At 41.1% G+C, this 112,261-nt stretch overlaps 1 long non-coding RNA gene across 1 annotated transcript; it reads right to left on the bottom strand.

Annotated features, from left to right (window-relative positions):
- Positions 1–62,995: 62,995 nt before the first annotated feature.
- On the bottom strand, positions 62,996–104,299 carry LOC110922901. The gene is made up of 3 exons (XR_002583559.2): positions 104,171–104,299; positions 103,568–103,621; positions 62,996–63,242 (listed from the first exon to the last, which is right to left on the bottom strand). It is a non-coding gene; the product is annotated as an uncharacterized LOC110922901 (long non-coding RNA).
- Between the last annotated feature and the right edge of the window lie 7,962 nt (positions 104,300–112,261).

Here is a 112,261-nt window from a genome sequence, read left to right as displayed (position 1 = left end):
CCCTGTGAGATTTTGACGCGAAGGGTGCTCCCAAAAAGCAAGTGGAGAAAGCTCTGTGGGGTCGCCAAAAGAAAAAGCATGAGCCTGTTGTTGTTCCTCCTTTGGTGTCGCAGGGGGCATGTATCTCTCCTACTAGTTTCCGCAGATACACCGATTACGTGGTAGTGTCTGACACCCTTGAGGGTTTGGGTGTTCCAGGTGGTGGTGCGGCTGCAGGTGGTTCCTCTGCGGGTTCCAAACCTGTTGATGAGAAGAAGAAGAGGAAAGCAGAGGTGAGGGCTGCTGAGGTCGTGAGCAGAAACGTCCGAGGTTGCAAACGAAACGTAGAACTGCTATCTCGTAGCCGAAGCCTGCGGTTGTGGCGGGTAAGTGAATCATAACCTTACAAGTGTTTTGCTATTGTAAGCTTGTAACTTATAATTGTTTTCGATCTGTTCGCAGAACCGCAAGATGAAGGCTTCTCCTTATTTGATGCTCCTACTTCCCCCGTGCATGATGCGGCTGCGGATGCGGGGGTTAATAAAGAGTTTGCAGGAGGCCCTTCTATTCATTGGCGAAGCTTGAAATTTTTTACGGGGGGGTCGAAAACGTATATACCCAAAAATTTCTATAGAACCGGGGGGTCGAAAACATATATACCCAAAAATTTCTATACGAAAACTACATATATAACACTACTGGCTGAAAAGTTCGGGGGGTCGGGCGCCCCTCCCGGCCGCTTCAAAGCATCGCCCCTGCTTCTATTGAAGTGGTTACTAAGCCCTCTGTGCAGGCAGAGGATGTTGGGGAGAAGACCGCGGATCAAATCTATGATACGGTGGATTCTCATGATAATTTGATCCCCACGCGGGATAATCTGAATCTGAAGTTTGCTGATGCTAAAAAGCAAAACTCTCCTGCTGCCGAGAAAGCTTCTGGCTCTGCCTCTGGGGGTACGGGTTTTGAAGAACCATCCATTCAGCCGGGTTAGTCTGAGTTGTAGTTCTATTACCGTACCTATACGGGAGACCGGATTGTGAACTACCACCGTCCCCTTGGAGCGTGATGCAAGGGGATGATATTTCGACCGATCCCTCTGCCTGTAGGGATATTTTGAGTGGTTTGGGCACCCCGTTTGAGGTTAATCGGGCCCGTGGTTTATCACGTGAGAACCGGATAAACCAACTCTCCTCCATGCTTGTTGGGAGTTCCATAATGGCAAATGTCATTATGGAAGACTAAAAGGTTCTGGGCCTCAAGGTGGAGGAAACTGCTCGCCTGAGGGCTGAGGCTGAGGCGCTGGTTAAAGCTGCTCGAGATGGTGCGGAGCAGCTTGAAAGAGAGAAAGCTGCTTTTGAGCAGTATAAGAAGACTGAGGAGTGGGCTGCAACTGCTGGCGTTAAACAGGTTCGTACTCTCGCTAAGTTGCTTTATGATGAGCGCAAGAGTTGGAAAGAATATTGGGCAAAACAGAATGAAACTCTTTACCGTGTTCGTCAGGAGGTCACTAATCTCAAAGCAGCGAACGCTGCTTTGACGAAGGAGAAGGCCGCAGCTGAGGTGGCTGCCAAAGAGGCCAAGGGGGTGGAGGCCCGCGCTGCCAAGGCTCTTGATGATGCGAATGGTGACCGTGCCAATTTAAACAAAGCTGTTGAGGACCTCAAGGTATGAGTTGTGTTTACACTTGAGTTTGTTTCTTTGTTTCACAAGTATACTAGAGTGTCATTCAATACTTGTGTTTTCTTTGTTGATAGGTTGACGTGTAGAATCGGGTGGCCATTATTGAAGAGGTCACCGCCCGCGCAACTGAGGCTGAAGCGCGGGCAAGGGAGGCTGCTGAAGGCTGATTGTGATTGGATGCGTTATCACGATATCGGGCATGTAAGTACCCGGTGTCTTTGCTATCTTTGGGTTTGCTTTTGTTGACCTTATTGCTTGTATTTTGCAGATTGTTGGAACCATTCTTGATGCACCTGAGAACGCTGCTGCTGTAGATGAGCTTAAGGAGCGTGCGCGGGAGGCAGGATTCAAGGCTGGTTACAATCGATGCATCAGCCATATGAACCCCTTGTAACAAAGCGAATTTACTGAAAGGTCTGGGTTCCAAGGCGTAGATACTGAAGCGCGGTATGCTGCAGCTATTGCGGCGTACAACGACCTGTCCATTGCTGCCATTAATGATATTGACAACTGCTTGGAGGCGGAGGATTATGTGGACCGCTTGCGGTTGTTTTATGGTGATCCGGAAGAGAAAAAGGAGGAAGAGACCGCTGGCAGTGGCAAGGGTGATGCGGGTACCAGTGGTACAAAGAAGGACTAGGTTGGCCTGCGTGCCCTTTTTGATTTCCTCCTTGATGTAAATGTTAGAAAACTGTTTTGGTTAAAAATTACCGAAGCAATTTAGTGATCAAATTAGTTAAGTGAGGTAGTGTGCTGAAAAGTGTGTTGAAAATATGCTGTTTATGTTGTTTGGAAAAAACAGTGTTCAGGATACGGCTCAGGATATTGAGCTGTATCTATGATCAAACGATGAGCAAAAAGTAAAGGGGTTGACACGAGATGTACGAGGAAAGCCCTTGATCAATCTAGATCGCCGGCACAAAACCTCGGGAGCTGACAATCGCAGCTGCCTAGTTCTTCTTATTACTTCAAACTTCAGGATACAGTGTAGGATATTGACCAGATCGCTAAGTGTTACAATGATTTGTGTGAGAGTACAGGTTGCGAGAGAACAAGTGTGCAAGTCTAGTGAGTGTAGCTGTGATGTCCTATTCGATCCGGTATACCCACCTGTTTTGGTCAAAAATCACACAAGGATAATGCAACCAAACTTTATGTAAACGGGGAATGATGCTTGGTATGATGAACAAAGTGAAGGATCACTTAAATATAAAATGCACAAGTGACACAAGGATTTATACGAGGAAAAAGCCCTTGATCAATGAATGATCTCCGGCATAAAAAACCTCGGGTGATGGAAACTACCGATCACCAAACTTCAATATAACAAATAAAGGTTACAACTTCGGATGGTAACGAGCTAAGTACAAGGATCACTATAGTATCGTGTGTCAAAGCGTGAGGGAAGTGTGTTGTGTCTTCCGAATGTGGAAGAGAGCTATTTATACAAGTGTGAGTGGCCCTATTTTAGGTAAATAGACTAACTATTAGCTCGTTACCCTTTTAGGAATAAAAGTAAATCTAGCCTAAATTATCGCCCTTAAATTATGCCGAGTTTCCATATCGTCCACAACGTTCATCTCTGATTAAGCATATGCCAAAGTTGTAAAGACGAGTCCCTTGTTTACGTTGCTAAGAGCGGATCCTGCCAGACATTCCTGCAAGATAACATTAAATCCAATGAAAACAACTGTTAGTATGAGGATCCCTGTGATGGTCCGTGATCCTGATCCTGGAACTCTTCTGAGGATCACTATCTGCCAAAGAAATAAGGATCACTGGTTAGGATCATATGTAAGGATCATAAGTCATAAAAATCCAGCCCTAACAATTACCCCCAAAATATAAGGAGTAATATTGTAAATAAACGAGTTGTATTTTGTTTGATCTTATCCTCAACAAGTTAATCGAATAACTAGCCGTTAGAGACGGACTAGCCGTTGCGAACCTTACGTCACAGAAGTGACAGCCCTGCAAATCATCATTATAAATAGGTGTTAGAGATAGGATCAATTTGCATTTAAATTCAAGAGAGACTCCCTTTATATTTTCGTCTGAAGATCAATCAGGTATCTCTTTTCCTCCTTCTTCCTTCTCTTACTCTGTTTTTCTATTTCTTTCCATTATTCTGCAAAGATGTTGCTCCGGAACTCCCCGCACAAGGATCCTAAGAAGAGCAGTCCCTTGAAGGGTCAAGGGATCATCAAGGATTCTTCAACTGAGAGGTGTTGTTTTACCGACTCTCAGATTGATAAAATTCGTCATTGCTTTCCGGCGAGCACCCTCTTTAAATCTTTTGATCCTACCGCTTTAAGTGACTTCATCTCTGATACTTGGGTAGCCTTTCCTGTTACTCCGTTCTTGATAGGATATTCATATCCTTTCCCTCAATTCACCCAGTCCTTCTTTTCCCTTACCGGCATCTCCTACATCCAGGCCATGCCAATGATCTGGAGGGTTTTATATACCCTTGAAAGGATCATTGAGCAGGAAGGGATTGACTTAGGAATGGCGGAGCTGGCTGAGATGTATGATCTCACAACGTTTGGATCCCATCGGTATCTGTTTAAGCGGAAAGCTGGAGAGGATCACCCTGTTCTTAAGGTCACCAAGAACGACACAAACTGGAAGCGTCGGTTCTTTTTTGTTAGGAGGGATACCATCCCTGATGGGAAGGATCTGCCCAAGGAGTGGGCTACTCATGGTAGGATAGAGGATCCTGGAAGGATCACCATAAGGTTTGTTCCTTAGGATAAGGGTCACTAATATTTTCTTTGTTTTTTGTGCAGCCATATCCGTTGCTCATCTCAAGTTGACTCCTGCTGCAAAAGAGAGAGTTTTAGCCTTCAAGAAGCTTGATCACGAGATTAGAAGTTTTCAAGTTGCCACCCAAGATTCACAGGAAGTATCCTCCGCATCTGCCACAATGTCAAGTAAGTATCCTTGTTAAAAAGTAGTTCTATGTAGGATTTCTAAATTAGTTAGAATACTTATCTTATTTTGGTTGTGTAGGCGCTGGAAAATCTGCTAAGTCTGCTTCAAAATTTGGCGTTGAAGATCTGTCCAACGTCAAACCTTCAAGGAGGAAGAATCCTGCCAGCCCGAGTACCTCTGTCCCCAAGGCACCTGTGAGAGGGAAGGGAGGAAAGAAGAGGAAAACCTCTGATGCTGAGGGTCTCCAAGGATTTCCCCTGCTCCGCCAACAGTTTCTTGATTACGTCAATGAGGTAAGGATCACTGCCCCTGCTTGTATATCCTGCTTGAATATCCTGCTTGAATATCCTGCTTGTATATCCTGCTTGTTTGAGGATCACCTGGTCCTGGGCTTACCCTTTTCCCTTTTTGCAGAAATTTGCTGAAATAGAAACTTATATTGGCCACGTTGAGGATCAAGACCGCCAAATCGCTGACCTCCAACAAATGGGTGTGCTGAAGGATCTCAAGATTGCTGATCTTGAGAAGGAGCTTCGGGCTACCAAGGATGAAGCTGCCAAAATGGTGATCAACTTCGATTATGAGAAGCATGATATCACCCAGGATGCCAAGGTCTCTGCTGCGATAACCATGTACAAGATCCAGTTGCAGATGGCTGCGGAGGCTCAGGATCCTGCCTTCGACAAAAGCACATGGGACGTGGAGGGCTGGAAGGCAAGGCTGGCAGAGTTGGAGGATGATGATGAAGCTGAGGAGATCCCAATGCTTGAAGGTGGTGATGCTGGCAAGGATCAGGGAGAAGCAAGTGGAGCTGGTGGTGATGGTGCAGCGAAGGTTTGAGCTGCAGAATTGGGCGATGAAGGAAACTTCTAGACATAGCCGGAGCCCAATTTTTTTTTGTGTTTGTTGATGTTTTTAACGATGATGGTCTGTAACTCTGAACAATAGTTTTAGGATTAAGGATCCAGGATCCTTCAGACAATAGGTAGGATTGCAAATGGTGGAGGGATCCTCTGTTTGGGGGATGAAGCCATTGTGATCCTGCCGCCTTTATATCCCTGCATTACTTTTGAACCTATTATCATGGATGTTAGGGCTGGATTTTTATTATACGTGATCCTTATACGTGATCCTAACCAGTGATCCTTGTTTCTTTGGCAGAGAGTGATCCTCAGCAGGACTTCAGGATCAGGATCATGGACCATCAAAGAATCCTCATGCTAACAGTTACCTTCGTTTAAAACAATGTTATTTTGCAGGAACATCTAGCAGGATACGCTCTTAGCATCATAATCAAGGGACGCGTCTTCACAATTATAGCATGAGCTTAATCGAAGATAGACGTTGCAAAGGATATGGAAACTTAGCTTGATTTATGGGCGGCAATTTAGGCTAGATTGTCTATTATTTCTAAAGGGGTAATGAGCTGATTATTAGTCTTTTTACCTAAAATAGGTCACCTACACTTGTATAAATACCACTCTTCCTCATTTGGAAGAACACACGACGACAACACACAACACAACTCTCACACGCTTAGACACTCGAAACTATAGTGATCCTTGTACTCAGCTCATTATCATCCGAAGTTGTAACTATATTTTTCTTATATTGAAGTTGGTGATCGGTAGTTGCCATCACCCGAGGTTTTTTATGCCGGAGATCATACATTGATCAAGGGCTTTTTCCTCGTATAAATCATTGTGTCTTTGCATATCTCTCACAAAAGTGATCCTTTACTTTTATAATTAACCAAGCATCATACCCCGTTTACATAAAGTTTGGTTACATTATCCTTGTGTGATTTTTGACCAAAACAGTTTGGCGCCCACCGTGGGGCAATTGGTGCTTCATTCATAAGAAAACTTTCTGTTCGAAATCATTTCAAAGAATTACATGGCTTCATCATTGAAAAACATGTCCACGGCGATGTCTGCAGTCACCTCGTCTCAGAACACTCTGCCTTCTCCACCGGCAGGATCCCAGAAGAATGCTGAGAAGAGACCAACTTCTACTAACTCCAAAACTCCATCTCCTTCTGCTATGAATTCTTATATTCCCAGTACTAGTGACGTATTTACTTTGATTTTGCAGATGAAGGATCGTATGCAGCGGCAGGATGAAACTAATGAAAGGATCCTCAGGGAAATTGGAGATCTCAAAAGACAAAAGAAAACGGCAGAGGATCATTCCCCACTGATGCCCAAATCCTTGAGCTTTGATACTCCAATGATCACTTCTCGGCCATCGGGAATTCCAGACGTGCAAATTATGGGAGAATCAAGAGGATTGCACCACGGATCGACAGCAATGACTCAGGCATTAGGCTCACACTTTCAGCCGGCAGGATCCTACCCCCAGCATATGGGATCCTTCATGAATTCGGGAGCCTATCCGGGAGCACAGCAGTTTCAAGGATCCTACTTTGTTCCAGGATCATCCCAGGGTCAAGGATCCTCCTTTGTTCCAGGATCATCCCAGGTTCAAGGATCCTCCTTCGTTCCAGGATCATCCCAGATACCAGGATCCTTCCAGATACCAGGATCCTTCCAGATGCCAGGATCCCTAAAAAGTTTGCAAACAGGAAGTCTAGATGTCCATCAAGGGGACTTCATTCCAATGCAGACCATTGCTTCCACTGGTCCCTCCGTTATCCCCGAATCCCAGCAATATGGATTCACTAACTTGAACTCAATGGGAGGTAACACTTTAAATAATTATCTTACCACTAACCATGGATTCATGCAGGATACAGGTGTCAATCATGCTATGGCCAGGGAATTGCAGAAGCTAAAAGATATGATCTCAAGTGTTCCAGGGGTAGTCAAGCCTATCCCAGAGATTGCAGATGGAAGCCACAAGGTATCTCGCTTTGCACCACCAATTTGTGATGCAGAGGTACCCAAAAGGTTCCATATCCCTACTATGAAGCTGTATGATGGTACAACGGATCCAGAGGAGCACATAGCACAATACAGGGAGAGGATGGAGATCAATCCTATCCCAGAAAAATTGAAGGAAGCATGCCTATGTAAAGGATTTGGATCCACTCTTACTGGATCAGCTCTTAAGTGGCTGCTAAGTCTTCCCCCTTACTCTATTACTTCATTTGCTAATTTAGTTAATTTATTCAATAACCAATTCTCTTGTAGTAGAAAATTTGAAAGATTAACCAGTGATTTATATAGAGTAACTCAAAGTCATAATGAATCATTAAGGGATTACATAACTAAATTTAGTAATGAATCCTTGGACATTCCCAACTTGGATATGGCTACGGCTGTTGAAGCCTTCAAAATGGGACTGCTTAAGGATTCATTATTCTATGATGATCTTGTTATGACACCATGCAGGAATTTAGATGAAGTAAGAACCCGGGCACTCAGGTTCATCCGGCTAGAGGATGACAAGAGGATCCAGGAGAGACAAGTAGGATCCTCAAAACAGGAGAAGCAAGGATCCTCCTTCAAGAACAACAAATTCAAATCCTACCATAGAAATGAGAACCAGAATGTGCACGCTGTTGACCAAGAAGAGGATGATGAGGATTATCCTCCAATCTCAGAATATTGTTTTTCCGTTGATAATCATGAACTAATCCTTGCAATGCAGAATCTAGGTGAAAAAGCTAGGTGGCCCAGGAAGAATGATAAACCATCCGGGACTAAAGACAAGTCAAAATGGTGTGCATACCATGAGGATTTCGGGCATCTAACTGAAGAATGCATAGCTTTAAGAAAAGAGATTGGATATCTGTTAAGCAAGGGGCACCTAAAAGAATTGTTGGGAAGAAAAAAGCAAAGGACTTAGGATCCTGAAAGGATCCCTGAGAAGGCTCCAGCACCTCCGGCAAATGCACAAGTGATCAACTTTATTTCCGGAGGATCAGACATCTGTGGTACATCCTTCTCGGCGGCCAAAAGGCATGCAAAGGAGTCAAAAATGGATAATGGAGAAAGGCCTATCAGAACATCAAGTGTCTCAGAGGGGAAGATAATAACGTTTGATGAGGATGATCGCATCAATATTCAGGATCCTCATCATGATAGTTTAGTTATTACTCTCTTTATCTCTAACCATTTTGTCCGCAGGATCCTTATCGATGGAGGAAGCTCAGTGAACATTATCCAGCTTGATGTTCTGAAGAAAATGGGTATCCCAGAATCAGACATTACACCAAGATCCTCCGTGCTTGTAGGATTCAGTGGAGAAACGAAGAAAACTCTAGTGGACATCAAACTCCCAATCTACGTGGAAGGATTACATAGTTATCAAAAATTTTGTGTTATTGACTGTTTGTCTTGTTGCAATGTTATCCTTGGCAGGCCCTGGATACATGATATGAAAGCAGTCCCATCCACCTACCATCAATGTGTGAAGCTCCCTAGCCCATGGGGAATAATCAAGATCGACAGTGATCAGCAGGAGGCTAAGGATTGTTATACCTCGTCCATGAAGCCAACCTCGAAGCCAAGGGAGCAATAGCAATTACAGTATCCTCCGAGGAATGTCTTGGAGGCAAGGGAACAAGATGTGGACGAAATCCTCTTGAATCCTAGTGATCCTGAATCAAAAATCTATATCGGATCAGGGATCCTTGGCAAGATGAAAGAAGACCTAATATCCTTCCTCAAAAGAAGAAAATCTACCTTTGCTTGGAAACATGAAGATATGACAGGTATATCTAAGGATATTATTACTCACAAACTTGGCATTGACAGGTCTATCTAACCAATCCATCAAAAAAGGAGGAAGTTTGCACCAGAAAGGAATGCCATTATCCAAGAAGAAGTAGAGAGACTACTTCGAGCAGGTATGATCAGAGAGGTAAAGTATCCAAAATGGTTAGCCAATGTGGTCGTTGTCCAAAAGAAAAACGGAAAGTGGAGGGTATGTGTCGATTTCACTGATCTGAATAAGGCATGTCCCAAGGATCCTTTCCCATTACCCCACATTGACTCCATGGTGGATGCAACAGCGGGGCATGAACTGTTGACCTTTATGGATGCATCATCTGGATTCCAACAAATTCAGATGGAACCATCTGACCAAGAGGATACAGCCTTTATGACCCTAACAGGTTTGTATTGTTATATTGCCATGCCTTTTGGATTAAGAAATGCAGGTGCAACATATCAAAGGCTGGTGAATATGATGTTCAAAGATCAAATTGGACAAACTATGGAAGTATACATAGATGATATGGTAGTCAAATCAAAGAAAGCTGAGGATCACCTAAGGGATTTGGAGGAAGCATTTGATATCCTTGATAATTATAACATGAAGCTTAATCCTTCGAAGTGCCACTTCGGCGTTAAGGCAGGTAAATTCCTAGGATATATGGTAACTCAGAGGGGCATTGAGGCAAGTCCGGAGCAAATTAAAGCACTAATAAACATCAAGTTCCCTTCCAATGCTAAGGATGTGCAAAGGCTAACAGGCAGGATAGCAGCTCTGAACAGGTTCATATCAAAATCCTCAGAAAAATGTAAAGAATTTTACGATATCCTTAGGAAGAACAAGAAGTTTGAATGGACTGAGAAACATGAGAATGCTTTACAAGCCCTTAAAGAATATATGTCCTCAGCACCAGCATTATCAAAGCCCGAAAAAGGAGACGTGTTATCCTTATATTTGGCGGTATCCTCAACCGCTGTAAGTGCTGTCCTTGTTAAGGATCACGAAGGTACACAATATCCTATCTACTATGTAAGTAAGAGTTTACTTGATGCCGAATCCAGGTACTCACACCTCGAAAAACTTATTCTTGCATTAATCATGGCATCAACTAAGCTAAGGCATTATTTTGAAACCCATACTATTGTTGTTAGAACTAACTTTCCAATTAAGAATGTCCTCAGGAAACCAGAGATGTCATGAAGAATGGCTAAGTGGGCAGTAAAGCTTAGTGCCCATGATATAAGATATGAGCCAAGAACAGCCATTAAATCCCAAGCATTAGCTGACTTTGTGGCTGATTTCAGTAGTGATCTACAAAAAGAAGCAGAATTGGAGGTCCAGCAGCTGGATGAGACCAAGGATCCTTGGATACTACACACTGATGGATCCTCAAATGTCAAGGGCACAGGGCTCGGGATACTACTAAAATCGCCACAGGGGGACATAATACCCCACTCCATAGCCTGTGAGTTCCAAGCAACTAACAATGAGGCTGAATATGAAGCCTTAATTGCTGGCTTGCAAATTGCTAAGGATATGGGGGTGAAATATCTTAAAGTATATGTAGACTCATTATTGATCACCAATCACTTTAATGGATCCTATGCTGTTAAAGGTGAAAAACTAACCAAATATTTAGAGATAGTCAAAGAATTGGCACTCTCTTTTGTTTCTTTCAGCTTAACACAGGTACCAAGGGAGGATAACACGGAAGCTGATGCGTTGGCCAACTTAGGATCATCTTTAAAGATTCCAGAAGATATAAGTATCCCTATCATCCATATCCTGACTCCTGCTATTGAAAATCAGGTGGCCATGGAAATAGAAGAGGATACTGCAGTGATCCCCAGTGAAGAAGCTCAATCTTATTCAGGATCATGGATCTCACCAATCATGAGATACTTGCAACACGGGGAGATTCCTATGGGGGAAAATCCTAAAGCTTTCAGGATTAAGGTATCTCAATTCACAATCTTAAATAATGTATTGTATAAACGATCTCTTGCAGGACCATATTTAAGATGTATCGAGGATCCTGAAATTGAAGAAGTATTGAGAGACTTCCATGAAGGAGATTGTGGAAACCACACTGGGGGCAGGGCATTGTTCTCAAGGATCCTTAGAACAGGATACTACTGGCCAACCATGAAAAGGGATGCTGTAGAATATGCTAGGAAATGTGATCCTTGTCAAAGACACAGCAACATCCTTCATCAACCAGCTGAATTGCTACACCCTATACCATCCTCTTGGCCATTCATGAGATGGGGAATGGATATAGTTGGCAAGCTCCCTAAAGCACCTGGTGGAAAAGTATTTATGCTTGCCATGACTGACTACTTCTCTAAATGGATAGAAGCTGAAGCTTTTGCTCAAGTCAGAGAAAAAGAAGTTATATCCTTTATCAAAAGAAACATTATAACTAGATTTGGCATTCCCTCTGAAATTGTATGTGATAATGGTTCCCAATTCATTGGAAGCAGAACTACTAACTTTTGTGACAGTTGGGGAATCAAGATGATAACATCAACACCAGTTCATCCACAGGCCAATGGCCAAGCAGAATCATCCAACAAGATCATCATCAACAATCTGAAGAAGAAGCTAGGATCCAAAAAGGGAAAATGGGCAGAGGAGTTACCTTATGTGCTATGGGCTGATAGAACAACTCCCAAGAATGCCACTGGTCAAACACCTTTTTCTTTAGTATTTGGGGCAGAAGCAGTGATCCCAACAGAGATGGTGATCCCAACTGCTAGAACAAGTGTTCGTGATCCTGAAGAAAATGCTGCAATCCTGGCTCAGGATTTGGATACTATTGAGGAAATCAGGGATCTGGCTAGGATAAGGATGGCAAGCTACCAACAAAGAATGGCTGGTGCTTACAACAAAAATGTTAGGATAAGGAAGTTCCAAGTCGGAGATATGGTGTTGAGAAAAACATTCCAAAACACTATTAATCCTGCTGACGGGAAATTAGCACCAAAGTGGGAAGGCCCTTACTTGATTGAAGCTGAAGCAGGAAAGGGGGCATACAGATTGCTAACTATGGAAGGAAACTTGTTACCAAGAGCCTGGAATGCTGTTCACTTAAAGAGATACTTTATTTGAACATGATCCTTCAAGCATGTGATCCTTACACTGAATTATCCTCGAAGGATCCCGGTGATGTCAGTGATCCTTACTCTGGTAATATCCTTATCTTAAAACATTTACGTTTCCTTACTTTTTACCAAAGGATAAGGATCATGTATCCTTCATCCTCTTCTCACGAACCATTTGAGTTATGATAGTTCAGGTATCTACAGCATATCGTCAAAGATCTTCAAAAGCAACGCAGATCCTTGGGCTTGTCCCCAGTTATCCTTGGGATTATCCCCAGTTTCCGCCAGCAGCGCACGATGATCCTGATATAGTTCACGTCTTTGGGACCAGTACCCACTTCCGGGGCTGACAACCTCATCGTACTGGCTATACCCAGGATCCTACGTATAATGGTAGACGTACCATACATCCGTTCATAAGGTTTCTAACGTTTTCACGTTAGCTAAGGTTTTGACATTTTCATGTCACTAAGTGTGGATAGTCGCCAGTAAGGGCCATACTCCAGTTTACATACGATCCTTTGGGCTTGTCCCCAGTTATCCTTTGGGCTTGTCCCCAGTTATCCTTTGGGCTTGTCCCCAATGATCCTTTGGGATCATCCTCCGTTATCCTTTGGGCTTGTCCCCAGTTATCCTTTGGGCTTGTCCCCAGTTATCCTTTGGGCTTGTCCCCAATGATCCTTTGGGATCATCCTCCGTTATCCTTTGGGCATGTCCCCAGCTACTAATTTATCTTTTACATTGGCTTAGACCCAAGTTATGTTCCATTTTTCAGGTTCCCAAAGCTAAACGAATAAGGATCCTTAATCCTTGTTATCCGTTAAAATTTCACTTATGGTTATTGTTAGGGCTGGATTTTTATTATGCATGATCCTTACACGTGATCCTAACCAGTGATCCTTGTTTCTTTGACAGACAGTGATCCTCAGCAGGACTTCAGGATCAGGATCATGGACCATTATAGGATCCTCATGCTAACGGTTACCTTCGTTTAATACAATGTTATTTTGCAGGGACATCTAGCAGGATACGCTCTTAGCATCATAACCAAGGGACGCGCCTTCACAATTATGGCATTAGCTTAATCGGAGATAGACGTTGCAAAGGATATGGAAACTTAGCTTGATTTAAGGGCGGCAATTTAGGCTAGATTGTCTTTTATTTCTAAAGGGGTAATGAGCTGATTATTAGTCTTTTTACCCAAAATAGGTCACCTACACTTGTATAAATACCACTCTTCCTCATTTGGAAGAACACACGACAACACACAACACAACTCTCACACGCTTAGACACTCGAAACCATAGTGATCCTTGTACTCAGCTCATTATCATCCAAAGTTGTAACTATTTTTCTTATATTGGAGTTTGGTGATCGGTAGTTGCCATCACCCGAGGTTTTTTATGCCGGAGATCATACATTGATCAAGGGCTTTTTCCTCGTATAAATCATTGTGTCTTTGCATATTTTATACTGAAGTGATCCTTTATTTTTTCTACAAACCAAGCATCATACCCCATTTACATAGAGTTTGGTTGCATTATCCTTGTGTGATTTTTGACCAAAACAGTTTGGCGCCCACCGTGGGGCAATTGGTGCTTCATTCATAAGAAAACTCTTTGTTCAAAATCATTTCGAAGAATTATATGGCTTCATCATTGAAAAACATGTCCACGGCAATGTCTGCAGTCACCTCGTCTCAAAGCACTCTACCTCCTCCACCGGTAGGATCCCAGAAGAATGCTGAGAAGAGACAAACTCCTACTAACTCTAAACCTCCATCTTCTTCTGCTATGATGTATTTACTTTGATTTTGCAGATGAAGGATCGTATGCAGCGGCAGGATGAAACTAATGATAGGATCCTCAGGGAAATTGGAGATCTCAAAAGACAAAAGAGAACGGCAGAGGACCATTCCCCACTGATGCCCAAATCCTTGAGCTTTGATACTCCAATGATCACTTCTCAGCCATCGGGAATTCCAGACGTGCAAACATGGGAGAATCAAGAGGATTGCACCTCGGATCGACAGCAATGACTCAGGCATCAGGCTCACACTTTCAGCCGGCAGGATCCTATCCCCAGCATATGGGATCCTTCATGAATTCGGGAGCCTATCCGGGAGCACAGCAGTTTCAAGGATCCTCCTTTGCTCCAGGATCATTCCAGGTTCAAGGATCCTCCTTCGTTCCAGGATCATCCCAGATACCAGGATCCTACCAGATACCAGGATCCTCCCAGATGCCAGGATCCCTAAAAAGTTTGCAAACAGGAAGTCTAGATGTCCATCAAGGGGACTTCATTCCAATGCAGACCATTGCTTCCACTGGTCCATCCGTTATACCAGAATCGTAGCAATATGGATTCACTAACTTGAACCCAATGGGAGGTAACACTTTAAATAATTATCTTACCACTAACCATGGATTCATGCAGGATACAGGTGTCAATCATGCTATGGCCAGGGAATTGCAAAAGCTTAAAGATATGATCTCAAGTGTTTCGGGGGTAGTCAAGCCTATCCCGGAGATTGCAGATGGAAGCCACAAGGTATCTCGCTTTGCACCACCAATTTGTGATGCAGAGGTACCCAAAAGGTTCCATATCCCTACTATGAAACTGTATGATGGCACAACGGATCCAGAGGAGCATATAGCACAATACAGGGAGAGGATGGAGATCAATCCTATCCCAGAAAAGTTGAAGGAAGCATGCCTATGTAAAGGATTTGGATCCACCCTTACTGGATCAGCTCTTAAATGGCTGCTAAGTCTTCCCCCTTACTCTATTACTTCATTTGCCAATTTAGTTAATTTATTCAATAACCAATTTTCTTGTAGTAGAAAATTTGAAAGATTAACTAGTGATTTGTACAGGATAACTCAAAATCATAATGAATCATTAAGGGATTATATAACTAAATTTAGTAAAGAATCCTTGGACATTCCCAACTTGGATATGGCTACGGCTGTTGAAGCCTTCAAAATGGGACTGCTTAAGGATTCGTTATTCTATGATGATCTTGTTATGACACCATGCAGGAATCTAGATGAAGTAAGAACTCGAGCACTCAGGTTCATCTGGCTAGAAGATGACAAGAGGATCCAGGAGAGACAAGTAGGATCCTCAAAACAGGAGAAGCAAGGATCCTCCTTCAAGAACAACAAATTCAAATCCTACCATAGAAATGAGAACCAGAATGTGCATGCTGTTGACCAAGAAGAGGATGATGAAGATTATCCTCCAATCTCAGAATATTGTTTTTCCGTTGACAATCATGAACTAATCCTTGTAATGCAGAATCTAGGCGAAAAAGCTAGGTGGCCCAGGAAGAATGATAAACCATCCGGGACTAAAGACAAGTCAAAATGGTGTGCATACCATGAGGATTTCGGGCATCTAACTGAAGAATGCATAGCTTTAAGAAAAGAGATTGGATATCTGTTAAGCAAGGGGCACCTAAAAGAATTATTGGGAAGAAAAAAGCAAAGGACTCAGGATCCTGAAAGGATCCCTGAAAAGGCTCCAGCACCCCCGGCAAACGCACAAGTGATCAACTTTATTTCCGGAGGATCAGACATCTGTGGTACATCCTTCTCGGCGGCCAAAAGACATGCAAAGGAGTCAAAAATGGATAATGGAGAAAGGCCTATTAGGACATCAAGTGTCTCAGAAGGGAAGATGATAACGTTTGATGAGGATGATCGCATTAACATTCAGGATCCTCATCATGATAGTCTAGTTATTACTCTCTTTATCTCTAACCATTTTGTCCGCAGGATCCTTATCGATGGAGGAAGCTCAGTGAACATTATCCAGCTTGATGTCCTGAAGAAAATGGGTATCCCAGAATCAGACATCACGCCAAGATCCTCCGTGCTTGTAGGATTCAGTGGAGAAACGAAGAAAACTCTGGGGGACATCAAACTCCCAATCTACGTGGAAGGATTACATAATTATCAGAAATTTTGTGTTATTGACTGTTTGTCTTGTTGCAATGTTATCCTTGGCAGACCTTGGATACAAGATATGAAAGCAGTCCCATCCACCTACCATCAATGTGTGAAGCTCCCTAGCCCATGGGGAATAATCAAGATCGACAGTGATCAGCAGGAGGCTAAGGATTGTTATACCTCATCAATGAAGCCAACCTCGAAGCCAAGGGAGCAATAGCAATTACAGTATCCTCCGAGGAATGTCTTGGAGGCAAGGGAACAAGATGTGGACGAAATCCTCTTGGATCCTAGTGATCCTGAGTCAAAAATCTATATTGGATCAGGGATCCTTGGCAAGATAAAAGAAGACTTAATATCCCTCCTCAAAAGAAGAAAATCTACCTTTGCTTGGAAACATGAAGATATGACAGGTATATCTAAGGATATCATTACTCACAAACTTGGCATTGACAGGTCTATCAAACCAATCCATTAAAAAAGGAGGAAGTTTGCACCAGAAAGGAATGCCATTATCCAAGAAGAAGTAGAGAGACTACTTCGAGCAGGTATGATCAGAGAGGTAAAGTATCCAAAATGGTTAGCCAATGTGGTCGTTGTCCAAAAGAAAAACGGAAAGTGGAGGGTATGTGTCGATTTCACTGATCTGAATAAGGCATGTCCCAAGGATCCTTTCCCATTACCCCACATTGACTCCATGGTGGATGCAACAGCGGGGCATGAACTGTTGACCTTTATGGATGCATCATCTGGATTCCAACAAATTCAGATGGAACCATCTGACCAAGAGGATACAGCCTTTATGACCCCAACAGGTTTGTATTGTTATATTGCCATGCCTTTTGGATTAAGAAATGCAGGTGCAACATATCAAAGGCTGGTGAATATGATGTTCAAAGATCAAATTGGACAAACTATGGAAGTATACATAGATGATATGGTAGTCAAGTCAAAGAAAGCTGAGGATCACCTAAGGGATTTGGAGGAAGCATTTGATATCCTTGATAATTATAACATGAAGCTAAATCCTTCAAAGTGCCACTTTGGTGTTAAGGCAGGTAAATTCCTAGGATATATGGTAACTCAGAGGGGCATTGAGGCAAGTCCGGAGCAAATTAAAGCACTAATAAACATCAAGTCCCCTGCCAATGCTAAGGATGTGCAAAGGCTAACAGGCAGGATAGCAGCTCTGAACAGGTTCATATCAAAATCCTCAGAAAATGTAAGGAATTTTACGATATCCTAAGGAAGAACAAGAAATTTGAATGGACTGAGAAACATGAGAATGCTTTACAAGCCCTTAAAGAATATATGTCCTCAGCACCAGCATTATCAAAGCCCGAAAAAGGAGATGTGTTATCCTTATATTTGGCGGTATCCTCAACCACTGTAAGTGCTGTCCTTGTTAAGGATCACGAAGGTACACAATATCCTATCTACTATGTAAGTAAGAGTCTACTTGATGCCGAATCCAGGTCCTATCTACCTCGAAAAACTTATTATTGCATTAATCATGGCATCAACTAAGCTAAGGCATTATTTTGAAACCCATACTATTGTTGTTAGAACTAACTTTCCAATTAAGAATGTCCTCAGGAAACCAGAGATGTCAGGAAGAATGGCTAAGTGGGCAGTAAAGCTTAGTGCCCATGATATAAGATATGAGCCAAGAACAGCCATTAAATCCCAAGCACTAGCTGACTTTGTGGCTGATTTCAATAGTGATCTACAAAAAGAAGCAGAATTGGAGGTCCAACAGCTGGATGAGACCAAGGATCCTTGGATACTACACACTGATGGATCCTCAGATGTCAAGGGCACATGGCTCGGGATACTACTAAAATCGCCACAAGGGGACATAATACCCCACTCCATAGCCTGTGAGTTCCAAGCAACTAACAATGAGGCTGATTATGAAGCCTTAATTGCTGGCTTGCAAATTGCTAAGGATATGGGGGTAAAATATCTTAAAGTATATGTAGACTCATTATTGATTACCAATCACTTTAATGGATCCTATGCTGTTAAAGGTGAAAAACTAACCAAATATTTAGAGATAGTCAAAGAATTGGCACTCTCTTTTGTTTCTTTCAGCTTAACACAGGTACCAAGGGAGGATAACACGGAAGCTGATGCATTGGCCAACTTAGGATCATCCTTAAAAATTCCAGAAGACATAAGTATCCCTATCATCCATATCCTGGCTCCTGCTATTGAAAATCAAGTAGCCATGGAAATAGAAGAGGATACTGCAGTAATCCCTAGTGAAGAAGCTCAATCTTATGCAGGGTCATGGGTCTCACCAATCCTGAAATACTTGCAACACGGAGAGATCCCGATGGGAGAAAATCCTAGAGCTTTCAGGATCAAGGTATCTCAATTTACAATCTTAAACAATGTGCTATATAAACGATCCCTTGCAGGACCATATTTAAGATGTATTGAGGATCCTGAAGTTGAAGAAGTGTTGAGAGACTTCCATGAAGGAGATTGTGGAAACCACACTGGGGGCAGGGCATTATTCTCAAGGATCCTTAGGACAGGATACTACTGGCCAACCATGAAAAGGGATGCTGTAGAATATGCTAGGAAATGTGATCCTTGTCAAAGACACAGCAATATCCTTCATCAACCAGCCGAATTGCTACACCCCATACCATCCTCTTGGCCATTCATGAGATGGGGAATGGATATAGTTGGCAAGCTCCCTAATGCACCTGGTGGAAAAGTATTTATGCTTGCCATGACTGACTACTTCTCTAAGTGGATAGAGGCTGAAGCTTTTTCTCAAGTCAGAGAAAAAGAAGTTATATCCGATATCAAAAAAGCATTATAACTAGATTTGGCATTCCCTCTGAAATTGTATGTGATAATGGTTCCCAATTCATTGGAAGCAGAACTACTAACTTTTGTGACAGTTGGGGAATTAAGATGATAACATCAACACCAGTTCATCCACCAGCCAATGGCCAAGCAGAATCATCCAACAAGATCATCATCAACAATCTGAAGAAGAAGCTAGGATCCAAGAAGGGAAAATGGGCAGAGGAGTTACCTTATGTACTATGGGCTGATAGAACAACTCCCAAGAATGCCACTGGTCAAACACCTTTTTCTTTAGTATTTGGGGCAGAAGCAGTGATCCCAACAGAGATGGTGATCCCAACCGCTAGAACAAGTACTCGTGATCCTGAAGAAAATGCTGCAATCCTGGCTCAGGATTTGGATACTATTGAGGAAATCAGGGATCTGGCTAGGATAAGGATGGCAAGCTACCAACAAAGAATGGCTGGTGCTTACAACAAAAATGTTAGGATAAGGAAGTTCCAAGTCGGAGATATGGTGTTGAGAAAAACATTCTAAAACACTATTAATCCTGCTGACGGGAAGTTAGCACCAAAATGGGAAGGCCCTTACTTAATTGAAGCCGAAGCAGGAAAGGGGGCATACAGGTTGCTAACCATGGAAGGAAATTTGTTACCAAGAGCCTGGAATGCTGTTCACTTGAAGAAATACTTCATGTGAACATGATCCTTCAAGCATGTGATCCTTATATTGAAGTATCCTTGAAGGATCCCGATGACATCAGTGATCCTTACTCAGGTAATGTGCTTATCCTAAAAACTATTACATTTCCTTACTTTTTACCAAAGGATAAGGATCCTGTATCCTTCATCCTCTTCTCACGAACCATTTGAGTTATGATAGTTCAGGTATCTACGGCATATCATCAAGAATCTTCAAAAGCAACGCAGATCCTTGGGCTTGTCCCAAGTTATCCTTGGGATTATCCCCAGTTTCCGCCAGCAGCGCACGATGATCCAGATATAGTTCACGTCTTTGGGACCAGTACCCACTTCCGGGGCTGACAACCTCATCGTACTGGCTATACCCAGGATCCTCCGTATAATGGTAGACGTACCATACATCCGTTCCTAAGGTTTCTAACATTTTCACGTTAGCTAAGGTTTTGACATTTTCATGTCACTAAGTTTGGATAGACGCCAGTAAGGGCCATACTCCAGTTTACGTACGATCCTTTGGGCTTGTCCCCAGTTATCCTTTGGGCTTGTCCCCAGTTATCCTGTGGGCTTGTCCCCAGTTATCCTTTGGGCTTGTCCCCAGTGATCCTCCGGGATCATCCTCAGTTATCCTTTGGGCATGTCCCCAGCTACTAATTTATCTTTTACATTGGCTTAGTCCCAAGATATGTTCCATTTTTCAGGTTCTCGAAGTTAAACAAATAAGGATCCTTAATCCTTATCATCCATTAAAATTTCACTTATGGTTATCTTGATTAAAGGTCAGGATCCTAACTTGGATCCTCAGGTATGATCCATAACAATTTTAGTTTCATTATTCATTTGAATCACCTTTAGACCTTGACAACTGAACCTACGATCCTTAAATAAACTACCTTGAAAATTTTCGATTATAGGATATTTGATCCAGGATCATATCCTAAAATTCTTAAACATGGTTTGCTCAACTCTCGTTACTCTAACAAATATGATTCTAAAACAAACTGGAAAATAAGAAGATAAATAAAGGATAACAACACGAGATAAGCTAGAAAGATTAAAAGTTATATTATTAACAAAAGGATCTTTAACCCTTTCAAAAAGTTGTCAAAATTGCCAACCCACGTTTCTACCAGCAAAACGTGGCCCGTCCACATGGGTTGGCAAAGGGTGTCAATTGTCTATGCGGTCTTAGCAGGTACAGGAAAGTGAAAGCGGCAGGATCACAAAGGCTTCATCCCCCAAACAGAGGACCCCTCCACCTTTTGCAATCCTACCTATTGTCCAAAGGATCCATGATCCTTAACCCTAAAAACTATTGTTCAAGTACAGACCATCATTGTTTGAAAACACCAACAACCACAAAAACTACTACCAAAATTAAAAAATTGGGCTCCGGCTATGTCTAGAAGTTTCCATCATTGCCCAATCTTGCAGCTCAAACCTTCGCTGCACCATCACCACCAGCTCCACTTGCTTCACCCTGATCCTTACCAGCATCTCCACCTTCAAGCATAGGGATATCCTCAGCATCATCATCATCCTCCAACTCTGCCAGCCTTGCCTTCCAACCTTCCACGTCCCATGTGCCTTTGTCAAAGGAAGGATCCTGAGCCTCTGCAGCCATTTGCAGCTGGATCTTATACATGGTTATCGCAGCAGAGACCTTAGCATCCTGGGTGATACCATGCTTCTCGTAGTCAAACTTGATCAATGCTTTGACAGCTTCATCCCTGATAGCACGGAGTTCCTTCTCAAGATCGGCTATCCTGAGATCCTTCAGCACACCCATCTGTTGGAGGTCGGCAATTTGGCGATCCTGATCTTCAACGTGGCTAACATAAGTTTCTATTTCAGTAAGTTTCTGCAAAAACAACAAGATATGACGTCAGGCATAGGTGATCCTCAAAAAACCATCAGGATAACCAACAGGGGCAGTGATCCTAACCTCATTGACTGAATCAAGAAACTGCTGGCGAATCAGAGGAAATCCTTGGAGACCCTCAGCATCAGAAGTCTTTCTCTTCTTCCCTCCTTTCCCTCTCACAGGTGCCTTGGGGACAGAGGTACTCGGGCTGGCCGGATCCTTCTTCCTCACAGATTTGACGTTAGCAAGATCATCGATACCAAACTTGGAGGCAGACTTAGCAGACTTAGCAGATTTCCCAGCGCCTACACAACCAAAATAAGATAAGTATTCTGACTAAATTAAAAATCTTACATAAAACTACTTTTTAAATAAGGATACTTACTTGACATTGTGGCAGATGCAGAGGATACTTCCTGTGAATCTTGGGTGGCAACTTGAAAACTTCTGGTTTCAGGGTCAAGCTTTCTGAAGGCTAGAACTCTCTCTCTTGCAGCAGGGGTCAACTCGAGATGAGCAACGGATATAGCTGCACACAAAAAACAAAGAAAGTGTTAGTGATCCTCAGTCTAAGGAACAAGTCTGATGGTGATCCTTCAGGATCCTCTATCCTACCATGAGTAGCCCACTCCTTGGGCAGATCCTTCCCATTAGGGATGGTATCCCTCCTAACAAAGAAGAATCGTCGCTTCCAATTCGTGTCATTCTTGGTGACCTTAAGAATAGGGTGATCCTCCCTGGCTTTCCGTTTGAACAGATATCGACAGGATCCAAACGTTGTGAGATCATACATCTCAGCCAGCTCCGCCATTCCTAAATCAATCCCTTCTTGCTCAATGATCCTTTCCAGGGTATACAAAACCCTCCAGATCATCGGCATGGCTTGAATGTAAGATATGCCGGTCAAGGAAAAGAAAGATTGGGTGAAAGCCGGAAAGGGATACATATAGCCTATGGTGAACGGAGTAACAGGAAAAGCTACCCAGGTGTTAGAGACAAAATCGCTTAAGGCAGTGGGAGTAAAAGATTTGAAGATAGCATCCGCCGGAAAACAATGACGAATTCTATCGATGTGAGCATCGGTGAAACAGCACCTCTCGGTGGAAGAATCTTTAATGATCCCTTGACCTTTCAAGGGGCTGTTCCTCTCGGTATCCTTATGTGGAGAATTTCGAAGCAACATACTCGTGGTGGAACAGAAACAGAGTAAAAGCAGAAAAAACAGAGCAAAAAGAAGGAAGAAAGGAAAGAGAGAAGAAGAGGATACCTGGTCAATCTTCGGTAGCGATAATAAAGGGAAGATATCTCGAATTTAAATGCAGAGTGATCCTAACCCTATCTCCTATTTATAATCATAATTTGCAGGGATTGTCACATCTATGACGTAATGATCGCAACGGCTAGTTCGATATTAACGGCTAGTTATTCGGAGTTGCCCGTTGGAGATAAGATCAAAACAAAATACAACTCGTTAATTTACAATCAACTCCTTATATTCTGGGGGCAATTGTTAGGGCTGGATTTTTATTATGCATGATCCTTACACGTGATCCTAACCAGTGATCCTTGTTTCTTTGACAGACAGTGATCCTCAGCAGGACTTCAGGATCAGGATCATGGACCATTATAGGATCCTCATGCTAACGGTTACCTTCGTTTAATACAATGTTATTTTGCAGGGACATCTAGCATGATACGCTCTTAGCATCATAACCAAGGGACGCGTCTTCACAATTATGGCATTAGCTTAATCGGAGATAGACGTTGCAAAGGATATGGAAACTTAGCTTGATTTAAGGGCGGCAATTTAGGCTAGATTGTCTTTTATTTCTAAAGGGGTAATGAGCTGATTATTAGTCTTTTTACCTAAAATAGGTCACCTACACTTGTATAAATACCACTCTTCCTCATTTGGAAGAACACACGACAACACACAACACAACTCTCACACGCTTAGACACTCGAAACCATAGTGATCCTTGTACTCAGCTCATTATCATCCAAAGTTGTAACTATTTTTCTTATATTGGAGTTTGGTGATCGGTAGTTGCCATCACCCGAGGTTTTTTATGCCGGAGATCATACATTGATCAAGGGCTTTTTCCTCGTATAAATCATTGTGTCTTTGCATATTTTATACTGAAGTGATCCTTTACTTTTTCTACAAACCAAGCATCATACCCCATTTACATAGAGTTTGGTTGCATTATCCTTGTGTGATTTTTGACCAAAACAGTTATCTTGATCAAAGGTTAGGATCCTAACTTGGATCCTCAGGTATGATCCTTGACTATTTTGATTATACTAAACAACCCTTGCACTTTGACAACTAAACCTATGATCCTGAAAATAAACTACCTTGAAAATTTTCGATTATAGGATATTTGATCCAGGATCATATCCTAAATTTCTTAAACATAATTTGCTCAACTTTTCTTACTCAAACAAACATGTGTCAAAACAATTGAAATTAAAAAGGATAATAACACAAAATAAGCGACAAAAGTTTAAGATTTTATTTATTAACGAAAGGATTAACCCTTCAAAAGTTGTCAAAATTGCCGACCCACATTTCTACCAGCAAAACGTGGCCCGTCCACATGGGTTGGCAAAGGGTGTCCATTGTCTTTGCGGTCTTAGCAGGTACAGGAAATTAAAGGCGGCAGGATCACAAAGGCTTCATCCCCCAAACAGAGGATCCCTCCACCTTTTGCAATCCTACCTATTGTCCAAAGGATCCAGGATCCTTAACCCTAAGAGCTATTGTTCAAATTACAGACCATAATTGTTCCAAATACCACTACCACAAACCACTACCATACTAAAAAAAATTGGGCTCCGGCCTAGTCACAAATATCCATCATCGCCCAATCATGCAGCTTACACCTTTGCTGCTCCATCACCACCAGCTTCTCCGCCCGGATCCTTGTCAGCATCACCACCCTCCAGCATTGGGATATCCTCAGCTTCATCCTCGTCTTCCAGTTCCGCCAGCCTTGCCTTCCAATCTTCAACATCCCATGTGCTCTTATCGAAGGAAGGATCCTGAGCCTCCGCAGCCATCTGAAGTTGTATCTTGTACATGGCAATTGCCGCAGAGACCTTGGCATCCTGGATGATCTCCTGCTTCTCGCTATCCATATCAATCAATCTTTGAGCAGCCTCATCCTTCGTAGCCCGGAGTTCCTTCTCAAGATCTGCTATCTTGAGATCCTTCAATACGCCCATTTGTTGAAGATCGGCAATTTGGCTTTCTTGATCCTCGACATGGCCAAGATAGGTCTCGATCTCAGCAAGTTTCTGCAGAAGAGGTATAAGGAAGATTCAGGATCAGGCGATCCAAAAGGAAGCAGGATATTCAGGCAGGATACTTAAGAAGGATAACCAACAGGGGCAGTGATCCTTACCTCATTAACATAGTCGAGAAACTATTGGCGAAGCAGAGGAAATCCCTGGAGATCTTCAGAAGTCTTTCTCTTTTTTCCCTTACCCCGAATGGGTGCTTTAAGGGCTGAAGTAGAGGGACTGGCAGCAGAAGTCTTCCTCCTCGAAGACTTGACGTTGGCAAGATCACTTATCCCAAACTTGGAAGTAGACTTGGCAGATTTGGCAGACTTTCCAGCGCCTACACAATCAGAAACAAGATAAGTTCCCTTATTAATCAAACAATCTCACATATAACTTACTTTTTACAAGGATACTTACTTGACATAGTGGCAGATGCGGAGGATACTTCCTGTGAATCTTGGACAGTGACTTGGAAACTTCTGACCTCAGGATTAAGCTTTTTAAAAGCTAAGACTCTTTCTCTTGCAGCAGGGGTTAACTTAAGATAAGCAATGGATATAGCTGCACAAAAAATAAAAAAGACGTTAGTGATCCTCATCGTATGAGACAAGTCTGATAGTGATCCTTCCAGGATCCTCTACCCTACCATGAGTGGCCCATTCCTTGGGCAGATCCTTCCCATCTGGGATGGTATCCCTTCTAACAAAGAAAAAGCGACGCTTCCAGTTTGTGTCATTCTTAGTAACCTTGAAGACAGGGTGATCCTCCCCAGCTTTCCGTTTTAGCAGATATCGGCAAGAACCGAACGTGGTAAGATCATAAAGTGCGGCCAACTCTGCCATCCCCAAATCAATTCCCTTCTGCTCGATGATCCTCTCGAAGGTATACAGGACCCTCCAGATCATCGGCATAGCTTGGATATAAGATATGCCGGTTAAAGAAAAGAAGGATTGGGTGAAGGCTGGAAAAGGATACGAATACCCTATGGTGAACGGAGTAGCAGGAAAGGCCACCCAGACGTCTGAAACAAAGTCGCTCAAAGCAGTAGGTGTGAAGGATTTGAAAACAGCATTCGCCGGAAAGCAATGACGAATCCTGTCTACATGAGCATCAGTAAAGAAACATCTCTCCGTAGGAGAGTCCTTGATAATCCCTTGGCTTTTTAGGGGACTGCTCTTCTTGGAATCCGTATGTGGAGGATTTCGAAGCAACATACTCGTGGTGGAACAGAAACAGAGTAAAAGCAGAAAAAACAGAGCAAGAGAAGGAAGAAAGGAAAGAGAGAAGAAGAGAATACCTGGTCAATCTTCGGTGGAGATTATAAAGGGAGTATATCCTGAATTTAAATGCAGAGTGATCCCAACCCTATCTCCTATTTATAATCATGATTTGCAGGGATTGTCACATCTATGACGTAATGATCACAACGGCTAGTTCGCTGATAACGGCTAGTTATCCGAGTAGTCCGTTGAAGATAAGATCAGAGCAAAATATAACTCATTAATTTACAATAAACTCCTTATATTTTGGGGGCAATTGTTAGGGCTGGATTTTTATTATACGTGATCCTTATACGTGATCCTAACCAGTGATCCTTGTTTCTTTGGCAGACAGTGATCCTCAGCAGGACTTCAGGATCAGGATCATGGACCATCAAAGAATCCTCATGCTAACAGTTACCTTCGTTTAAAACAATGTTATTTTGCAGGAACATCTAGCAGGATACGCTCTTAGCATCATAATCAAGGGACGCGTCTTCACAATTATAGCATGAGCTTAATCGAAGATAGACGTTGCAAAGGATATGGAAACTTAGCTTGATTTATGGGCGGCAATTTAGGCTAGATTGTCTATTATTTCTAAAGGGGTAATGAGCTGATTATTAGTCTTTTTACCTAAAATAGGTCACCTACACTTGTATAAATACCACTCTTCCTCATTTGGAAGAACACACGACGACAACACACAACACAACTCTCACACGCTTAGACACTCGAAACTATAGTGATCCTTGTACTCAGCTCATTATCATCCGAAGTTGTAACTATATTTTTCTTATATTGAAGTTGGTGATCGGTAGTTGCCATCACCCGAGGTTTTTTATGCCGGAGATCATACATTGATCAAGGGCTTTTTCCTCGTATAAATCATTGTGTCTTTGCATATCTCTCACAAAAGTGATCCTTTACTTTTATAATTAACCAAGCATCATACCCCGTTTACATAAAGTTTGGTTACATTATCCTTGTGTGATTTTTGACCAAAACAATGGACACCCTTTACCTACCCCAGCGGACGGGCCACGTATTGCTGGTAGATGCTCGGGGTAGGTAATTTTGAAAACCTTTGAAGGGTTAATCCTTTCGTTAATAAATAAAATCTTAAACTTTTGTCGCTTATCTTGTGTTATTATCCTTTTTATTTTCAATTGTTTTGACACATGTTTGTTTGAGTAAGAAAAGTTGAGCAAATTATGTTTAAGAAATTTAGGATATGATCCTGGATCAAATATCCTATAATCGAAAATTTTCAAGGTAGTTTATTTTAAGGATCATAGGTTCAGTTGTCAAGGTCTAAAGGTTATTCAAATGGATAATGAAATTAAAAATAGTTAAGGATCATACCTGAGGATCCAAGTTAGGATCCTAACCTTTAATCAGGATAACCATAAGTAAAACTTTAATGGATAATAAGGATTAAGGATCCTTAATTGTTTAACTTCGAAAACCTGAAAAAATGGAATATAACTTGGGACTAAGCCAATATAAAAGATAAGTTAGTAACTGGGGACAAGCCCAAAGGATAACTGGGGACAAGCCCATAGGATCACTGGGGACAAGCCCGAAGGATAACTGGGGACAAGCCGAAAGGATAACTGGGGACAAGCCCAAGGATCGTATGTAAATTGGAGTATGGCCCTTACTGGCGACTATCCAAACTTAGTGACATGAAAATGCCAAAACCTTAGCTAACGTGAAAACGTTAGAAACCTTAGGAAAGGATGTATGGTACGTCTACCATTATACGTAGGATCCTAGGTATAGCCAGTACGATGAGGTTATCAGCCCCTGGAGTGGGTACTGGTCCCAAAGACATGAACTCTACCAGGATCATCGTGCACTACAGGCGAAAACTGGGGACAAGCCCAAGGATAACTGGGGTTGAACCCAAGGATCTGAGATGCTTTTGAAGACTATCAATAATATGCTGAGGATACCTGGACTATCAAAACTCAAATTCTCGTGAGAGGAGGATGAAGGATACATGATCCTTATCCTTTGGTAAAAATAAGAAAATGGAATAGTTTAGGATTAGGATATTACCAGAGTAAGGATCATTGACATTATCGGGATCCTTCGAGGATGCTTTCAATATAAGGATCATATGTGCCAGGAGGATCCTGTTCACATGAAATATTTCTTTAAGTGAACAGCATTCCAGGCTCTAGGTAACAAATTTCCTTCCATGGTTAGCAATCTATATGCCCCTTTTCCTGCTTCAGCTTCAATCAAGTAAGGGCCTTCCCACTTTGGTGCTAACTTCCCGTCAGCAGGATTGATGGTATTTTGGAATGCTTTTCTCAATACCATATCCCCCACTTGGAATTTCCTTATTCTGACATTTTTGTTGTAAGCACCAGCCATTCTTTGTTGGTAGCTAGCCATCCTTATCCTAGCCAGATCCCTGATTTCTTCAATAGTATCCAAATCCTGAGCCAAGTTTGCAGCATTCTCTTCAGGATCACGGGTACTTGTTCTAGCAGTTGGAACCACCATTTCTGTTGGGATCACTGCTTCTACCCCAAACACCAAAGAGAAGGGTGTTTGACCAGTAGCATTCTTGGGAGTTGTCCTGTCAGCCCAAAGCACATAAGGCAATTCCTCTGCCCATTTTCCCTTCTTGGATCCAAGTTTCTTCTTCAGATTGTTGATGATGATCTTGTTGGATGATTCTGCTTGGCCATTGGCTTGTGGGTGGACTGGTGTTGATGTTATCATCTTAATCCCCCAACTGTCACAAAAGTTAGTAGTCCTGCTCCCAATAAATTGGGAACCATTATCACATACAATTTCAGAAGGAATGCCAAATCTAGTTATAATGTTTCTTTTAATAAAGGATATCACTTCCTTTTCTCTGACTTGGGCAAAGGCTTCGGCCTCTATCCACTTGGAGAAGTAGTCAGTCATGGCAAGCATGAATACTTTTCCACCAGGTGCCTTAGGGAGCTTGCCAACTATATCCATCCCCCATCTCATGAATGGCCAAGAGGATGGTATAGGATGTAGAAATTCAGCCGGCTGATGAAGGATATTGCTGTGTCTTTGACAAGGATCACACTTCTTAGCATACTCCACAGCATCCCTCTTCATAGTTGGCCAGTAGTATCCTGTCCTAAGGATCCTTGAGAACAATGCCCTGCCCCCAGTGTGGTTTCCACAATCTCCTTCATGGAAGTCTTTTAATACTTCTTGAATTTCAGGATCCTCGATACATCTTAAATATGGTCCTGCAAGAGATCGCTTATATAGCACATTATTCAAGATTGTGAATTGAGATACCTTAATCCTGAAAGCCCTAGGATTTTCTCCCATAGGAATCTCCCCGTGTTGTAAGTATCTCATGATTGGTGAGATCCATGATCCTGAATAAGATTGAGTCTCCTCACTAGGGATCATTGCAGTATCCTCTTCTATTTCCATGGCCACCTGATTTTCAATAGCAGGAGCCAGGATATGGATGATGGGGATACTTATATCCTCAGGGATCTTCAAAGATGATCCTAGATTGGCCAATGCATCAGCTTCTGTATTTTCCTCCCTTGGTACCTGTGTCAAACTGAAAGAAACAAAGGAGAGTGCCAATTCTTTGACTATCTCTAAATATTTGGTTAGTTTTTCACCTTTCACAGCATAGGATCCATTAAAGTGATTAGTGATTAACAATGAATCCACGTATACCTCAAGATACCTGATCCCCATATGCTTAGCAATTTGTAAGCCAACGATTAAGGCTTCATATTCAGCCTCATTATTAGTGGCTTGGAACTCACAAGCTATGGAATGGGGTATTATGTCCCCCTGTGGCGATTTTAGTAGTATGCCAAGCCCTGTGCCTTTGACATTTGAGGATCCATCAGTATGTAGTATCCAAGGATCCTTGGTCTCATCCAGCTGCTGGACCTCCAATTCGGCTTCCTTTTGTAGATCACTACTGAAATCAGCCACAAAGTCTGCTAATGCTTGAGATTTGATGGCTGTTCTAGGCTCATATCTTATATCATGGGCACTAAGCTTTACTGCTCACTTAGCCATCCTTCCGGACATCTCTGGTTTCCTGAGGACATTCTTGATTGGAAAATTAGTTCTAACAACAATAGCATGGGTTTCAAAATAATGTCTTAGCTTAGTAGATGCCATAATTAATGCAAGAATAATTTTTTCAAGGTGTGAGTACCTGGATTCAGCATCAAGTAAACTCTTACTTACATAATAGACAGGATATTGTGTACCTTCATGATCCTTAACAAGGACTGCACTTACAGCTGTTGAGGATACCGCCAGGTATAAGGATAACACATCTCCTTTTCCGGGTTTCATCAATGCTGGAGCTGAGGACATGTATTCTTTGAGGGCTTGTAAAGCATTCTCATGTTTTTCAGTCCACTCAAATTTCTTGTTCTTTCTTAGGATATCATAGAATTCTTTACATCTTTCTGAGGATTTGGATATGAACCTATTTAGAGCTGCTATCCTGCCTGTTAGCCTTTGCACATCCTTAGCATTGGCAGGGGATTTGATATTCACCAATGCTTTAATTTGTTCCGGGCTTGCTTCAATGCCCCTCTGAGTTACCATATATCCTAGAAATTTACCTGCTTTAACACCAAAGTGACATTTTGAAGGATTAAGCTTCATGTTATAATTATCAAGGATATCAAATGCTTCCTCCAAGTCCCTTAGGTGATACTCAGCTTTCTTTGACTTTACTACCATATCATCTATGTACACTTCCATAGTCTGTCCAATTTGATCTTTGAACATCATATTCACCAGCCTTTGATATGTTGCACCTGCATTTCTTAATCCAAAAGGCATGGCAATATAACAATATAAACCGGTTGGGGTCATAAAAGCCGTATCCTCTTGGTCAGATGGCTCCATCTGAATTCGTTGGAATCCAGATGATGCATCCATAAAGGTTAACAGTTCATGCCCCGCCGTTGCATCCACCATGGAGTCAATGTGGGGTAATGGGAAAGGATCCTTGGGACATGCTTTATTCAAATCAGTGAAATCGACACATACCCTCCACTTTCCGTTTTTCTTTTGAACAACAACCACATTGGCTAGCCACTTTGGATACTTTACCTCTCTAATCATACCTGCTCGAAGTAGCCTTTCTACCTCTTCCTGGATAATGGCATTTCTTTCCGGTGCAAACTTCCTCCTTTTTTGATGGATTGGTTTGATTGACCTGTCAATGCCAAGTTTATGAGTTATAATATCCTTAGATATACCTGTCATATCCTCATGTTTCCATGCAAAGGTAGACTTTCTTCTTTTGAGGAAGGATACTATGTCTTCTTTCATCTTGCCAAGGATCCCTGATCCGATATAGATTTTTGATTCAGGATCATTAGGATCCAAAAGGATTTCGTCCACATCCTGTTCTCTCGCCTCCAAGACATTCCTTGGAGGATACTGTAATTGCTATTGCTCCCTTGGCTTCGAGGCTGGTTTCATTGATGAGGTATAACAATCCTTAGCCTCTTGCTGATCACTGTCGATCTTGATTATTCCCCATGGGCTACGGAGCTTCACACATTGATGGTAGGTGGATGGGACTGCCTTCATATCATGTATCCAGGGTCTGCCAAGGATAACATTACAACAAGACAAACAGTCAATAACACAAAATTTTTGATAATTATGTAATCCTTCCACATAAATTGGGAGTTTGATGTCCCCCAGGGTTTTCTTAGTTTCGCCACTGAATCCCACAAGTACGGAGGATCTTGGTGTTATATCTGATTCAGGGATACCCATCTTCTTCAGAACATCAAGCTGGATAATATTTACTGAGCTTCCTCCGTCAATAAGGATCCTGCGGACAAAATGGTTAGAGATAAAGAGAGTGATGACTAGACTATCATGATGAGGATCCTGGATGTTAATTCTATCATCCTCATCAAAGGTTATAACTTTTCCTTCCGAGACACTTGATGTTCGAATAGGTCTTTCTCCGTTATCCATTTTAGCTTCCTTTCCGTGCCTTTTAGCTGCCGAGAAGGATGTACCACATATGTCTGATCCTTCAGAAATAAAGTTGATTACTTGTGCATCTGCCGGAGGAGCTGGAGCTTTCTCAGGGATCCTCTCAGGATCCTGAGTCCTTTGCTTTTTTCTTCCCAACAACTCTTTTAGATGCCCCTTACTTAGCAGATATCCAATTTCCTTTCTTAATGCGATGCATTCTTCGGTTAAATGCCCAAAATCCTCGTGGTATGCACACCACTTCGATTTGTCTTTAGTTCCAGTTGGTTTGTCGTTTTTTCTGGGCCATCTGGCTTTTTCTCCTAGATTCTGCATTGCAAGGATTAGTTCATGATTATCAACGGAAAAACAATATTCAGAAATTGGAGGATAATCCTCATCGTCCTCTTCTTGGTCAACAGCATGCACGTTCTGGTTGTCATTCCTATTGTAGGATTTGAATCTGTTGCTTTTGAAAGAGGATCCTTGCTTTTCTGGCTTTGAGGATCCTGCTTGTCTCTCCTGGATCCTCTTGTCATCCTCTAGCCGGATGAACCTGAGTGCCCGAGTTCTTACTTCATCTAGGTTCCTGCATGGTGTCATAACAAGATCATCATAGAACAACGAATCCTTCAGCAATCCCATCTTGAAGGCCTCAACAGCTGTGGCCATATCCAAGTTAGGAATGTCCAAGGATTCTTTACTAAACTTGGTTATGTAATCCCTTAATGATTCATTATGACCCTGAGTTACCCTATATAAATCACTAGTCAACCTTTCAAATTTTCGACTACAAGAGAATTGATTATTGAATAAATTAACTAAATTAGCAAATGAAGTAATAGAGTAAGGGGGAAGACTTAGCAGCCATTTAAGAGCTGATCCAGTAAGAGTGGATCCAAATCCTTTGCATAAGCATGCTTCCTTTAACTTTTCTGGAATTGGATTGATCTCCATCCTCTCCCTGTATTGTGCTATGTGTTCCTCAGGATCCGTTGTACCATCATACAGCTTCATAGTAGGGATATGGAACCTTTTGGGTATCCCAGCATCACAAATTGGTGGTGCAAAACGAGATACCTTATGGCTTCCATCTGCAATCTCCGGGATAGGTTTGACTACCCCTGGAACACTTGATATCATATCCTTCAGTTTTTGTAGTTCTCTGGCCATAGCATGATTGATACCTGTATCCTGCATTAATCCATGGTTAGTGGTAAGAGAATTATTAAAAGTGTTACCTCCCATCGGGTTCAAGTTAGGAACATTGGGTGTGAATCCATATTGCTGGGATTCTGGGATAATGGATGGACCAGTGGAAGCAATGGTCTGCATTGGAATAAAATCTCCTTGATGGACATCTAGACTTCCTGTTTGCAAATTCTTCAAGGATCCTGGTATCTGAAGGGATCCTTGAACCTGGGATGATCCTGGAACGATGGAGGATCCTTGAACCTGGGATGATCCGGGAACGAAGGACGATCCTTGAACCTGGGATGATCCTGGGACGAAGGAGAATCCTTGAACCTGGGATAATCCTGGGACGAAGGAGGATCCTTGAACCTGAGATGATCCTGGAACGAAGGAGGATCCTGCGTTCATGAAGGATCCCATATGTTGAGTATAAGATCCTGCCGGTTGGAAATATGATCCTGATGCCTGAGTCACTGCTGCTGGGCCGAAATGCATTCCTCTTGATCCACCCACATATTGAATGTCTGGGACCTCTGATGGCTGAGAAGTAATCATTGGAGTATCAAAATTCAAAGATTTGGGCATCAGTGGGGAATGATCCTCTGCCGTTTTCTTTTGTCTTTTGAGATCTTCGATTTCTCTGAGGATCCTGTCATTAGTTTCATCCTGCTGCTGCATACGATCCATCATCTGCAAAATCAAAGTAAATATATCACTAGTACTGGGAACAGAAGAAGTTAGAGCAGAAGATGATGGTTTAGAGGAGATAGAAGTTGGTCTCTTCTCAGCATTTTTCTGAGATCCGGCTGGTGGTGGAGGCAAAGGTGGAATGCCAGTAGATGAATTGACTGCCGACATCGCTGTGGAGGTATTCTTCAACGACGAAGCCATGCAACACTCCGGAATGGTCACCAACAGAAAAACTTTTTATGAATGAAGCACCAATTGCCCCACGGTGGGCGCCAAACTGTTTTTGTCAAAAATCACACAAGGATAATGCAACCAAACTTTATGTAAACGGGGAATGATGCTTGGTATGATGAACAAAGTGAAGGATCACTTAAATGTAAAATGCACAAGTGACACAAGGATTTATACGAGGAAAAAGCCCTTGATTAATGAATGATCTCTGGCATAAAAAACCTCGGGTGATGGAAACTACCGATCACCAAACTTCAATATAACAAATAAAGGTTACAACTTCGGATGGTAACGAGCTAAGTACAAGGATCACTATAGTATCGTGTGTCAAAGCGTGAGGGAAGTGTGTTGTGTCTTCCGAATGTGGAAGAGAGCTATTTATACAAGTGTGAGTGGCCCTATTTTAGGTAAATAGACTAACTATTAGCTCATTACCCTTTTAGGAATAAAAGTAAATCTAGCCTAAATTATCGCCCTTAAATTATGCCGAGTTTCCATATCGTCCACAACGTTCATCTCTGATTAAGCATATGCCAAAGTTGTAAAGACGAGTCCCTTGTTTACGTTGCTAAGAGCGGATCCTGCCAGACATTCCTGCAAGATAACATTAAATCCAATGAAAACAACTGTTAGTATGAGGATCCCTGTGATGGTCCGTGATCCTGATCCTGGAACTCTTCTGAGGATCACTATCTGCCAAAGAAATAAGGATCACTGGTTAGGATCATATGTAAGGATCATAAGTCATAAAAATCCAGCCCTAACACCACCTATTTATATTAATCAAATACAAACTGAAATTCCTACAAATATGGGATGCTTCCGAATATTTCATTGTTAACGTTGTAGTCCGGGTAATGCGTCTTCAACGTCTTCATTTGAACGACTTGGACCGAGTCTCTTGGAGAAAGAGTCTTTGTGAACGTTGGGCACCTGCACGCGTACTCCTGCACTCAACACGTTAGTAATCCTGAGGATACTATTCAGGATATTATAGACATCCTGAATGAGCATCTCGGATATAAGCAGATATCATTTATTCAAGATATAACCCAAGATATTTCCCAGGATATGAGGAGCTCAGAATTTTACCCATAACAATTGTCCCCAAAAATGTTGCCGTTAAGGATCCTGAGTCCTAACGGTTACATTTTTTCACAACAACCGAGGCAATTAAGAGATAGGACTTGATGTGACCGCTTGTAACCGTTCAGTCTATTTCTACTCATTACTCCCCTATATATTCTCTCGTTCACCCCATTTAATCTTTATCAAGAAGAAGAAGGTAAAACCCTTCTCTCTCTCTCTCCTTACTTCTTTCCTCTATACTATTCCGGTAAAGGTATGGCGAGACAGACAACGTCAAGCTCCGGTGACTCCGCTCCTTCGTTTATTCACCAAAATATTCTCCAGGATCCGGAGAAGGAAATATGCACCTTTGACAGCGCACATCTGTCGGCCCTTAAAAACTCCGGCATCTTCCCAAAAGGGACGGTGTTCCGGCCATTTGATCGGGAAATCCGATCAGACATGGTTTCCGATGAATGGATATGCTTCAACGCTTTTCCTTTTACCTTGGGGTTATAGTTTCCATTTCCCAATTTCATCACCGAGTTCTTCGATACCACAAAAATTTGTTTCAGTCAACCAATGCCAATGCTATGGCGAGTTCTGCTCGTTCTTGATCAAATCAAGAACAACCATATTCCTGACCTTTCCGTTCATGACCTCCCCTTAGCATATCGGCTTAGATGCCATGGTTCCTGCCGTTTTTTGTTCTACTCTACCTCCAGCGACCCACTGGTACTTCGTGCCACCAGAAATGAGGAGGAATGGAAGTCCAAGTTTTTCTTTGTAAAAAGAGACTCAATCCCTGGTGGAACGGAATACCCAGTGCAGTGGTTGAGAAAGGGTAGGATTTAGGGCTTTAGGATGATCCTGTTTTGTATCCTGTTTCATATCCTGAACTGATCAACTTTCTTTTTACTGTTTTGTTTGCAGCCGATTTTAGGAAGCTAGCACCTCCTCTTGCAGATTCACAGAAAAGGATTGACGCTATCAGACTCCTTCCTGAAGCTGAAAGAAGTTTTAACCCGTCTCCACCAACTCCAAGCCCTCTTTCCAGTGTTAACATGTCTGGTTAGGATCCTACTCAATATCCTGCATACATGTTCTTATTTGAAATATCTTAGGAAAGAATTTTTACTCTCTGTTGTGCAGACTCCAGCAAAGTTCCGATCCTCCTTGACCTTGACGACCTTGACAGTTATCCTACTCCTGTCATGGTCAAGAAAGAGACACCTGCTGCTACCAGCTCCAAGCCACTGCCGGCCCCCAAGGCTAACCCTAGGACCCGTGCTTCCACAGCAAAGAAGAGGAAGGGCTCTGAAATCAGTGCCCTAGGCTCTGAGGGGTTCTCCTATGATGAACTCAGCTTCTCCGACTCCTTAGAGCCCATGACATCCTTCCTCAACAAGGTAGTATCCTGCTACATATCCTGCACATATATCCTGAAAGGATATCCTGATTAATATATTCTGACCCATACCTGAATTTGATGTGCAGGGCCTTCAGCATCTGCTCCACTTGTACAACGATGCCTGCGGTACTGTTGCACTCCACGAAGCCAGGATCAAACAGCTCGAAAGCACAGTTGCTGACCAAGGCGCCATCGCTGAAGCAAAGTCCCGGCATTACGAGAGCTTAATGAAGAAAGTTACCCAAGAGGCTGAGCTCAAACTTGCCACCGCAGAAATGGATCATGAGCAGGCCATGGTTTTTTTCCGGGAAGGGATTAAGGCCTCCACCATCGTCTCCTTACTACAAGCCCGCATTAAGATGGCCTATGAGGCCAAGGAGACAGGCCTCGTGTGCCCAGCTTGGCCGGTGGACTCTTGGGTGGCTAAACTGAAGGAGCTTGGAGGGAAAGCTGTGCCACTCCCTGCAGAAGCCGGTGAGTCTTCCAAATCAGCCGAGGTGGTGGATCAGGTTGGAGACAAGAAGGATGCTGGAGCGGATGCTGGTGAGGATGCTGGGCAGGATGCTGGTAAACCAGAGAAGGTTGGAGAGGATGCCGCAGTGTGAGGGCATCTGAGTGGGCGATGATGGATATTGATGCTTAGGCCGGAGCCCACTTTTTTAGAGTTGAAGGTTATGGTCCCTTGAACAATTTACTTTTCTTGTCTTTGAAACAATTTACTTTCCTGCATTTAGACAATATGATAACCAAAGGTGGAGGGATCCTGAGTTTCAGGACGAAGCCCTTGGTTATCAGTTAGTACAGCTTATTTTGAATACTTTCAACAAGTGAAGGTGGAGGTATCTTGGTTTCCAAGACGAAGCCTTCATTTGTTAAGTAAATATGTTGAAAAACTAATTATGCTTTTGTGGACGGGTCTCGGTTTGAGATGAAGCCAAAAGCATAACCTTTTGCCAAGTTAATAATATAAGCCTTTTTTGACTTTACTCCTTTTATTACGTGAATCTTATTTATGAAAATTGTTTTGTTTGAGAATTCTTAGAAATATTATGGGAACATTATCTAGGAATATCCTGACAAGTATCTTAAGAGATATCCTGGTCAGGATATCATTATATAACTTAGGAAATGTAAATCTTCTGAGAAAAGGAAAGATGATACCATAGATTCCCAAAGAGTCAATTCCAATTTTTCACCATAGGAATGTCCCCAGTTCATACTTATAAACTTGGATCCGACCTTGGAATAGTATAATGTCCCCTGTTATGACACAAAAGTGCAAATGTATTCATGGTTTGGCTTGAACAAATTCCAAACACATCGAGGCAAACACCTTGTTATCCTGAAATGAATCCTCAACATACTGGGGCAAACCCTTAATATTCTGGGGATAAACCCTGAGTTTCATGCGCTACAGGCGAGAGTGTATAAACTCCAAATCTTAGAAAGGTGAAAACCTTTAAACCTTAGAGAGTATGAAAATACCCTTTCGTGAGAGAGGGTGATCAATCCTCATATACCTTCAGGATCCAGGATATAGCCAACAGTAACGAAATTGTCAGCCACTTTTACATGAACTGGTCCCGCTACCTTGAACTATACCTAGATAACTTGCGCTCCAGGCGAGGTGTTTAAACCCAATTCGAAAGAAAGGTGAATACCTTTAAACCTTTGAAGGGATTGAGACCCCTTAAACTTGAGAGAGGGGTCCGATTCTCTAGTCTTCCGGTTCGTCCCAAGTGCAAATCCTGGAGCTATATCCTGGAGCATATGCTGCAAAACAACTACAAACTAAGGTGGCTGTTAGCCTGGCTAACACCCCTCCGATGCTTAACTCAGTATTGGGTTCAAGATAATGCATAAATATACTTAAAAAGATAGAGTACATGCCATTATGATAGAAACTAAATTCTACTCTTACTTGAAATAGAGCTTTAAGTGTATTGCATTCCAGGATCTTGGTAGCATATCCCCTTTCATATCCTTGAGTCTATATGCTCCTTTCCTTGCTTCTGATTCAACCTCGTATGGTCCTTCCCATTTTAGAGCTAGCTTGCCGTCGGCAGGATTAGTAGTATTCTGAAAAGCCTTTCTTAACATCCAATCACCAACTCGAAATCTTCTAGTCCTTATATTCTTGTTATATGCCCTGGATATTCTTTGTTGATACGCTGCCATCCTTATCCTTGCTGCATCCCTTTTTTCATCTATAGTATCCAAATCTTGACATAAATCCTCAGGATTCCGTTCAGGATCCTGTAGGATAGATCTCGCAGTAGGTATCGTCATTTCCGTTGGAATCATTGCTTCTGCTCCAAACACTAAGGAAAATGGGGTCTGGCCTGTGGCATTCTTTACCGTCGTTCTATCAGCCCACAAAACAAAGGGTAATTCTTCTGCCCATCTTCCTTTCTTGGCCCCTAATCTTTTCTTCAAGTTGTTGACGATTATCTTGTTTGAGGATTCTGCTTGTCCATTCGCTTGAGGATGTACTAGGGTGGATGTTACCATTTTGATTCCCCAACTCTTGCAAAAGTCAGTGTTCCTCTTGCTTATAAACTGGGACCCATTATCACAGACGATTTCGGCTGGTACCCCAAACCTGGTCAGGATATTCCTCTTTATGAAGGATACTACTTCTTGGTCTCTAACTTGGACAAATGCTTCAGCCTTAACCCACTTAGAGAAATAATCCGTCATTGCTAGCATGAAGACTTTTCCTCCCGGAGCTTTTGGTAACTTTCCTACTATATCCATCCCCCATTTCATGAACGGCCAAGGGGATGCTATAGGATATAGTGGTTCAACTGGTTGATGTAGTATGTTACTATGCCTTTGACATGCATCACATCTTCGAGCATATTCTGCAGCATCTTTCCTCATCGTTGGCCAATAATATCCTGTCCTTAATACTTTGGAGAACAATGACCTGCCCCCAGTATGGTTACCACAATCCCCTTCATGTATATCCTGAAGTACTTCTTTGGCTTCAGGATCCTCCAAGCACCTCAAATATGGTCCTGCAAGAGATTTCTTGTACAAAACATTATTTATAATAGTGAATCGGGATACCTTCATCCTAAATGCCTTAGGATTTTCATCTTCGGGGATATATCCTTCTTTGAGATATCTGATGATTGAAGTCATCCAGGATGTAGAATTCTTCTCAGGATACTCTACTCCAGGATCCTGAATACCTGCTACTTCTTTATCCCGAGGATCCGTTGCAGGATACAAGATATGTAATATTGGTATTTGGGTCCCATCTAGTATCCTGATTGATGATCCCAGGTTTGCCAAGGCATCTGCCTCAGCATTATCCTCCCTTGGTACCTGTTCAAGTGTAAAAACATCGAAATATCCTGCTAATTTTTTAAGAATACCAAGGTATTCAATTAATTTTTCACCCTTGACTGCATAGGATCCGTTAAAATGATTAGTAATTAACAAAGAATCAACATATACTTGCAAATTCTTAATACTCATTTTCTTAGCCAATTCTAATCCTGCAATCAAAGCCTCATACTCTGCTTCGTTGTTGGTAGCAGGGAATTCACACCTAATAGCCTGGGGTAATATGTCCCCCTGTGGTGATTTTAGTAGTATACCCAAACCTACTCCTCTTACATTAGACGCACCATCAGTATATAATGTCCAGGATCCTGAGGATTCTCCTAACTGCTGGACTTCTAGGTCTACCTCATCCTGAATATCACTACTGAAATCAGCCACAAGGTCAGCTAAGGCCTGGGACTTTATGGCATTTCTAGGTTCATATACTAAGTCATAAGCACTCAACTTTACCGACCACTTAGCCATTCTACCGGACATCTCTGGCTTCCTAAGCACATTTTTAACAGGATAATTAGTTTTAACATGAATCCTATGTGTCTCAAAGTAATGTCTAAGCTTTGTTGATGCCATAACTAGAGCCAATATTAACTTTTATAGGTGAGAATATCTAGTTTCAGCATTTAATAAACTTTTGCTAACATAATAAACAGGATACTGCTGACCTTCGTGATCCTTTACGAGGACTGCACTTACTGCATTCCCTGATACTGCAAGATATAGGGATAATGGTTCACCATCCTCAGGTTTCATCAATAGAGGCGTGGTTGAGAGATACTGCTTCAAGTTCTGAAGGGCTGCTTCATGCTTCTCACCCCATTCAAATTTTTTATTCTTTTTCAGGATATCGTAGAACTCTTTACATTTTTCTGAGGATCTTGAAATAAATCGGTTTAGTGCCGCCACTCTTCCTATTAACCGCTGAACGTCTTTTATATTTGAAGGTGATTTAATGTCCAAGATGGCTTTAATCTGCTCCGGGCTCGCCTCTATTCCTCTTTTGGTCACCATATACCCTAGGAATTTTCCTGCCCCTACTCCGAAATGGCACTTGGTAGGATTTAGCTTCATATTATACTGGTCCAAGATATCAAATGCTCCCTTAATATCCTGGAGGTGATCCTGAGCTCTCTTTGATTTACCACCATATCATCAATGTATACCTCCATGGTGTCCTCCAGCTTGTCTTTAAACATCATATTTACCAATCTCTGGTATGTTGCACCTGCGTTTTTTAAACCAAAGGGCATAGCAGTATAACAATAGATACATGTTGGTGTCATGAAGGCAGTATCCTCCTGGTCAGAAGGTTCCATTTGAATCTGCTGAAATCCTGAGGACGCGTCCATGAAAGTCAACATTTCATGCCCGGCAGTAGCATCCACCATTGAGTCGATATGTGGAAGAGGGAACGGGTCTTTTGGATAAGCTTTGTTCAGGTCTATGTAGTCTACACAAACTCTCCACTTCCCATTCTTCTTTTGAACCACTACCACATTTGCTAGCCATCTAGGGAATTTGACTTCTCTAATCATCCTGGACTTCAATAATCTTTCAACTTCCTCTTGGATAATTGCATTTCGTTCAGGGGCGAACTTCCTTCTCTTTTGTTGTATAGGCTTGAATGACCTGTCAATTCCAAGGTTGTGAGTAATAATGTCTTTGGATATACCTGTCATATCCTCATGCTTCCATGCGAATGTTGACATCCTGCATTTCAAAAAGTTAGTTAATTGATCTTCAATATCCTGAAGGATATTTGTTCCTACGAGCACCGAGATATCAGGATTATCCTGATCCAGGATAACTTTCTTTACATCCTGCTCCGAATTTTCCACGATATCCTGGGCCCGCATCTTTAATTGCTATGCTGCACTTGGTTTCGTCGAGGGTTTCGTCGAGGGTTTCATCGAGGATGAGTAACATTCTTTCGCTTCCTGCTGATCACTATCAACTTTGACAACCCCCCAAGGGGTAGGGATCTAGATGCATTGATGATATGTTGATGGCACAGCCTTCATATCATGGATCCATGGTCTTCCCAGTATGATGTTATAGCAGGATAGAGAATCTATCACACAGAAACGTTGTATCGAGTTGACTCCTTCAACATATACTGGCAACTTTATCTCTCCCACTGTGTTCCTAGCCTCTCCACTAAACCCAACAAGCACGGTGGACTTCGAAGTGATATCCATTGGAGACACATTCATTCTTTTCAGAGTCTCTAGTTGGATTATATTGACGCAGCTACCATTATCAACCAGTATCCTGCGTACAAAATGGTTAGCCACATATAACGTTATTACCAGAGCATCATGATGAGGATCCTGGACAGTATCCCTGTCATCAGCATCAAACGTTATCATTTTGTCAGTTGTGAGGGTAGTCATCCTGACAGGTTTGTCTCCCCTCTCAGCCTTAGCTTCTTTTGCACGTCTTTTCGCCGCCGAATACGAAGTCCCACAAATGTCGGATCCTCCCGAAATGAAGTTGATTATCTTGGCATCCGCGGGAGGTGAGGCTGCTCGTTCAGGATCCTTCTCAGTATCCTGACCCTTATTTTTCTTTCTTCCCAAGAGATCTTTTAGATATCCCTTGCTCAGAAGATAGCTTATTTCCTTCCTCAAGGCAATGCAATCCTCAGTCACATGTCCGAAATCTTCGTGGAAGGCACACCATTTTGACTTATCTTTCCAATCAGCTTTTTGTTGATTCTTTCGAGGCCACCTAGCCTTGTCTCCTAAACCCTGCATGGCACACATTAGTTCAGGAATGTTAACAGAAAAGCAATATTCAGATAATTCAGGATATTCTTCAGGATCCTCGTCTTCAACGGCATTCACTCTCTTGTTATCACTTCTACCATATGGCTTAGAGCGATATGGTTTGTACGAGGATTCTGACTTCCTGTTAGTCGATTCGTATGTTGAGGATGCATTCATCCTTTCTTGCATCTTTTTGTCATCCTCCAATCGAATATATCTTAGAGCCCTGTTTCGAGCTTCGTCCAAGTTCCTGCATGGGTTCATCACAAGGTCTTGGTAAAATTGAGAGTCTTTATGCAACCCCATCTTGAAGGCTTGCACAGCTGTTGCGACATCAAGATGTGGGATGTCTAAAGATTCCCTACTGAACTTGTTAACATAATCCCTTAGGGACTCTTGAGGCCCCTGTGTTATCCTGTAAAGGTCACTTGCTAGTTTTTCAAAGCTTCTACTACAAGAAAGCTGACTATTAAATAAATTGACTAGGTGAGCAAATGATGTAATCGAATGTGGAGGAACATTTAACAACCATTTTAAGGCTGATCCTGTCAGAGTAGAACCAAAACCCTTGCACAAGCAAGCTTCCTTGAGCTCCAGAGGGATAGGGTTGATTTCCATCCTCTCCCTATACTGGGCAATATGCTCTTCAGGATCCGTGGTTCCATCGTAAAGCTTCATGTTTGGAGTCTGGAATCTTTTTGGGATTTCAGCATCACAAATAGGACGTACGAACCGAGATATCCTGTGGCTATCCTGGGATACTTCAGGAATTGGCTGAACCACCCCAGGCACACTGGATATCATATCCTTTAGCTTCTGAATCTCCCTGGATAATGCTGACGTTACAGCTGTATCCTGCAAAGATCCAACACTGTTAGCGGCAAAAGTATTATCATTATTAGGTACGTTACCAGTCGGAGGATTCTGCCCATATCCTGAAGCATATCCTAAGCTCCTCACGGTTGACATCCTAACCGAGGAGGGTATTTCAGGAGCACGATTCTGAGGAAGGCTGGGCAAAATATTCCCCCTGTTATCTTCAGTATACACAGCTGAACTAAAGTTCAAGGCTCTGGGTTGTAGAGGAGTGACGATATCTTCAGTGGATCTGCTTGAACCAGCTTTTAAGAGTTGTATCTCTTTTAGCAGCATTTGGTTTGTTTCATGTTGTTGCCTCATTTGTTCCTGCACACTTCCAAACAAGGTTAGAATTTCATCATTTGAAGCGAAAATCGGAGCAGATCCCTGAACATTCCCGGTAGGAATAATATCCTGAGGTTATGAAGAAGATTGCATCCTTGGAGGAGGTGGTGGAAGCGCCAGACCAGTAGTAGCAGAAGTCATAGCAGACACAGTAGAAGAGCTCATGCTTGATCTTGAGGCCATTGCAAATAATGTGGCAAAAAGTTTTGAAAACAGAAAACCGATTAATGATTTCACAAAGATATTTTGTAAAGAGAGCACCACTTGCCCCACGGTGGGCGCCAAATTGTTTTGGTCAAAAATTACCGAAGCAATTTTGTGATCAAATTAGTTAAGTGAGGTAGTGTGCTGAAAAGTGTGTTGAAAATATGCTGTTTATGTTGTTTGGAAAAACAGTGTTCAGGATACGGCTCAGGATATTGAGCTGTATCTATGATCAAACGATGAGCAAAAAGTAAAGGGGTTGACACGAGATGTACGAGGAAAGCCCTTGATCAATCTAGATCGCCGGCACAAAACCTCGGGAGCTGACAATCGCAGCTGCCTAGTTCTTCTTATTACTTCAAACTTCAGGATACAGTGCAGGATAGTTACCAGATCGCTAAGTGTTACAATGATTTGTGTGAGAGTACAGGTTGCGAGAGAACAAGTGTGCAAGTGTAGTGAGTGTAGCTGTGATGTCCTATTCGATCCGGTATACCCACATATTTATAGTAATCAAATACAAACTGAAATTCCTACAAATATGGGATGCTTCCGAATATTCCATTGTTAACGTTGTAGTCCGGGTAACGCGTCTTCAACGTCTTCATTTGAACGACTTGGACCGAGTCTCTTGGAGAAAGAGTCTTTGTGAACGTTGGGCACCTGCACGCGTACTCCTGCACTCAACACGTTAGTAATCCTGAGGATACTATTCAGGATATTATAGACATCCTGAATGAGCATCTCGGATATAAGCAGATATCATTTATTCAAGATATAACCCAAGATATTTCCCAGGATATGAGGAGCTCAGAATTTTACCCATAACAAAAACTTTATGTAAATTTCTTGTGCACCGCGTAGGTGTAGAAATTTTTTGAATACGAAGTTTAATCGTTTTGTTCAATTCGTACAAGTGTTTTTATTACTTGCATTCTTGAATCTATATGAGTTAATGTTATTGTGAATAACATTAAGTCTGAATTTGCCTTTTGCAAATCTAGGTGATATGCAAGTATGTGTGGCTCAAAGTGTGTAGGTAAAAATATTTACTCTGTCTTTGGGTGAGCGCATACTTGGAGAACTCTGTAGGCTGTAAAGCGCAGTCGAGTATACTCTATACCTTTGCTGTGTGAGTATTAGTCAGTTCCTGTTTTTATCCCATTAGGGTTTAGGAATTGCGTAGGTTTTGTAAAAACCGTAAGTGTGTATCCAGCCGGATAGACATTTAATGTTTTGCCTTTGCTGGCCTATTACAATATTTGTGTGTGGTCACCACTTTGTGTGGGTATCGCGAACGAAGATTTTGCCAATCTGTTTTTGCAGATACCGCAAAGTGGAACACGCATTTATAATAGAAGGAAATAAACAATATTGCATTGAATCGTTCATTTATTTATTTGGAAATGGCCTGCGGCCTGATAGGTTACATGGAAAATATAAAAACATGGCTTACATGTAACAGCATCGAAGCTGTTGTGCATTCCATGTTCGTGCGATAGGTTCGCCTTCTATTGTTTGTAATCTATACGTGCCTTTGCCCAGGACCTCTCGGATGAGGTAGGGTCCTTCCCATTTAGGGGCAAGTTTCCCTGGGCGTTCCACGTTAGACGCCTCATTGTCGCGAAGGACATAGTCTCCCGGGATGAAGGTACAAATGTGAACACACGCATTGTAGTACTTTTCTTGCATGGTTTTGTACTTGGCCTCGGTGATTGCTGCGTTTTCACGCCTTTCCTCTAGGAGGTCCAAGTCAAGCCTGCGCTCGTCATTGTTGTCGATTTTATTGAAAGCCAACATCCGAGGTGAAGGGAGACCTACTTCTGCAGGGATCACCGCCTCCGAGCCATAGACTAGGCTGAAGGGTATCTCACCGTTACTTGTCTTTGGGCTAATCCTGTGAGCCCATAAGATACTAGGGAGTTCATCGACCCAGCCGCGTCTGGCTGTTCCCAATTATGCCCTGATGCCTTCGACTAAACTTTTATTGATTCTCTCTACTTGGCCAATCCCTTGCGGATGCGCCACTGAGGAGAATATGTGTTCAATGTTTAGTTCCTTTAGCCATTTTTTAAATTCTTCGGCGACGAAGTTAGTGCCGTTGTCTGTAAAGATGCACATTGGTAGACCGAAACGGCAGATGATATGTTCCCATATAAACTTTCTTTTTATCATAGCGGTAGTTGAGGGGAGCGGTTTTGCTTTTACCCATTTGGTGAAATAGTCAACAGCTACTATGATAAACTTCACCGCACCTGGTGCGTCTGGAAATGGTCCCACCACATCGATTGCCCATTTTTGGAATGGCCATGCGGTGGTAACGGGGATCAGGTTGTTCTTGGGGCGCAAGGTTTTGGAAGCGTGCCGCTGACAATTGAAACACTTGCGCAAGACCTTGACCGCGTCCAGGTGCATGCCAGGCTAGTAGTACCCGGCATTCATGATTTTGGCCACCACCATGCGTGGGCCCGCGTGTATGCCACAGATTCCGTCGTGTATCTCTCTGATTAGGTATGTGGCATCTTGGGGGTCGACGCATCGTAGGAGTGGCCCTAGGTATGATTTGCAGTATAAAATACTGTCTCCCATTTGATAATGGCACGCTTTGTACTGTAACTTTCGTGCCTCTGCTTTGCTTTCGGGAGTAACACCTGATTGCAAGTATGCAATGATTCGTGTCATCCAGGATGTTGTACCGTTCTGGATGACGTTGACTTGGCACATGAGTACTAAAGGATTTTGCAGAATCTCGATGCGTATCTCCTTTGCCAGGTGTTGGAAGGTGGTGGATGCGAGTTTTGATAGTGCATCCGCAGGTTTGTTTTCACTCCGGTTGATATGGCAGATATTGAAGGAAGTGAACTTTGCTTTGAGTTGCAGGGCCTGTTCGAGATAGAGGATAATGATATCCCCTTTGGCGGCATACTCGCCGCGCACTTGGCCTGCAACGAGTAGTGAATCGACGTGTGCCTCCAAGTGTCGGACGCCGAGTTTGACTGCCAAACGCAGCCCTGCCAGTAGAGCCTCATACTCCGCCTCATTATTGGTGCTTTTGAAATCGAGGCGGATTGCATAGGTGAGCTCTTGGCCATCGGGGCTGACGAGTCGCAGACCTGCACCAGCACCATCCTCGTTGGATGCACAGCCGGTAAATAGTGCCCAAGTATCTTTTGTGGATGGTGGTGGTGTAGGGTTTTGTTCTTCTTTGCATTCTTGGATGTGATTCGCCGGTAACTCGGCAACGAAATCAACTAGAACTTGGCCTTTGATTGCGGGGCGCGGTTTATAGTTCAATGTGTGCGCGCCTAGTTCAATGGCCCATTTTGCTAATATCCGGGTTTGGAAAGGATCGGCCCGATCCTGCAAAGTATTGTCGTAGCCGTCTTGATGCGTGCACGAGTGCAAGTACCAATTTTTCCATGATGGAGTATCTTGTCTCTGGGTCGTTGAGCATTTTGGTGATGTAGTAGATGGTTGTTTGAACTCCCCCCCGCTCCACGATTAGTAATGCACCTACCGCATTGTCCGCCGCAGATAGGTACAAGATAAGTGTTTCTTTCTTGCGTGGCGCGGTGAGAGTTGGGAGTTGTATCAAACACTCTTTCATCTCCCGGAAAGCGTTTTTGGCCTTTGCAGTCCACTGGAACTGTTCCTTTTTAAGTAGTTCGGCAGGGTCTTGATGAAAGGGTAAGATTTAGCTGCGTGATTGGCTAAGAATCTATTCTGTGCGGCTAGCCTGCCAGCTAGTCGTTGCATTTCTTTCATCGTGGAAGGCGGTGGCATGCGCTCGATCACCTGAACTTTTTCCGGGTTCACCTTGAATCCATCTTTAGTTACGATGAATCCAAGGAATTTGCCTTCTTCCATTCCAAAAGAGCATTTTCCTGGATTGAGCTTCATGTTGACGCTACGGAGAGTCTGGAATGTTCTTTCAATATCAGTGAGTATGGTATCCTCTTCCATGCTCATGACGACCAGGTCGTCCATGTAGATCTCGACACTTTTGCTGATTTGATCACCAAAAGTGTCGTTCATCAACTTTTAATAGGTTGCGCCCACGTTGCGCAACCCAAACGGCATTTTTGTATAACAGTAATTCCCGGTAAGTGTGCGGAATGCGTTTTATCTTCGTCCTCGATTGCCATTTGTACTTGGTGATAGCCTTTATAGCAATCGAGGAAGCACTTCCATCGAAACGGGGCGAGGTTATCGACTTTTTCGTCGATCTCGGGAAGTGCGTAACAATCTTTGGGGCAGGCTTTGTTGATATCTTTATAATCGACGCACATGCGCCAGCCCACAGCAGGTTTCTCTACCATGACTGGGTTGGACAACCAAGTCTGGTACTTTACCTCCCGCAGGATGCCTGCGGAGAGCAGTTCCTTGACCTGCTCATTCATCGCCTCGTTCTTTGCGGACCCAAGGTGGCGTTGGCCTTGGATCACCGGTTTGATACCTGGCAAGGTATTCAAAAAATGTTGCCGACTTCGCGTGGCACCCCTGTCATGTCTGCGGGTGTCCATGCGAAAATATCTTGATTTCTGAAGAGGAGTTGCTTCAGGCGCGCTCTGACGTTGTTGGACAAGGCATGTCCTAACGTGACCGTTTGCTCTGGGTGTCTTGCGTTAAGAACCCATTTTTACGGTTGAGTGTTGGGGGTGAGCCTCGCCGTCTTGGTTGGACGCAGCTCATCCGTGGTCATAACCTCTCTACGGGCGTAGATTATCGCGACCCCCGTCTCGGTTGGAAAACCGATGGCAGAGTGGGGGACAGATGTAATCATGTTGAAATCGCCTTGGGACAACTTCACGAGAAAGACATCGTATCTAGAGGTGTGGGTAAAACCATGAAGTTTACCTCCTCTATTCGTGTGTGCCTCCCGTTGGTGAGGCGTACAGGAAAAGTAATTTGGCCCAGGGGGAATACGGTTTCCCCCGCAAATACGACCAAAGGGTGAATCTGCCGGCTGCAACCGATCTTTGTTTTCTGGGTCAAACTGGTTGAAGTACTGCTCATATATAATGTCGGAAGTACTGCCCGGGTCGATGAATAATCGCTCCATACAGTAATGAGCTAGGTAGCCTGTAATGACGACGGCGCGCCTATTGCGCGGTCCGCCTCGGACTCTTGGAAAGACGACTTGTTCATCTCTACAATCATCGTCCAGTCTTCGTGGCGCCTTGCGCGGCTTTCCACGTCCTCCATTGATCATGTGAGTTGAGGCCACGTACATGGCCCGTTTACCCGTGGAGGTGCCCTCGTTGTGGGGGTGATGCGCTTTGTTTGTTTTTGCGCCGTTGGCAACAGATGTTGCAACTTCCCCTCTTTCAGGGCTCTCTCAATCTCCAGTCGGAGACTAATGCAGTTATCGGTTGTGTGGCCCGAGTCCTTGTGGTACTCACAATGAAGTGTGAGATCCTGGTTCTTTTTGGACTTCATAAGTTGGGCCGGTCGCAAAAATTGTGCGTCCGTAAGGAGGACGTCACTTGGCGACTGATTGATCTCGGTCCAGTTACATTCCTGAGATTCCTTCTTGGATGCCCGGTTTTCGCGTTGGGCATTGATTGTTGCCCTTGTGTCGGGCTGGTGACTCCGTGGGACGTAAGGTTTGGAATCGTTGCCACGATTCCATGTGTCCCTTTTACACTTGTTATTGCGCTTGGAGTCTTGGCGGGAGGATTGGTCTTCCGCTTAGGGTTGTGCCTTGACAGTGTGTGGTTTGAGGGACCGCTGGGTTTGGGCGTACGTCTTGACTGCGGCTATGACGTCGTCCCATCTTTCTGGCAAGCTCTCCTTGCCTGAGATGGTCATAACCATTTCATCGTCCTTGACGGCCTGAAAGAAATGGTTGCGTGCCATTTGATCTGCGACTCCGCCGATCTCGAGGCACTCTTTATTGTAGCGGATGACAAACGACTCCAGAGTTTCGTTTGCTCAGCGCCAGATATTCATGACGTCCATGGAATCGCGTTTGTGACGCACTGCTGGCTGAAGTATGCGAGGAATCGTGCTTGCAGATCTTCAAATGAGGCCACTGATCCCACTGGCAAAGAATCGAACCAAGCCCTCGCCAGACCAGTGAGGGTCTGGGGGAAAAAAAGACACCAAGTGGCTTCATCCCACTTGTCGTTGCACCACGCACCGGTGAAAATGTTCATGTGGTCGTCGGGCTCGGCCGACCCATTATACTTCCCAATTGTTAATGGAAATTTAGTCATTGTAACATCGGTGTGGGCAATCTCCGACAAAAAACTTAGAGTTTTGGGCCGCGGATTTTGGCCTGTAGGCCTGTGTCTGGTTGCGCTTAGCAGCGCGAAGGTATGTAGTGCGGGGTTCCGTTGGAGGGATGTAACTGTGCCCTCCTGGTCGGCTGCTAGTTGCTTGGGATTCCCCGCAATATGTACGGTCATCCGGATCGGTACGACCATACCCTTCGTTGTGGGATTGCGGTCCCAGGCGGCTGTGGATGCCGGAGCCGCGATGGGCTGTAGACTGTCGCCTAGTTTCGCCATGAGGGCCTAGGCGGCTCTGTATAGGGCCCCTGCGGCGGGACCCATATGAGGAATCCTCCTCATCAATCGTGCGGACCTCGCAGTAAGAGGAACTGCGGTTCTCGTGCCTACTGCGAGAGGCTGGGTGTGTGGGGACCCTGCCGTCGTATTGCAAGATACGACCCGAAGGTGTAGGTGGTGTGGGGGTGGGACCGCCAGGAATTTGTGCTTCAGCTCAAGCTTTATTGTATGCTGCGGCCAGCATAGTTTGTTGTTGGAAATACCAGGTATGGAGGTCCATGCCTGGAGGTATCACAGTAGCATACTGTGAAAAATCTGTTACGGATGCGGGGGGAGTGCCCCCTGCTGCAGACGTACCTATGTGGCCAACATTTTGGGCTGGGGGAGCAGTCCCCGCAGGCCTTGGGTTTACGGGGTTTAGACTTTCCCCGGTTGCATTATTTAGACGATCTGGCATGATCTCAAAAAAAGAAAGAGATGCGAAAACGTGCTAAGAGTAGCGGTGGGCGCCAATGATGAAACAGTGGTTAAGCAAGAGAGGTTAATTCACTGGTCTCGTCAAGTAGGGTTAATCCCTTCTTTCCGAGGATCGGTGGCTGGACCGTCAGCTGGGCTGTCTCCTGCACAAGGAAAACACACCGTGACTCGTAACAAGGCGGAAGAGGTGGGGGGTGCTCCTTATTACCACTCTCCGGCGTGAGAATCAGTAATTTGCTTGAGAAGCAAAGTGTGTGATCACAGTAGTAGTGAGAGAGTTGTGAAGAGATACCTGAAACCTGGTTTGGGATGGGTATTTATAGCCGAGGAGTGAAGGAGGGTGGTTGAGTTGACAGACTGACGACGCGCCGCCCTTATGCAGGTGTGTCAGGCTTGTCGGATGTGGAGGTGAAGCCACGTCCTACTGCGGAGTCAGTCTGTTGCTTACGTATGGGCTGACAGGCGACTGTCATTGGTGCCACTTGCACTGTAGTGTCAGTCCCACTTGCCTCGTGGGCAGGATGCAGTGCCGCGCCGCATCACTGCCTGTGGTAACTGTTGTTGTTTCCGCGTTCCCACTCTGGCGAAGGCTGCGGGATGCGGTGCTGGGCCGCATCGCCGCTTTTGGCGACTGTTGCTGTTGTCCAGATCCCTTGCGTGACGAAAGTGTTCATAGGATGCGGTGCTAGGCCGCATCGCTATGCGTACACCTGTTTTCATACACAAGGTAAGGAGATATTCATAGGATGCGTTGCCAGGCCGCATCGCTTATGCCTATCTTTATTTTCCCATCACTTGACAGATTGGATTCGACAGCTGTGTTCGTGCGTGCCCGCACGGACACAAATAAGTTCTTGCTGGTCAGGATTTTTGATAAGGGTAATGGTCACTCGCGGTCGTGTTGACGCGGGATCTGGGACCATACCCCTTCAAACTACTTACTAAACTAACCATGACTTGCTAAAAACATTAAAAACATGTGCCTAATATCACGACTTCTGCTCACCCGCATCTAGCTCCTGAACCATAACCAACTTGACCTGTATCCGACCTGAATCCATCAAGACTATCCAACATTATGTACGATTAAGATAGAAATATCAAGGCCTAGATCCATAAAATCTGTATTGATTGATGAAGACAAGATCAACAAATAGTAAATGATGAAAAAACTATTTGAAAACTTTAATAAAATGTAAATAAGACTCGGAAAGAAAAATTCTGACAAAAATGTCATAAAGTAAAATTAGGAGTGGTTATTTTTATACCAAAATATTGTAATGTTTATGGGAGTACAGAGACTATTTCCATTGTAAAGAGATAAAAAGAAATTCCTTTGAGGTAGAGACCAGGTAGTGTCACACTACTTCTATCTGTCGGAAAAATTATACTATTATATAATTAATTAACAAAATTCGGGCATGACCCGTACGTATTGTGACAACTCGAGCTTCCAAGATTACCATCTCCGCATTAATTGCGCGCTAATTGTTTAAGCTATTTGTTAACACTACTTGTTTGTTTCACAACTGTACACGTTCGTAAATTGTTAAATCGTATTGCGCTTGTTATATTATATATATATATATATATATACATTCAGTATAAAACAAAATGGAATTATGTTGATGTATGTTCCGTGTATTAGTATATGTTTGAGTGTAATCTGGAGTGAATGTGTAACCTTTGCCAAACAAAACCCCCACTCGAACCCCCCCCCCCTCACGAAAACACCCCACCCACGAAAACACCTCATGTGTTTTCGTCTAACAAGGGGCCAACGAAAACAGAAACAGAAGTGGGCTTCTAGCCCAGTAACGATTGAATAAAAAGAATTTGTGTTAACTTCGTGCACGAGATCGATAAGTGGCAAACCCTAATTACCTCTCCCTCTCTCGTTTTCCCTTGAACTCGACGGCTGTCCTCTTCTTATTCGAAGTTAGATCCTTTTGGTTTGATCATCTTTGTTCGGTTAGTGTTTTTATATCTAATTTATCTTCAGTTTCATATGGATATTCATGGTGTTCTGATTTTTGTTATGCATGATAAGATCAGTTAGTGTAGGATATGTGAAACCTGATGATGATTTAGAGTTCTAGGGTTGATGTGATGGAATGATTAATATTGAATTTTATGGATGTGATATACTGAATCTTATTAATTGTTCATCATGTCACCTACTGAAAAATTGTAGGAATATGTGAACCTTTCAATATTGTGAATAGATAATATTTGTGAATGATTGGACCGATTATAATAAAGATAATGCATGATGACTGTGATTACCTATGTCATGTCAGTAGACATGTGATTTTCCATATGAATGTGTAACTTGCTAATGTCATACATGTTTAATTAGAGTGAATGCAATCAGTAAGTGCTCTCGGTAATTGAAGATCTCATGATTGTGTCGAGTGATTGATTTCAGGATATGTTTGGAATGATTGTTAGGTGTGCTGTGTTATTGTAACTGTTGTTGTTGATGAAGAGGTACTCAACGAAAACCCCTACCCAATGAAATCCCCATCTCAACGAAATCACCCTGGTGATTTCGGCCCAAAGTTGATTTCGGCCCATAGGTGTTTTCGTCACCTTCATGCCCAACGAAAACCCATAGGGTTTTCGGCCCAAGTTTGGTTTTCGGCCCAAAGTGTTTTCGGCCAAGGGATTTTGGGCCCAAGTGTTTTCGCCACAAGGTTGTTTTCGGCCCAACTGTTATGTCTGTTAAGTGTTCGAACCTATTAACTGGGCCAAGTTATTAACTCAATTAACTTTATCAACTCCGTTAAGCCTGTTAACACTTTCAAGTGGGTTAATGAATAATCAAGTTAGTAAAAACTATGATGGACATTTATGTGAAAGATGGATTTGCATGAATTGGATTAACTACTTACATGATACAAGATGCTAACTGCTGGGCACACTTTGTGATAATACTGTGATGCAAGTTACATGAGAAACATTACGAACATGAACTGATTGAGTATACGTGCACTATAGGATTTGACTGATTTCTTATGAGCACAAACTTAGCATACCGAGCAAACCAAGGTGAGTTCACACTTTTACTAAGGCATGGGGTTCCCAGGGCATGGGAATTGGGTTTTAAAGAAATAAGCTTGAATAGATCCGTACTGACACTGTTACTAGACTACCATACCATCGTCCTCGGTTGTGCAGGACACATACGTAAAACCTACGTATACTTATGCTACTCGCTATCCTCGGTTGTGAAGGATACTCACGTAAAACCTACGTGAAATTATACTCACTACTGCCTCGGTTGTGTCAGGCACTTACGTAAAACCTACGTAAACCCCCGCGTACCCCTATGCTCGGTTGTGAAGGATTACTTACGTAAAACCTACGTAAACTTGTACGTATTACTATTCTCGTGATATGTAGAACACTTATGGTTACGAATAGTCTAGTGGTTATACATCATGGGAAGCCCCCACCAATAGAACGTATTCTCGGCCCAGTAGAGCCACATGTTACAAACGAATATACTATTACGCATTTACTTTCTGTGAACTCGCTCAACTAGTTGTTGATCCTCTGTTACATGCCTTGCAGGTCGTTAGATACATGGAGCTTGCACAAGGAGGAGCTGGTCGTTGTGGGCTTGGATCGTGATTGTCTTGTTAAACACTCATGACATTTGATACTTTATTATGATGGGTTTTAATTATACGCTTCCGCTAAACTGTGATAACATACTTATGTTTTGGAACACCTTTCATATGGATTTGGTTTGGTTTAATGGCAATTACTTTTACTATATATATTGTTCTATATGATTGGTGGCTTGATCCTGGTCAGTCACGCTCCCAAGCGGTGATACTCCGCAGGTGGATTTTGGGGGTGTGACAGATTGGTATCAGAGCCATTGGTTATAGAGAACTTGGTTTTAATATGGAAAACGTTTTTATTAAAACCAGACTATAACCAGAACAGTGCTCTCAACGATCCACAACGACGCTTCGCTCCATGTGCAAGACTCAACATCCTAGGTAATAAGGTTTATGTTTATTACCTGCTTGCTAGAACTACATAGAACATTGCTCGTAGTATGCTTAGATTTCAATGCTCGTTACTCGTTATTGCTTGAAAACACTTGTGTGCTTACACTCTTCTGTCATCGCACTATTCGCGAACCTTTCTCACTTATGTTGCCTTTGATGTGAAGATCAATGGCCGGACGAATTAACATGACACAAGCCCAGCTGACGGCTTTCGTTAATGAACAAGTTGCTGCGGCACTTGCAGCTGCTCAAGCAGGTAGTATACCCTGCAGTTTAGACTCACACTAGGATCTTTAGATCCTACATTAACTCTTGTGTTTAACCTTGTCCTATTCGTACACAATAGGTCAACACGCTCAGCAGCCCGTCTGCACTTTCAAGAACTTCATGGACTGTCGTCCAAGCACATTCAGTGGCACGGAGGGAGCAGTTGGACTCCTCCACTGGTTTGAAAAGCTCGAGTCTGTGTTCGAGATGTGTAAATGCCCTGAGGCTCGCAGGGTCAAGTATGCCACTGGTACTTTAGAGGGGATTGCTCTAACTTGGTGGAACGCACAAGTGCAGATCTTAGGGTTGGCAGCTGCTAACGCCACCCCTTGGAATGATTTTAAGGAACTGATCAAAAGGGAGTACTGCACTCGGGAAGACATTCATAAGCTGGAAGATGAACTATATCATTTGAAAATGGTTGTGTCAGAGATTGAAGCTTATACCAAAAGGTCAAACGAGCTGGCCGTGTTGTGCCCAACTATGGTGGACCCTCCAGTTAAGCGTATTGAGTTGAATCTCAAGGGTTTGGCGCCAGAAATTCAGAGCCATGCGACATCAGCTAATCTTGACAACATCCAGGCTATTCAACGCCTCGCTCATCGCATCACAGATCAGGCAGTGGATCAGAACAAACTCCCTAAACGTATCAGCGCTACTGCTACCGCTACTACTTCTGCTACACTTGCTACTCCCAGTGACAACAAGAGAAAATGGGACGGGGTTTCTAGCAAGGGGTCAGCTTCAGTTCAGTCACAGGTTCAGCAGCGAAAGACTGACAGTTACCAGAGCCCCAGCCAGCATTCTTCAGGCAGTCACAGGCAGGGTGTATATCGAGGGAACTTCCCAAAGTGTAACAACTGCAACAGACACCACAGTGGCCAGTGTAACAAAGGTCGCTGTCAAAGATGCCTCAAGATGGGTCATGAGGCCAAAGATTGTAGAAGCCCTCGGCCTGCGAACCAGAATCAGCAGCAGCCTCAAGCACAGCAGAATCAGCAACAGGGCAACAAAGGATGTTTTCATTGCGGCGTAGAAGGGCACTTCAAAAGGCACTGCCCTCAGCTAAACAGGAACCAGAACAACAACAATAACAACAATCAGGGAAATGGCAACAACAACAACAACGGTGGGAACAACAATGGCAATGAAGCAAGGGGTCGTGCATTTGTGTTGGGGCAGGGTGATGCCAGAAATGATCCCAACGTAGTTATGGGTAAGTTTCTTCTCGACGATATTTATGTTATTGTTTTGTTTGATTCGGGTGCGGATACGAGTTATATGTCTTTGAAAATGAGTAAATTGTTAAAACGTGCACCCACACCCCTAAACACCAAACATGTTGTAGAGTTAGCAAACGGTAAAAGTGTAGAGGCCACACAGATAGTTAAGGGTTGTAGCATTGTCTTAGCTGGTCAGACTTTCTCCATCGACCTTATCCCTATAGTTCTGGGTAGTTTCGACATCGTCATCGGCATGGATTGGTTATCCAAGCAGCAGGCAGAGATTCTATGTAAAGAGAAGATCATTCGCATTCCTCGTTCAGGTAAGGAACCTCTCGAAGTTCAAGGCGACAAGAGTGGTGTTGTGGTTGGCATCATCTCTTTCTTGAAGGCTCAGAAATGTTTACGAAAGGGTCATACTGCTATCTTGGCACTAGTTACTGATGCAGCTTTCAAAGAGAAAAGGATAGAGGATATTCCAGTTGTACGCGAATTTCCTCAAGTGTTTCCTGAAGATTTACCTGGTCTACCGCCTCATCGTCAGGTCGAGTTTCAAGTTGAACTAGCTCCAGGAGCAGCACCAATAGCTCGCGCACCATATCGTTTAGCTCCAACTGAACTGGAAGAATTGTCTAAGCAACTACAAGAGCTCTTGGATAAGGGCTTCATTCGTCCAAGCTCTTCGCCTTGGGGAGCTCCAGTACTTTTCGTGAAAAAGAAGGATGGCACTTTCAGGATGTGCATCGATTATCGCGAACTAAACAAGGTCACAGTGAAAAACCGTTATCCTCTTCCTCGCATTGACGACTTATTCGACCAGTTGCAAGGGTCTAGTTACTATTCCAAGATTGATCTAAGGTCTGGTTATCATCAGCTGAGAGTCCGGGATGAGGACGTCTCCAAGACAGCATTTAGAACACGCTACGGCCATTACGAGTTCCTAGTCATGCCATTTGGGCTTACGAACGCGCCTGTAGTTTTCATGGATCTTATGAACAGGGTGTGCAAACCCTATCTTGACAAGTTCGTCATTGTCTTCATCGACGACATTCTGATCTACTCCAAGAGTCAGGAGGAGCACGAGCAGCACTTACGTCTTATCTTGGAACTTCTTCGAAAGGAACAACTGTACGCCAAGTTTTCAAAATGCGACTTCTGGCTTCGTGAAGTCCACTTCCTAGGCCATGTGGTGAACAGGGATGGGATTCATGTCGATCCATCCAAGGTAGATTCGATCAGGAACTGGCCTGCACCGCGTACACCGACAGAAATACGCCAATTCTTGGGTTTGGCGGGGTACTACAGGCGATTCATCAAAGACTTCTCCAAGATTGCACAGCCGCTTACTATGTTGACACAGAAAGGTGTTACCTATCGTTGGGGTAATACACAAGAAACTGCTTTTCAGTACCTGAAGGATAGACTATGCAGCGCACCTATTCTCTCATTGCCAGAGGGCACGGATGATTTTGTGGTCTATTGTGACGCATCGATACAGGGGCTTGGTTGTGTATTGATGCAGCGGGATAAAGTTATTGCGTATGCTTCTCGCCAACTCAAGGTTCATGAACGGAACTACACGACGCACGATTTAGAGCTGGGAGCTGTTGTTTTCGCGCTCAAGATATGGCGACACTACCTGTACGGTACCAAGTGCATGATTTACACCGATCACAGGAGTCTCGAGCATATCTTCAAGCAGAGGGAATTGAACATGCGTCAACGACGATGGGTCGAGTTACTTAACGATTACGAATGCGCTATTAAGTATCATCCAGGCAAAGCCAATGTGGTGGCTGACGCTCTCAGTCGGAAAGACACTCTACCTAGGCGTGTACGATCTTTGCAGCTCACTATTCAGTCCAGTCTTCCTGCACAAATACGAACTGCTCAGATAGAAGCATTAAAGCTAGAAAACGTCAAAGCTGAAGCCTTACGCGGCTCAAAGCAACGATTAGAACAGAAGGAAGACGGCGCCTACTATGTAACAGGGCGTATTTGGGTACCACTATACGGCGGTTTACGAGAACTTGTGATGGATGAAGCACACAAGTCTCGCTACTCGGTACATCCAGGGTCGGATAAAATGTACTACGATCTCAAAACAACATACTGGTGGCCTAGCATGAAAGCCCACATCGCTACTTACGTCGGCAAGTGTTTGACATGTGCAAAAGTCAAAGTGGAGTATCAGAAACCAGCGGGCCTACTTCAACAACCCAGGATAACACAGTGGAAATGGGAAGAAATTTCCATGGATTTCGTTACAGGCCTACCCAGATCCCAGCGTGGGAATGATACTATATGGGTGATCGTGGATCGACTCACCAAGTCTGCCCACTTCCTGGCTATAAAGGAAACGGATAAGTTCTCCACTCTCGCAGACATCTATCTTAAAGAAGTTGTTTCGAGGCACGGGGTGCCCACCTCCATCATTTCGGATTGGGATGCATGATTCACGTCAGAGCTATGGCAAGCGATGCATAAATCTTTCGGCTCACGGTTAGACATGAGCACAGCGTATCACCCTCAGACGGATGGGCAATCTGAGCGAACGATCCAAACTCTTGAAGACATGCTTCGGGCATGTGTTACTGATTTCGGCAACGGCTGGGAAAAGCACCTCCCTTTGGTGGAGTTTTCGTATAATAACAGTTATCACACCGGCATAAAAGCCGCTCCATTCGAGGCATTGTACGGACGTAAATGCCGGTCACCTCTCTGTTGGGCAGAGGTGGGGGATAGTCAGATCACGGGTCCAGAGATTGTAGTGGACGCCACAGAAAAGATTGCACAAATACGACAACGCATGGCGGCAGCACGCGACCGTCAGAGAGCATACGCGGATAAGCGTAGGAAACCGTTGGAATTTCAGGTCGGGGACCGGGTTTTACTAAAAGTCTCACCCTGGAAGGGTGTGGTTCGTTTTGGCAAACGGGGCAAACTAAATCCGCGGTATGTCGGACCGTTCGTGATCATTGAGAAAATAGGCCAAGTGGCCTACAAGCTAAACCTACCAGCTGAACTCGGTGCAGTTCACATTGTATTTCACGTGTCGAATCTGAAGAAGTGCCTGTCGGATGAGACCCTCATAGTTCCTTTTAAGGAACTCACTATCGACGAGCGGTTGCAGTTCGTCGAGGAGCCAGTTGAAATCACGGACCGGGATGTTAAGGTCCTCAAAAACAAGAGAATCCCTCTTGTTCGAGTTCGTTGGAACTCCAAACGTGGCCCAGAGTACACCTGGGAACGCGAAGACCAGATGACAGAAAAGTATCCCCAGTTATTCGAAACCAATACAACCGCTACTGAGGCTGAAGCTACTACTACTGAATTTTGGGACGAAATTCCAAATCAACGGGGGGATGATGTGACAACCCAGGAAAACCAGTGAACGATCCAACTTACCTAGCTTCCTCAGTAAGCGCATGCCAAATTTCGGGACGAAATTTCTTTCAAGTTGGGGATAATATGACAACTCGAGCTTCCAAGATTACCATCTCCGCATTAATTGCGCGCTAATTGTTTAAGCTATTTGTTAACACTACTTGTTTGTTTCACAACTGTACACGTTCGTAAATTGTTAAATCGTATTGCGCTTGTTATATTATATATATATATATATATATATATATATATGGTGTGTTTTATAGGTGTGTATGTTGATAACATGTTTGGTACATTCAATATAAAACAAAATGGAATTATGTTGATGTGTGTTCCGTGTATTAGTATATGATTGAGTGTAATCTGGAGTGAATGAGTAACCTTTGCCAAACAAAACCCCCACTCGAAACCCCCCCCCCCCCACGAAAACACCCCACCCACGAAAACACCTCATGTGTTTTCATCTAACAAGGGGCCAACGAAAACAGAAACAGAAGTGGGCTTCTGGCCCAGTAACGATTGAATAAAAAGAATTTGTGTTAACTTCGTGCACGAGATCGATAAGTGGCAAACCCTAATTACCTCTCCCTATCTCGTTTTCCCTTGAACTCGACGGCTGTCCTCTTCTTATTCGAAGTTAGATCCTTTTGGTTTGATCATCTTTGTTCGGTTAGTGTTTTTATATCTAATTTAACTTCAGTTTCATATGGATATTCATGGTGTTCTGATTTTTGTTATGCATGATAAGATCAGTTAGTGTAGGATATGTGAAAGCTGATGATGATTTAGAGTTCTAGGGTTGATGTGATGGAATGATTAATATTGAATTTTATGGATGTGATATACTGAATCTTATTAATTGTTCATCATGTGACCTACTGAAAAATTGTAGGAATATGTGAACCTTTCAATATTGTGAATAGATAATATTTGTGAATGATTGGACCGATTATAATAAAGATAATGCATGATGACTGTGATTACCTATGTCATGTCAGTAGACTTGTGATTTTCCATATGAATGTGTAACTTGCTAATGTCATACATGTTTAATTAGAGTGAATGCAATCAGTAAGTGCTCTCGGTAATTGAAGATCTCATGATTGTGTCGAGTGATTGATTTCAGGATATGTTTGGAATGATTGTTAGGTGTGCTGTGTTATTGTAACTGTTGTTGTTGATGAAGAGGTACTCAACGAAAACCCCTACCCAATGAAATCCCCATCTCAACGAAATCACCCTGGTGATTTCGGCCCAAAGTTGATTTCGGCCCATAGGTGTTTTCGTCACCTTCATGCCCAACGAAAACCCATAGGGTTTTCGGCCCAAGTTTGGTTTTCGGCCCAAAGTGTTTTCGCCACAAGGTTGTTTTCGGCCCAACTGTTATGTCTGTTAAGTGTTCGAACCTATTAACTGGGCCAAGTTATTAACTCAATTAACTTTATCAACTCCGTTAGACTCATGTAGTTAATTCTGTTATGTACTCTGTTATCAACTGTTATGTACTCTGTTAAGTGGATGCTCTTGTTTAACTCTGTTAGTTCATTCTGTTAGTTAACTAACAGTGTTTGTTATTTCGGTTACGTATGTAAACCTTGTTGAATTGCTAACTCCGTTAAGACTGTTAACACTTTCAAGTGGGTTAATGAATAATCAAGTTAGTAAAAACTATGATGGACATTTATGTGAAAGATGGATTTGCATGAATTGGACTAACTACTTACATGATACAAGATGCTAACTGCTGGGCACACTTTGTGATAATACTGTGATGCAAGTTACATGAGAAACATTACGAACATGAACTGATTGAGTATACGTGCACTATAGGATTTGACTGATTTCTTATGAGCACATACTTAGCATACCGAGCAAACCAAGGTGAGTTCACACTTTTACTAAGGCATGGGGTTCCCAGGGCATGGGAATTGGGTTTTAAAGAAATAAGCTTGAATAGATCCGTACTGACACTGTTACTAGACTACCATACCATCGTCCTCGGTTGTGCAGGACACATACGTAAAACCTACGTATACTTATGCTACTCGCTATCCTCGGTTGTGAAGGATACTCACGTAAAACCTACGTGAAATTATACTCACTACTGCCTCGGTTGTGTCAGGCACTTACGTAAAACCTACGTAAACCCCCGCGTACCCCTATCCTCGGTTGTGAAGGATTACTTACGTAAAACCTACGTAAACTTGTACGTATTACTGTTCTCGGGATATGTAGAACACCTATGGTTACGAATAATCTAGTGGTTATACATCATGGGAAGCCCCCACCAATAGAACGTATTCTCGGCCCAGTAGAGCCACATGTTACAAACGAATATACTATTACGCATTTACTTTCTGTGAACTCGCTCAACTAGTTGTTGATCCTCTGTTACATGCCTTGCAGGTCGTTAGATACATGGAGCTTGCACAGGGAGGAGCTGGTCGTTGTGGGCTTGGATTGTGATTGTCTTGTTAAACACTCATGACATTTGATACTTTATTATGATGGGTTTTAATTATACGCTTCCGCTAAACTGTGATAACATACTTATGTTTTGGAACACCTTTCATATGGATTTGGTTTGGTTTAATGGCAATTACTTTTACTATATATATTGTTCTATATGATTGGTGGCTTGATCCTGGTCAGTCACGCTCCCAAGCGGTGATACTCCGCAGGTGGATTTTGGGGGTGTGACACGTATAATGAACAATTTCCCTGTTTTAACAACATTCAAAAGACATAATGAAAACCATAACATTTTAAAGACCTTTCAAACATCCACCACAACTAGAATTTTGACAAAAGATCTAAAACATCAAGTTTAGAGTTTTTAACTACCAAACATGATCTATTTTACAAAAGTATTTGACCCACTGATGATACTTCAAAAGTTGCGGAAGCACATAAAAGGCGTTCAAAGTGTGTTCGGTCCGAGCGAGGCAATAGCACCTAAGCTTGAGTTTTACCTAAAACCAATACCACGAAACAACGTTAGCATATCATTCATATTTCAACTAATGCATCGATGAACCAATAATCACCACTTTAACTTTGTACCATACTTGACTAATTTATTCTTGAGTTCAACTTTCTTGTTTGTGTAACCGACCTTGTTACATCATTCTTTCTCATATAACTCTTTCTATCTCAACCCGTTTACACGGATTTTCAACATAACAACTTTATCATGTATTGTTCTAATTATCCAATCCATTCAAGACGGATATTACTAAACTCATTATCATTCTATTCCAATAATTCGTTCAACACGGAACATTAAGAAATTTGACTTTTTAATTCTCATTCTAATCCGAACTGACCCGATCATCACGGACCGTAACAGAGATTTACTTTCATGTTCCATTCTAATACAATGTCTTCTATTAAGTAACTAATAATTTAAAAGAACAAACTACTAACAATATTAAATAAACTTGTAAGTAGCGAACTTACCTCGTTCTTGAGATTTTTGTTGCGAACCAAAGCTTCCTCCTTCTTCTTTGATTCCTACACATATTTCCATTCTTGCTTAGACCATGTCATTTATTTACATAGCTTTCGCATTCATAAAAAATTCGCATTCCACACACACTTTTTACAATATCATCTCCATATTTTTACACACAAAGCAAGACATCCTAATTCACAAAAAATTACATGAATCGATTATTCAAGCATTTAATCGAACACTTGGCGTGCGTACATCAATTTTAGCACTAAGTACAAGTGTTTATGCATAATTTCTCTAGTAGGGTTCACAACTCTTTTTATCAATCTAAATCACATAACAAATCATTCTACAACATAGTAATTCATCAATTATCTTAGAATTCATACATTTATCTATCACAACAACTCAATTTATTGAATTGCAAGATTACCATACTACTAGGTTAAATAGGTTTTACTTCAAACCTTCATTACAAACGAATTCAGACATAGAACATCTTCTAAATAACAATTCTAATGCATATCTAAGCTTAATTTCATACTTATTCACAGATTGATCAAAACCCACATTCACTAACTAGAATCAAATCATGAAATCTGACTTACTCTATGTAGGAGACTCTTAGATAGTTGAGATTTTGATCACATGCATTCGAATTAGGGCCAGAATTCATTCAATTGTTTGTTGATTTGAGAAGCTAGGGCAAGAAGGGTTGTTCCCTTCCTGAACGTTCCCTGCGTCGCACACACCCACACTCCAGAGAATTCCTTTCTTTTATTTTCTTATTTATTGCAAATTTACACATTCAGTCCCTTGGGATTTTTCAAGTTATCATTCCAGTACATTTTCCTAACTTCCTAAACTTCCTTGTTTTTAAAACTTAATATAATTTACTTAAAACTTTTAAACATTCAAATATTCTATTATTAGATTTTTGGGGTGTTACAAATCTACCCCGTTTAAAGGAGGTTTCGTCCCTGAAACCTTAATACGTACGGTTTAATAACATGCATACACATTATGTAATCCAACTCTTTCGGGTATCAATGGTCCTACCACGATCATACATGCCTTACTACTCAAATTTCTTACGTATAATATACATGCTCACAAATCTATTAAACAAATGTTAATCACAACATCTATGCGGATGATTCTTTTACATAATAAACTACATCACGTGCATACATATTCACTTAATATCCTTTGAACACACTACTATAAAAGGCACACCATTTATAAGCATGTTACCATATACTAATCACGTCACTTCACATATCTATAGTGTATCAATAAGTTTTACTTATTAAAAACTTAGCCATGTCCATAAAGAAAACATATATAAACATACATACCACATCTTCGTACTTGCCCTCCTAAGTTTCCGTTCTTACATGTACCTCACAATACTCTATAGTAGGCTTGGGATACCTTTGGGAAGCTTATCGGGGCCTTGAAAGCAAGGAAAAGTGAGAAAGAACCTGAAAAATGGGTTTCTGACGCCGGACCCGCGTAGACAACAAGATAAGGTGTCGGCTGCAACAGGGCAAGGCGTCGTCGACGCCTCCTCTGCAGCTCAGACATTGATTTTGCCTTTTGTTCTTTCTACTCACTAACCGTGTGTCCCGAAGGTTCTAATACTTGAAATAAATCATTATTCAAGTTCTCAATTCATTTCATACCTTTCCCAACCGAATCCACATGTTCTTCGGTTAAATCTTTATACTTAAAAGTTTTGACTTGCTTGCCCCTACGTTGAGGTTTCATCGGATTGACATCGAACGACCATTACAACCATTCTCATCCTAGCAATTCCATTATTTGTTGATCTTTACTTGATTTCAGTTTTCCAATTATAGATAACTTTATCTAAACAAAATAAGAAGTGAGAGCGATAGTCACTTACATTAAGTGTCCGTATTCGTGATCACTTCCTCGCCTCCTTTTGACCCATTTGCCTTTCGTGCTCGCGTCATCTTGATATGATGCTTATCATTACATGTCACCACATTCACATTCTTGTTATCATATAAAATTTTTATATATCACTTATCATCTCTAGTTCATATCTCGCATTTGACTTTCACCTTTCATTTGTAACAAGCACAAGGCATAGATTCAATAATACATCATTCCAAATTCACGAAAATTTAACATATCATTAAGTATATCATACAAGGATCCATCACGCTGTAAGACCCTAATACGTATTTGACAAAAAGTTGCAGCGGAAATTCGTGCCATAAAATTTCTTTCATTACAAACATCTTGACCTACTTGAAGGTTCATTTTAATATGTATCTTTTACAAAAACAAAGTGTAAGTCCTGCTTACTAAAGTACATACTCAATTATTCCCGTACAATCTATCTTGTGACTCGGTCTTCGATCTCTACTCCTCATGATAACCGCCCGTGATTCGTACAACCTGCACTCACCACATACATTCATCACATTAGTACACAATACATAAACAAGATTCAATCTCGTACACTTCCCAATGCGTTATCTTTCTAATTTTAAGCATTTCATCTGCGTATCCATGTTCTGGTGAGGCTTCCATAATGTACCTGCATTACTTTTCATTCTTAAGGCACACTATTAATAACGTATTACTCGACGTATCTAAATCATGCATACATACATTCTTACATGCATACATACACATCTACATACGTACATTCCTTCCTATGTATCTACATACATGCATACACTCATACGTACCCTCATATATACCATATACACATCTACATACGCACATACATCACTACGTCTCTACATACATTCATATACACATACGTATCTTCACATATACATAAATACACGTCTACATACTTACATACATTACTACGTCATACACATCTACACACTTACATACATTACTACATCTCTACTTACTTGCATACACTTATACGTGCCTTCATATATACTTAAATACACGTCTACATATGTACATATACTCTTACGTACACGTTCAAGATACTACATACCTTTTATATATCCATACATTAATTACATGGTACTTAGACTTAGATTTATAGCCCATAAACGTCAAAGAACGATCAAAATCATGTTTGGGAGGCGCATAAGTTAAAAGGTGTTCTGTTGAACTCCTCTTATGTTAAGATGTGTTTCTTTTGCACTCCTCTTAAGTTAAGAGGTGTTTCTTCTGCACTCCTCTTAAGTTAAGAGGTGTTTCTTCTTCACTCCTCTTAAGTTAAGATGTGTTTCTTGTGCACTCCTCTTAAGTTAAGAGGTGTTTCTTGCTGCAGCTACGTTTCGTCGTCCGTATGCACTAAAACGCGCATAACTTTTGAACCGTTTACCCGTTTAACCTCCTGTTTCTTTCTACCTGCTTGTAAATTCACATTCTATCATATGAACTTGAAATCCAACATTCGGTTTAAGGAAAATATTCACTTAAGCTCTCGACTTTATATATCCACTTTCACTTATTTGACCCGTTCATGTTTTCGTCAAACTACTCATTTGCTTTAACCCAAAACTTACATAAACGTTATAACTATAATACTTTTACATTATCCGGGGTTCGTACTTGGGATTCATGCACCCAATACCCGGTATGCGTTAAACCTATTCATGTCATTCATTTATACGAAAGCAAACTTTGTTAATACAGTTTCAAATGCGAAATTGCTTGTCTATTAACCATGACTCACAATCGAGTCTTTAGACTATCAATCCGCGTCTCCGATTCTTGGTTAGCGTACTTATGTACAATTCTACCCATACCCGGTTATAGTACCATAATCAATTACTTATACAACCCTTCCGGTATAGTAATAAAATCACAATTTTGACCCATTCGGCCTACTTAACGTAAATCATCAATTCCATACAACCCTTCTTATTTGACTTCAATTATCATGCCTAAATAACTAGAACATAACCTTACTTAGCAAACTAAGAAGTGATTCGGAAATCACTTACCTTGTGCATCCGTGTCCGTATCCACTTCCTTGCCTCCTCTTGACCCGTTATCCTTTCATGCTTGAGTCCATCTTGATATGATTCCTCTACTTTCATGCCACCAATTCAAATTCTCGTTAGCATACACAATTGTACATGTTAAAGATCATATCAATTGCATATTTCACATTTTTGACTTTCATTAGTGACGACTAACAAGCATATGACATATAATCCAATTCATATCCTTTCAACCTCATGGAATTCATCATGTAATCACAAATAACGCATATTAACATAACATGTACCATACAACCTCCTATAATCCTACCTTTATGACAACAAACCAAATCATGCTTCTTATGCGTAGTTGACCTTCAAAAGTCAACAGTTCATCATACAAACTTTCGGCTTATCCTCATGTATCCGTATCATCATTTGTGCTATATCAATGATACTATATACATTTCTTACTTACAATGCAAATAAGCTTACAACCACATGATCACCTAGTGATATTAAACACAACGTACAAGTCCTTAATGCATAGTCTTGACCAAGACATACATTCAACCCGAGTTCTTGAATAAGTTCCATCTAAAGCACCTTCTTCACGTTAGTATACTACCAATTACATCATTACCTAATCTCAATCATATATCAAGCTATTTCATACGATCTCACATATTAACTTTACTTAGACATTTCACCATACACTTGGTGTGCGTACACCATTTAGTGCATATTGTACAACTAATTAAAGCACATTCTTCCTAGTTCATCCATGCATTAACATAATCTTTCACAAATCATTATCATAACCAAGCATCATATGTTTTATATCAAATTATCCATCTAACTGCTTTCTATAACACTATTCTAACATCAACATTACATAGTTTATCATAAATCTTCACTAAACTTCATCTTCTTACAATTTCTAAGTGGGTTTTATCCCAACTCATCGATACAATCAAAATTGCACATAACACAACTTCTATATGATGATTCTAACACATGCGTAAACTCAATTTCATACAAATTCGCGATTTACATCAAAACCCACTTCGTGAAAGATCACCAATCTAATTTTTAAGGCATACCTTATGATTCCCTTGTGATTGTGATCATTAATCCATGTTCCTTCACGAATTTAAGCCATGAATCATCCTTCAATTTCGTGATTTAGTTGAGTTTAGGGTTAGAGCTCTTTGAAGCTCCTGAACATTTGTGAACACACACGAAGTGTGTGTTTGTGTGTGTTGAACTTTCATTTTAATAACTCAACTTCCATCTTGTTCCATTTAACCCCTCATGTTTGCCACTTAACATAATGTGCACTACTTCCATCTTTTAATAATTTTTACCGTACATTTAACTAGGTTAAATAGCCTAGTTATTTATTTCATGACGTGTCATATAGGAACAAACGACAATTATAAACATTCAGATTTTGGGGCGTTACAAGTCTATCCCCCTTAAAGAAGGTTTTGTCCCCGAAACCTTTCTCATTCTTAGTAGACCAATACTACTCTTACTTTTTCATATATCCATTCATGATGTTCGATACAACACGAATACATTCGGGATCTTTGCCAAAAGTCTTGTTCATGAATAAATATAATCGTACAAACCTAAGTCTATGGCTTGTTTCTAACTTCCTATTTAAGCATATTACATTCATATATTTACTAATCGAAATAATTCGATTTATTTCATACTACTCATACATCATATGCTATCTTTCATTTTGTTCACTATATGCCATCCTAAACATTCCATTACTATCATTACTTCTGATTACCTTTAAGCTCTTAGGAGGGGTCGATATATTATCATACGCATACTATAATCATTCAAAGACTTATTATTACAACTAAAATCACCCTTCTTAAACTTACTTATCCGTACTTAACACGAAGACTAAGCATTATTTCCATGGTTACTATTGTTATTTATGCCATGCGTATCTTTTCTACAAGGTCTTGTTCAAACGAACATGGCCAACAAGCCGAGCATCAAGGTTAGCATTTCTTAACGATACTTGCCGTCTCATATATTCTATCAGAATTTCCACAGTTACGACCATTCAAGTTCAGTACCACCCGACGATCATTACGTACATTTTGAAATTCATTCCACATTTTGCATTACAGGTTTTGCATATATATTCGATTATGACACATCCATCTCTAGTCGACTCATAACCTCCTACTAAAGCTACAACCCTTTTTATACATACCTGACGGAAGTAGATCCCATTGATCGTTATCCATACCTTACGATGATCATTCCTTTCCAATTAGTGACTTTGCGTGTCCATTCATCAAACTCACCTATGAGTATAAACTTAACAAATCAACACATTAACTATCGAGTTCAAATAACGATCGCCATCTGACCTGTATGACCCATTTATCCTTTCGACCATTCTTGTATGCAACACATTTGCATAAATATATTCATACATATATATATATATATGAAAGTTTAAACGTAATTTGGATCATATCACTTAAGGAATATTTACTTGTTTGGTCCGTAATTACTTACGTATTCGAATATTTTCATTCTCATCATTCTTTCAGTCATTTGCCTTACATTTACTTATGTGACTTGTTTGACGCAAGCATGGTCAAGCTATCGACTTCTTCTTATGTAGACTGGTTTCGTCTTTTATATCTTAAATCTGTTTTGTGGATTCGAATACATTATTCATACCTTCTATGTTTTGAATCCGTTGTCACACCCTGGCTTTGCGGAAGCGTGGTTAATTTGGTGTGACTTCTTAATACCATAGCTTAACCATAACAAAGCTATATGAATAAAAACCATGCAAGATTATCCATTTAATTTAGTTTTAAAAACCAAGTACAATAACATTGTATCAACGGGAACACACCCTAAAACATAAACATTGTTCAACAAACACAAACATTAACATAACACAAACACGGTTTAAGGACTGTGACTTGTCTAGGAAAGAGTCACATTCCCTAAACCCGGATGACCTCGTACTAGTGCAGCGGGAAAACGTGCCATACCGTGCCAGATCCTTTAACTTCCTGAAATACATGTAAGTTGAAAAATCAACAATAATGTTGAGCGAGTTCATGTGTAAGTGAGCAAATAAACCTTTGTTTGTATAAAAATCCTGGTATGTAGCAAATAAGGAAAAAAAGATCACCAACGGTTTGCAAGGCCATTGATATGTGTGAAATGCAAGTAGGAAGGCTCAAACCTAGCAGATTTATGCGCCGGGTACAAAGTCATCCCGAGGTCCGTTATGCTGGGCCTGGGACTGGGCTCGCTACACCCAAATAGATCTATCGCTCCTGCCCCTCGGTCCTACCCTGAGGATTAATGACCTCAAGTTTCCGCCTACCCATTCACATGATCTAAATAATAACCCTCCTTACGCTAACCATACCATGTCAGAAATATTCGTAACCATAGTAACACGTATTTCACCCCCGCAGTTTAGAAAACTGAAAAAAGTTAAGAGAAAAGGGGGACATGAACTCACAGCGGTGCGTCTCTACCAAGTAATACTCCAAGTCAAGCAGCTGTGCAACGACCTACATATGCTAACTCTATTAGACGGACGGCCGTGCCTTAGCTTTATGGTATAAGTTTTGGGAAACAGTTAGACAACTATTTCGTGTTTACATTCTGCGCATACTTGGTAATTATTCTCGTTCCCAAGGATGGGGGATTTAATACATGTGTGTTCGAAATATATTATTAAGTCTCACTTAATATATATTTATTTCTTACTTCAAATATAATTATTTTTCTCAAAAATATTATATTTTTACTTCACAAAATTCTCCCAAAATAATACTTTGTCAAATATACGCATTCATAATTATTTCTTTAAATTGCGTAAGTTACGTTTTAACGATCGAGTGGTAATAGTAATTACCGGTGTAACTTATATATTTATCGTGAAAGTGTTCGTATTATTTTGGATTCGTTAACGTCTGATAATATTATTTTTACCCTAAAAATAATATTAATACACTTCACAAAATAATTGACAAGTGACGTTGTGAAAAATATATTTACTAAATATATATTTATCACGTTTAATTTTGTGAAAATCCCACCTCCGATATTTGTAAATAAAGTCGTGGCGAAACTTATATATTTTGAAAACATGGCAAAAAGTATTTCTAACACTTATAGTGAAAATAATTCTAAGTGTTAGGTTTTTGGAAAAATTTCGCCAGAGTTTCCTCTGTAACTGGAGGTGGCCACGCTTTCAAGCGTATCATTTTCTTTTACAAATCAATCCAACAATTTTTCTTATTTAATCAAAACAATGTTCAATATATCAACAAACTAGTTAAGAAACATATAATTCGCAAAAGTTTCATGAACTTGTAGTTTTTCCAAAACTATGTAGTAACCTCATTACTTTTAGCGGATCTTTATACAAATCAATCTGATTTCGTAAAAACCCCGTTTTTATAGAAAGTCCGTCTTTACATCTTCTTGTAAATTTTACAAAAATAGTTATTTTGTCGAAATCTTTGTGCTACACAAGTGCTTACACACTTGTGTGTTCTAAAAATCATACTTGTTAGTGTAAGATCCGTTTTTAGAAATCATGATTTCTTTGGCACTTGGTCATTTGAAAATACCACTTGTAGATACATAGATCTACTAGTTTTAAACACTATTTTACAAGTAAAAACGCTTTTACACAAGTTCATGATTCGTGTGTGGTAGAGTTTCACCCTTTAACCCTTGTTTCATTCAAAACAACCTTATGTCATAATCTATGTTCATGACTAAACCGGGTTAAATGATGATCCGAGCTACCACAACATAAATCGGGTCCAAATAACCACACAAATCAATTACTACAACATTTACACATCATATGAGCTTTTAACCATCATTTTAAGTGTTTTTAGTAAACTTTAATGCATCATCATGTAAGTTTACAAGTTTTAACCGTTTCACATCATATTAACCACTTCAAAATAGTTCGAGAGGGTGATTTAAGCAACATACCACTAGCTCGAGGCTAGGGAAGAATCTAGACGCAAATAGGGTGGATAAAAGCAAGAGAGTGAGGTCCTTCGCCTTCCGTTTGCACCAAGACTCCTTATGCGGGATCCTTGACACTTGTGTGGACTTGGAATGGGATGATCAAACTCAAAAAAGATGATGGATGGTTAGGGGTGTTCGGCCGAGAGTTGTAGAGGGGAGAGGGAGAGTGTGTTTGTGATGTTATGGAATGTGAATGTTCATGTGTGCCATCCAATGTTCTTATAGACAATTGCGAGATTATGGTCCAAAGGTTTAGGTGCTTTCTAGATATTAGACAAATGAAAATAAAATAATTAAAATGGTACAAGGTATGTCCCCTTAGATGGGGATGGTTTCTAAAGGGGGGGGGGGTAGTTTGGTTGGATTGTAACTATTAGTTGGTTATTAGTTAGGTTAAGTAAGTTAGTTAAGTGCTTAACCCGGTTAGTTGTGCGTTGTGTTTTATAGCGAGTGTTAGGGTATTCAGGGACCCTAACTGGCTCAGAAAAAGACAAATAATGTTAATGACAATATTTTCATGTTTCGGGTAAAGTCCGGTTGTTCGGTTGGATAGTAATCCGCTAAAGTGCTTAACAAAGCTTTTAAGTGTCGTTAATACCCTTTTAAGTGACACAACTTATTCCCGACACTTTGGAAAGTGTCTAGTAATATTTTTCTCATGTTTTGGCACTTTATTAGTTAGCTAAAAGCTGAATTGTTGATTAAAGTGCTGAGTTTTGTGCTTAGTGTATGTCCTAGGCACATCCTGTCATTGTATCTTATTCCTAGAGACGCAGTTCTACAACCCTTGTGTCCCTACACTCACTATGGGTGTAGTAAAATCTTTCTGGCTCATACAGACCTTAGAGGCAGTGTCTGCCTGATGCTGGCTTATCAGCATGTTCAATAGGTTATCCGTCCATAGTGCTACTGTGCTTAGTGCATTATGTTTGTCACTAAGGTTCAGCATGTAAATAATGTAGTGACAGTGTGTAAAATATGATGCAGGAATATGCATGTATCAGAAATCAAGTAGCAGTTCATCAGTAATTTCAAGTAAGCACAGTAATTAAGTAGTAATTAGTCATTAATTAAGTCGTACGGATACCTGGTTTAGTGAGGGTTGTCACATTCTCCCCCCGTTAGAAAAATTTCATCCCGAAATTTTAAGTTCTGCTTCTAGTCGCAAGGTTCTTGGGGAATAAGTGGGGGTATTTCTCTTTCATCCGGTCCTCATGTTCCCAGGTGTATCCAGGACCATGTCTGGCATTCCAACGAACCTTGACGAGCTTGACACTGCTCCGGCGGGTCTTGTTCACTTTCCAATCCGTAACCTCAACGGGTTCTTCAACGAAGTGGAGCGTGTCGTCAACATGAATTTCGTCGGTAGGAATGACAACGGTATCTTGCGTTGGACTCTTCCTCAAATTTGATACGTGGAACGTATCGTGAACACCATTCAGTTCGGCAGGTAGATCCAACTTGTATGCTACAGACCCAATTCTTTCCAGAATTCTGAACGGGCCAATATACCGCAGATTCAACTTCCCACGCTTCCCGAAGCGTGCCACACCCTTCCAGGGTGATACCTTCAATAAAACCATATCTCCTACCTCAAACTCCAGAGGTTTCCTTTTTCGATCCGCGTAGGCTTTCTGACGGTCACGAGCCGCACTGATGCGATCTCGGATCTGTGCAATCTTGTCTGTGGTTTCCTGGACCACATCAGGACCAACCAACTGTCTATCACCTGCGTCAGACCAACAAAGCGGTGATCTGCACTTGCGCCCATATAAAGCTTCGAATGGCGCGGCACCAATACTGGCGTGGTAGCTGTTGTTGTATGACAATTCAACCAAAGGCAAATGCTTATCCCAGCTACCGCCCAAATCCATCACACATGCTCTCAGCATGTCTTCCAAGGTCTGTATCGTCCGTTCGCTTTGACCGTCGGTCTGCGGGTGAAACGCGGTGCTCATATTCAATTGCGAGCCAAAAGCTTCTTGGAAGGATTGCCAAATCCTTGATACGAACCTTCCGTCTCTATCAGAGATGATCGAGAGAGGTACTCCATGGCGTGTAACAATTTCTCTCATGTAAATTTCGGCCAACTTGCTCGTATTATCCTTCTCTCTGATAGGTAAGAAGTGCGCTGACTTCGTTAATCGATCCACTATTACCCAAATAGTGTCATGGCCTTTTGTCGTTCTTGGCAACTTCGTAACAAAATCCATGGAGATTTGTTCCCACTTCCACTTGGGAATTTTCGGTTGTTGCAGAAGTCCTGAAGGCTTCTGGTATTCCGCTTTAACCTTGGCGCATGTTAAACATTTGCTCACATAAACAGCAACATCGCCTTTCATCCTAGGCCACCAGTAGTAATCCTTAAGATCTTGGTACATCTTATCCGCTCCAGGGTGGATAGAGTACCGTGACTTGTGAGCTTCATCAAAGATAACTTTCCTCAAACCTCCAAACAAAGGAACCCAAATCCTTTTCTCAAAACATAACGTTCCTTCCCCGTCTGGTACCAATAGCTTCTCCATCCCACGGAGATATTCTTCTTCAAGGTTCCCTTCCTTGAGAGCTTCTTTCTGCGCGGCACGAATGCGCAAGGAAAGATCGGTCTGAATTATCATTTCTAAAGCCCTAACCCTTATGGGCTTGATCCTCTCCTTTCGACTTAGGGCATCAGCGACCACATTCGCCTTCCATGGGTGATACTTTATTTCGCAGTCGTAATCATTCAACAGCTCAACCCATCGTCTTTGTCTCATATTCAACTCCTTCTGGTTGAATATGTGTTGTAGGCTCTTATGATCTGTAAAATTGTACACTTCGTACCATAAAGGTAGTGTCTCCAGATCTTTAAAGCAAAAATCACTGCGCCGAGTTCCAAATCGTGAGTGGTAAAGTTCTTTTCGTGCACTTTCAGCTGACGCGACGCGTAAGCAATAACCTTTTGGTGTTGCATCAACACGCAACCCATTCCTTGACGTGAGGCGTCACAGTATACCACAAAATCATCTGTACCTTCCGGTAGTGCTAAGATTGGCGCATTGCAGAGCTTATCCTTCAATTTCTGGAACGCTTCTTCTTGTTTGATTCCCCAATCAAACTTCTTATCTTTCTGCGTGAGGAGCGTCAATGGTTGAGCGATCTTTGAAAAATTCTCAATGAATCTTCGGTAATAACCAGCCAAACCTAAGAATTGCCGAATCTCGGTTGGCGTCTTTGGTGTTTCCCAATTCTTGATCGCTTCGATCTTGGTGGGATCCACGTGGATTCCATCTCCATTTACCACGTGCCCAAGGAATTGTACTTCTCGTAGCCAAAACTCGCACTTAGAGAACTTGGCATACAGTTGTTCCTTCTTTAGCAATTCCAAAATGGCTCTTAAAGGCTGTTCGTGCTCGGCCTTCGTCTTTGAATAGATCAAGATATCATCGATGAACACTATCACGAACTTATCCAAATACGGCTTGCAAACTCTATTCATCAAATCCATGAACACTGCAGGTGCGTTTGTTAACCCAAACGGCATGACTAGAAACTCGTAGTGTCCATATCGAGTTCTGAAGGCTGTCTTCGGGATACTCTCCTCTTGTATCCTTAACTGATGGTATCCAGATCGAAGATCGATCTTTGAATAAAAGCTCGAACCTCGCAGTTGGTCAAACAGATCATCAATCCTTGGCAGAGGGTATCTATTCTTGATCGTCAGCTTGTTCAACTCTCTGTAGTCAATGCACATACGGAAACTACCGTCCTTCTTCTTGACAAACAAAACTAGAGCTCCCCAAGGCGAGAAGCTTGGTCGGATAAATCCCTTGTCTAACAACTCTTGAAGTTGTGTCGACAGTTCTTGCATCTCAGACGGAGCAAGTCTATAGGGTGCCTTAGCCACAGGCGCGGCGCCTGGGACTAAATCGATGCGAAACTCCACTTGCCTCTGAGGCGGCAGTCCAGGCAAGTCTTCAGGGAAGACTTTTGGATATTCCCTCACGACAGGGATGTCTTCGATCTTCGGTTCTTCAGCTTTCTTATCTACAATGTGTGCCAGAAAGGCAGCACATCCCTTCTGTAAACATTTTCGCGCTTTGAGGCAGCTGATAATCCTCAATGGTGTATCACGCTTTTCTCCGTGAACCACAATTGTTTCACCATCATCAGTTGGGATACGAACTACCTTTTCGTGACAAACTATCTCAGCCTTGTTGCCTGATAACCAATCCATTCCTACTACCACGTCGAAGCTTCCCAACTGGACTGGTAGTAGATCCAGAGCAAACTCACGCTCTCCCAATTCGATCACACATCCTCTGATAACTTCATTAGTTTCTACCAGCTTTCCATTAGCCAATTCGATCGAGTACGGCACATCTAATTTACTTGCGGCTAAACCAAGCATATTCTTAAACTCTAACGACACGAAGCTATAATCGGCGCCAGTATCAAATAAAACAGATGCATAGCGTTAGTTTACAGGGAACGTACCAGTGACAACATTGGGATCCTGGCGCGCTTCCCTTGCTTCAATATTAAACACTCTTCCACGGGCTTGGTTCAACTCTGGGCAGTTCCTCTTGTAGTGCCCAAGATCACCACAGTTGAAGTATCCGGATCTTTGCCCATTTCCACCAGCTTGGTTATTCCTTTGATTACGATTCACATCGCCCGCTTGATTAGCATTGTTAACTCGATTTCCATCACCTCCATTGTTCCCTTGTGGGCGATTTCCATTTCCGCCCCGGTTGGTGTTTCTGTTTCCAAATCCTCCCTGACCTCTCTGGCCAGCTATGGCCCAACAAGAATCCTTCAAGTGGCCAGTCTTTCCACAAGCTTCACAAACTTTCAAACCACAACAGCCAGAATGGTGGCGCTGGCAGGTATTACACTTGGGCTGGGTGCCCATGTATCCTTTTCCTTTCTTCCCACTACCAGCTGTAACCTGAGCTGGCGTGCTTGTTTCCCCTTTCTTAACCACACCGCTAGTGCCTTGCTTGAAGTTCGAAAACTTCCGCTTGTTACCTCCTGATGACTCCACATGAGTCTCTTTCTTCTTTGGCTCAGCTTCATCAAACTTGTTCAGGCGAATAGCTTCCTCTGTGAGAGCCACGCTCAAATCAATCGCCTTAGTAATAGTCACAGGCTTGGAGGAGGTCACCATGCTTATGATTTGAGGAGCTAATCCCCAAATAAAACGTTCAATCCTTTTGAACTCTGGAGTGACCATGTAGGGTACCACATGCGATAAGTCATGAAACCTCTGAACATACTCTGCGATCTTTGGACCGTCCATCTTTAAATGCCAAAACTCTGTTTCCAATCTTTGGATTTCAGCGCAGGAACAATACTTTTTGCGCATAAGTTCCTTTAGTTCGGTCCAGGTTAGTGCGTAGGCAGCAGCTTCACCAAGTGTCTGTACTTGCAAATTCCACCACGATAGGGCTCCATCCAAGAATAGCCCAGAGATATAGGTGACTTGCTGATCTAGTGCGCATTTGCTCATGCGAAGAACAGATTCGGTTTTCTCAGCCCAACGAACAAAGGCGACAGCACCTCCTGTGCCATCAAAGTTGACTGGCTTGCAGTCTAGAAACTGCTTGTAGGTGCACCCTGCACGTACAGTATAACATGTGAATGGCATTAGCATCTTTGCTATAGATATCCAATTAGGTCATGGTATGACTAAGTGACTTAGTATTACCATGAGGTGGGTTGTTGTTGTTGCCAGTATTGCCAGAGTTGCTTCCACTAGTCCCTCCTTGAGAGGCGGCGTATTGTGCGATGGTAGCAGTGATGATTTGCTGGAGTTCTGCCTTATTGGTAGGCATTTGCGGTTGTTGACGTCTCGGCGGCATCTTCTAAAAGATGTGTTTACGTCGGTCAGGCCATAGTAAAGCGCACGTATATAATAATAGTAATAGTACATAACATCTCATGTTATCAATATATCATTCACATATCATCTCTTGTCACAAATATTATTCACACAACATCCCATGTCATCAAAACATAAATAATCAATCAAGCATCAAATATGATGAGAATACTGCGATTGCCATATATCGAGACCACATATTAAGTGTATCAGTACATCACAGTGTCATACAACATCAATCGACTAGGGGCTACATCACCCCTGTCCAAAAACTATATCAAATCGGTGTTACTACATCCCATGTACAAAATCAACAAAAGTCATAATCAGAAAGTAGTCTCCAAAAATGCTGTGTAATCAAAAGCAATCGCCGTCTTCTCACCAACGTCTACCCAAACGGCACTGATGAGCTCTATACGGATGGCGGTGGAGGAGGGGGAAAGTGAGTGTAAAACAAACGGCGCAACTGGAGCCAGTCCTCCTCCATGGCTCTCTGAGTACGTAAGAAAGAAGCAACCTGCTGCTCTAGTGCAAAGAGGCGTGCAGCATAATCTGGGGGTACAGGTCGAGAAGGCTGCAAAGGAGAGTGGGTCTGACCTGGAACTGACACGGCGGCGGCTGAGCTCTCTCCAGCTCCTGAATGCGCTGTGTGTGTGCCTCGTGCTGAAAAACAAAAGACATCAAAACGTCCTCAATGGTGTGCCCCACATGGAAGGGATGGTAGGGGTCGGTCGGTGGCATAACAGGTGGTGATGACCAGAGAAACGGCTCCCTGGCTGGATCAAAAGGTGCCACATGATATGGAGAAATAGGGGGTAAAACAGGTGGAAACTGCGGCATAAAGGGAACAGACGTCGGCACATTCCCAAAGAGATGGGCCGAAGAACCCTCTCAAGGTCGGGCTGGAGGTGTAAATTGAGGGAATGAAAAGGAGGTATCAACGTGACGAGTATCAGTGATCTGAGGGGGAATAGGTGGAACCTCATCATCAGCAGGAATCCACCCGTGCTGTGCGTGCTCATCTCGAGGATCCATGTGGGTCGCGAACAGTGCATGCTCGGGCTCTAGTGGAACGGGATCAGGTGGGGAGCAACAAGAGGGTGAACGGGTGCATCAGCAATAAGTGGGTGATCAACATGATCAGCAGCAATGACATGATCGCCCTCCAACAACGGAGCATCCACAGGGTGATCATCAGCAGGTGGGTCAGCAATCACAGGCTCAATAGGCATGCCAACATGAACGGGGTCATGCTCAAGCACAGGGTCTAGAGCGGCTGCCTGCTCAGGGACGATGGCAGGCTCGGGATCATCAAAAGCTATCTCAAAGTCAAACTCAGGGTCGATGGGATCCACTGGGTTAGCTGGGTCGACTGGATCCTCCATAGGCTGATCCATAGGTATAAACTCTATATCCTGATCCGGGTCGAACCCTGGGGGAAAGATGGGATCAGAATCCTCCACATCCTCATGGTCGAAAGCAAAGCTAGGTATAGGGGCAACAGAGGATGCCTGGTCAGGATCTGAACCATGTGAAAAGTGCTGTGCGCTCAGAGTGTGGGAAGGTGCGGAGGCCACAGACTCGAAGGAGTCTGGAGCAGGTGAGTGTGCAGGTGACTCCGCAGCTGGAGCATCTGCGAGCAGTAAAGGTCCTCCGTCGGCTCTGAGGGCCTCGCCCTCCTCATCGTCCTCTAGGAGATCATCGTCAAACAGATCAATATCGCCATCAGCCTTGGCGTCAAGAAGTAAATCGTAGGCAGGGTAAACAGCTAAGGGTATGGGTGTAGGGATCTCCGCTAACGGTAGGTACTCAACAAGAGGGCCATCGGCGAGCTCATCAGCCTCGTCAGGTAGCGCGAAGGGTTGGAAGTCGTCCTCGTCCTTGCTGAAAACTTCCGACGTGTGCACCTCGTGCTCTGAAGATGCTAGATCATCAGATACTATAGGTCTAGGTCCTGTGGTGTCTGAGTCACATACGCACAAACATGTCGCATGGCACTGGCGACTCATGATGTCTGTAACATAAACACAAATATGCACAAATAATCAGTCATACAATCAGGTAAACACATTAGTCACCAAGTAAGAAATCACATAATTCTCCTAGTCCCACTAGCCTCCCAGTCTCCTAGACTGACACTCCTAGTCCCACTAGCCAAATTCCTCCCAGTCTCTAAGACTGCTCTATCATCTACCTCGACCTCTTAGATCGAGCCTCGACCTCCAAGACCGAGCCTCAGCCTCCAAGACTGAGCCTACTCTCCCTAGTCTTACTAGCCATCTACCTCGATCTCTTAGATCGAGCCTCGGTCTCCAAGACCGAGCCTCAGCCTCCAAGACCGAGCCTACTCTTCCTAGTCTCACTAGCCATCTACCTCGATCTCCTAGATCGAGCCTCGGCCTCCAAGACCGAGCCTCAGCCTCCAAGACTGAGCCTAAAAATAAATAAATAAAATGTGCTCAACATTTGTTTGCAAAAACGTTTTGGATCTGGACTTAAGTGGTATGCAGTAAAAATGTTTTCGTGAGAGCCCTAGTGATCATAGTCTAGACTCGAGTAGGAATCCTAGTTCGCTATGATCAGAGCTTTGATACCAAGCTGTCACACCCTGGCTTTGCGGAAGCGTGGTTAATTTGGCGTGACTTCTTAATACCATAGCTTAAACATAACAAAGCTATATGAATAAAAACCATGCAAGATCATCCATTTAATTTAGTTTTAAAAACCAAGTACAATAACATTGTATCAACGGGAACACACGCTAAAACATAAACATTGTTCAACAAACACAAACATCAACATAACACAAACACGGTTTAAGGACTGTGACTTGTCCAGGAAAGAGTCACATTCCCTAAACCCGGATGACCTCGTACTAGTGCAGCGGGAAAACGTGCCATACCGTGCCAGATCCTTTAATTCCCTGAAATACATGTAAGTTGAAAAATCAACAATAATGTTGAGCGAGTTCATGTGTAAGTGAGCAAATAAACCTTTGTTTGTATAAAAATCCTGGTATATAGCAAATAAGGAAAAAGAGATCACCAATGGTTTGCAAGGCCATTGATATGTGTGAAATGCAAGTAGGAAGGCTCAAACCTAGCAGATTTATGCGCCGGGTACAAAGTCATCCCGAGGTCCGTTATGCTGGGCCTGGGACTGGGCTCGCTACACCCAAATAGATCTATCGCTCCTGCCCCTCGGTCCTACCTTGAGGATTAATGACCTCAAGTTTCCGCCTACCCATTCACATGATCTAAATAATAACCCTCCTTACGCTAACCATACCATGTAAGAAATATTCGTAACCATAGTAACATGTATTTCACCCCCGCAGTTTAGAAAACTGAAAACAATTAAGAGAAAAGGGGGACATGAACTCACAGCGGTGCGTCTCTACCAAGTAATACTCCAAGTCAAGCAGCTGTGCAACGACCTACATGTGCTAACTCTATTAGACGGACGACCGTGCCTTAGCTTTATGGTTTAAGTTTTGGGAAATAGTTAGACAACTATTTCGTGTTTACATTCTGCGCATACTTGGTAATTATTCTCCTTCCCAAGGATGGGGGATTTAATACATGTGTGTTCGAAATATATTATTAAGTCTCACTTAATATATATTTATTTCTTACTTCAAATATAAATATTTTTCTAAAAAATATTATATTTTTACTTCACAAAATTCTCCCAAAATAATACTTTGTCAAATATACGCGTTCATAATTATTTCTTTAAATTGCGTAAGTTACGTTTTAACGATCGAGTGGTAATAATAATTACCGGTGTAACTTATATATTTATCGTGAAGGCGTTCGTATTATTTTGGATTCGTTAACGTCTGATAATATTATTTTTACCCTAAAAATAATATTAATACACTTCACAAAATAATTGACAAGTGACGTTGTGAAAAATATATTTACTAAATATATATTTATCACGTTTAATTTTGTGAAAATCCCACCTCCGATATTTGTAAATAAAGTCGTGGCGAAACTTATATATTTTGAAAACATGGCAAAAAGTATTTCTAACACTTATAGTGAAAATAATTCTAAGTGTTAGGTTTTTGGAAAAATTTCGCCAGAGTTTCCTCTGTAACTGGAGGTGGCCACGCTTTCAAGCGTATCATTTTCGTTTACAAATCAATCCAACAATTTTTCTTATTTAATCAAAACAATGTTCAATATATCAACAAACTAGTTAAGAAACATATAATTCGCAAAAGTTTCATGAACTTGTAGTTTTTCCAAAACTATGTAGTAACCTCATTACTTTTAGCGGATCTTTATACAAATCAATCTGATTTCGTAAAAACCCCGTTTTTATAGAAAGTCCGTCTTTACATCTTCTTGTAAATTTTACAAAAATAGTTATTTTGTCAAAACCTTTGTGCTACACAAGTGCTTACACACTTGTGTGTTCTAAAAATCATACTTGTTAGTGTAAGATCCGTTTTTAGAAATCATGATTTCTTTGGCACTTGGTCATTTGAAAATACCACTTGTAGATCCGTAGATCTACTAGTTTTAAACACTATTTTACAAGTAAAAACGCTTTTACACAAGTTCATGATTCGTGTGTGATAGAGTTTCACCCTTTAACCCTTGTTTCATTCAAAACAACCTTATGTCATAATCTATGTTCATGACTAAACCGGGTTAAATGATGATCCGAGCTACCACAACATAGATCGGGTCCAAATAACCACACAAATCAATTACTACAACATTTACACATCATATGAGCTTTTAACCATCATTTTAAGTGTTTTTAGTAAACTTTAATGCATCATCATGTAAGTTTACAAGTTTTAACCGTTACACATCATATTAACCACTTCAAAATAGTTCGAGAGGGTGATTTAAGCAACATACCACTAGCTCGAGGCTAGGGAACAATCTAGACGTAAATAGGGTGGATAAAAGCAAGAGAATGAGGTCCTTCGCCTTCCGTTTGCACCAAGACTCCTTATGCGGGATCCTTGACACTGGTGTGGACTTGGAATGGGATGATCAAACTCAAAAAAGATGATGGATGGTTAGGGGTGTTCGGCCGAGAGTTGTAGAGGGGAGAGGGAGAGTGTGTTTGTGATGTTATGGAATGTGAATGTTCATGTGTGCCATCCAATGTTCTTATAGACAATTGCGAGATTATGGTCCAAAGGTTTAGGTGCTTTCTAGATATTAGACAAATGAAAATAAAATAATTAAAATGGTACAAGGTATGTCCCCTTAGATGGGGACGGTTTCTAAAGGGGGGGGGGTAGTTTGGTTGGATTGTAACTATTAGTTGGTTATTAGTTAGGTTAAGTAAGTTTGTTAAGTGCTTAACCCGGTTAGTTGTGCGTTGTGTTTTATAGCGAGTGTTAGGGTATTCAGGGACCCTAACTGGCTCAGAAAAAGACAAATAATGTTATTGACAATATTTTCATGTTCCGGGTAAAGTCCGGTTGTTCGGTTGGGTAGTAATCCGTTAAAGTGCTTAACAAAGCTTTTAAGTGTCGTTAATACCCTTTTTAGTGACACAACCTATTCCCGACACTTTGGAAAGTGTCTAGTAATATTTTTCTCATGTTTTGGCACTTTATTAGTTAGCTAAAAGCTGAATTGTTGATTAAAGTGCTGAGTTTTGTGCTTAGTGTATGTCCTAGGCACATCCTGTCATTGTATCTTATTCCTAGAGACGCAGTTCTACAACCCTTGTGTCCCTACACTCACTATGGGTGTAGTAAAATCATTCTGGCTCATACAGGCCTTAGAGGCAGTGTCTGCCTGATGCTGGCTTATCAGCATATTCAATAGGTTATCCGTCCATAGTGCTACTGTGCTTTTGTGCATCATGTTTGTCACTAAGGTTCAGCATGTAAATAATGTAGTGACAGTGTGTAAAGTATGATGCAGGAATATGCATGTATCAGAAATCAAGTAGCAGTTCATCAGTAATTTCAAGTAAGCACAGTAATTAAGTAGTAATTAGTCATTAATTAAGTCGTACGGATACCTGGTTTAGTGAGGGTTGTCACATTCTCCCCCCGTTAGAAAAATTTCGTCCCGAAATTTTAAGTTCTGCTTCTAGTCGCAGGGTTCTTGGGGAATAAGTGGGGGTATTTCTCTTTCATCCGGTCCTCACGTTCCCAGGTGTATTCAGGACCATGTCTGGCATTCCAACGAACCTTGACGAGCTTGACACTGCTCCGGCGGGTCTTGTTCACTTTCCAATCCGTAACCTCAACGGGTTCTTCAACGAAGTGGAGCGTGTCGTCAACATGAATTTCGTCGGTAGGAATGACAACGGTATCTTGCGTTGGACTCTTCCTCAAATTTGATACGTGGAACGTATCGTGAACACCATTCAATTCGGCAGGTAGATCCAACTTGTATGCTACGGACCCAATTCTTTCCAGAATTCTGAACGGGCCAATATACCGCGGATTCAACTTCCCACGCTTCCCGAAGCGTGCCACACCCTTCCAGGGTGATACCTTCAACAAAACCATATCTCCTACCTCAAACTCCAGAGGTTTCCTTTTTCGATCCGCGTAGGCTTTCTGACGGTCACGAGCCGCACTGATGCGATCTCGGATCTGTGCAATCTTGTCTGTGGTTTCCTGGACCACATCAGGACCAACCAACTGTCTATCACCTGCGTCAGACCAACAAAGCGGTGATCTGCACTTGCGCCCATATAAAGCTTCGAATGGCGCGGCACCAATACTGGCGTGGTAGCTGTTGTTGTATGAAAATTCAACCAAAGGCAAATGCTTATCCCAGCTACCGCCCAAATCCATCACACATGCTCTCAGCAAGTCTTCCAAGGTCTGTATCGTCCGTTCGCTTTGACCGTCGGTCTGCAGGTGAAACGCGGTGCTCATATTCAATTGCGAGCCAAAAGCTTCTTGGAAGGATTGCCAAATCCTTGATACGAACCTTCCGTCTCTATCAGAGATGATCGAGAGAGGTACTCCATGGCGTGTAACAATTTCTCTCATGTAAATTTCGGCCAACTTGCTCGTATTATCCTTCTCTCTGATAGGTAAGAAGTGCGCTGACTTCGTTAATCGATCCACTATTACCCAAATAGTGTCATGGCCTTTTGGCGTTCTTGGCAACTTCGTAACAAAATCCATGGAGATTTGTTCCCACTTCCACTTGGGAATTTCCGGTTGTTGCAGAAGTCCTGAAGGCTTCTGGTATTCCGCTTTAACCTTGGCGCATGTTAAACATTTGCTCACATAAACAGCAACATCGCCTTTCATCCTAGGCCACCAGTAGTAATCCTTAAGATCTTGGTACATCTTATCCGCTCCAGGGTGGATAGAGTACCGCGACTTGTGAGCTTCATCAAAGATAACTTTCCTCAAACCTCCAAACAAAGGAACCCAAATCCTTTTCTCAAAACATAACGTTCCTTCCCCGTCTGGTACCAATAGCTTCTCCATCCCACGGAGATATTCTTCTTCAAGGTTCCCTTCCTTGAGAGCTTCTTTCTGCGCGGCACGAATGCGCAAGGAAAGATCGGTCTGAATTATCATTTCTAAAGCCCTAACCCTTATGGGCTTGATCCTCTCCTTTCGACTTAGGGCATCGGCGACCACATTCACCTTCCATGGGTGATACTTTATTTCGCAGTCGTAATCATTCAACAGCTCAACCCATCGTCTTTGTCTCATATTCAACTCCTTCTTGTTGAATATGTGTTGTAGGCTCTTATAATCTGTAAAATTGTACACTTCGTACCATAAAGGTAGTGTCTCCAGATCTTTAAAGCAAAAATCACTGCGCCGAGTTCCAAATCGTGAGTGGTATAGTTCTTTTCGTGCACTTTCAGCTGACGCGACGCGTAAGCAATAACCTTTTGGCGTTGCATCAACACGCAACCATTCCTTGACGTGAGGCGTCACAGTATACCACAAAATCATCTGTACCTTCCGGTAGTGCTAAGATTGGTGCATTGCAGAGCATATCCTTCAATTTCTGGAACGCTTCTTCTTGTTTGATTCCCCAATCAAACTTCTTATCTTTCTGCATGAGGAGCGTCAATGGTTGAGCGATCTTTGAAAAATTCTCAATGGATCTTCGGTAATAACCAGCCAAACCTAAGAATTGCCAAATCTCGGTTGGCGTCTTTGGCGTTTCCCAATTCTTGATCGCTTCGATCTTGGTGGGATCCACGTGGATTCCATCTCCATTTACCACGTGCCCAAGGAATTGTACTTCTCGTAGCCAAAACTCGCACTTAGAGAACTTGGCATACAGTTGTTCCTTCTTCAGCAATTCCAAAATGGCTCTTAAAGGCTGTTCGTGCTCGGCTTCGTCTTTGAATAGATCAAGATATCATCGATGAACACTATCACGAACTTATCCAAATACGGCTTGCAAACTCTATTCATCAAATCCATGAACACTGCAGGTGCGTTTGTTAACCCAAACGGCATGACTAGAAACTCGTAGTGTCTATATCGAGTTCTGAAGGCTGTCTTCGGGATACTCTCCTCTTGTATCCTTAACTGATGGTATCCAGATCGATCTTTGAATAAAAGCTCGAACCTTGCTGTTGGTCAAACAAATCATCAATCCTTGGCAGAGGGTATCTATTCTTGATCGTCAGCTTGTTCAACTCTCTGTAGTCAATGCACATACGGAAACTACCGTCCTTCTTCTTGACAAACAAAACTGGAGCTCCCCAAGGCGAGAAGCTTGGTCGGATAAATCCCTTGTCTAACAACTCTTGAAGCTGTGTCGACAGTTCTTGCATCTCAGACGGAGCAAGTCTATAGGGTGCCTTAGCCACAGGCGCGGCGCCTGGGACTAAATCGATGCGAAACTCCACTTGCCTCTGAGGCGGCAGTCCAGGCAAGTCTTCAGGGAAGACTTTTGGATATTCCCTCACGACAGGGATGTCTTCGATCTTCGGTTCTTCAGCTTTCTTATCTTCAATGTGTGCCAGAAAGGCAGCACATCCCTTCTGTAAACATTTTCGCGCTTTGAGGCAGCTGATAATCCTCAATGGTGTATCACGCTTTTCTCCGTGAACCACAATTGTTTCACCATCATCAGTTGGGATACGAACTACCTTTTCGTGACAAACTATCTCAGCCTTGTTGCCTGATAACCAATCCATTCCTACTACCACGTCGAAGCTTCCCAACTGGACTGGTTGTAGATCCAGAGCAAACTCACGCTCTCCCAATTTGATCACACATCCTCTGATAACTTCATTGGCTTCTACCAGCTTTCCATTAGCCAATTCGATCGAGTACGGCACATCTAATTTACTAGCGGCTAAACCAAGCATATTCTTAAACTCTAACGACACGAAGCTATAATCGGCGCCAGTATCAAATAAAACGGATGCATAGCGTTGGTTTACAGGGAACGTACCAGTGACAACATTGGGATCCTGGAGCGCTTCCCTTGCTTCAATATTAAACACTCTTCCACGGGCTTGGTTCAACTCTGGGCAGTTCCTCTTGTAGTGCCCAAGATCACCACAGTTGAAGCATCCGGATCTTTGGCCATTTCCACCAGCTTGGTTATTCCTCTGATTATGATTCACAACGCCCGCTTGATTAGCATTGTTAACTCGATTTCCATCACCTCCATTGTTCCCTTGTGGGCGATTTCCATTTCCGCCCCGGTTGGTGTTTCTGTTTCCGAATCCTCCCTGACCTCTCTGGCCAGCTATGGCCCAACAAGAATCCTTCAAGTGGCCAGTCTTTCCACAAGCTTCACAAACTTTCAAACCACAACGGCCAGAATGGTGGCGCTGGCAGGTATTACACTTCGGCTGGGTGCCCATGTATCCTTTTCCTTTCTTCCCACTACCAGCTGTAACCTGAGCTGGCGTGCTTGTTTCCCCTTTCTTAACCACACCGCTAGTGCCTTGCTTGAAGTTCGAAAACTTCCGCTTGTTACCTCCTGATGACTCCACATGAGTCTCTTTCTTCTTTGGCTCAGCTTCATCAAACTTGTTCAGGAGAATAGCTTCCTCTGTGAGAGCCACGCTCAAATCAATCGCCTTAGTAATAGTCGCAGGCTTGGAGGAGGTCACCATGCTTATGATTTGAAAAGCTAATCCCCAAATAAAACGTTCAATCCTTTTGAACTCTGGAGTGACCATGTAGGGTACCACATGCGATAAGTCATGAAACCTCTGAACATACTCTGCGATCTTTGGACCTTCCATCTTTAAATGCCAGAACTCTGTTTCCAATCTTTGGATTTCAGCGCATGAACAGTACTTTTTGCGCATAAGTTCCTTTAGTTCGGTCCAGGATAGTGCGTAGGCAGCAGCTTCACCAAGTGTCTGTACTTGCAAATTCCACCACGATAGGGCTCCATCCAAGAATAGCCCAGAGATATAGGTGACTTGCTAATCTAGTGCGCATTTGCTCATGCGAAGAACAGATTCGGTTTTCTCAGCCCAACGAACAAAGGCGACAGCACCTCCTGTGCCATCAAAGTTGACCGGCTTGCAGTCTAGAAACTGCTTGTAGGTGCACCCTGCACGTACAGTATAACATGTGAACGGCATTAGCATCTTTGCTATAGATATCCAATTAGGTCATGGTATGTCTAAGTGACTTAGTATTACCATGAGGTGGGTTGTTGTTGTTGCCAGTATTGCCAGAGTTGCTTCCACTAGTCCCTCCTTGAGAGGCGGCGTATTGTGCGATGGTAGCAGCGATGATTTGCTGGAGTTCTGCCTCATTGGTAGGCGTTTGCGGTTGTTGACGTCTCGGCGGCATCTTCTAAAAGATGTGTTTACGTCGGTCAGGCCATAGTAAAGCGCACGTATATAATAATAGTAATAGTACATAACATCTCATGTTATCAATATATCATTCACATATCATCTGTTGTCACAAATATTATTCACACAACATCCCAGGTCATCAAAACATAAATAATCAATCAAGCATCAAATATGATGAGAATACTGCGATTGCCATATATCGAGACCACATAGTAAGTGTATCAGTACATCACAGTGTCATACAACATCAATCGACTAGGGGCTACATCACCCCTGTCCAAAAACTATATCAAATCAGTGTTACTACATCCCATGTACAAAATCAACAAAAGTCATAATCAGAAAGTAGTCTCCAAAAATGTTGTGCAATCAAAAGCAATCGTCGTCTTCTCACCAACGTCTACCCAAACGGCACTGATGAGCTCTATACGGATGGCGGTGGAGGAGGGGGAAAGTGAGTGTAAAACAAACGGCGCAACTGGAGCCAGCCCTCCTCCATGACTCTCTGAGTACGTAAGAAAGAAGCAACCTGCTGCTCTAGTGCAAAGAGGCGTGCAGCATAATCTGGGGGTACAGGTCGAGAAGGCTGCAAAGGAGAGTGGGTCTGACCCTGGAACTGACACGGCGGCGGCTGAGCTCTCTCCAGCTCCTGAATGCGCTGTGTGTGTGCCTCGTGCTGAAAAACAAAAGACATCAAAACATCCTCAATAGTGTGCCCCACATGGAAGGGATGGTAGGGGTCGGTCAGTGGCATAACAGGTGGTGATGACCAGAGAAACGGCTCCCTGGCTGGATCAAAAGGTGCCACATGATATGGAGAAACAGGGGGTAAAACAGCTGGAAACTGCGGCATAAAGGGAACAGACGTCGACACATTCCCAAAGGGATGGGCCGAAGAACCCTCTCCAGGTCGGGCTGGAGGTGTAAACTGAGGGAATGAAAAGGAGGTATCAACGTGACGAGTATCAGTGATCTGAGGGGGAATAGGTGGAACCTCGTCATCAGCAGGAATCCACCCGTGCTGTGTGTGCTCATCTCGAGGATCCATGTGGGTCGCGAACAGTGCATGCTCGGGCTCTAGTGGAACGGGATCAGGTGGGGAGCAACAAGAGGGTGAACGGGTGCATCAGCAATAAGTGGGTGATCAACATGATCAGCAGCAATGACATGATCGCCCTCCAACAACGGAGCATCCACAGGGTGATCATCAGCAGGTGGGTCTGCAATCACAGGCTCAATAGGCATGCCAACATGAACGGGGTCATGCTCAAGCACAGGGTCTAGAGCGGCTGCCTGCTCAGGGGCGATGGCAGGCTCGGGATCATCAAAAGCCATCTCAAAGTCAAACTCAGGGTCGATGGGATCCACTGGGTCAGCTGGGTCGACTGGATCCTCCATAGGCTGATCCATAGGTATAAACTCTATATCCTGATCCGGGTCGAACCCTGGGGGAAAGATGGGATCAGAATCCTCCACATCCTCATGGTCGAAAGCAAAGCTAGGTATAGGGGCAACAGAGGATGCCTGGTCAGGATCTGAACCATGTGAAAAGTGCTGTGCGCTCAGAGTGTGGGAAGGTGCGGAGGCCACAGACTCGAAGGAGTCTGGAGCCGGTGAGTGTGCAGGTGACTCTGCAGCTGGAGCATCTGCGAGCAGTAAAAGTCCTTCGTTAGCTCTGAGGGCCTCGCCCTCCTCATCGTCCTCTACGAGATCATCATCAAACAGATCAATATCGCCATCAGCCTCGGCGTCAAGAAGTAAATCGTAGGCAGGGTAAACAGCTAAGGGTATGGGTGCAGGGATCTCCGCTAACGGGAGGTACTCAACAAGAGGGCCATCGGCGAGCTCATCAGCCTCGTCAGGTAGCGCGAAGGGCTGGAAGTCGTCCTCGTCCGTGCTGGAAACGTCCGACGTGTGCACCTCGTGCTCTGAAGATGCTAGGTCATCAGATATTATAGGTCTAGGTCCTGTGGTGTCTGAGTCACATACGCACAAACATGTCGCATGGCACTGGCGACTCATGATGTCTGTAACATAAACACAAATATGCACAAATAATCAGTCATACAATTAGGTAAACACATTAGTCACCAAGTAAGAAATCACATAATTCTCCTAGTCCCACTAGCCTCCCAGTCTCCTAGACTGACACTCCTAGTCCCACTAGCCAAATTCCTCCCAGTCTCTAAGACTGCTCTATCATCTACCTCGACCTCTTAGATCGAGCCTCGACCTCCAAGACCGAGCCTCAGCCTCCAAGACTGAGCCTACTCTCCCTAGACTTACTAGCCATCTACCTTGATCTCTTAGATCGAGCCTCGGTCTCCAAGACCGAGCCTCAGCCTCCAAGACTGAGCCTACTCTTCCTAGTCTCACTAGCCATCTACCTCGATCTCCTAGATCGAGCCTCGGCCTCCAAGACCGAGCCTCAGCCTCCAAGACTGGGCCTAAAAATAAATAAATAAAATGTGCTCAACATTTGTTTGTAAAAACGTTTTGGATCTGGACTTAAGTGGTATGCAGTAAAAATGTTTTCATGAGAGCCCTAGTGATCATAGTCTAGACTCGAGAAGGAATCCTAGTTCGCTACGATCAGTGCTCTGATACCAAGCTGTCACACCCTTGCTTTGCGGAAGCGTGGTTAATTTGGTGTGACTTCTTAATACCATAGCTTAACCATAACAAAGCTATATGAATAAAAACCATGCAAGATCATCCATTTAATTTAGTTTTAAAAACCAAGTACAATAACATTGTATCAACAGGAACACACCCTAAAACATAAACATTGTTCAACAAACACAAACATCAACATAACACAAACACGGTTTAAGGACTGTGACTTGTCCAGGAAAGAGTCACATATCCTAAACCCGGATGACCTCGTACTAGTGCAGCGGGAAAATGTGCCATACCGTGCCAGATCCTTTAATTCCCTGAAATACATGTAAGTTGAAAAATCAACAATAATGTTGAGCGAGTTCATGTGTAAGTGAGCAAATAAACCTTTGTTTGTATAAAAATCCTGGTATGTAGCAAATAAGGAAAAAGAGATCACCAATGGTTTGCAAGGCCATTGATATGTGTGAAATGCAAGTAGGAAGGCTCAAACCTAGCAGATTTATGCGCCGGGTACAAAGTCATCCCGAGGTCCGTTATGCTGGGCCTGGGACTGGGCTCACTACACCCAAATAGATCTATCGCTCCTGCCCCTCGGTCCTACCCTGAGGATTAATGACCTCAAGTTTCCGCCTACCCATTCACATGATCTAAATAATAACCCTCCTTACGCTAACCATACCATGTAAGAAATATTCGTAACCATAGTAACATGTATTTCACCCCCGCAGTTTAGAAAACTGAAAACAGTTAAGAGAAAAGGGGGACATGAACTCACAGCGGTGCGTCTCTACCAAGTAATACTCCAAGTCAAGCAGCTGTGCAACGACCTACATGTGCTAACTCTATTAGACGGACGGCCGTGCCTTAGCTTTATGGTTTAAATTTTGGGAAATAGTTAGACAACTATTTCGTGTTTACATTCTGCGCATACTTGGTAATTATTCTCCTTCCCAAGGATGGGGGATTTAATACATGTGTGTTCGAAATATATTATTAAGTCTCACTTAATATATATTTATTTCTTACTTCAAATATAATTATTTTTCTCAAAAATATTATATTTTTACTTCACAAAATTCTCCCAAAATAATACTTTGTCAAATATACGCGTTCATAATTATTTCTTTAAATTGCGTAAGTTACGTTTTAACGATCGAGTGGTAATAATAATTACCGGTGTAACTTATATATTTATCGTGAAAGCGTTCGTATTATTTTGGATTCGTTAACGTCTGATAATATTATTTTTACCCTAAAAATAATATTAATACACTTCACAAAATAATTGACAAGTGACGTTGTGAAAAATATATTTACTAAATATATATTTATCACGTTTAATTTTGTGAAAATCCCACCTCCGATATTTGTAAATAAAGTCGTGGCGAAACTTATATATTTTGAAAACATGGCAAAAAGTATTTCTAACACTTATAGTGAAAATAATTCTAAGTATTAGGTTTTTGGAAAAATTTCGCCAGAGTTTCCTCTGTAACTGGAGGTGGCCACGCTTTCAAGCGTATCATTTTCTTTTACAAATCAATCCAACAATTTTTCTTATTTAATCAAAACAATGTTCAATATATCAACAAACTAGTTAAGAAACATATAATTCGCAAAAGTTTCATGAACTTGTAGTTTTTCCAAAACTATGTAGTAACCTCATTACTTTTAGCGGATCTTTATACAAATCAATCTGATTTCGTAAAAACCCCGTTTTTATAGAAAGTCCGTCTTTACATCTTCTTGTAAATTTTACAAAAATAGTTATTTTGTCGAAACCTTTGTGCTACACAAGTGCTTACACACTTGTGTGTTCTAAAAATCATACTTGTTAGTGTAAGATCCGTTTTTAGAAATCATGATTTCTTTGGCACTTGGTCATTTGAAAATACCACTTGTAGATCCGTAGATCTACTAGTTTTAAACACTATTTTACAAGTAAAAACGCTTTTACACAAGTTCATGATTCGTGTGTGATAGAGTTTCACCCTTTAACCCTTGTTTCATTCAAAACAACCTTATGTCATAATCTATGTTCATGACTAAACTGGGTTAAATGATGATCCGAGCTACCACAACATAGATCGGGTCCAAATAACCACACAAATCAATTACTACAACATTTACACAACATATGAGCTTTTAACCATCATTTTAAGTGTTTTTAGTAAACTTTAATGCATCATCATGTAAGTTTACAAGTTTTAACCGTTACACATCATATTAACCACTTCAAAATAGTTCGAGAGGGTGATTTAAGCAACATACCACTAGCTCGAGGCTAGGGAAGAATCTAGACGCAAATAGGGTGGATAAAAGCAAGAGAGTGAGGTCCTTCGCCTTCCGTTTGCACCAAGACTCCTTATGCGGGATCCTTGACACTTGTCTGGACTTGGAATGGGATGATCAAACTCGAAAAAGATGATGGATGGTTAGGGGGGTTCGGCCGAGAGTTGTAGAGGGGAGAGGGAGAGTGTGTTTGTGATGTTATGGAATGTGAATGTGAATGTGTGCCATCCAGTGTTCTTATAGACAATTGCAAGATTATGGTCCAAAGGTTTAGGTGCTTTCTAGATATTAGACAAATGAAAATAAAATAATTAAAATGGTACAAGGTATGTCCCCTTAGATGGGGACGGTTTCTAAAGGGGGGGGGGTAGTTTGGTTGGATTGTAACTATTAGTTGGTTATTAGTTAGGTTAAGTAAGTTAGTTAAGTGCTTAACCCGGTTAGTTGTGCGTTGTGTTTTATAGCGAGTGTTAGGGTATTCAGGGACCCTAACTGGCTCAGAAAAAGACAAATAATGTTAATGACAATATTTTCATGTTCCGGGTAAAGTCCGGTTGTTCGGTTGGATAGTAATCCGTTAAAGTGCTTAACAAAGCTTTTAAGTGTCGTTAATACCCTTTTTAGTGACGCAACTTATTCCCGACACTTTGGAAAGTGTCTAGTAATATTTTTCTCATGTTTTGGCACTTTATTAGTTAGCTAAAAGCTGAATTGTTGATTAAAGAGCTGAGTTTTGTGCTTAGTGTATGTCCTAGGCACATCCTGTCATTGTATCTTATTCCTAGAGACGCAGTTCTACAACCCTTGTGTCCCTACACTCACTATGGGTGTAGTAAAATCTTTCTGGCTCATACAGGCCTTAGAGGCAGTGTCTGCCTGATGCTAGCTTATCAGCATGTTCAATAGGTTATCCGTCCATAGTGCTACTGTGCTTTTGTGCATCATGTTTGTCACTAAGGTTCAGCATGTAAATAATGTAGTGACAGTATGTAAAGTATGATGCAAGAATATGCATGTATCAGAAATCAAGTAGCAGTTCATCAGTAATTTCAAGTAAGCACAGTAATTAAGTAGTAATTAGTCATTAATTAAGTCGTACGGATACCTGGTTTAGTGAGGGTTGTCACATCCGTCTCGCGTATTCAAACATTGCATTCATATCTTTCATTCATTGAATCCGTCTCGCGGATTCAAATATTTCGTTCATGCCTTTCATTCCTTGAATCCGTCTTGTGGATTCAAGCATTGCATTCATATCTTTCATTCATTGAATTCGTCTCGCAGATTCAAACATTTCATTCATATATTGTTGATCTGTACTTTCTTACATATTTAACATTCCTCATTCTTATCACTCACACTTTTCACTCTTACATAGTACTCTCAATCTCCCGAGAGTCTTACTACCCATTTCACCCACACGTCTACCTGCTACCTAAGTCTATCGGACATACCTGTAACAATTATCATGGTCTCACGAACGTTATACGTTTCTTGTGTACTGGCCAGGTACACAATCCACATACTAGTTTCGTGTCTTCGCGTAATCGCCACCTTATATCCGTAGAATTAAGTTTCGGCACATGTAATATTTTCAAAACTTCTTTACCATGTCATTATTATATTTCATTTAAAATATGCTTTCACTTGCTTAATTATACCATTTCATATGCCCACACGTTAAGTTTACGTACCTGGGGTCAATTCGTCTTATTACTTGCCTTGATGCCGGTCCTAGACCGCATTCACGGATCATCCTTTCCAAGTAACTATGCTTACCTTACACATAACATATTGTTAGTTTTATTCATGTGAATACGTACATACACATTTTCATTCCATTTCTACCTTTAGATCTTGATCGAGTCATGGATTGTACGGGTTCCTTATCACAAGAGCACACAGGTTTGAGTCCAAGTACCTATCCTCTCGTACTTGATTCTCTCAAACCGGGGCTCTGATACCAACTTGTAAGACCCTAATACGTATTTGACAAAAAGTCGCAGCAGAAATTCGTGCCATAAAATTTCTTTCATTACAAACATCTTGACCTACTTGAAAATTCATTTTAATATGTATCTTTTACAAAAACAAAGTGTAAGTCCTGCTTACTAAAGTACATACTCAATTATTCCCGTACAATCTATCTTGTGACTCGGTCTTTGATCTCTACTCCTCATGATAACCGCCCGTGATTCGTACAACCTGCACTCACCACATACATTCATCACATTAGTACACAATACATAAACAAGATTCAATCTCGTACACCTCCCAATGCGTTATCTTTCTAACTTTAAGCATTTCATCTGCGTATCCATGTTCTGGTGAGGCTTCATTAATGTACCTGCATTACTTTTCATTCTCAAGGCACATTATTAATAACGTATTACTCGACGTATCTAAATCATGCACACATACACTCTTACATGCATACATACACATCTACATACGTACATTCCTTCCTATGTATCTACATACATGCATACACTCATACGTACCCTCATATATACCATATACACATCTACATACGCACATACATCACTACGTCTCTACATACGTTCATATACACATACGTATCTTCACATATACATAAATACACGTCTACATACTTACATACATTACTACGTCATACACATCTACATACTTACATACATTACTACGTCTCTACTTACTTGCATACACTTATACGTGCCTTCATATATACTTAAATACACGTCTACATATGTACATATACTCTTACGTACACGTTCAAGATATTACATACCTTTTATATATCCATACATTAATTACATGGTACTTAGACTTAGATTTATAGCCCATAAACGTCAAAGAACGATCAAAATCATGTTTGGGAGGCGCATAAGTTAAAAGGTGTTCTGTTGAACTCCTCTTATGTTAAGATGTGTTTCTTTTGCACTCCTCTTAAGTTAAGAGGTGTTTCTTCTGCACTTCTCTTAAGTTAAGAGGTGTTTCTTCTGCACTCCTCTTAAGTTAAGATGTGTTTCTTGTGCACTCCTCTTAAGTTAAGAGGTGTTTCTTGCTGCAGCTACGTTTCGTCGTCCGTATGCGCTAAAACGCGCATAACTTTTGAACCGTTTACCCGTTTAACCTCCTGTTTCTTCCTACCTGCTTGTAAATTCACATTCTATCATATGAACTTGAAATCCAACATTCGGTTTAAGGAAAATATTCACTTAAGCTCTTGACTTTATATACCCACTTTTACTTATTCGACCCGTTCATGTTTTCGTCAAACTACTCATTTGCTTTAACCCAAAACTTACATAAATGTTATAACTATAATACTTTTACATTATCCGGGGTTCGTACTTGGGATTCATGCACCCAATATCCGGTATGCGTTAAACCTATTCATGTCATTCATTTATACGAAAGCAAACTTTGTTAATACAGTTTCAAATGCGAAATTGCTTGTCTATTAACCATGACTCACAACCGAGTGTTTAGACTATCAATCCGCGTCTCCGATTCTTGGTTAGCGTACATATGTACAATTCTACCCATACCCGGTTATAGTACCGTAATCAATTACTTATACAACCCTTCCGGTATAGTAATAAAATCACAATTTTGACCCATTCGGCCTACTTAACGTAAATCATCAATTCCATACAACCCTTCTTATTTGACTTCAATTATCATGCCTAATTAACTAGAACATAACCTTACTTAACAAACTAAGAAGTGATTCGGAAAGCACTTACCTTGTGCATCCGTGTCCGTATCCACTTCCTTGCCTCCTCTTGACCCGTTAGCCTTTCATGCTTGAGTCCATCTTGATATGATTCCTCTACTTTCATGCCACCAATTCACATTCTCGTTAGCATATACAATTGTACATGTTAAAGATCATATCAATTGCATATTTCACATTTTTGACTTTCATTAGTGACGACTAACAAGCATATGACATATAATCCAATTCATATCCTTTCAACCTCATGGAATTCATCATGTAATCACAAATAACGCATATTAACATAACATGTACCATACAACCTCCTATAATACTACCTTTACGACAACAAACCAAATCATGCTTCTTATGCGTAGTTGACCTTCAAAAGTCAACAGTTCATCATACAAACTTTCGGCTTATCATCATGTATCCGTATCATCATTTGTGCTATATCAATGACACTATATACATTTCTTACTTACAATGCAAATAAGCTTACAACCACATGATCACCTAGTGATATTAAACACAACGTACAAGTCCTTAATGCATAGTCTTGACCAAGACATACATTCAACCCGAGTTCTTGAATAAGTTCCATCTAAAGCACCTTCTTCATGTTAGTATACTACTAATTACATCATTACCTAATCTCAATCATATATCAAGCTATTTCATACGATCTCACATATTAACTTTACTTAGACATTTCATCATACACTTGGTGTGCGTACACCATTTAGTGCATATTGTACAACTAATTAAAGCACATTCTTCCTAGTTCATCCATGCATTAACATAATCTTTCACAAATCATTATCATAACCAAGCATCATATGTTTTATATCAAATTATCCATCTAACTACTTTCTATAACACTATTCTAACATCAACATTACATAGTTTATCATAAATCTTCACTAAACTTCATCTTCTTACAATTTCTAAGTGGGTTTTATCCCAACTCATCGATACAAACAAAATTGCACATAACACAACTTCTGTATGATGATTCTAACACATGCCTAAACTCAATTTCATACAAATTCGCGATTTACATCAAAACCCACTTCGTGAAAGATCACCACTCTAATTTTTAAGGCATACCTTATGATTCCCTTGTGATTGTGATCATTAATCCATGTTCCTTCACGAATTTAAGCCATGAATCATCCTTCAATTTGGTGATTTAGTTGAGTTTAGGGTTAGAGCTCTTTGGAGCTCCTGAACATTCGTGAACACACACGAAGTGTGTGTTTGTGTGTGTTGAACTTTCATTTTAATAACTCAACTTCCATCTTGTTCCATTTAACCCCTCATGTTTGCCACTTAACATAATGTGCACTACTTCCATCTTTTAATAATTTTTACCATACATTTAACTAGGTTAAATAGCCTAGTTATTTATTTCATGACGTGTCATATAGGAACACACGGCAATTATAAACATTCAGATTTTGGGGCGTTACACATGCATCATTCAATCCTTCTTTTCTTACAATCATATTAGGATTTCTAATCATGTTATTCTCATACTCATTGACCTTTCTGAAAAGTCAACGATCAAGTATGCAAACTTCCAACTTAAGAACATATGTCCATATCGATGTAGTCGGTTATGCTAATGACACCATAATTACTTCGTACCCATTTAGTATACAACCATGTAATCACCTAATTACATACACAAATACACATAAACAATTTTACACATACTAATGCTTTCATTATCTTACATTTGACATGCACATACAAGATTAGTCAATTTAACATAATCATAACATCATCCTTCACTAGCAAGTTTATATGTTTTACATTTAGCACACATTCAATTCTTGATCGCAAATTAAGTAATTAATGTAAAACATGGCGAGTATCACCTATTCAAGCACAATGTACAAGCCTCTAAAGCATAATCTTTTCAAAACATATATTTTACCCGAATTCTTGTATGAGTTCCATCTATAACACATTCTTCAAGTTATTTTACAACTAACTACATCATTATCATATTTCAATCATATCTGTCAAGTCTTTCTTTCATACAATCTCACATCCTAACTTCACTTAGACATTTCATCATTTGTTTTATTCCCATAAACCTCATGTTTATGTTCCTTCTATTATATTATATTTGGCTTACTCATCCACTCGATTTCACCACTTTAATCCATTAGAATAATAGTAATTTAATAAATAGTTAACCCGCTCACAACGGAATAAATACATGACTATTTCAAACATTATATCCTAGCTCGTTGACCCGCTTCTACCGGATTCGTCTACATATTCATTCTAAACGTAACATTCTTATTCTTTGACCAGTTCGTACCGGATCAACTGTATGACCATATTAAGCATTTCATTCCAGTTCGTATATAAACATTATTCCATCTATAACTTTCTATTTATCATTCACAAGTCAAATACTTTACTAACCTTATTATTTGCATAAACAACAATCCGTATCCTGGTTCAGCCCGCCCCTTCATGAGCGAGTGTCGAAAACTAGATTCACCTGATCCATTCATGTGATGGGCTTCCACTCGTGTGCATCCTTTCATTAAGTTTACTAGTTTTATCACGCCAAGAGTTCGTCCATACTCATCTACAATTCAAGGGTTAGCACATTTCATTCAGTTTCCCTCAAACATGGCATTTATCAAATCATCTTGTTTACATACTAGTCCTTACTAGATTCTTTTAAAACATAATTTGTTTGACCCATTCGTAACGGGTCAATACATGACCCTTCCTCAACATATCATTTTCACTCGTTTGACCCGTTTATGACAGGTCAATACATAACCATTTTTTTTAACATACTATCATTTTCATTCAGGTGTTCACTGTATTCGGTGTTAACTCACATATATTTCTTTCACAAATTTCTCACTTAATTTATGTACTACATTAAACACTTCGTTTCTTACGTACTACTCTTGTAGTTTATCAATTATATGCTAAATTATGCAGTTTGACTTTTTAAGGTTAATCTGCCACTTATTACTTATTGTATACTTATATTGGATCATGTGTTGTACTTACTTCCAATTCACACATTCTAACAAAACATGATTTCACCGTGTTAACAGTTCGCGGACAACTTTTCTACCTCATCCATACTTATGTCATTCTCCGGGTAGTAGCCCGTCATCCACCCCAACTCAAATGAGTTGACTTTTAATATGTTTCCTACAGAATTTTGTTTATGTTTCATTTAACTTCATCTCCCGTTCCATCATTTTGTCATTGGTCTTACACTTATCCATATAACCCGTTTGACTCCAACAAGGTCGAACCGTCAATACATTTTTTTAACTCAACCTATCCCTTGCTTGTTCGTAAGTGCATCATATGTATATATGCATCATGTTAGTCAAGTGACCTACTTGACTCGACAAGGCTACCGGCATCACTTACTTACAAGATTTATACCTACCTTAGTAGGATGAATAAGCACATTCTCTCTCTCACTTTTTACCCATTTCCACCTGTTTATGAATTCGACCTTTTGTTCTTACGTGTTTGGTTCACAGATACTTATGGATTCAAGTCTTTTCATTCTTACTTATGACTCTTATATGTTCGATCCGTATTTGCTTACGGGTTTTACCTTCCATTATTATGTTCCATTCTTATAAGTTTAATCCGTACAACCCTTCCCGTAATGATACCCATTTAAATCCGTGGTATTTGCGTCTCCTTCGTTTGCCATCTATAATTACATACTTGTATTAGATAGCATTCCATTCATTCTCTTCATCATTCTATAATTTGTTAGTTTTTTTTTTAACAATTCATTCTCGTAGATCATTTTTTTCATTACAAACATCTTAGACGTGTTAATTCAATCATACATTCATTCTTACACTTACTTCTTATTCCTTCGTTCTTTAATTATTTGCCTTCATGTTAGTCAACTTATATTCATAGTTTCATTATCATTCACGTTCACATTGTCCGCCTTCTACATTAAAACATTCATTTCATTCATTAAATTTCTTTTCATACTCTCCTTTGTCATATTTAACTCATTTTATCATACTACAATCAATTTTACATTTCACATTTCATGCATTATCGTCATCGACGATTAAGTCGTATTGTGTAGATCAAAATCTTTGATCGCAACGATTTACCTTTTCGCCCTTCGTATATACTTTCCCTCATCACTCTTAATATAAACATTATCTTAGACATTGATTATGAGGCCTTAAATACTAGTTAAAACAAGTCCCAAAATTAAATCAGCAACATTAAAAAAAATTTGCCAGCTTTTTGGTCCTTGGCGGGCTGCGAAAGCCCACTCTTGATCTTACGTGGGGCGCGAGAAAGCCACCGTAAGCTACGGTGGCCACCGTAGCTTACGGTGCTGACTGATTCTTTACGGTGCCAAGCTACTGTCTTACGGCAGCCCATTTGTTTGCCCAGTATCTACCGTAGCTTACGGTGACCACCGTAAGCTACGGTAGTGCCCAGCTAAAAAGACCCAAATTTTCATATTTGCAACCGTTCCGAACCGTTCCCGAGTACGGTTTCAATTCCGCTAATCCCTGGGAATCCTAATACACCATTCACTACTGTAACTATATTTAAGACTCGTTCTAACCTTTCTATTACTTTATAACTCGTAACATTAATTACTATAAAATTTCTCAAAAGTTTACCTCCTTTGCGTCTCGGAGCGAACAAACCCATTCTTACGAGCTTTCGGCTTGAGTCCGAGCACTACATTGTGTTCGAATCCCTCAAACCTAGGCTCTGATACCAACTTGAAACGCCTAAACTTCTACATCCGAAAGATTATACTGTTATATAATTAATTAACAAAATTCGGGCATGACCCGTTCGTATAATGAACAATTTCCCTGTTTTAACAACATTCAAAAGACATAATGAAAACCATAACATTTTAAAGACCTTTCAAACATCCACCACAACAAGAATTTTGACAAAAGATTTAAAACATCAAGTTTAGAGTTTTTAACTACCAAACATGATCTATTTTACAAAAGTATTTGACCCACTGATGATACTTCAAAAGTTGCGGAAGCACATACAAGGCGTTCAAAGTGTGTTCGGTCCGAGCGAGGCAATAGCACCTAAACTTGAGTTTTACGTAAAACCAATACCACGAAACAACGTTAGCATATCATTCATATTTCAACTAATGCATCGATGAACCAATAATCACCACTTTAACATTGTACCATACTTGACTAATTTATTCTTGAGTTCAACTTTCTTGTTTGTGTAACCGACCTTGTTACATCATTCTTTCTCATATAACTCTTTCTATCTCAACCCGTTTACACGGATTTTCAACATAACAACTTTATCATGTATTGTTCTAATTATCCAATCCATTCAAGACCGATATTAGTAAACTCATTATCATTCTATTCCAATAATTCGTTCAACACGGAACATTAAGAAATTTGACTTTTTAATTCTCATTCTAATCCGAACTGACCCGATCATCACGGACCGTAACGGAGATTTACTTTCGCGTTCCATTCTAATACAATGTCTTCTATTAAGTAACTAATAATTTAAAAGAACAAACTACTAACAATATTAAATAAACTTGTAAGTAGCGAACTTACCTCGTTCTTGAGATTTTTGTTGCGAACCGGAGCTTCCTCCTTCTTCTTTGATTCCTACACATATTTCCTTTCTTACTTAGACCATGTCATTTATTTACATAGCATTCACATTCATATAAAATTCGCATTCCACACACACTTTTTACAATATCATCTCCATATTTTTACACACAAAGCAAGACATCCTAATTCACTCAAAATTACATGAATCGATTATTCAAGCATTTAATCGAACACTTGGCGTGCGTACATCAATTTTAGCACTAAGTACAAGTGTTTATGCATAATTTCTCTAGTAGGGTTCCCAACTCTTTTTATCAATCTAAATCACATAACAAATCATTCTACAACATAGTAATTCATCAATTATCTTAGAATTCATACATTCATCTATCACAACAACTCAATTTATTGAATTGCAAGATTACCATACTACTAGGTTAAATAGGTTTTACTTCAAACTTTCATTACAAACGAATTTAGACATAGAACATGTTCTAAATAACAATTCTAATGCATATCTAAGCTTAATTTCATACTTATTCACAGATTGATCAAAACCCACATTCACTAACTAGAATCAAATCATAAAATCTGACTTACTCTATGTAGGAGACTCTTAGATGGTTGAGATTTTGATCACATGCATTCGAATTAGGGCCAGAATTCATTCAATTGTTTGTTGATTTGAGAAGCTAGGGCAAGAAGGGTTGTTCCCTTCCTGAACGTTCCCTGCGTCGCACACACCCACACTCCAGAGAATTCCTTTCTTTTATTTTCTTATTTATTGCAAATTTACACATTCAGTCCCTTCGGATTTTTCTAGTTATCATTCTAGTACATTTTCCTAACTTCCTAAACTTCCTTGTTTATTAAAACTTAATATAATTTACTTAAAACTTTTAAACATTCAAATATTCTATTATTAGAGTTTTGGGGTGTTACACGAATGGACATATTAATATATATTTTCTACCTACTATGTTTAAATGTTTTCTTTATTTTATAAACCAATTGTGTTATTGGTTTTATAACTTAGGAGACACGTTTATAACATGAGTTTCTATACAACAAATTTTATTAAAAATATTATGTTTATTATTTTTATGTGTTTAGTTTTGGAAAAAAAAGTAATGTGTTGAATAGTGGTCCCAAACGAGTTTTGTGAAAAACTTGGTTTAGACAAAAAGATTCATCTTATAATAATCCTTGATGCCTGGGTGTTAGATGGAGTTGTGATATGTTCTCCTTTTCTCACCTTTTGCTTCCGAGGATGATAGCATGCACTTGTCCTTTGGGGTTGGTTTCTTTGTTGCTTGGTAGAGCGCCTTACTTTCAGATAGCATATTTACGATTTGACCAATTTGTTTCTCGATTGTTTCAAGCACGACTTTTTGAATATGCATTTCTTCTTCAGTATCAGGGTGATATCAGCCTATCACAAACAAAGCTTTCGTACTTAGTACAAATAGATCTCACATGTTAGAGATCTGTTTTATCACTTCACACATTCTCTTTTGTACGAATCGTTCTAGTGAGTAATCAGGTTGAGAGGGAGATTGTAGAATCATTTCTGTAAACCATTTGAATGTTTTGAATCAGCTGAAAAACAGTTTTTGATAATATCTTTCTAACTGTGCATTATATTGTGATAATCAGTATTTGTTTGCAAATATCAAAACTCAGATCATAACAAAAATAAGGAAACAAACATCGTTCAAAATAATAAAAGATATCTTAACATAACACCTCTTCAACATCAGTAGTATCTTTAGTAGTAGAACTACAGTACTTTGGCATTATCTATAATTGTGGATTATATTGTGATAATCAGTATTTGTTTTGTCACTTGACTAACATAATAGTTTTGAGGATAGTAAAGGAATGTATAAGCAATTTTTAATTTCCATTTTTTTCGAAAAAGAAATTGACCCTCCCTCTTTGACTTCAACAATTTCTCCACTAGCAGTCCCAATATGGGACTTATTCGGAGATGACATGTCTCCAAAGTCTTTGGGATCATAGGACATGGTGTCCGAAGCCCCGCAATCAAAGATCCAGTTTTCCAATTTCCTAGATTGGGAGTCGGGGTGAACATGGCAGGCTTTAGGCTTGTCACAGGTTTCATTAAAAAACCCTTGGTTAAGCCTGTCAAAGAAAGAAGTGTCTGGGGGAAAAACTTAAAATTACTAACAGAGGGGTTTGAGATGTAACTCTCAAACCCTTTACCTCCAAGTTTTTCATCGGGTTTTGCTGCCATTCCACTAAATCCAGTGTTGCGTCCTTGCCCTTTTTAGCCGAATCTTCACCACCATTTACAGCTGGAGTCCCTTTGATATCAGATCTAGAACGCTGATTGTTTTTTTCCTTATGGCCATCTTGTAACACCCCAAATTTCATATGGCATAATAAAATAATTTAATCGGGATGTATTAATAATAAGGAATGGTAAAATATAAATTCTTACCATTTCGAAAGTTTTATAAGTAATAATAAGTTAGAACCCCTTATGTAAATAAAAGTAATCAAGTGAGTATGGGAATTAACTATGTGGACCCACTTTAATAGACAAGGGACTAAAAGTGAAAATGTGTAATGAAAATTTGATAAAAAAAATTGGCCAGAACTTGTTCCTGGCTGGTACGGTCGAACGAGAGAGAGAGACCAAGGGAACCCTAGTTCTTTAAATTTCCACAAAACTGAAAGAGTAAAAGGCTGAATTTTCAATGCATGAGCTAGGAATCATGATCCCTTAAGTGTTATAAATATCAAGTAAGTCGAATTTCATGTTTTAATGTTAGTTGATGAAGTGTGTTATGTGAAAGCAGTGATTTTTATGTGAAATTGGATATGAATACAAGATGTATTAGCATATGGGAGTCGAAATCATCCTTGAAATTGTATGCAATGATGATTTGAAATAAAAACCCACTTGTATGTCATAGGATGATTAGAAATTGTGAAACCCTATATGCAAATTAGTATGGTATTGATGATTGAAGCAATGTGTTGATGAAATGTTGATAAGAAATTGATGTTACAACCATATGTTTATAGTTAGGATGGCAAAATGTGGAATTAGGGATGTTTATGTTAATCAATAGATGAACTATGGAAAAATATGCTTTAAATACTTGTACTTCATGCTTTATAGATAGTACACATGCCATGTGTTCGATGAAATGCCTTAGAATGATTTAGTTGAAGTTTGACATGAATTCTTGATTTAATGATGATGTAAATGAAAATGGATATATGGGTAATTATGTTAAGTCATGATAAATAAATCAAAAATGCATATGTGAAGAAATGTTTATGAAAGCTAAAAGCATGAGGTTATAATATATAGGCACGAAGAAGGAAGAAGGTACGAGTCACTTGAAGTCGCAAGCTTCACAAGATCACGGTAAGTTCTTATGAACTTCGCTTTTGTAGAAAGTAGAATTTTATGTTAGTTCTCTTGTGAATAATTATTTGATGTTTTTATGCGGGAATCATTGTTAAAAATGTCTTAATAAGAATTGACAGTAGAAAAAGGAGAAAAAGTATGTTGACGACCCGTGCAAATTGGTCTAAAGTATGAAAATGATGTTATTCTTGATGATGTATTAAACCCGTAGTTAAACGGGTCCAATAGGATGAATTTGTTATGAAGTTAAGGTAACTAGGTGTTGACTTTTATAAGTCAAACTAGTGGGGAATAATAAACGAGAAAGTAAAAATATGCATGATCCGTGAGAACGGGTCGGAGGAAATATGATGATTTATGGTGATGGAAGTTAAATGGCATGATATTCGTTAAAGCGGAATTGTAGTATGAAAGATTCAAGTAAAATGATGTAAAGATGAAGTGACTCGGTAAAGGGTCAATTAATGCGGTAAAAGCTAAAAATGTATTATTAATAACGTTTTATCCGAACTAACATGCAAGTTTATGTTATGGATGTAGGTAAATCTCATGCTTAGGATGGCGAGCTCGGATTCGAACACACCACATCGTCCATATATGCGCTTCCGGTTCAAGTTATCTTTTGAAATGGGTCAAATAATTTTTGTAATGTAAATGTAAATTTTACGTTTTAGGATGTTCGTAAGTAGTTGTAATTTTAAAACCTTTTTGGGTAGTTCGGATATAACCCTTATGTTAGGTCATGTATAGTCACAACTTTTATTTCTTTTGAAAAAGTGTCGTAGAGTTTATTTGAATGATGTTTGTTAAAAGCAGGGGAAATGTTTATAATATGAATGGTCATGCCAAAATTTTGTCAAAAATTAGTGTGTTATTTTTAATATATTTGAATGTTGAAAATTTGGCGTTTTAAGTTGGTATCAGAGCCGAGGTTTGAGGGATTCAAGTATTAGAGTTAAAATGCTTGAACTCAAACCGAAAGCTCGTACGAAGGTGTGTTCGTTCTGAAGTGCTATGCAAGTAAGTAAGTTGTAAATTTTGATTATACTTATAGTTAGAGATGAAAATGGGAATTATAGGCTATTTGCTTATAAATCGAGTTTTAAGGCAAACGACGATGTTAAACAGGTCTGTATTTAAATTACTAACACGTAGGAAAAAGAATCACGTAAAGCGGACTTGTAGGTTGAAAGTTATGGACGTATTAAGTTTCAATTTGAGTAAAAACTAGAGCTGGGCAAATGCAGGTTTTTATAAAAACCTACTGGAAAAACAGCTCCCCCGCGCCACGCGACAGGGAATAGGAATTGGGGCGCGACACCCAAGCCCTGTCGTGGCCTGCGACAGAATTAGAGTAGTCTCTCGCGTGCCGCGAGAGACATAAAAACGTCCAAAAATTTTTTATTTTGTTATTTTGATGATGGTACTTGTTCTAATTAGTTTCTAAGGCCTCATAACTAATGTTTACAGAAATTTTGATGCCAAGAATAATGAGGAAAGGTATATATGAATGGTGAGAAGGAAAATCGTTACGATCAAGGATTATGATCTACACGATACGACATGATCCTCAATGACGATAATGTATAAAGTATGCATTCAAATATGATGAAGAGACGTATGAAAAGAAATCTAATGAATGAGATAAATGTTTTATGTAGATGGCTGTTGGACCCAGTTTGGCCTTAACAACTTCTTTTTACGTAATATGGCAAGTGATTTCAGTATATGTGAAAAAGATGTGTGGAAATGGAAATCAGAATTTCAAGAACAAGACCTACAGAATTATCAAGTTTATATCACTTTGAAACAAAATAGTTTAACAAGGTGATTGTAAGATTATTATCTAATACAAATGAATCTTGAATTCTGTGGGTGAGAAGAGCAGTGGAGTTTGGGTGTTTGTATATGAATGCTAAGCTTCAAAACTCAATTATCTTCTGCCTCTCGAGCCTTCTATTTATAGAAGGCTGTATACATGAATAAACAATTGTTTATTCATGCAATAATTCCTGCATAAAGTAGCAATTTGACATATTCATTGAATCAATCGTTCAAGTTGCATTTGTAATCATGATAACCATTAATGTAATGCTTTGGTCATTGGTGGCAGGATAGAGTTGTGATTTTAGACAAGTGGGGTTTTCATCAGAATTTCTGATAAACCACTTCATCAGAAATTCTGGTGAACAAATCATCAGAAAGTCTGATGATCAGAATTGTCAGAAACTGATGATATTTCATCAGAATTATCATCAGATCCATCAGAAATGACCTTCTCTGATAATCTAAATCAACTCTTGATCAACTTGTGATTCTTTGAAGTAGATACTTTGTATTTCAGTTGTCCCATCTGATCTTCTTCTTCTTGTTGTGATCTTCAGGACTATTATCTCTTCAGAGATCCAGTTGATTGAGATTTTCTTCAATACTTACAAATAAAGTTTCCTAACAGTTTCTCCCTAAGTATTGTAAGAAAATGAACTACCTCATGAATATAAAATTTCCAAACAGTGGAAACATAATACTTGCAAATTTAAACCAGTTGCTGAAGTTTTGAAAAACAAATTACATAAAAGATGAAATTTTAATAAACAAGTTTCTTCAATTCAGCTTCATTCTCTTGTTTACATCCCTTATCTTCAACTGATTCTTGTAGGAGATATACTTGTTGCAGCTGACGTACATGTCTTTGTACCATTCTCTTGCTTGGATCCATTCTTTAATCATTTGCTCAATTTCTTTCTTGTGTTCCTCCAAATTCTTTCCTGTCTTCTGAAGATGTTCTTGTCTTTTGTTCATAGTTTACATGATATACTTCAGAGTTTGATTTGAGTACTTGTAGATATCAATGCTTCTGAACAGAGCTTTGTTTTTATCAATATCTCTGAAAATGACACCATAGTTTTTAATGTGAGTTTTGCTTGCAATGATGTCTCCAGATCTTGCTTCTTCCAATATTTCTGAGGGAACTTTTGTCTTTGGTGGTTTGATATACACCTTTTTGTTGTGTACATGCTCAAAATTGATGCATAGATCAAAGTCTGAAAAAGCTATTCTTTCAAATAGCAGTATTCCGGCCTTTGATATACCGTTTAATGCTCTTCTGACCTCTTGGTTATTTTTTTATTTCCTTCTTAAAGTAATCCTTCATAAACATAATGTCTATAGGATGCAACTGGTCAGCTATCTCTTCATCGGTCACCATTTGTTCCTCCCCATTCTTTCTCAAAAGTGTGTATCTGTTTTGCACACGAGTTCCTCCAATATCATCAGTTTTAACTTTCGCTTCATTCACTTTTAAAACTTTCTTCACTGGATTCTCATTCTTGCAGTGAATGCTGCCTGGACTTCTTTTAATTCTTGTGTCTCTTAAGGCCAGTCTGACAGGAGACAGTGATCTTGGCGGTTCATCTTCTTTTGTTAAGTAGTATTATACCAGATTGTACTCAGGGAATATCGTTACATCTCTGGCAATCTCTTTGACCATGACAGATTGAGTTTCAGAGATTTTTCTCTTAACAATCTTTGATTTTGTTGATGAATCACCTTCTTGTTCCCATTCATTCATTGTTTGTAAATTCATGTACTTACTTATGGCTGAGTCATCAGACAATGTTGGTTTTGGGACAGATGCTAGCAATTTCAAATTTTTAATAACTTGACGTTTTGCAGTTGCTAACCTTTTCACCATTTCATCTTTTGGAACATTTGGAGGTGGTCCCATCGTTGTAACTTCAGCTCTGATGATTGGTGTGGTTGATGATTGTTGAGGAGTTGACTTTGGAGTTTCTTGATGTAGTCTTTCAGCAGGAATTTCCTTCATGAGTTCTTGTGGATCCAATTTGGCCAATCTTGCAATGTTGAATTGTATCTTCTCCATCAATTGTTGCATTTCTCTTACCTGTTTTGAGTTGTTGGTCATGTTTCTCTGAACTTTGTTGAATTCAGTTTGAGCCTTCATTTGAATTTTGTCCCATTCTTTTGACAGCTTCTCAAGGCATCTGTTATATTGTTGTTACTTGCCCTTAGTGTGGTAACTTCCTCCAAGACTCTGTTTGAACTGATTGACTCCTTTGATTCCACAGTCTTTGTAACTTGTGCTTTGATGTTTTCTATTTCTGTGAAAATCTTTTGAATTTCTGATGCAGAGATGTTGGATTCTAATGCCTTTTCTTTCATCTTTTGGAGAGTCTTTAATGCTTTAGTGTTTTCTTCAGTTTGTTTCTTTACTGCTTCCACTAATTTTGACAAAGCCTTTATTTCAGCCTTTTGACCTTGTAATTCTGTCAGCAATATATCAAGTTTTTCTTCTACTGGATTTCTTTTGCAGACTTTGTAAGCACTTTCCAGCACAGCTTCCAGATTTTCTTGATTCATGGGTATTTCAGGGATATTTGGAACAACAGATGTTCCTGCTAACATTCCAGCTGCAAACACATTTGCTACTGTTTTGGAAATAATAGGGTTACTTTTGGTTTTACCAGAATCTGGTGCAACCTTAAGTTTACCAGTATCATCTCCACCAGTGGTGAGTGACATACTCTCATCCTGGATTTCCTTATATCCTTGAATCAAATCAATATGTGATTCTCCATAAGTTTTTGAGGTAAACACATTACCTTTTTCCAGATTTCCTTGATCAGTTTCCTGATCTCTATCTGTTGAGATCTCATTCTCTTCCTCATTTTCTGATTCAGAGTTGAGATTAAAAGCACTAGTAATCTCTTTATCAACATCAGTCTTTTCATGTTTTAAGTTGTAAGAAACATTAACTGAACTTTCTGATTTTGTTTGTTTTGAGTGAGTATCAACTAAAACAATTCTTGAGAGAGATATACCAGCAATATGAGATTCATTATGATGTATCACTTCAGTTGCTTCAATATTAGTATTATCAAAGTGAGTTTCTTCATAATGTTCTTCAGTGTCTTCATGAGTTCCTCCAGCAATATGTGATTCTGCATATTGTTCTTGTGTTATCTCTTGTTGCATATCAAAATCTGGATGGATTCTTCCTTCCTGAATTTGATCATCTTCAGCATCATCTGACTTATTTTCTGGAGAGTTGGTAATCATCAGAATTCCTTCTCCTCCTGCATCCTCTTTTTCTGATGATCTTGACTTTTGTGCTTCATCTCCTTCTAGTGATGAAGAGCAGTTGAAAACTTCTCTGCTGGCTCTTTCTGTTGTAGAGTCTGATTTGGTCAGAAGTGCTTCATGCTGTATTCTGTACTGTGAATCTGGTGTAATGAGACATAGCATGATTTCTGGTAAGTCAGGGA

Source organism: Helianthus annuus, chromosome 9, assembly GCF_002127325.2.
Source record: "Helianthus annuus cultivar XRQ/B chromosome 9, HanXRQr2.0-SUNRISE, whole genome shotgun sequence".
Lineage (NCBI taxonomy): Eukaryota > Viridiplantae > Streptophyta > Magnoliopsida > Asterales > Asteraceae > Helianthus > Helianthus annuus.
The sequence above is the reverse complement of the archived record's forward strand: the minus strand, read 5'-3'. Positions and strand labels throughout refer to the sequence as shown.